The sequence below is a fragment of the Pelobates fuscus genome, chromosome 1 (genome assembly GCF_036172605.1).
Source record: "Pelobates fuscus isolate aPelFus1 chromosome 1, aPelFus1.pri, whole genome shotgun sequence".
In the NCBI taxonomy this organism is placed as follows: Eukaryota; Metazoa; Chordata; class Amphibia; order Anura; family Pelobatidae; genus Pelobates; species Pelobates fuscus.
In genome coordinates, this window is record NC_086317.1 from 12,506,774 (window position 1) to 12,650,952 (window position 144,179).

The following is a 144,179-nucleotide window of genomic DNA, read 5'->3' on the forward strand; positions in this document are numbered from 1 at the left end:
TACTCTCCCTCAATCTCTTTCTGTCACACACTCTCTCTCACTCTCTCTCTCTGTCACACACACTCTCTCTCCTTCACACATTCTCCCTGTCACACACGCATGCTCTTTGTCACACACAGATGCTCTCTCTCTCACTTACACACACACTCTCCCTCTCTGTCACACACTCTCTCTCTCTGTCACACACACTCCCTCTCACTCTCTCTGTCACACACACTCTCTCTCCCTCACACATTCTCCCTGTCACACACGCATGCTCTCTGCCACACATAGATTCTCTCTCTTTCACACACAGTCTCTCATTGTCACACAAACACACACACACACACACACTCTCTGTCACACACACACACTCTCTCTGTCACACACACACTCTCTCTCTGTCACACACACACTCTCTGTCACACACACACTCTCTCTCTTTCACACACAGTATCTCACTGTCACACACACACACACACACTCTGTCACACACACACTCTCTCTCTGTCACACACACACTCTCTCTCTGTCACACACACACTCTCTGTCACACACACACTCTCCCTCTGTCACACACACACTCTCTCTCTGTCACACGCACATTCTCTGTCACACACACACACACACACTCTCTCTCTGTCACGCACACACTCTCTGTCACATACACACCCAGGGCCGTATTAAGAGCCCATTGGGCCTGGTGCTGACAATTATGATTGGCCGAATTACAGAATCTTTTCGACAGAAAACACCAAAACAGTCATACCTCCCAAGCGTCATGTATCTTTAAGGAGGAGGTGGTGCTGGAGGATATAGCTATCAGAAAACACATACCCTATGCTAATCTCTGTCTTTCAAGTACATCTCTACCACCTAACAGCGGTGTCCGGTGAAGCAGGATGTCGGTGGCGGGGTAAAAGGGTGCGCCACTGAAGCGAATCATGTAACTGAACCACCCAAACTAGAGGACACGCCCAGATAAGGGGTGAGTCTGCTCGAAGAATTAAAAGGTCAGCTTGGCATGAATGCACGTCATACAGACCATCAATCCTGCAGGTTGGCCAACTAAGGGCGTACTATACAGACAGCAAATGCGTCTAATGATGGGCTCATTAGAACTTGCGCAAATTTGACTAATGATGGGCTCTAGTGTGTAAAGGACCCAGAGTGTGTATAGGAGATTGTGTGTGTGTAGAGGATTCATAGTGTAGAAAGGGATCTAGTGTGTGTATGTGTGTGTAGAGTAGATGATCCAGAGTTGAGTAAGGGATCTAGCATGTATCTGGAGAGTAATGTGTGTCGTCCAAAAAGCTAAAGGGTATTCAGCGCTAAGCAATAACTGGAACAGTCCAAACGGCAGCTAAATCACCAGAGCCGGGGTCTCTCATCCCGTCCATAAACAGATGAAAGTACAAGGAGTGGTGCAGCACCTAAAGTGTCCTTAAAAATATATATATAAAAGCCTGGAGAAAAAGAAAAAAAAAGGAAAATATATAGTGTAGTATGTCACTGTCCAAATATATAGACTAAAACAAAAGAAACACATTTACAATTTCCTGGAGCTAAAATTGTAGCTCCAACTTGAACGCCTGGGTGGAACAATCCCCGCCTACGGATATAGTGTGGTTCTTGGTGGTTGTGGTCACTCAAATGGTGGATGCATAAGCAGCTCTACGGATATGGGCTTAGGGTATTATAGTGTAGTGCCGACTTGGAAGTATAAATATAGGAGAAAAAGTGTGTACCGTAAAGCACAGAATACAATTAAAGTGGTAAGAAATTTACTCACATTTGATGGAGCAGATGTGCACTGCTCTATCCCTCAGGGTTGGGTGGTACAACCCCCACCACGGATAGTTCAAGCAGAATAGCAGCAAAGGTTGGTCCACTAAAAAAATACTTTTATTTAAAGGTAATTAATATAAAATATAAATCAAGAAAAATACACTCAAAGTGAGGTAGATAATAAATACAATTAAAGGACCACTCTAGGCACCCAGACCACTTCAGCTTAATGAAGTGGTCTGGGTGCCAGGTCTCTCTAGGATTAACCCTTTTTTTTTTATAAACATAGCAGTTTCAGAGAAACTGCTATGTTTATAATAGGGTTAATCCAGCCTCCAAATCCTCTAGTGGCTGTCTCACTGACAGCGGCTAGAGGCGCTTGCGTGATTCTCACTGTGAAAATCACAGTGAGAGCACACAAGCGTCCATTGTAAACGCATTCCTATGAGACCGGCTGAATGCGCGCACAGCTCTTGCCGCGCGTGCGCATTCAGCCGAAAGGGAGGATCGGAGGCGGAGAGGAGGAGGAGAGCTCCCCGCCCGGCGCTGGAATAAAGGTAAGTCTTAACCCTTTACTCTCCCCATAGCCTGGCGGGAGGGGGTCCCTGAGGGTGGGGGCACCCTCAGGGCACTATAGTGCCAGGAAAACGAGTATGTTTTCCTGGCACTATAGTGGTCCTTTAACGCGTTTCACCTGGTAAGAGGCTTTCTCAAAAGTGTTTCCTTTCCTTTCCAAAACACTTTTGCGAAAGTCTGTGAAGAAAATATATATTATTTTTTTATTTTATCGATGGGCCTGGAACTTCAGCTTCATCAGCCCCTGTGTTAATCCAGCCCTGCACACAGACACACACACACAGACAAAGCCTGAATCCCACAATTGCCATTTGTGACGGCTGCTGGAATTGGACAAAAGTTGACAGAGGTGCCTCTTTTTTTGTCAAACTCATGACCGGTGTATAGTCGCCATATGGGCAGTCGGAACCTTGGACAAAAACCCCCACATACCTTCCCCAATAAAACACTGACACTAGGGTATATGGGTCGAATTGTCCACAGCTTTTATTAAATAATTATGAGATATATATATATATATATATATGTAATGATAATAACCATACTACTATAATAATGATAATAATAACTTAACATAGAAAACATGGGTCATTGCCCCATACCCCGCCCTCTCATCCGTATCCTTCAGTTAATATACAAGGCAATGACCCCCATATAAATAACACATAATATATATATATATAACATTCTTCCAACATCATTTCAACCTGAACATAACTTAAAGTGCCAAACATAATTAACCATGGCAGGGGTATACCCGGATACCCCTACCCACACCAAATATAATTTAACCATGGCAGGGGTATACCCGGATACCCCTACCCCACGAGGTTCTGAGCCACCGACAGGACTCGAAACCTACCAAACTTACCAATCACCACAATTTTTCCATTTCCATCAATCTTCCTAATGGGGAGCCTATTCCTCTCCTTCAGCTCCCTATCCCGCCGCTGTGACAAAACGGGATAACCCACGTAACTAACAAAATCCCAAGGAGGGTGGGTGGGACAAACTCAGCCAGGTAGGTAATTAACAGTGCTGATTCCAAAATGGCTGCTTATTTAAATAGCCAAACCCCTTACCCACAACCCACCAGTCCTAGCCGCTTCCTCCTAAGCCCGCCTCCTAACCCCTGTCAAGGCCCTTTTCCGCTTTACCATAAGATAAAATACTCCCTAGTTTCAGTGAAATTTCAATACAGTCTTAACCCATATTTCATAACGATTATATCTTAATGAAATACTGAAAAGTGACATATTTTCTTTAATAAAATGTGTTGAGACAAGCGGTCATTTATCCTGGTGGGAACATTGGAAGTTGCAGACATATTAGATTGTTGAGTTTATCACCAGATACGCAGGTTTCGCCTACATGCAGGGTGTGAATATATTTAGTAATAAAGTAACAGCACAGATCTAACTGGTTACCAGCTTCTACATCACCAATCCATGTAACGAGGTGTGTCCCCCATCACAGAATCTCCACGCTGGGAGAGTCATTGGCCTCGATGTCATATTTCTAGATATACTTTTCAAATGATTTCATTACAAAACTTCCCGTAGACTAAGGCCAGGGACTAATGAAAGTATTTTAGAAAATTGGGCAGACTAGATGGGCTGAATGGTTCTTATCTGCCGTCACATTCCATGTTTCTATGTTTCTTTAACGGTCTACAAAATATAAATCCTTTTGAAAAGGTTTCTAACAGATTGTGATAATTTGAAATGAAGTAAATATAAAAATATAAAATCAAACTATGAAATGACGGCCGCTGTAAGAAATCTTCCAAAGACGGGTGGAGTCTGTGCCAACTGGACACATCGCATGCAATATGTGCCAGTCCATAGCTACCAACCCAGCAATCACACAATAAAGCCACCCAGCACAGTTGGGTCATGGATTAGACAGACCACGAATCCATACTAAGCGCCATTTAATGGCAAAAACTGAAGACACTTTGCTGGCCTCTTAGCTGCCATCTGAGTATACATCACTCTGACGAAGAAGAGGGAAAGGGAGCAATGCTTTCTTAATGAACTATTACAGAGCTAGCTATTTGTTTTGGATCCCAGATTCTCCTCCAAGGAACCTGCAAAGGGTTAATCGCTATTATTAATAATACTCTGTCCAAAGTCATTATTCCCCCACACAGCGAGACACTGTATACATTGTAACTGACTCAGACTCCACAATCCTTCATTTACGGCAGGATTTGTGTTTTTTAATTAAAGAAATTTTTGGTGTACACCAAAGCCATCTAATAAGCTGTAACTATTTATTAAAATATATATACAATAATTGGTACAGAAACAAACAAACAAAAAACATATAAATGGGAAGTAGCACTGGGATCATGCATCACTAAGCTGAGCCACTGGTGAAATGACCGTACATGTATACAAAATCCATAAAATCCAATCAGAGTAAACGCATGTACAGTGTGTATACAGAGCATTCAATACACACGGACCCCATAACAGGGGTTGAGAAAAGAATGTGGGTTGGAGAGGATACACAGTAATAAAGCTACTGCAGGCAGTGTTCCTATAGAACCCTCCGATACTGAACTACACAGTGCAGGGTCACAGGATATGTCTCTGGAAATACGTGATTTATGTTGGCCGTAAAATATTTCAATTTGTATTTAGTGTGTTAATTAGATGACACGGTGGCGGCCCACACTGACACAGCAATTGCTCCACAATCATACACAGGTAATACGTTAAAAACTAGGACACGTTAGTTTCATTAACTATGAACATATGTTTATTATATTTTATTATATATATTATAATAATAAACATATTTATTAGTAGATCATTTATTGAATTCTGTTGAACAGAAAATATTTGAGATTATTTAAATTGATAGAGTTTTGGAGCAGGAAATGGCAACCAACCCTTAGAGTGCAATAATACTGCGCCCACGGCTTTTCGATATACAGTTCCCATGATGCTCAGATGTACTCCTTGCTGAGGATTATGAGATTTGTTGTGATATGGAGGAGGCCTGCAGGCGGCCTGCACTCCAGATGGCGATGCTAAAATCTGCGAGTTTGACCTTGAATCAGTGAGAGTTCACGTCTGGTTATGTACACATTGAATATAAATATATTTAGCTCTGTATTTAATATATGTGATTATGCTGTAAGGAAAACACAATGGTGACCCAGCAGACCTGCGCTGGAGCTCTGCAGTGGGCGGCCACTGGGGAGCGCAGAGAGTAGCGTGTAAATTCATGTAATCTTTTTATAAATAAACATGTTCTTGTGAGTTAGTCTGTAGTGATGACGTTAGACAGACACCAACCCATACTACAGAATGACTCACGCGGGGGTGAAGAAGGTCATTAACCCTTCACAGACTTTGCGCCTTCTCCTGACTCCATTCCTGGTTTATTTACTAAGCTGGCAATTGTAGAGCAGGGACGTGGAATAAAAAAAAAATTAAATCTACTTGCTCAAGGGCCTACAGTGTAGCCCAATCTACTTGTTCGTCATGACAATCTATTATTTATATATCGCCAGCAAAATTTCGTAGCGTTGTACAAAGGGATCTACTTGTCCGTGATGACAATCTACTTTTCCTGACAATTTTTATTGTTAGTTAATCACTCATCTCCCAATCTTCACAAATTAAATCCGAATGGAAAAACTGAGACAAAAAAAGCTGATCTGGGAAAATTCTCCAATTAGGCTATAGTCATAACTTTTTGCCTCAGTTTTTTTATTTGGATTCGATTTGCAAAAATGTGCAATTTAGTGAAAAACTCTGAGTCTCACATTCTGCCCCATAGTCTTTCCCTCTATTCTCCCCCCATAGTGTGGTTGAACGTTGTGTGTATGGATGTGGTGCGTGTTGGCTGTACTCTGTAATGTCTTTGATTGTGGTGTGTGTAGGCTGTACTATGTAATGTGTGTAACTGTGGTGTGTGCAGGCTGTACTCTGTAATGTGTGTGACTGTGGTGTGTGTAGGCTGTACTATGTAATGTGTGTAACTGTGGTGTGTGCAGGCTGTACTCTGTAATGTGTGTGACTGTGGTGTGTGTAGGCTGTACTATGTAATGTGTGTAACTGTGGTGTGTGCAGGCTGTACTCTGTAATGTGTGTGATTGTGGTGTGTGCAGGCTGTACTCTGTAATGTGTGTAACTGTGGTGTGTGCAGGCTATATTCTGTAATGTGTGTGACTGTGGTGTGTGTAGGCTGTACTATGTAATGTGTGTAACTGTGGTGTGTGCAGGCTGTACTCTGTAATGTGTATGACTGTGGTGTGTGTAGGCTGTACTCTGTAATGTGTGTAACTGTGGTGTGTGCAGGCTGTACTCTGTAATGTGTGTGACTGTGGTGTGTGTAGGCTGTACTATGTAATGTGTGTAACTGTGGTGTGTGCAGGCTGTACTTTGTAATGTGTGTGATTGTGGTGTGTGCAGGCTGTACTCTGTAATGTGTGTAACTGTGGTGTGTGCAGGCTGTACTCTGTAATGTGTGTGACTGTGGTGTGTGTAGGCTGTACTATGTAATGTGTGTAACTGTGGTGTGTGCAGGCTGTACTCTGTAATGTGTGTGACTGTGGTGTGTGTAGGCTGTACTATGTAATGTGTGTAACTGTGGTGTGTGTTGGCTGTACTCTGTAATGTGTGTGACTGTGGTGTGTGTAGGCTGTACTATGTAATGTGTGTAACTGTGGTGTGTGTAGGCTGTACTATGTAATGTGTGTGACTGTGGTGTGTGTAGGCTGTACTATGTAATGTGTGTAACTGTGGTGTGTGTTGGCTGTACTCTGTAATGTGTGTGACTGTGGTGTGTGTAGGCTGTACTATGTAATGTGTGTAACTGTGGTGTGTGTAGGCTGTACTATGTAATGTGTGTGACTGTGGTGTGTGTCGGCTGTACTCTGCAATGTGTGTGATTGTGGTGTGCGTAAGCTGTACTATGTAATGTGTGTAACTGTGGTGTGTGTAGGCTGTACTCTGTAATGTGTGTGATTGTGGTGTGTGTTGGCTGTACTCTGTAATGTGTGTGATTGTGGTGTGTGTAGGCTGTACTCTGTAATGTGTGTGACTGTGGTGTGTGTAGGCTGTACTATGTAATGTGTGTAACTGTGGTGTGTGCAGGCTGTACTCTGTAATGTGTGTGATTGTGGTGTGTGCAGGCTGTACTCTGTAATGTGTGTAACTGTGGTGTGTGCAGGCTGTACTCTGTAATGTGTGTGACTGTGGTGTGTGTAGGCTGTACTATGTAATGTGTGTAACTGTGGTGTGTGCAGGCTGTACTCTGTAATGTGTGTGACTGTGGTGTGTGTAGGCTGTACTATGTAATGTGTGTAACTGTGGTGTGTGTTGGCTGTACTCTGTAATGTGTGTGACTGTGGTGTGTGTAGGATGTACTATGTAATGTGTGTGACTGTGGTGTGTGTAGGCTGTACTATGTAATGTGTGTAACTGTGGTGTGTGTTGGCTGTACTCTGTCATGTGTGTGACTGTGGTGTGTGTAGGCTGTACTATGTAATGTGTGTAACTGTGGTGTGTGTAGGCTGTACTATGTAATGTGTGTGACTGTGGTGTGTGTCGGCTGTACTCTGCAATGTGTGTGATTGTGGTGTGCGTAAGCTGTACTATGTAATGTGTGTACCTGTGGTGTGTGTAGGCTGTACTCTGTAATGTGTGTGCTTGTGGTGTGTGTTGGCTGTACTCTGTAATGTGTGTGATTGTGGTGTGTGTAGGCTGTACTCTGTAATGTGTGTGATTGTGGTGTGCGTAAGCTGTACTATGTAATGTGTGTAACTGTGGTGTGTGCAGGCTGTACTCTGTAATGTGTGTGACTGTGGTGTGTGTAAGCTGTACTCTTTAATGTGTGTGACTATGGTGTGTGTAGGCTGTACTCTGTAATGTGTGTAACTGTGGTGTGTGTCGGCTGTACTATGTAATGTGTGTAACTGTGGTGTGTGTAAGCTGTACTCTTTAATGTGTGTGACTGTGGTGTGTGTAGGCTGTACTCTGTAATGTGTGTGAGTGTGGTGTGTGTCGGCTGTACTCTTTAATGTGTGTGACTGTGGTGTGTGTAGGCTGTACTCTGTAATGTGTGTGATTGTGGTGTGCGTAAGCTGTACTCTGCAATGTGTGTGACTGTGGTGTGTGTAGTCTGTACTCTTTAATGTGTGTGATTGTGGTGTGTGTCGGCTGTACTCTGTAATGTGTGTGATTGTGGTGTGTGTAGGCTGTACTCTGCAATGTGTGTGACTGTGGTGTGTGTCGGCTGTACTCTGTAATGTGTGTGATTGTGGTGTGTGTAGGCTGTACTCTGCAATGTGTGTGACTGTGGTGTGTGTCGGCTGTACTCTGTAATGTGTGTGACTGTGGTGTGTGTAGGCTGTACTCTGTAATGTGTGTGATTGTGGTGTGCGTAAGCTGTACTCTGCAATGTGTGTGACTGTGGTGTGTGTAGACTGTACTCTTTAATGTGTGTGATTGTGGTGTGTGTCGGCTGTACTCTGTAATGTGTGTGATTGTGGTGTGTGTAGGCTGTACTCTGTAATGTGTGTGACTGTGGTGTGTGTAGGCTGTACTCTGTAATGTGTGTAACTGTGGTGTGTGTCGGCTGTACTCTGCAATGTGTGTGACTGTGGTGTGTGTCGGCTGTACTATGTAATGTGTGTGACTGTGGTGTGTGTAGGCTGTACTCTGCAATGTGTGTGACTGTGGTGTGTGTCGGCTGTACTCTGTAATGTGTGTGACTGTGGTGTGTGTTGGCTGTACTCTGTAATGTGTGTGACTGTGGTGTGTGTCGGCTGTACTCTGTAATGTGTGTGACTGTGGTGTGTGTCGGCTGTACTCTTTAATGTGTGTGATTGTGGTGTGTGAAGGCTGTACTCTGTAATGTGTGTGATTGTGGTGTGTGTAGGCTGTACTCTGTAATGTGTGTGATTGTGGTGTGCGTAAGCTGTACTCTGCAATGTGTGTGATTGTGGTGTGTGTAGGCTGTACTCTGTAATGTGTGTGATTGTGGTGTGCGTAAGCTGTACTCTGCAATGTGTATGATTGTGGTGTGTGTAGGCTGTACTCTGTAATGTGTGTAACTGTGGTGTGTGCAGGCTGTATTCTGTAATGTGTGTGACTGTGGTGTGTGTAGGCTGTACTATGTAATGTGTGTAACTGTGGTGTGTGCAGGCTGTACTCTGTAATGTGTATGACTGTGGTGTGTGTAGGCTGTACTCTGTAATGTGTGTAACTGTGGTGTGTGCAGGCTGTACTCTGTAATGTGTGTGACTGTGGTGTGTGTAGGCTGTACTATGTAATGTGTGTAACTGTGGTGTGTGCAGGCTGTACTTTGTAATGTGTGTGATTGTGGTGTGTGCAGGCTGTACTCTGTAATGTGTGTAACTGTGGTGTGTGCAGGCTGTACTCTGTAATGTGTGTGACTGTGGTGTGTGTAGGCTGTACTATGTAATGTGTGTAACTGTGGTGTGTGCAGGCTGTACTCTGTAATGTGTGTGACTGTGGTGTGTGTAGGCTGTACTATGTAATGTGTGTAACTGTGGTGTGTGTTGGCTGTACTCTGTAATGTGTGTGACTGTGGTGTGTGTAGGCTGTACTATGTAATGTGTGTAACTGTGGTGTGTGTAGGCTGTACTATGTAATGTGTGTGACTGTGGTGTGTGTAGGCTGTACTATGTAATGTGTGTAACTGTGGTGTGTGTTGGCTGTACTCTGTAATGTGTGTGACTGTGGTGTGTGTAGGCTGTACTATGTAATGTGTGTAACTGTGGTGTGTGTAGGCTGTACTATGTAATGTGTGTGACTGTGGTGTGTGTCGGCTGTACTCTGCAATGTGTGTGATTGTGGTGTGCGTAAGCTGTACTATGTAATGTGTGTAACTGTGGTGTGTGTAGGCTGTACTCTGTAATGTGTGTGATTGTGGTGTGTGTTGGCTGTACTCTGTAATGTGTGTGATTGTGGTGTGTGTAGGCTGTACTCTGTAATGTGTGTGACTGTGGTGTGTGTAGGCTGTACTATGTAATGTGTGTAACTGTGGTGTGTGCAGGCTGTACTCTGTAATGTGTGTGATTGTGGTGTGTGCAGGCTGTACTCTGTAATGTGTGTAACTGTGGTGTGTGCAGGCTGTACTCTGTAATGTGTGTGACTGTGGTGTGTGTAGGCTGTACTATGTAATGTGTGTAACTGTGGTGTGTGCAGGCTGTACTCTGTAATGTGTGTGACTGTGGTGTGTGTAGGCTGTACTATGTAATGTGTGTAACTGTGGTGTGTGTTGGCTGTACTCTGTAATGTGTGTGACTGTGGTGTGTGTAGGCTGTACTATGTAATGTGTGTAACTGTGGTGTGTGTAGGATGTACTATGTAATGTGTGTGACTGTGGTGTGTGTAGGCTGTACTATGTAATGTGTGTAACTGTGGTGTGTGTTGGCTGTACTCTGTCATGTGTGTGACTGTGGTGTGTGTAGGCTGTACTATGTAATGTGTGTAACTGTGGTGTGTGTAGGCTGTACTATGTAATGTGTGTGACTGTGGTGTGTGTCGGCTGTACTCTGCAATGTGTGTGATTGTGGTGTGCGTAAGCTGTACTATGTAATGTGTGTAACTGTGGTGTGTGTAGGCTGTACTCTGTAATGTGTGTGCTTGTGGTGTGTGTTGGCTGTACTCTGTAATGTGTGTGATTGTGGTGTGTGTAGGCTGTACTCTGTAATGTGTGTGATTGTGGTGTGCGTAAGCTGTACTCTGCAATGTGTGTGACTGTGGTGTGTGTAGTCTGTACTCTTTAATGTGTGTGATTGTGGTGTGTGTCGGCTGTACTCTGTAATGTGTGTGATTGTGGTGTGTGTAGGCTGTACTCTGCAATGTGTGTGACTGTGGTGTGTGTCGGCTGTACTCTGTAATGTGTGTGATTGTGGTGTGTGTAGGCTGTACTCTGTAATGTGTGTGACTGTGGTGTGTGTAGGCTGTACTCTGTAATGTGTGTAACTGTGGTGTGTGTCGGCTGTACTCTGCAATGTGTGTGACTGTGGTGTGTGTCGGCTGTACTATGTAATGTGTGTGACTGTGGTGTGTGTAGGCTGTACTCTGCAATGTGTGTGACTGTGGTGTGTGTCGGCTGTACTCTGTAATGTGTGTGACTGTGGTGTGTGTTGGCTGTACTCTGTAATGTGTGTGACTGTGGTGTGTGTCGGCTGTACTCTGTAATGTGTGTGACTGTGGTGTGTGTCGGCTGTACTCTTTAATGTGTGTGATTGTGGTGTGTGTAGGCTGTACTCTGTAATGTGTGTGATTGTGGTGTGTGTAGGCTGTACTCTGTAATGTGTGTGATTGTGGTGTGCGTAAGCTGTACTCTGCAATGTGTGTGATTGTGGTGTGTGTAGGCTGTACTCTGTAATGTGTGTGATTGTGGTGTGCGTAAGCTGTACTCTGCAATGTGTGTGATTGTGGTGTGTGTAGGCTGTACTCTGTAATGTGTGTAACTGTGGTGTGTGCAGGCTGTACTATGTAATGTGTGTAACTGTGGTGTGTGTTGGCTGTACTCTGTAATGTGTGTGACTGTGGTGTGTGTAGGCTGTACTATGTAATGTGTGTAACTGTGGTGTGTGCAGGCTGTACTCTGTAATGTGTATGACTGTGGTGTGTGTAGGCTGTACTCTGTAATGTGTGTAACTGTGGTGTGTGCAGGCTGTACTCTGTAATGTGTGTGACTGTGGTGTGTGTAGGCTGTACTATGTAATGTGTGTAACTGTGGTGTGTGCAGGCTGTACTTTGTAATGTGTGTGATTGTGGTGTGTGCAGGCTGTACTCTGTAATGTGTGTAACTGTGGTGTGTGCAGGCTGTACTCTGTAATGTGTGTGACTGTGGTGTGTGTAGGCTGTACTATGTAATGTGTGTAACTGTGGTGTGTGCAGGCTGTACTTTGTAATGTGTGTGATTGTGGTGTGTGCAGGCTGTACTCTGTAATGTGTGTGACTGTGGTGTGTGTAGGCTGTACTATGTAATGTGTGTAACTGTGGTGTGTGTTGGCTGTACTCTGTAATGTGTGTGACTGTGGTGTGTGTAGGCTGTACTATGTAATGTGTGTAACTGTGGTGTGTGCAGGCTGTACTCTGTAATGTGTATGACTGTGGTGTGTGTAGGCTGTACTCTGTAATGTGTGTAACTGTGGTGTGTGCAGGCTGTACTCTGTAATGTGTGTGACTGTGGTGTGTGTAGGCTGTACTATGTAATGTGTGTAACTGTGGTGTGTGCAGGCTGTACTTTGTAATGTGTGTGATTGTGGTGTGTGCAGGCTGTACTCTGTAATGTGTGTAACTGTGGTGTGTGCAGGCTGTACTCTGTAATGTGTGTGACGGTGGTGTGTGTAGGCTGTACTATGTAATGTGTGTAACTGTGGTGTGTGCAGGCTGTACTCTGTAATGTGTGTGACTGTGGTGTGTGTAGGCTGTACTATGTAATGTGTGTAACTGTGGTGTGTGTTGGCTGTACTCTGTAATGTGTGTGACTGTGGTGTGTGTAGGCTGTACTATGTAATGTGTGTAACTGTGGTGTGTGTAGGCTGTACTATGTAATGTGTGTGACTGTGGTGTGTGTAGGCTGTACTATGTAATGTGTGTAACTGTGGTGTGTGTTGGCTGTACTCTGTAATGTGTGTGACTGTGGTGTGTGTAGGCTGTACTATGTAATGTGTGTAACTGTGGTGTGTGTAGGCTGTACTATGTAATGTGTGTGACTGTGGTGTGTGTCGGCTGTACTCTGCAATGTGTGTGATTGTGGTGTGCGTAAGCTGTACTATGTAATGTGTGTAACTGTGGTGTGTGTAGGCTGTACTCTGTAATGTGTGTGATTGTGGTGTGTGTTGGCTGTACTCTGTAATGTGTGTGATTGTGGTGTGTGTAGGCTGTACTCTGTAATGTGTGTGACTGTGGTGTGTGTAGGCTGTACTATGTAATGTGTGTAACTGTGGTGTGTGCAGGCTGTACTCTGTAATGTGTGTGATTGTGGTGTGTGCAGGCTGTACTCTGTAATGTGTGTAACTGTGGTGTGTGCAGGCTGTACTCTGTAATGTGTGTGACTGTGGTGTGTGTAGGCTGTACTATGTAATGTGTGTAACTGTGGTGTGTGCAGGCTGTACTCTGTAATGTGTGTGACTGTGGTGTGTGTAGGCTGTACTATGTAATGTGTGTAACTGTGGTGTGTGTTGGCTGTACTCTGTAATGTGTGTGATTGTGGTGTGCGTAAGCTGTACTCTGCAATGTGTGTGACTGTGGTGTGTGTAGACTGTACTCTTTAATGTGTGTGATTGTGGTGTGTGTCGGCTGTACTCTGTAATGTGTGTGATTGTGGTGTGTGTAGGCTGTACTCTGTAATGTGTGTGACTGTGGTGTGTGTAGGCTGTACTCTGTAATGTGTGTAACTGTGGTGTGTGTCGGCTGTACTCTGCAATGTGTGTGACTGTGGTGTGTGTCGGCTGTACTATGTAATGTGTGTGACTGTGGTGTGTGTAGGCTGTACTCTGCAATGTGTGTGACTGTGGTGTGTGTCGGCTGTACTCTGTAATGTGTGTGACTGTGGTGTGTGTTGGCTGTACTCTGTAATGTGTGTGACTGTGGTGTGTGTCGGCTGTACTCTGTAATGTGTGTGACTGTGGTGTGTGTCAGCTGTACTCTTTAATGTGTGTGATTGTGGTGTGTGTAGGCTGTACTCTGTAATGTGTGTGATTGTGGTGTGTGTAGGCTGTACTCTGTAATGTGTGTGATTGTGGTGTGCGTAAGCTGTACTCTGCAATGTGTGTGATTGTGGTGTGTGTAGGCTGTACTCTGTAATGTGTGTGATTGTGGTGTGCGTAAGCTGTACTCTGCAATGTGTGTGATTGTGGTGTGTGTAGGCTGTACTCTGTAATGTGTGTGATTGTGGTGTGAAAACGCCATAGAATGTGAATGTGACACTTCTTATTAATCTCTTTCTGTGTTTGTGTTCCAGATTCTGCTGGGAAGCACACTATGGGGGTGTTAAATGATTTCATAAGACTCTCTGTATCTGGGTGTAAAGATTTTCTTGGTGATTGCAAATTAGGAATATTATTTACCGTAGCGGGTTTTCAGGGGGGGGGAGGTTGTTTGCTATTGGTTTAGGCTATCACTAGTTAATATATCTTTCTAATTTTGATTTTGATGTTTTTGTTGGTGAGAAAAAATGAATTTCTACAAATTTCTACATTGCCATTGCTCCTTCACAGACCACGTATTGTGCCACATGTAGAAACACGTACGGTAATTCCCCTTTAAAGTGGTGGTTTTCCTACAGATAAATCCATCCATCTAACATACCCCGCAGGCTTTGACTGGCACTATCACCCCACACAGTGTATTATGAATGCTATGTATTGTGGACCCAGGACATACTTGAAAACAAGAGAAATCTCAATGTATCTTTCCTGGTAAAATATTTTATAAATAAAATAACGATTGCGCCCAGTTAAAAATATGAATAATAATCATTGCACTAAACACTCGCTTATCTCTCAGCCTCACCATTTGAGGTAAATTAAATACAAATCATTTTATGGTTTATTTCAGTAGTGCAGAGCATCATGGGGAATGTAGTTTAAAAACGTCCGCAGTGCAGTGGTAAAGCTATTACTAGTTGATCTGCTGGCGTTTAGAGTTTGAATTGATGGTGGTGGGTCTTACGGCTTCCTGATAGTTTGTATCACTGTACTGTTTAAAGTGGCCACTTTGTCTTGCAGCTGAAGTGGCTATAAATTGTGTGGCAGTGAAAAGCCACTCATTGGAGCTTCCTGTGGGAAACGGTCCCCGGCATCTTCTGCTTTGTGTGGCCACTCTCTCTGTCTGCTCTGGGAATATATAGCCCCCTCTCTATTACTTATTGCACAATACGGGGGAGGTTAGTAGGGTGGTTGGAATCTAGGTGGGATGACGGACAGGGACTTGGAGACCCCACGCCACACAGAGAGGGTGTCTTTTTGTAAAAGCTAGATCCTCTGGCGCTATATATAGTAGAACCATTATTCTTTTATTATTCTTTTATTATTTATATAGCGCCATCATTTTCCGTAGCACTGTACAATGGGACTGGGCATCCTGGGGTCCTTTTATTATCATGTTCCCATAGGTCCTGTTATGATATTACCACTCACTGGGTGGATGGACGGCAGGGCACGGCATTACTGGGTTATCTGACAGCCATATCTGATCTTGCCACATCTATATCTGGTAAATGGATTCCCCACAGCCACCTTTCTGGATTTTGTATATTTCTTTATTTCAACACTGTAAGAGTTTTCGCCAGCAGGTTGGAGACACAAAACCACATCAATGACCCATTGTAGCCCACACAGTATAAAGACATGGGGTATCTTTGTGGATGGATCCTGCGTTACACTGTTAGCAGCCAATCAGATTGCTCATAGTCCCACTATGCGTCATGCGCGCCAGCTGCAACTGTCATTAAAAAGGCTATCGGTATTAGCTGAGCAGTGAGAGAGCTTCACTTTTCAACAAAACTGAGACCATGTGAGCTAGTTTAGGTCCTCCAAAATTATAACTTATAAATAATAAGCACAACGCCAAAGAAATATTTAAATATTAAAATTAAATATAATCGTTTCAGAATTATTTTTACACAACAGCTATAAAACTTTATAAAAACACAGATTGGAAATAAAAATAAATAAATAAAGATAGTTATAGCTTCCCGGAATATGCCGAGCTAAGACAATTAAGCATATTAATTTGTAGAAAGTAATGTTGGACTGTAGTGAATATTCCCAGAAGTCTAAAAACGAACATAATTATCTTTGCTATCACCGTGACAACCGCCAAGCAAAACTCTGGCTAATATGAAGTGCCGTTTTTTTTTGGAATTGTAACGTTCTGTCAGTGACATTGTCCAATACGCGCCTGCACTTTGCGCTGTTTATTAACTCACTTGGACAGAGCCAAAGAAAGCAGGACTGTTCTGTAAGAGGAGAAATGAATAAAACACGAGTTTCCTTTTCTGATTTAATACACTTAGATTAAAGACACGGAGCAGAGAATGGGCTCAGTGTTATGGCAGGAGAGCGAGTGTTTGCCCAGCTGGCGTGATGTCATAATAAAAACAATATTTTCTTTTATTTTGTCATAAGAGTCCCTGGGACCCCCCCCCCCCTCCCATTTACAGAGCTGGATGGGTGCCTGTGTATAATGGGGGGCATGGGAAAACTGTGATCATATTAACAGTTAGGTACACAAACCTGACATAAAGGCGTCCCCAGTGCCATGGATATTCGAGAATATATTTTAATTTGCTATATTTTAGTATAATTGCTTTTATTGAAAATTCCATGGCACTGCTTCCAAGATAAATACGAAAGGCATTTCTGGGCTAACTATTTTAATGAAAAATAAGTGTCATATGAAAGGTAATTGGACACAAAACAGATTTTCAAAAAGGTCCAAAAATACGGTATAAATTAAACACTACGACGCGCATTAGTTTGTGTTAAAGGAGCAGTAACAAGTTAGGCATGAAATAAACATGCCTGCTTCAAGCCTTGGACTGCAAACGATGGTTATGGCAAGAGCAAGCGGGTACTGAACTCAGCTGATGCCAGGAGACCTCCTTGCACCATAACAACCTAATTCCCATGATGTGGCTGTGGTACCCAGAGTGTTTCTTTAGAGGAACCTTGAAGCCCCATAACTAAGGCCGGGCTGGGACCATTATTTGGCCAGGGCTTTAAAAGGCAGAGCAGTCTAATATGAGTGGGCAGGGCCAGAGAGGGGGCTGTTGTGTCATCACCAATAACGCCCATCCTACCAAAGTGGGCATGTCAGTGTAATGCCCTCCACAGCATCCCATGTGCAGAGCCCTGCTGAAGCCCTGTGTTTGTTTAGCGCAGTGCAAGTACATTTAATTACATGCTTGTTCTGCATTTACTGATGACTTGTCTCTGATGTCCCCATATGTGGAATATAGAGGGCAAAAGAGGGACAGAATTGGGAGGAGGTTTTGTGTGTGGTGTATGCTGTTTGTGGTGTTTTGCATGTAGGGTAGGCTGTTTGTGGTGTTGGGTGTGGGGTATGCTGTTTGTGGTGTTGTGTGTGGAGTTGGCTGTTTGTGGTGTTGTGTGGGGGGTATGCTGTTTGTGGTGTTGTGTGTGGAGTTGTGAAGTTGGCTGTTTGTGGTGTTGTGTGTGTGGGATAGAAAGCCTATGGTGTTTTGTGTGTGGGGTAGGCTGTTTGTGGTGTTGTGTGTGGGGTAGGTTGTTTGTGGTGTTGTGTGTGGGGTAGAAAGCCTATGGTGGTTTGCGTGGGGGGTAGGCTGTTTGTGGTGGTGTGTGTGTATGTGTGGAGAATCTGCTTGTATCAGAGGATGCTGCTAGTGAGGTTGCTTGTGTGGGGTAGACAACCTGTTGTGTTGTGTGTGTGTTTGTGTAAGCTGCTTGTGAGGTTGTGTGGACTCTGCTTTTGGAGTTACGTGAGCTTGTCGGTGCGAGGTTGCTTGAGGGGTTGTGTGAGAGTGTAGGCTCCGTCTGGGGTTTTGTGTCTGTGAAAAGGGTTGTTTGTGTAGTGTGTACAGGGATTGTAGTGTGTCTGCGTGTTTCAGTTTAACGGCTTTAGGGTACATGGACAATAGAGGCTGTAAAAGATTGGGGATGGGAACTGTAGTGTGTAAGGCATAGGGCTCGAAGTGTATGTGTGGGTGGTTAGGAGCTGTAGTATATGTGTGGGTAGTTAGGAGCTGTAGTGTATGTGTTGGTGGTTAGGAGCTGTAGTGTATGTGTGAGTGGTTAGGAGCTGTAGTGTATGTGTGAGTGGTTAGGAGTTGTGGTGTATGTGTTTGTAGTTAGGAGCTGTAGTGTATGTGTTGGTGGTTAGGAGCTGTAGTGTATGTGTGGGTGGTTAGGAGCTGCAGTGTATGTGTTAGTGGTTAGGAGCTGTAGTGTACGTGTGGGTGGTTAGGAGCTTTAGTGTATGTGTTGGTGGTTAGGAGCTGTAGTGTATGTGTTGGTGGTTATGAGCTGTAGTGTACGTGTGAGTGGTTAGGAGCTGTAGTGTATTTGTTGGTGGCTAGGAGCTGTAGTTTATGTGTTGGTGGTTAGAAGCTGTAGAGTATGTGTGAGTGGTTAGGAGCTGCAGTGTATGTGTTAGTGGTTAGGAGCTGTAGTGTACGTGTGGGTGGTTAGGAGCTTTAGTGTATGTGTTGGTGGTTATGAGCTGTAGTGTATGTGTTGGTGGTTATGAGCTGTAGTGTACGTGTGAGTGGTTAGGAGCTGTAGTGTATTTGTTGGTGGCTAGGAGCTGTAGTTTATGTGTTGGTGGTTAGAAGCTGTAGAGTATGTGTGAGTGGTTAGGAGCTGTACTGTATGTGTGGGTGGTTAGGAGCTGCAGTGTATGTATGAGTGGTTAGGAGCTGTAGTGTATGTGTGGGTGGTTAGGAGCTGTAGTGTATGTGTTGGTAGTTAGGAGCTGTAGTATATGTGTTGGTGGTTAGGAGCTGTAGTACATGTGTGGGTGGTTAGGAGTTGCAGTGTATGTGTGGGTGGTTAGGAGCCGTAGTGTATGTGTTGGTGGTTAGAAGCTGTAGTGTATGTGTTGGTGGTTAGGAGCTGTAGTGTATGTGTTGGTTAGGAGCTGTAGTGTATGTGTGGGTGGTTAGGAGCCGTAGTGTATGTGTTGGTGGTTAGGAGCTGTAGTGTATGTGTGGGTGGTTAGGAGCTGTAGTGTATGTGTTGGTGGTTAGGAGCTGTAGTGTATGTGTTGGTTAGGAGCTGTAGTGCATGTGTGGGTGGTTAGGAGCCATAGTGTATGTGTGGGTGGTTAGGAGCTGTAGTGTATGTGTGGGGGGATATGAGCTGTAGTCTGTGGAGTGTATGTGTTGTAAGATGTAAAGGCGATAAGGGTTGTAGTGTACGTGGGGATAGAGGGTGTAGTGTTTACTTGTGTTGTGTTGCTTAGTATGTGGGGGGATAGTGGCTGCAGTGGGTGGGGAGATGGGCTGTGGTGTGTGTATGGCATAAGCTCTATCATATATGGAGGATTCGGGCTGAAGTCGGGGGGCAGGGGCTGGGGGCTAATATAACAGTAAAATATATTTTAAATAACATGTTTAAATAACATTTAAATAACATGGTTATCTCCACCACTCTACTAGAGTAAGCAATTTAAAATGGTATGTTCTGGGTAACGTTTCCCCTCCACACGGCATGTTCTGGGTAACGTTCTCCCTCTCTACGGCATGTTCTGGGTAACGTTCTCCCTCTATACGGCGTCTTCTGGGTAACGTTCCACCTCTATACGGCGTGTTCTGGGCAACGTTCCACCTCTATACGGCATGTTCTGGGTAACGTTCTCCCTCTATATGGCATGTTCTGGGTAACGTTCCACCTCTATACGGCATGTTCTGGGTAACGTTTCCCCTCCATACGGCATGTTCTGGGCAACGTTCTCCCTCTATACTGCTTGTTCTGTGTAACGTTCCCCATCTATACTGCATGATATAGGTGACATTCTCCCTCTATACGGCATGTTCTGGGTAACGTTCCACCTCTTTACGGCGTGTTCTGGGTAACGTTTCCCCTCCATACGGCATGTTCTGGGTAACGTTCTCCCTCTATACGGCATGTTCTGGGTAACATTCCCCATCTATACTGCATGATCTAGGTGACATTCTCCCTCTATACGGCATGTTCTGGGTAACGTTCCACCTCTATACGGCGTGTTCTCGGTAACGTTTCCCCTCCATACGGCATGTTCTGGGTAACGTTCCACCTCTATACTGCATGTTCTGGGTAACGTTTTCCCTCTATACTGCTTGTTCTGTGTAACGTCCCCCATCTATACTGCATGATCTAGGTGACATTCTCCCTCTATACGGCATATTCTGGGTAACGTTCCACCTCTATACGGCATGTTCTGGGTAACGTTCCATCTCTATACGGCGTGTTCTGGGTAACGTTTCCCCTCCATACGGCATGTTCTGGGTAACGTTCTCCTTCTATACGGCATGTTCTGGGTAACATTCCACCTCTATACGGCATGTTCTGGTTAACGTTCCACCTCTATACGTCATGTTCTGGGTAACGTTCCATCTCTATACGGCGTGTTCTGGGTAACGTTTCCCCTCCATACGGCATGTTCTGGGTAACGTTCTCCCTTTATACGGCATGTTCTGGGTAACATTCCACCTCTATACGGCATGTTCTGGGTAACGTTCCACCTCTATACGGCATGTTCTGGGTAACGTTCTCCCTCTATACGGCATGTTCTGGGTAACGTTCTGCCTCTATACGGCATGTTCTGGGTAACGTTTCCCCTCCACATGGCATGTTCTGGGTAACGTTCCACCTCTAAACGGCGTGTTCTGGGTAACGTTCTCCCTCTATACGGCATGTTCTGGGTAACGTTCTCCCTCTATACTGCTTGTTCTGTGTAACGTCCCCCATCTATACTGCATGATCTAGGTGACATTCTCCCTCTATACGGCATGTTCTGGGTAACGTTCCACCTCTATACGGCATGTTCTGGGTAACGTTTCCCCTCCATACGTCATGTTCTGGGTAACGTTCCACCTCTATACGGCATGTTCTGGGTAACGTTCCACCTCTATACGGCGTGTTCTGGGTAACGTTTCCCCTCTATACGGCGTGTTCTGGGTATCCAGACTCCAGGCACCATGACCACTTTATATCAGTGAAGTGATCATGGTGCTTCTAATAAAAGCTGGAGTGTCTCAGCTTGCCACAGCTTTAATAATACTTTGTTTATTTACTAAATATTAAGTTGTGCTGAGTTGATAATCATGTTGACAAATTAAGAAAAAATAACAAAGGAAAAAATTATCATTATATGTGCACTATTTACTTTTTATATATTTACAATTTATATTTTTAAAGTCTTTTGGACCAGTTATGAACATCTAAGAGAGAGGAAGTGTCATAATTCCCATAATGCATTCTAAATATAATATTTAGAATATTTATAATATTCTAAATATAATTATTTTTTTAAAATCACATTTTAATTGGTAGTGTTCCTTAAAGGACCACTCTAGTGCCAGGAAAGCATACTCGTTTTCCTGGCACTAGAGTGCCCTGAGGGTGCCCCCACCCTCAGGGACCCCCTCCCGCCCGGCTCTGGAAAGGGGAAAAGGGTTAAAACTTACCTTTTTCCAGCGCTGGGCGGAGAGATCTCCTCCTGCTCTCCTCCTCCGATCCTCCTCTTCTCCTCCCAGTCGGCTGAATGCGCACGCGCGGCAAGAGCTGCGCGCGCATTCAGCCGGTCACATAGGAAAGCATTCTCAATGCTTTCCTATGGACGCTGGCGTGCTCTCACTGTGAAAATCACAGTGAGAAGCACGCAAGCACCTCTAGCGGCTGTCAATGAGACAGCCACTAGAGGACATAGGGGGAAGGCTTAACCCATTCATAAACATAGCAGTTTCTCTGAAACTGCTATGTTTATGAAAAAATGGGTTAACCCTAGAAGGACCTGGCACCCAGACCACCTCATTAAGCTGAAGTGGTCTGGGTGCCTAGAGTGGTCCTTTAAGTTAGATTACGCTCCCCCTATGACACTGACAGGGTTCCGCCTCCGGTGACGTCATCAATACTGTGGACTTGTGTCCAATCAGTGTTTTCTCATAGAGGCGTATTGTGTCACATGGCGCATGATTCGGCAACAAAGGAGGACTGAAAGCAATGCTTGTGTGAGGAAGGGATCCATCTGCTTTCTGCTAAATAGACGGGAAGTGTTACTAATTGCAAAACTAAGATTCAAAAGTGTAAATAAACCCCAAATATTATATATATATATATTTATATCACAGAAATGAGTCACTTACTGATCATTTAAAGGCTCTCCATTCATAAAAATGGCCTGAGATAAATATGGATGTTTCTCAAGTGGTTTTGTGAATGAGGAGCCACTGATTTGCTGAGAGTGTCAGCTGAGCCAATCAGCAGCGGCCCTGCCTGCGGCAGTCCTAGGCTGCCATTTTAAAAAAACTTGTCAGCAAGCGGATGTTGGAGGGGACAGTGCAATCTGGGCTGGAGAGGAGACTTTGGAGTTAAACCTTTCGTGAACGGTTTATTCCTTAAAAATAAGTGACCTCCTGACACCATAAATACCGAATTCCGATGAACTTGCTATGGTTCCCCTAGTGTTCCTTTATTTCATAAACATGGTGCATATTGTGTTTTGTGTATATCATAAATGGAGAGAGATTGTGTTGCACGTAGGGCAAGAAACCACTGGCTTACCCAACTTAGAGCCAAGTCAAACAATATGTTTATACATTTACTCAAAGCTTTCCTAGAGGAATGCACATTTTTAGCTAAACTTGTCTTATTTGTTTATTGTTTATTAGTTCAGTTTAATAGTGTACCAGTTTTCGTTGTGTAAGGGCTGCATTACCACCCTAAAGACAATGTTTTGGTGGTTGGAGGCACGGTAGTACCAGGGCACACTGGCTGAAAACTACTGCTTTAGCTTATTCTTTCTCCTGTCTGTCCCCAGCTCTCTGACATGTTTGTTCTGTCCCTGGAGGCAAAATGCTAATTACTACCATTTGCTGTTAGTTTTTCACAGTCATTATTAGGTAACCAGTCATTAACAGATAAAAGGCTTGGAAAGACAATTGGCCACTAACTGATAACGTTTGGATTGCACCCTTACTTAATCATCAATAATTGCACCCTTACAGGGCAATCAATAATAAACACTTAGAAGGGAATCATTTAAAATGAATATTAACACTTTCGGATGTCGCGTTTGTGCAAATCCGATGCCTCAGAGCGTGAGTTAAATCTTACTGGCTGCGACTGTAATGCAAGCCTCAGAAACAGTATACATAATTTGTCTTTTAATTACATTGTATTTACAGTGTGAAAGTTTAAACACATTAAATGTTAAAATGTTTTTCTTTTGTATAGTTTTTATTTAGAATTCCCTGAGGATTATAAATAATACTATGTAGTTACAGGTTAATATACTTAAAATATGGAAAATCAAAAATTATATCAAGCACCATAGCCACCTAAGCTTAAATATGTAATGGTGTATAAGAACTGCAGATAAAAGGTTATAGTGTAAGGAAGTCCCCTGTCTCCCAGCACACAATGTATTATAACTGCAGCTATAAGGTTATGGTGTAAGGAGGTCCCCTGTCTCCCCGTACACAGTGTATTATAACTGCAGCTATAAGGTTATGGTGTTAGGAGGTCCCCTGTCCCCGCACACAGTGTATTATAACTGCAGCTATAAGGTTATGGTGTAAGGAGGTCCCCTGTCTCCCTGCACACAGTGTATTATAACTGCAGCTATAAGGTTATGGTGTAAGGAAGTCCCCTGTCTCCCAGCACACAGTGTATTATAACTGCAGCTATAAGGTTATGGTGTAAGGAGGTCCCCTGTCCCCGCACACAGTGTATTATAACTGCAGCTATAAGGTTATGGTGTAAGGAGGTCCCCTGTCTCCCTGCATACAGTGTATTATATCTGCAGCTATAAGGTTATGGTGTAAGGAGGTCCCCTGTCTCCCCGCACACAGTGTATTATAACTGCAGCTATAAGGCTATGGTGTAAGGAGGTCCCCTGTCTCCCTGTACACAGTGTATTATAACTGCAGCTATAAGGTTATGGTGTAAGGAGATCCCCTGTCTCCCCGCACACAGTGTATTATAACTGCAGCTATAAGGTTATGGTGTAAGGAGGTCCCCTGTCTCCCTGTACACAGTGTATTATAACTGCAGCTATAAGGTTATGGTGGAAGGAGGTCCCCTGTCTCCCCGCACACAGTGTATTATAACTGCAGCTATAAGGTTATGGTGTAAGGAGGTCCCCTGTACCCACACACAGTGTATTATAACTGCAGCTATAAGGTTATGGTATAAGGAGGTCCACTGTCTCACTAGACACAGTGTATTATAACTCCAACTATAAGGTTATGGTGTAAGGAGGTCCCCTATCTCCCCGCATAAAGTGTATTATAACTGCAGCTATAAGGCTATGGTGTAAGGAGGTCCCCTGTCTCCCCACACACAGTGTATTATAACTGCAGCTATAAGGTTATGGTGTAAGGAGGTCCCCTGTCTCCCAGCACACAGTGTATTATAACTGCGGCTATAAGGCTATGGTGTAAGGAGGTCCCCTGTCTCCCCGCACACAGTGTATTATAATTTCAACTATAAGGTTATGGTATAAGGAGGTCCCCTGTCTCCCCGCACACAGTGTATTATAACTGCAGCTATAAGGTTATGGTGTAAGGAGGTCCCCTGTCTCCCCGTACACGGTGTATTATAACTGCAGCTATAAGGATATGGTGTAAGGAGGTGCCCTGTCTCCCTGCACACAGTGTATTATAACTGCAGCTATGAGGTTATGGTGTAAAGAGGTCCCCTGTCTCCCCGCACACGGTGTATTATAACTGCAGCTATAAGGTTATGGTGTAAGGAGGTCCCCTGTCTCCCCGCACACAGTGTATTATAACTGCAGCTATAAGGTTATGGTATAAGGAGGTTGCCTGTCTCCCCGCAAACAGTGTATTATAACTGCAGCTATAAGGTTATGGTATAAGGAGGTCCCCTGTCTCCCCGTACACGGTGTATTATATAAGGTTATGCAACCATCATAGTATATTAAGTCTCATTAAACAAGTAAAAAGATGTTAAATAATGTTGTTATTCTGAGTATTTCAATGCTCAATGTTAGTAGGATGTAGAAGTACAATCCACGCTATAGAATGTACCAGATGAATGAATACCTCCCAAGTTTCACTATTTAGGAGGAACATTCCCAATTTTGTTATTGGCCTCTGCCCCTCAATTCAATCCTAATGTCCCTCTGTTCTAGGAGCTCCATAATGTTGATCTGGTCTGTCTCAGAGAAGGTTTAATATCCTACAGGGCCCTATGCAGGTACCCTCTTGACTGTTCACATAAAGATATATATATATATAAAGGCCAATAATAATAATAAAATTCTTCTCTGACAGAGCTCTCTGCAGAAATAATACTCCCAGTAATGTGTATTTAAACTACAATGTGTCTAGAAATCAGTCTTTGTAAATTAAATACATTGTTCTTCTTCTAAATTACATTTATTTGCATTCATTATTAGTAAGTCACCAAAACATTTTCAGTACAGCTCCACCACACTTCACTCACACTCAGAACAGCCCCACTCCTGGCCACACGCCCACTGACACTCAGAACAGCCCCGCTCCTGGCCACATGTCCACTGACACTCAGAACAGCCCCGCTCCTGGCCACATGTCCACTGACACTCAGAACAGCCCCGCTCCTGGCCACACGCCCACTGACACTCAGAACAGCCCCGCTCCTGGCCACACGCCCACTGACACTTAGAACAGCCCCGCTCCTGGCCACACGCCCACTGACACTCAGAACAGCCCCGCTCCTGGCCACACGTCCACTAACACTCAGAACAGCCCCGCTCCTGGCCACACGTCCACTGACACTCAGAACAGCCCCGCTCTTGGCCACACGTCCACTGACACTCAGAACAGCCCCGCTCCTAGCCACACGCCCACTGACACTCAGAACAGCCCCGCTCCTGGCCACACGTCCACTGACACTCAGAACAGCCCCGCTCCTGGCCACACGTCCACTGACACTCAGAACAGCCCCGCTCCTGGCCACACGCCCACTGACACTCAGAACAGCCCCGCTCCTGGCCACACGCCCACTGACACTCAGAACAGCCCCGCTGCTGGCCACACGCCCACTGACACTCAGAACAGCCCCGCTCCTGGCCACACGCCCACTGACACTCAGAACAGCCCCGCTCCTGGCCACACGTCCACTGACACTCAGAACAGCCCCGCTCCTGGCCACACGTCCACTGACACTCAGAACAGCCCCGCTCCTGGCCACACGTCCACTGACACTCAGAACAGCCCCGCTCCTGGCCACACGTCCACTGACACTCAGAACAGCCCTGCTCCTGGCCACACGTCCACTGACACTCAGAACAGCCCCGCTCCTGGCCACGTGTCCACTGACACTCAGAACAGCCCTGCTCCTGGCCACACATCCACTGACACTCAGAACAGCTCCGCTCCTGGCCACACGTCCACTGACACTCAGAACAACCCCGCTCCTGGCCACACGTCCACTGACACTCAGAATAGTTCCGCCCCTTTTCACACCATCTCACACTCAGAACAGCAACACCACTGGCCACACACCACAATCGCACTCCAAATATTCATGGCCCTGGTTACACCCACTCAAACCTCTAAAATGAAAGTGTTCCCCTTTGTCCATTTGACATTTTAGATAATATGCAAGCAGTCACTTAAAAAAAAATACCACATTAATTATGGTATAAATCGAGAAAAGTAAAAACAAAATACAGCAAGTGCAGGACTATATTAGATACACAAAGTGTTCCATAAATGTACCGTGCATTATAGATACTCACATTATACGGAGCTTTCCTGACTCTGGCCGTGTTCATGTGGTATAATCCCTATTTGTAATCTTACACGATGAAAATCAACAAAGTATTACTTGGGATTAAACAGAAGAAACAGAGAACACCTGACAGTGCAAGATTATCTGTGATGTACAGTTATATGGTATATAGTGATAGATTACAAAAACTCACATCATCCTGAGTCATCCAGGCTGCAGGAAATAGCCCCAATTGCAAATCACATTACTCAATGTAGTAGATAGTCCATATGTGTGGGAAACATGTAAAACGAGACAAAGACTACTGTACTGATGGTAGAAGATAAAAGATGTATAAAAAGGTACACAAGTTCCTACTCACATGACCATGAGCCTGCAGGGCTCCGGATATTGGGATTATGTGATACACTCCCACAGTGGATCTAACTGCTGCTTGAATGGAGGAACCTCACATACACTTGTGGATATTACATGATACACAAAAAGTATTCGAAAAATAAATACAAGAGTATTAAAAACAAATAATGCAAAATAAATAGAAAAAAATCAATCATTTGCTGTAAGTTCAACAGCAGGAAATTTATACGCAATAATCAAAATAAATATATTTTAGTTTTTGCAGATTTTTAATGCATTATCTATATAATATAAGCAAAGATTATTTGTGAGATCAGGGTCTGCTGTTACAAATCCCCCAATCCATCAGCCTTATCATCAAAGGTTATCTCAGTGTGAGATCAGTCACAGTGTCTGGAGGGCTAGCTCTGCACTGTCAGGGGCTAATGGCAAAAACACTACGGGTGATTTCTTAGAGGTTAGTTCACTAAATACCAAACTGAACTTAGTTGAAACCAAATTGCAAAGTTTGGGTAAAAAGTTCCGATTTGATAAAATTCCGTAATAGGACAATTTAGTGAATAAACCCCTTAGTGACAAAATTTTGCACTAATGAAAAACTTTCTATTGATAAGACCATAAACTCTCTTTATCGATCATATTATGTATGTAGAATTATCTTTTGTATTCTTCACTCTTTATCTAATTTCTCCCATTTAATTTTGAATACAAAGTATGAATCGCACTTTAACATATGCACTATCTATCATATCGCCACCTTAATAACGTACCGCACGTTACTGGCATGATATCACCACCTTAACAATGCACCATGCGTTACTGGCACCATATCACCACCTTAATAACGCACCGTGCGTTACTGGCACCATATCACCACCTTAATAACGCACCGTGCGTTACTGGCATCATATCACCACCTTAATAATGCACCGTGTGTTAGTGACTTCATATTGCCTCCTTAATAACCCACTGTGCGTTACTGGCTTTATATCGCCACCTTAACAATGCACCATGCGTTACTGGCACCATATCACCACCTTAATAATACACTGTGCGTTACTGGCATCTTATCACCACCTTAATAACGCATCGTGCGTTAGTGGCTTCATATTGCCTCCTTAATAACCCACTGTGCGTTACTGGCATAATATCACCACCTTAATAATACACTGTGCGTTACTGGCTTTATATTGCCACCGTAACAATGCACCATGCGTTACTGGCACCATATCACCACCTTAATAACGCACTGTGCGTTACTGGCACCATATCACCACCTTAATAATACACTGTGTGTTAGTGGCTTCATATTGCCATCTTAATAATGCACCGTGCGTTACTGGCACCATATCACCACCTTAATAATACACTGTGTGTTACTGGCACCATATCACCACCTTAATAATGCACCGTGCGTTACTGGCACCATATCACCACCTTAATAATACACTGTGCGTTACTGGCACCATAACACCACCTTAATAACGCACCGTGCGTTACTGGCATCATATCACCACCTTAATAATACACTGTGCGTTACTGGCACCATATCACCACCTTAATAATACACTGTGTGTTACTGGCACCATATCACCACCTTAATAATGCACCGTGCGTTACTGGCACCATATCACCACCTTAATAATACACTGTGCGTTACTGGCACCATATCACCACCTTAATAATACACTGTGCGTTACTGGCACCATATCACCACCTTAATAATACACTGTGTGTTACTGGCACCATATCACCACCTTAATAACGCACCATGCGTTACTGGCACCATATCACCACCTTAATAATACACTGTGTGTTACTGGCACCATATCACCACCTTAATAATACACTGTGCGTTACTGGCACCATATCACCACCTTAATAATACACTGTGCGTTACTGGCACCATATCACCACCTTAATAATACACTGTGTGTTACTGGCACCATATCACCACCTTAATAACGCACCATGCGTTACTGGCACCATATCACCACCTTAATAATACACTGTGCGTTAGTGGCACCATATCACCACCTTAATAATACACTGTGCGTTACTGGCACCATATCACCACCTTAATAATACACTGTGTGTTAGTGGCACCATATCACCACCTTAATAATACACTGTGCGTTACTGGCACCATATCACCACCTTAATAATACACTGTGCGTTACTGGCACCATATCGCCACCTTAATAATACACTGTGTGTTACTGGCACCATATCACCACCTTAATAACGCACCATGCGTTACTGGCACCATATCACCACCTTAATAATACACTGTGTGTTACTGGCACCATATCACCACCTTAATAATACACTGTGTGTTACTGGCACCATATCACCACCTTAATAATACACTGTGCGTTATTGGCACCATATCACCACCTTAATAATACACTGTGTGTTACTGGCACCATATCACCACCTTAATAATACACTGTGCGTTACTGGCACCATATCACCACCTTAATAATACACTGTGTGTTACTGGCACCATATCACCACCTTAATAATACACTGTGCGTTACTGGCACCATATCACCACCTTAATAATGCACCGTGTGTTACTGGCATCATATCACCACCTTAATAACGCACTGTGCGTTACTGGCACCATATCACCACCTTAATAATACACTGTGCGTTACTGGCACCATATCACCACCTTAATAATACACTGTGCGTTACTGGCACCATATCACCACCTTAATAATACACTGTGTGTTACTGGCATCATATCGCCACCTTAATAATACACTGTGCGTTACTGGCTTCATAGCATTATTTATTTGTATTAAAACAACAAACGTAACTTTTATCAAGATTAACATCTTTTATGTCATAAATAAAAATGAACCATTGACTCGAATCATTTTCTTTATTCGACCCTTTTTGAAACACAAGTTTAAACGACACATTGCGCAAGCGCCTCTTACTTTCTTGCTATACTGTCTATGAATCGTTTCCATATTGTACAGCGCGCCAGAATGTGTTGGTGCTATAAATGAATAACACTGTTACAATATATATATATATATATAATTATTATTATTTTATAGTTTATACAGCGCCATCAGATTCCATAGCGCTGTACAATATAGAAACGATTCATAGACAATATAGCAATTAAATGTCTGTTAGTCCACCCTTTGTACAGCGCTACGTAATCTGATGGCGCTATATAAATAATAAAATAATAATAATAATAATCTATATATTTTCACATCTAGTGTTGTAAAAACCTATTAAACATTAAAGTCACTATCCTCATTAACTGTTTAGTGCAGAGCCTTTAAGATGCTTAAATTGTGCTAAAATGTTGCAAGGCAGGGCATGATGTCCCTGTGTTTTGGAATGAAGTTGTGTATTCTTGCTGGGGCCAGTAAGTTACACTGTATCCTCAGTGTGCTGAGCAGCTGCAGTGAGAGCAGGGGGGGGAGAAAGAGAGAGAGAGAGAGAGGGTCTTTCACCTACCCCACAAAACATTGGGGGAGGGGACTCAGCCCTCTATTCTCTTTTCCCAACTTGCACTAAACTCTGCTCTCCAGACCCCAATCCCCTGTGCCACATGTACTCTGTGCTGTGCTGTATGCATGTTATGTTACACAGTGATGCTGGAAGCTCTCCTTCCAGCCTGCATTCTAAGTTGCTGCAGACTTTGCTGGAATACTTTTTGTGTTTTGGTACAAGCCATCCCTGAGCCTCGCAGTCCCTTCCCCCATCTCCTTTCAGAGGGGAGGCTCCAACCCTGGCAAAAGAAGGAATTGTTTTAGAAATCAGTCATCCAAAAAGAAGGAGAGAGGAAGGAGCAGATTCAGGCTTACAGCAAATAGCTCACAACATGCTCTAACCTCTATCTAACTACTTCCAAACACAGCCAGCCTCAGATTAAACACTAATATCAACCACAACAACTCTGCACAATCTGCAAGATTTCTCCTCCCCAGATCCCCATTTCCTGATCTCCTGGTAAGTCACAACTTTAGAACCATGCCAAAGTTTCTTTGTACAAACTGCAGCCTGCAGCTCCCTTCTTGTGTGTTGTGTTTAAAAAGCCCCTGCTAATTTCCCATTTGTTTAGCATTTGGTGGGTTGTGTGTGTTGTTGGCTGCAGGATTGGAGTTGAATGTAGTATTTTCTGTACTTTGTTTTTCTATCTGCTCATATGAACACAGTTTGAATGTCTTAGGCCTCGTCTGGGGCTCCAGATCTCTTAATTTCCTGTGAATTTTAAACATTTTACATTCTTTGCAAAACTGTACGTTGTAACCGAAAAATTGGATAAAAAACCTGTATTTATGTTTTATGAAAAACGACAAAAAAAACTCTGTTGCGTTGAAAAACCATTAAGGTGTAATTATGTTTCAAAATAGACGCGTTTTGGATTTTACAAATTACACGTACTTTACAATAATTAACAGACTGACAGTTTTTACTATTTGTTTTGGTATGGTATGGTATTTATATTTATTGGTTGCCATGACAGACGCAATGAAGGCACGAGCTGTAATACTGTTTTGTTTACATTGTGGTTATTTCATAATTATTCTGAATATTGAGGTAATAAATACGGAATTAGAAATAAAACTCACATACTCACGGTTTGTGTTTTAATTAAGATGTTATAGCCCAATATCTCGTTGTTCGGGGGCGCGGGTTATGGGGTAACTTTAAGGTGTCACATTTAAAGTATTCTGCTTGTTATTTTAGGATTTTTGCAGTGATTGACAAGTAAATGTGTGAGTTTAGTGCTGTCATCAAAAATATCAGAAATCAGAAATGAGATAAGAAAATAATCTCAGTAATTCCATTTAATCACAGCGTAAAATGCCGAACACACTATTTACATATTTAGTTAAGAAGTGATTGAAACTATTAGGTAAATATTTTGTTTATGTTTATTTTTCAGATTTTTTTTATCGTAACCTCGTAGTGAAGTTATAAAGTTGCAGGATGTTCATAAAAGTGTAAATTTTTTATTTGAATATTTTTTTATCAATAATCAGTACTTGGGTACCTTGTTGAAGGTATATTTACAGTAATTTGGATCTATCTATCTATCCCACTGTTACAAAATGCTGCATAGCCAGTGTATGACCCTGTGTTTTTATTACGAAGATATTATTAGCTCTGACTGTGTATGTAAGTAGCCTCTTTGTTTTAACATCTAAAAAGTTTTGAATACTTGAGATATCACAACAAGAGCAAATCTCAGCACCCAGGTCCCAGGCCGAAGTCGTAATTAAACCACAAAATAATGTATTTATCTTGTGTGGTTATTATGATTAGAAATGATGTGTATACGGACGCTATGTAATGTATTGATCTGTCTATCTGTTAGAATTAGCTTTTCACACTCCCAATTAATGACACGATAAGGTATTTTTATTAAAGCCTGTTTTGAATCACATTTCGCGCATTGTGTGATTTGTGAGAGTTAGGTTTGTGCTCATAGTCGATCAATTGGACTTAATATTAAATATTAAGAGTATCAGTAAAATGATCCCATATTCCACTGTGTACCTGTATTTGTTAACTCTTTCTGTGCCTCAGTGACTTGCATTGGTTTTACACATATAGCTGGTAGTGAAAAGATTAAATGCCTTTGGAAGTCACTGATCTTGGTGACCTTTTACTACAATGTTGTGGCCATTTTCGTACTAACACATGTTGGGCCCCATCATATCAGGGACGTATTGTGGGTTAACCTACCTGTGGCTTCTGATTATAAATGGACTGATGGCACGTATAGTTTTTCTAGCCACTGGCCGATCACAGGTGACACGTTGTGTGACAAGTTTAGAAAAAGTAACCGATGTGGGAAATGGCTTGATAAGAAAAGTAGATTTTGCAATGTAGATTTTTTGGGATGTCTCCTTTGTAACTGTTGTAACAAGGTGGTTTGACCCTGATTCTTTACCTTGCCACGTCCACGGATAGCGGAAAACACAGAATGTGGTGGTTTTAATAGTAGCTGTACGCAGGGTGACATCTCATTGACACTATATAAAGATGTCACTTAATGCCATGCCAGACAGATATACATGGCAGGGGATTGGGCTGGACGGGTGACCATACACCTCTGGCTGTTATTCACTGATTGGGGCACAGGAGGTTTTTGTTTCCGACATTTCTTATCTTTCATTCAAATTTACAAAAAGCCATTAAACTTGCTGTTGACTTTGCTATAAGCACCTTATTGTAATACTGCCTGTCTGTCTTCCTTGTGTAAGAGGTTCATGCAATTCACTGCCTACTTTATTTTGATTTATAATCCTCCAAAACTTCTTAGTCATTTGTTGAAATGCACCCGTGTTGCCAGAGGTAATGTAAATGTATAGTAAAGTTTATTCTCGATAATACGTTCTTTATTATATTCACCTGAGTGATAGTTCAGCGTTTGAAAGGTATTGGTTCAGATTGGTCCGACTGGTGCAATAATACTCCTCGTCATTTGCCCCAAAGCTACTGTGGACTTCAGTTCCATAATCCTTGATTTGTTTTTGTTGTTACCAGCAAGAGTTCCCTCATAACCGTGATTGGAGTTCTAGTCTGCAGCAGGTGTCATATCAAGCAAGACCTATCTCTGCCCCAGCAGCGACATTTCCCACCGAGTTTAAAACTGACCCTATAGTGTACTTACTATTTACAGTTATGTATTATATTGTTATTTAAATAAAAAAAAACATAGTGTCTGCTGTCCGCGAGAATTGGATTGAAACAATGTTAGTGTTATAAGCAAGGAATGATGTGTGAAATTTATTGTCACTACAAACTGATTTTCATTATTTCAATTTTCTCTGGAGTATTTAATCCCTTAGCAGTGGGCTGGATCAAGTTGTTGCTGTCTTCATGCGTTCGCAGCTATGAATGCGCGTAGTAGACTTTGTGTGTGTGCGCGTGTTTGCGTAGTACAATTTGCTCAGCTCTCACTGAAGCATCAAGTGACGCGATAGTGGGAGTTTACATCTGAGCGCTGCCGAAATTTTGATGAAAACGGCAAACTAGAAATTTGAAAATCCCGCCGTCAATATATTCGCCAGCAATTTAGTTACCACAACGTGTAGATTAAAAAATAAATTATGATCACAACAGAATGTAACTGCAGTAACATTAGAATTACAATACCTTCCTATAAGTAGTAGTGGAGAAAAAATGTGATGTGGCCAGTATTATGGTGCCAGTAAAAAGACTGAGTTGCATTCCAAGTGGTACCCAACCACGCTTCTCCCACCATTACTGGATCTGAGTTCACTACTATAAAGGCTGTCTAGGATGACGCTATTTAACTGTTTCTGTTGAATGTCATTACAACTTCGCGTTATGCTTTGCAAGCAGACTTGCTGAAGTCCAGCATGACAGCTGGGGCCTAGTTGCCAAAGGGCAAGTTACGCCATCTTTGAAACAAAGTTGTACACTACTGGTCGGACTAGCCATTTGGGGGATAAGCAAGAGTCTCTGCCTGGGATTTTACACTCAACAACAGCTTGAGAATTCATTCATCATTATAAGTGTACTGATGTAGTTTGTAAGTTGGATACTTAGCTTAAATTCCCTGCACTGTAGTGGGGAGGGAAGGAAAAATGCGTCAGGGTCATTTGAAACGTTTAATAACCAGAGATAGCTGATAAATGATATAAAAAAGGCCTCCTTTTTCACCCCCAACATTATATCCTTTTCTAATACCTTGCTCTATATCTAACCTCTCAGGTGGCACGTGCCTCCCTTTTCTAAAAACGAGTGGACATGTCTCGGGGCACTGTAGTGCCCACACAGACTGTGATTTACTTACACAGTAATAGGACTAGACATTTGAGTTATGTTTTTTTTTTGTTTAGTTTTATACGCTGTTTCTTATGGAAAAAGTGAATGTTTGATATGCCAACTGCATTATCACCATTGTTATTATAATTGTCTCGTTTTCTATGATTGATGCTTCCATGTATGCCATATATTTTGCTGCTAATGGTTTAAAAAGCTGGTTTTGAGTTGATTTATCTTTTCCGAAAGGCGTATATAACGCAGCTCGTCTCCAATAAATGGTTTGAAATGCGTTGGAATTTTAACATTTTCTTTTTATGATAAACTGACAGGTACATGACATTTTTATTTTAAAAGCCAGCATTTGGAGTGTTGGCCACTCTAATCAGGCTTTTAAATGTCTAATTTGAAATATAATTTATTTTTGATTATGCTATTGCACCATAAATATATATTTTTGTTCTAAGATGTTCATGTTGGTTATAAATAACGAAAAATAGAAATTTTAACTCAAAGTAGCTCAGTGGGAGAATTATCCAGATTTGGATAAAACTTTGCAATTCCTTTGTGAATTCGTCACATTTCCCAGTTTAGTAAATAACTCCACTGGTGTCTGGGAAATAAAAGCTGACGTATCCCCGAGTGCAGTCCAATAAAGGATGGGTGTCTGCGCGCAGCGTGGGCTCAGGTTTATGAGGTTTTTTTTAATTAATCCTGCGCTTGACTCTGGCAGTTAATTGGTTAAATGTACAGTATGTGACTTATTAAACTGTTAGGCCCAATTCCTTAATGTGACATGGCAGTGCTGAGCAGCCAGCAGTAATATGGAGATCTGCTTTGTGTTCACTGCACCTCGGCCATTTTATTGGGGGAGAGAGAGGTGTGAGGCGCGCACTACAAAGCCGCTGAGGTGTATTGGTGTAATAGCAGGACATCAGTAGGGAATTTATATGGTGGAAGCCATAATGAGCTGCAAGACATTGTAAAACACAGACTATTTGCTGCTTATTTTCAACGTGCTTTCTAAGACCACAAGGCCGACAGAGTCAAGGCAGCCATCTTGGTACCCTCCTCTGAAGCAGAAAATCGCCGATGTCTTATTGCGACAATTTTAATTGGGGACAAACGGCAGCGAAGACGCCGTCTTAATTGTACACCACCACAAATTTACCCAGAATCGAATCAGGATTACCCTGAACCATTTGCCAGCCCGGATGGAAGGCTACAGTATTCTAGTAAAATAGATGGTTCGTAACGCACTTGACATGTTTTTATGAATTATGACGTCAGTTTAGTGACATTGTGATTGAAGTTTAAAATGTTAGGAAGAAGGTGTATTAATACACGTTATTAACAGCAACAGTATTTATTTAGTAATATGTCAAGTAAGGATCTTTTATTTTAACTAACAGATAAGGACAGAATTTAAATTATGGTTTCATGGTGAACAGCGTATACCTATACATGCCCTTGTCATTTGAAGGGTTAATGTATATTTTTGCAGTAAGCTTTGGTATGTGGCAGATTTACATTAAGGCAATTTTTTTTAACCCTTAAAGGAACACTATATTCACCTAAACAACTTTAGCTTAATGAAGCAGTTTTAGTGTATAGATCATGCCTCTCAGGTTTTACTGCTCAATTCACTGTCATTTAGGAGTTAAATCACTTTGTTTCTGTTTATGCAGCCCTAGCCACACCTCCCCTGACTCTGATTGACACAGCCTGCAGGAAAACAAAACGGGTCTCACTTTCAATCACATGTAATTTACCTTAAACAATTTTATCTCTTGCTCTGTAAATTTAACTTTAATCACATACAGGAGGCTCTTGCAGGGTCTAGCAAGCTATTAACATAGCAGGGGATAGGAAAATCTAAATTAAACAGAACTTGCAATAAAGAAAGGATAAACTTTAGATGACTCTTTACAGGAAGTTTTTAGGAAGGCTGTGCAAGTCACATGCAAGGGGGTGTGGCTAGGGCTGTATAAGCAAAGTGATTTAACTCCTAAATGGCTGAGAATTGAGCAGTGAGAATTCAGGGGCATGACCTATACACCAAAACTGCCTCATTAAGCTAAAGTTGTTTTTGTGACTATTGTGTCCTTTTAAAAAAAAAAAAAATTATCCTCTGGAAAGTCACTTATCAGTCAGTTACATGTTTATCGCACATGTCTCTGTCTGCCTTTTAATCTTTGCAATGCTTGAAGGGCGAATGTATGTAGGTACTGAAAGTGTCAAAATATTAAGTAAAAGGTTTTCCTAGGAAATCTGTCAAAGTACAGCAGCAGCACCTTAGTATAAAAATGTCCAGAAAAGCAATTGTTTTAATGCATATAATTAATTACTGCAAATAAAATGAATGGATATAATAAAATATGCACAATATTTACTAAGCTCTGAGAGCTTGCCTTTTATTAGCTACAAGACCAGGTTTCTGTAGTTGATAAAGATCCACCCCCTTTTTCCCCCAGCTTCAGCGGATCAATGTCCAATCACACACTTTTAACCAAAAAATTCTGAAGAAAAAAACTCTGGTCCGAAATGACATATAGAAATGGGAGGTTTCTTTGAGATTTAGGGATTTATAAGTACGGTATGTATATACATAGGGCTGCATTAGTTCAAATTGCCATCAACTTGCTATATAAAGCTATTGTGGGATAAAATGCTCATCAGGCTCAGCCAACAACTAGATGAGTTTGTTTGGAGTTCTAACATAAGCTGCTTAGTAGGTGGTTACGTCACTATGACATTATATCAGACTCCCAGTAGCCTCCTGAATCTTACTGAGCATGTGAGGAGTTGTAGTCCAGCAGGGATAAGCAACATCTAATGCATTGAAATGAAAAAACAACAGATATTGAGAAGTTTTGAGATTCTTTCGAGCGCACAGACTATTTCATATCTGTCCCTTCATTTTTGTAAACCCGAGATAGTCCTAGAACACGCTTTATTTTTGTTATTCTGGTACAATTCCAAGGTTTACTTTCATTGATGTAGATAACTTGTATACCTCCCAAGTGTCCCTATTTAGGAGGGACAGTCCCGATTTTGGGCACGAATCTCTTTGTCCCTCTTTTCTATCCTAATGTCCTTCTTTACAATGTTCTTATTCTAAATTTCAGTTGTATAAAGTGTTATTAGGAAGTCACCTCAAAATTATTATTAATATTGATATAGCGCCAACATATTCCACAGCGCTTTACAATATTATGAAAGGGGGAAATTTAACCAAAAGTTTGACAATTACACAGTGATACAGGAACAAGAGGTAAATGAGGACCTTGCTCAGACGAGCTCACAGTCTAGATTATTAACAATTCATCACACACTTTGTAATTAATACTGAGCTGATTAATAACTGTTAACCCACGGCTGGGTTTATGATGAGTCCCCATGTAACTCGCCAGCGGTGCCTGAGGATGGTGTGACGGGTCGGGCAGATTGGTGGTGTCTCTAACGAGACAAACATAGCAGGAAGCATTCCGCTCTACTCTAGCCAATCAAGTTATTGAATGAGTGACGTGTAAATCAAGGGGTTAAAAGGTAGATTGTGATTTGCACCGCTTGCTATTCTATCCGTGATGGCTTCCTTTAGCATTGCAGGTGCTGCGAGCTGTGGTTCCAGTCCAAGGCCTGCTAATACCGTTGGTTTCTATTTAGGGCATTGCCCTATCAATGCCGGAGGGGTGTACAATGCTTTGATTTAACCTGTAGCCAGATGGCGGTGGCACTGCAGTGGTTAATAAAGTACAGGATGGGCTAAAGATAGGGCATCTCGAGTGGTTAGCGTGTAGAGGTCTGGCATGTAATGGGCAGACGGACGCCTTGACGGCAATGGCTCAGCGTTCTAAGTAGAGGACTTGCTGTAGGTGGAAGGGGCAAACACGGTTATGGGATCAGTGGGACACGCAGAAACAGTGGCAGAGTCATAGGAGTTGTATTTTACCAACTTGTGAGGGGCTGTTTATTGGGGACCCCGGTGCTCCCTATCCTAACAAGTCTGTCGCAGGTATAGCACGCAGTGAGGGTATGTATCAATAGGTCATTTTCAAAGCTTGATAAGTGGGGCAATCAGCAGTGACAGCTGCACTGTGTGTACCACAACCCAGAATTGCCTTTTATACAGAGGTCCAAATGAACGTTATTTAAAAACTATACCAGATATAGCTAATGGCAGACATAGCATGTTTTAGGCCTCCCCCTCCCCCCCCATCAGCACGGTGGCTACACTGAGAGCTTTGGGGTTTTCCAGGATAATTTGCCTCAAGGGTTGAAATGCCACAAACCTTAAAAAAACAAAACCAAGGTCATTAAAGCACACCCTGGTCACCTTAAACCTCAAACCCCAGTAAATATCTGCAAAACCACTCAGGAGAGAACTGCTTCCCACAGGCCCCTGTGTGGGGGGACTACCGGCCCTGTAACCCCTTCTATACCCAGAGAGAGAGCTGCTACCACAGGCCCCTGTGTGGGGGGACTACCGGCCCCGTAACCCCTTCTATACCCAGAGAGAGAGCTGCTACCACAGGCCCCTGTGTGGGGGGACTACCGGCCCCGTAACCCCTTCTATACCCAGAGAGAGAGCTGCTACCACAGGCCCCTGTGTGGGGGGACTACCGGCCCCGTAACCCCTTCTATACCCAGAGAGAGAGCTGCTACCACAGGCCCCTGTGTGGGGGGACTACCGGCCCCGTAACCCCTTCTATACCCAGAGAGAGAGCTGCTACCACAGGCCCCTGTGTGGGGGGACTACCAGCCCCGTAACCCCTTCTATACCCAGAGAGAGAGCTGCTACCACAGGCCCCTGTGTGGGGGGACTACCGGCCCCGTAACCCCTTCTATACCCAGAGAGAGAGCTGCTACCACAGGCCCCTGTGTGTGGGGACTACCGGCCCCGTAACCCCTTCTATACCCAAGGAGAGAGCTGTGTCCTACTGACCCCTCTGTGGGGTAACTACGGGCCCCGCAACCTCTTCTACCCTGAGAGAGAGCTGCTTCCTACTGACCCCTGTGTGGAGTAACTACAGGCCCTGTAACCCCTTCTACCCTGAGTGAGAGAGAGAGATGCTTCCACTGGATCCTGGGTGGGGTAACTACTGGCCCCGCAACCCCATGTACACCAAGAGACAGAACTGCTTCATACTGACCCCTGTGTGGGGTAACTACCGGCCCCGCAACCCCATGTACACCAAGAGACAGAACTGCTTCCTACTGACCCCTGTGTGGGGTAACTACAGGTCCTCCAACCTCTTCTACCCCGAGAGAGAGTGCAGCTACCACAGGACCCTGTGTGGGGTAACTACGGGATGTATAACCCCTTTTACACCCAGAGAGAGAGAGAGCTGCTAGAACAGGCATATCTGTGGGGTAACTACAGGCCCTATAACCCCTTCTACATGCAGCGAGAGAGCTGCTTCCTACTGCACCTGTGTGGGGTAACTACAGGCCCCACAACCCCTTCTACACAGAGAGAGAGCTGCTTCCACAGGACCCTGTGTGGGGTAACTACAGGCCCCACAATCCCTTTTACACACAGTGAGTGCTGCTTCCTACTGCCCCTTTATGGGGTAACTACAGGCCCCGTAACCCCTTCTACATGCAGAGTGAGAGCTGCTTCCTACTGCCCCTTTGTGGGGTAACTACAGGCCCCACAACCTCTTCTACACCCAGGGAGAGAGCTGTGTCCTACTGACCCCAGTTAACGTTACTTGTTCCTTTCACAGTTTTTGTAAAATGTATACTATCCCAGTTTGCGCTTCTTTTTACAAACAATTATCTCACAGCCTCCGAGGAGCATGGCATAGAAAACAAGATGGCCGCCTCCTATTGCTATATTATAAAATCATTAACCGTGATGAGGCTGGCACAGCTGTGCATCTTTTAGGTACTTTTACACCCCACTTCTGGTTTCTGTATCTGTCTACCATTAAAGAGTAGATTATTTAAATATACAAACGTCAGAATGTAGGTTTGTGTAAGCTGGCATAGACTTCAAGTAATTTAAGGTTTGCTGAGGAGTGTTCTCTCTGTATAAAGATTATATCAGCGAGATGAACCTAGTTCTCTGTATAAAGATACCAGTCCGAGGAACTGCGTTCTCTCTGGATAAAGATTATATCAGCGAAAGGAATCGCATTCTCTCTGTATAAAGATATCAGTGAGAGGAACCGTGTTCTCTCTGTATAAAGATTATATCAGCGAGAGGAACCGCATTCTCTCTGTATAAAGATTATATCAGCGAGAGGAACCGCATTCTCTCTGTATAAAGATTATATCGGCGAGAGGAACCGTGTTCTCTCTGTATAAAGATTATATCAGCGAAAGGAACAGCATTCTCTCTGTATACAGATTATATCAGCGAGAGGAACCGCGTTCTCTCTGTATAAAGATTATATCAGCGAGAGGAACCGCATTCTCTCTGTATAAAAATTATATCAGCGAGAGGAATCGCGTTCTCTCTGTATAAAGATTATATCAGCGAGAGGAATCGCGTTCTCTCTGTATAAAGATTATATCAGCGAGAGGAATCGCGTTCTCTCTGGATAAAGATTATATCAGCGAGAGGAATTGCGTTCTCTCTGTCTAAAGATTATATCAGCGAGAGGAACCGCGTTCTCTCTGTATAAAGATTATATCAGCGAGAGGAACCGCATTCTCTCTGTATAAAGATTATATCAGCGAGAGGAACCGCGTTCTCTCTGTATAAAGATTATATCAGCGAGAGGAACCGCGTTCTCTCTGTATAAAAATATCAGTGAGAGGAACCGCGTTCTCTCTGTATAAAGATTATATCGGCGAGAGGAACCGCGTTTTCTCTGTATAAAGATTATATCAGCGAGAGGAACCGCGTTCTCTCTGTATAAAGATTATATCAGCGAAAGGAACCGCATTCTCTCTGTATAAAGATTATATCAGCGAGAGGAACCGCGTTCTCTCTGTATAAAAATATCAGTGAGAGGAACCGCGTTCTCTCTGTATAAAGATTATATCGGCGAGAGGAACCGCGTTTTCTCTGTATAAAGATTATATCAGCGAGAGGAACCGCGTTCTCTCTGTATAAAGATTATATCAGCGAAAGGAACCGCATTCTCTCTGTATAAAGATTATATCAGTGAGAGGAACCGCATTCTCTCTGTATAAAGATTATATCAGCGAGATGAACCGCATTCTCTCTGTATAAAGATTATATCAGTGAGAGGAACCGCATTCTCTCTGTATAAAGATTATATCAGTGAAAGGAACCGCGTTCTCTATGTATAAAGATTATATCAGCGAGAGGAACCGCATTCTCTCTGTATAAAAATTATATCAGCGAGAGGAATCGCGTTCTCTCTGTATAAAGATTATATCAGCGAGAGGAATCGCGTTCTCTCTGTATAAAGATTATATCAGCGAGAGGAATCGGGTTCTCTCTGGATAAAGATTATATCAGCGAGAGGAATTGCGTTCTCTCTGTCTAAAGATTATATCAGCGAGAGGAACCGCGTTCTCTCTGTGTAAAGATTATATCAGTGAGAGGAACCGCATTCTCTCTGTATAAAGATTATATCAGTGAAAGGAACCGCGTTCTCTATGTATAAAGATTATATCAGCGAGAGAAACCACATTCTCTCTGTATAAAGATTTAAAGATTATATCAGCGAGAAAACCGCATTCTCTCTGTATAAAGATTATATCAGCGAGATGAACCTAGTTCTCTGTATAAAGATATCAGTGAGAGGAACTGCGTTCTCTCTGTATAAAGATTATATCGGCAAGAGGAACCGCGTTCTCTCTGTATAAAGATTATATCAGCGAGAGGAACCGCATTCTCTCTGTATAAAGATTATATCAGCGAGAGGAACCGCATTCTCTCTGTATAAAGATTATATCAGCGAGTAGAACCGCATTCTCTCTGTATAAAGATTATATCAGTGAGAGGAACCGCATTCTCTCTGTATAAAGATTATATCAGCGAGAGGAACCGCATTCTCTCTGTATAAAGATTATATCAGCGAGAGGAACCGCATTCTCTCTGTATAAAGATTATATCAGCGAGTAGAACCGCATTCTCTCTGTATAAAGATTATATCAGCGAGAGGAACCGCATTCTCTCTGTATAAAGATTATATCAGCGAGTAGAACCGCATTCTCTCTGTATAAAGATTATATCAGTGAGAGGAACCGCATTCTCTCTGTATAAAGATTATATCAGCGAGAGGAACCGCATTCTCTCTGTATAAAGATTATATCAGCGAGAGGAACCACGTTCTCTCTGTATAAAGATTATATCAGCGAGAGGAACCGCATTCTCTCTGTATAAAGATTATATCAGCGAGAGGAACCGCATTCTCTCTGTATAAAGATTATATCAGCGAGAGGAACCGCGTTCTCTCTGTATAAAGATTATATCAGCGAGAGGAACCGCGTTCTCTCTGTATAAAGATTATATCAGCGAGAGGAACCGCATTCTCTCTGTATAAAGATTATATCAGCGAGAGGAACCACGTTCTCTCTGTATAAAGATTATATCAGCGAGAGGAACCGCATTCTCTCTGTATAAAGATTATATCAGCGAGAGGAACTGCGTTCTCTCTGTATAAAGATTATATCTGCGAGAGGAACCGCGTTCTCTCTGTATAAAGATTATATCAGCGAGAGGAACCGCGTTCTCTCTGTATAAAGATTATATCAGCGAGAGGAACCGCGTTCTCTCTGTATAAAGATTATATCAGCGAGAGGAACCGCGTTCTCTCTGTATAAAGATTATATCAGCGAGAGGAACCACGTTCTCTCTGTATAAAGATTATATCAGCGAGAGGAACCGCATTCTCTCTGTATAAAGATTATATCAGCGAGAGGAACTGCGTTCTCTCTGTATAAAGATTATATCAGCGAGAGGAACCGCGTTCTCTCTGTATAAAGATTATATCAGCGAGAGGAACCGCGTTCTCTCTGTATAAAGATTATATCAGCGAGAGGAACCGCGTTCTCTCTGTATAAAGATTATATCAGCGAGAGGAACCGCGTTCTCTCTGTATAAAGATTATATCAGCGAGAGGAACCGCGTTCTCTCTGTATAAAGATTATATCAGCGAGAGGAACCGCGTTCTCTCTGTATAAAGATTATATCAGCGAAAGGAACCGCATTCTCTCTGTATAAAGATTATATCAGCGAGAGGAACCGCGTTCTCTCTGTATAAAGATTATATCAGCGAGAGGAACCGCGTTCTCTCTGTATAAAGATTATATCAGCGAGAGGAACCGCGTTCTCTCTGTATAAAGATTATATCAGCGAGAGGAACCGCGTTCTCTCTGTATAAAGATTATATCAGCGAGAGGAACCGCGTTCTCTCTGTATAAAGATTATATCAGCGAGAGGAACCGCATTCTCTCTGTATAAAGATTATATCAGCGAGAGGAACCGCATTCTCTCTGTATAAAGATTATATCAGCGAGAGGAACCACATTCTCTCTGTATAAAGATTTATCATCTAGTTTTTCCTTATTGCAAATAACCAAAGGCTCCGTGGCAGTGAAAGGGTGCGGCACGGCCTTCTACGAGTAATTTAAGACTCTCCGAGAGGTCTTGCTAATTTTCCATTCTTAAGGAGTTTAATTCCTCTTGCGTCCTTCTCGAATTCCACAAACTTGGCTGTCGGCGAACGTAAGTCAGAAAGTTTAATGTTTCAAGTCCTCCTATAATTGTCGGGGTTCATTGGCACTTCTCAATATAACTCTACTTGGCACCGGGCAGTGCCAAAACCTGCATTATGATTTTACTGGGAAATACCAGTAAAATACTCAGTATTATTTGTTCATTGCGTATAATCATCAGGCGGATCACAAGCATGATTACCGCAAACTGGTCCGGACATTCAAATCAATACAGTATGGCTCCCTCGACACAATAGTCGCTAGTAGCTCTTAGTACCTTTTCGCGTTTTAGTGCATACATACTTTCCCCCAACTTAGGAAGCCATTTTATTGACACCAGAATGAATTGTGAAGTTTGTGAAGTTTACCCTCCCGTCTTTAGAAACTGCATACATGAGGTTTGAATAAATATGAAAGTTAGTTAGTACTTGTAAACGATTCTAAATATTGGTTAGACGAGCTGGTAGTGCGCAGGTCGATCCATGCCAGCGTAGTAATTCATATTAGCATGGATTGTCATCATCTATCATTATTAGGAGCTATAAAGTGCGTAAGGGTCGTGCCGGTGAGATTTCGATTTGCGCTAGGATCTGCCGTGGGAATGGTGTTGGTGTAGTGGAATGGAGGAGTATCAAGGAGCTGGGTATGAGAAGTCAGCTTTTTACTGTTTCACGATTAGTGCAAATCTCGATGGCTTATAATAAATGGTGCTGCACTAGAATATCTAACACTCACACGTGGTGCTGAGCTGTCTACGTTTATGTTAAACCCTCAGTAGGAAACAGTCTAACAACAATGCAAATGACTTCCTTAAATAAATCTATCCATAGCAAGAGCACACTATTTGTTTTTGGGGGATTGGTGAATAGTCACATCCAGGAAGTGTTTTCTTAGTCTCTATAAATCTTCTCCTCAACAGTAAAGACAACAACAAACATTGAATAATCCACTTATTGCAGCGTGGGAGCTGCTTTAAGCCTATTACTTGCTCATGCAGTTATCTGTGTGGCCACCAGGGGTGCCCTGAGCAATTTCTAATCCGATATGGAATCTCTGCATCGTCTCCACTCTCTTTATGGGCATCATGGGTTTAACTCTGAGTATCCGATGAGTGCTATGCGATATATTGTACACAGCACCGGCACTAAAAGGGTTATTGGAGCGTGGTATTTGTGGTTTTCTCGACCTGCTCTGTGGTCTCAATATGTACCACGTTCACAGCAGTGTGACCTAAACATTCCCTCTCTCTGATTTTATAGAATAGAACTGTGCTTTAACCCTTTAAATGATATATATATATATATATATAAATATATCATGAATCCAAATATTCTGCCATTGCAGGGCCGCAGTATTGGTAACTGACTGTCACCCATCTGCCCAGGTTTGGTTTTTCTCCTTATTTTTAATGATATTTCTGATCATTTCCCATCTCCCACATGCGATCACGTCAAATAACATACAGTTTCTACGGTTTGGTCCTGACCCAAACAGAGTGGGCAGATGATATTTGCGGGAAGGAAAAAAAAGGCGATTAAGGGCTGGGGAAATGAGAATATTTCTCGATTTCCTGAGTGTGAGTGGGAGATTACTACGTACCCCTTGGGGGTCTCTATTTATTTGTGATTTTCTAGGAAAGTGATTTGTTGTACCGACATTATTCCACTTTGGCTCCTATGTTACAGAATCCGGTGAGATTTAGTTTCCATTTGGTTTATATTTACAATAAAAATGAGGCCCCGTGCAATCATGATAAAAGCATCTCCGATTCACATGAAGCCGCTCCTTGCTGGCTCTGTGTCTTATTCGTTGGTTAAAATATTTAATATGCTTAGTTTCAGTAAGCGTTTCCAGAACAGCCAGTTTTTGTTAATACATTTGGGAACATTTTAAAAAAAAACATTTTTACAATAGCCTAAAATTTTTACTTTTTGTATATATTTACCAGGAAATACAATTTAAAGTCAAGTCCTACCAGCCAGGCCTTAAACGCTACGAGCCACTCCAAGCCATAGCATACCCAGAAGGGGTGAATTTCTACTTGCCAGGGGTAAATATTCACTAGCCAATAGCTAATGGCGAGTGAAAAATGTAAGCACTGTATCTACCCTTTCTTTTCAGGTATGCTGGGAGAACAGATAGGGGGGACAGAATCAATGTCTTTATCTCTCCATGGGCAGATCATATTTTGAATCGTGCCGTGTGCAATGGGTGACATACCCGTTCTTTACTCTGTAATACATTTGTAGCTTCTACCAATAGTTTAATCGCTGAGACAGGAGCTGTGGAGAATCAATATCTTCTCCCACCATGTCAGTAAAATCTCTACTTATGTATTTCAAAGATTTCTGTGTGTTCTTTACTGTAATATAAACCCATCCACACATAAGATATCAAATCATTCTATATATCACTTACCTGACTAACTGTCCCAGGAATCATTCTATATATCATCTACCTGACTAACTGCCCCAGGGATCATTCTATATATCACTTACCTGACTAACTGCCCCAGGAATCATTATATATACCATTTACCTGACTAACTGCCCCAGGAACCATTCTATATATCACTTACCTGACTAACTGCCCCAGGGATCATTCTATATATCACTTACCTGACTAACTGCCCCAGGAATCATTCTATATATCACTTACCTGACTAACTGCCCCAGAATCATTCTATATATCACTTACCTGACTAACTGCCCCAGAATCATTCTATATATCACTTACCTGACTAACTGCCCCAGAATCATTCTATATATCACTTACCTGACTAACTGTCCCAGAATCATTCTATATATCACTTACCTGACTAACTGTCCCAGAATCATTCTATATATCACTTACCTGACTAACTGTCCCAGAATCATTCTATTTACCACTTACCTGACTAACTGTCCCAGAATCATTCTATATATTACTTACCTGACTAACTGTCCCAGAATCATTCTATATATCACTTACCTGACTAACTGCCCCAGGAATCATTCTATATATCACTTACCTGACTGTGACAGAATCATTCTATATATCACTTACCTGACTAACTGCCCCAGGAATCATTCTATATACCATTTACCTGACTAACTGCCCCAGGAACCATTCTATATATCACTTACCTGACTAACTGCCCCAGGGATCATTCTATATATCACTTACCTGACTAACTGCCCCAGGAATCATTCTATATATCACTTACCTGACTAACTGCCCCAGGGATCATTCTATATATCACTTACCTGACTAACTGCCACAGGAATCATTCTATATACCATTTACCTGACTAACTGCCCCAGGAACCATTCTATATATCACTTACCTGACTAACTGCCCCAGGAATCATTCTATATATCACTTACCTGACTAACTGCCCCAGAATCATTCTATATATCACTTACCTGACTAACTGCCCCAGAATCATTCTATATATCACTTACCTGACTAACTGTCCCAGAATCATTCTATATATCACTTACCTGACTAACTGTCCCAGAATCATTCTATATATCACTTACCTGACTAACTGTCCCAGAATCATTCTATATACCACTTACCTGACTAACTGTCCCAGAATCATTCTATATATTACTTACCTGACTAACTGTCCCAGAATCATTCTATATATCACTTACCTGACTAACTGCCCCAGGAATCATTCTATATATCACTTACCTGACTGTGACAGAATCATTCTATATATCACTTACCTGACTAACTGTCCCAGGAATCATTCTATATATCACTTACCTGACTGCCCCAGGAATCATTCTATATATCACTTACCTGACTAACTGCCCCAGGGATCATTCTATATATCACTTACCTGACTAACTGCCCCAGGAATCATTCTATATATCACTTACCTGACTAACTGCCCCAGGGATCATTCTATATATCACTTACCTGACTAACTGCCCCGGAATCATTCTATATATCACTTACCTGACTAACTGCCCCAGGAATCATTCTATATATCACTTACCTGACTAACTATCCCAGAATCATTCTATATACCACTTACCTGACTAACTGTCCCAGAATCATTCTATATACCACTTACCTGACTAACTGTCCCAGAATCATTCTATATACCACTTACCTGACTAACTGTCCCAGGAATCATTCTATATATCACTTACCTGACTAACTGCCCCAGGAATCATTCTATATACCACTTACCTGACTAACTGTCCCAGGAATCATTCTATATATCACTTACCTGACTAACTATCCCAGAATCATTCTATATATCACTTACCTGACTAACTGTCCCAGAATCATTCTGTTTATCACTTACCTGACTAACTGTCCCAGAATCATTCTATATATTACTTACCTGACTAACTGTCCCAGAATCATTCTATATATCACTTACCTGACTAACTGCCCCAGGAATCATTCTATATATCACTTACCTGACTGTGACAGAATCATTCTATATATCACTTACCTGACTAACTGCCCCAGGAATCATTCTATATACCATTTACCTGACTAACTGCCCCAGGAACCATTCTATATATCACTTACCTGACTAACTGCCCCAGGGATCATTCTATATATCACTTACCTGACTAACTGCCCCAGGAATCATTCTATATATCACTTACCTGACTAACTGCCCCAGGGATCATTCTATATATCACTTACCTGACTAACTGCCCCAGGAATCATTCTATATACCATTTACCTGACTAACTGCCCCAGGAACCATTCTATATATCACTTACCTGACTAACTGCCCCAGGAATCATTCTATATATCACTTACCTGACTAACTGCCCCAGAATCATTCTATATATCACTTACCTGACTAACTGCCCCAGAATCATTCTATATATCACTTACCTGACTAACTGTCCCAGAATCATTCTATATATCACTTACCTGACTAACTGTCCCAGAATCATTCTATATATCACTTACCTGACTAACTGTCCCAGAATCATTCTATATACCACTTACCTGACTAACTGTCCCAGAATCATTCTATATATTACTTACCTGACTAACTGTCCCAGAATCATTCTATATATCACTTACCTGACTAACTGCCCCAGGAATCATTCTATATATCACTTACCTGACTGTGACAGAATCATTCTATATATCACTTACCTGACTAACTGTCCCAGGAATCATTCTATATATCACTTACCTGACTGCCCCAGGAATCATTCTATATATCACTTACCTGACTAACTGCCCCAGGGATCATTCTATATATCACTTACCTGACTAACTGCCCCAGGAATCATTCTATATATCACTTACCTGACTAACTGCCCCAGGGATCATTCTATATATCACTTACCTGACTAACTGCCCCGGAATCATTCTATATATCACTTACCTGACTAACTGCCCCAGGAATCATTCTATATATCACTTACCTGACTAACTATCCCAGAATCATTCTATATACCACTTACCTGACTAACTGTCCCAGAATCATTCTATATACCACTTACCTGACTAACTGTCCCAGAATCATTCTATATACCACTTACCTGACTAACTGTCCCAGGAATCATTCTATATATCACTTACCTGACTAACTGCCCCAGGAATCATTCTATATACCACTTACCTGACTAACTGTCCCAGGAATCATTCTATATATCACTTACCTGACTAACTATCCCAGAATCATTCTATATATCACTTACCTGACTAACTGTCCCAGAATCATTCTGTTTATCACTTACCTGACTAACTGCCCCAGGAATAATTATATATATCACTTACCTGACTAAGTGCCCCAGGAATCATTCTATATAATATTTTTCCCTGCTAACTGTTATTTATTCATTCTTTATTCGTTACTTATCCTATCTTGAAACATCCAATGCAATTTGCTGCGTAACCGAATGTGTGTGATATTTATTTTTCTTTTCTCAACACTCTCATTAAAGCCAGGCCTTCACAATATCAACATATTCTATTTACAGATTATTTGCGTGTCATTTGTTAATGCTACTGTAAGATGTAAGGATGTAAAATCTTTCTAAATAAATGTTAAACAGTGTATATATTTATTGTGTCAGTCAGATCCTGCTGGCGAGCCGAGAGTGGAATTTGCATGAGGGGGCTGAGCCCATCTAAACATCTATTTGTTTAAAGGTTAACATTGTTTGAGTGATCCTCAAGGGGGCGAGGGGAGTGCAATAAGTAAACTGTTGCCTAATGCAAACTTCCATGCTGTTCGGTTCTGGGATGTTTTTATGAGGGATTTAAGGGGCTTATTTGAAGAGAGCTCAGGGAACATATATTTAAGACCAGAGAGCTTACAGCGGCTCTGTCTGGGAACCCCAACTTGTACATACTACCGTCTTTTACACCCTAAGGTGGGGCCACATACAGGAAATCAAATCTTTTTTAAATACTACCACATCCTGCTTAGTTTAAAAACCATTCAGATTTCATGAAATTAACATAAAATAAATATCACCCCCAGTACCACGCAGCTATTACAGCGTGAGCATTTTACTTTAATTTAAAAAAAAAAAATGTTTATCACTTGTAAACCTTTCCTTTACAGGTCGATAGCAGAGATTACCATACAGTGTAATTACTAAAAACTATTTTTATACTTTTGATTTTTTTGTACATCATTATTTTATTGGAATTTACTGTCTTCATTTTAGGAGAAAAGTGTTTTTATGTGATGAAACAGGAGGAGTTCATGCCTGGCTAGGAGTACTGGGATTGAATCATTCAGATCTCTGGAGCCCTGTTTTGTGACATTTCACAGGAACAACGAGAAAATTATCAACTGACTTGTAAAATTAAAACTTAGAAAACAAAGTTCACACATTGGAACTCTTCCCCTTCACACATTGGTATCTGTTCGAAATCGTCATTCTAAAAACCCTTGATATCAGCTGTTTCAAACAACAGACTTATTGTCTGCTCTACAATCAGGGAGCTCCCGGTTTACTAGTCTGGAATACTAGTCTGGAATTTTGAGTCAACATCCCATAAAAATCCACTAAGATTATGTCAGCAGAGCTGTGAGTGGCTCAGTTAAATGTGAGTGTCGAGAGTTCGAAGCCAGGCTAATTTGGTAAAACTGACTTAGGTTTAGATCCTTATATCATTGTTCAGACTTTCTATTTAGCAGTTAGGTCAGCAGACTGGCAGAACGGTGTGAATTCTGTGGGCAGCTGACTTGTTGGCTTGGTTCTAATGTAGAACACATCTTTTTAGAGATATCTGGATTTTGAAAAGGATATGATTTTTTTTTAATTTTGGAATGTAAAAGATGTGCTTATGAACAGCTTGGAATAAGATATCCTTTAGACATTAGATAATGTGCCAGATAAACTGGGTTAACACATTTAGACGAACACCATGCACATTTTTGGGAAATGTATGTGTGCAATTCAGGAGAGCACGTTCTTGACCATTTCTGACTTCAAGAAAACCTTATATAGCTAAAAGTCGGAGGATTGTCTTTTTCTTGGCAAATTGCACCAAAAGACTTAACAGTTTCCTGTTTTTTTTTTTCTCTTTATCTCTTACTTGGCTTGGAAAAAGTTCAATTCAATAATATTTCTAGAAGATGTTGCATTGCTGTGGAGAGTAAACTGTATGCTCACTGCTCATTTGTTTTATGGGCGTCTTATTGGATTGAATGCCTGTGTTCTGGAGTGATGTCCGAGGTGGAATCCGGCTCCTTACTAAACTCCCTCGAGCTTCCAAATGGCTTCTAGTACCACACTCATTGTGTTAATTATTGGTTTTGCAACTGGCTTTCTATTCTATTACTCAGTTAGTTTACACTTCGCGACAAGTGGGGGAAAAGTCAACAACATAATGTGTCAACTAGATCTTCAAGTAGTCTTATCACTAAGGAGATTAAGTATAGCCATTAAATCCACGATTATTTGGGCAGTCGTTTGGTTCTCCCACTTCCACTTCTCTAACTATAAAGTCCACGAATGTTACATTCCTAACAAACTTTTCAAATAATTTTTATTAATGTTTTAAAATTTTGTATAACAAGTAATAATAATACAAACATTGTATTAGGGGTAGGAAAGGAAGGGGAACTTTGAAATGGGAAGGGGTATCCATCCATCATTGAAATAGGCGTAACAGTGTATATGGCAAAAATGTTGTACATCAATCCACTTTAACAATAAATATATCACAGACCATAACCTGTTTAGATTTTTTCTTCCCATTTATCCCAATATTTTTTTTAATATTGGGAAACCATGCATATTAGCTCTATGCGATAATTCGTGTGCCTTGTTTTCTAGAATCAAATTGAAAACTTCTCTGAGAGATGGCACATTTTGGGACTTCCATTGTCTAGGTAAACAGGATGTAGCAGCGATCAGAATGTGGCCTATGATTATTTTATCTGGTCCATTAACGGAGTTTTTAAATAAGGCTAGTTCCAAAGTTAAAATGCTAATGGTTCTGTCCACTTTAATAATTAGATCATGAATCATTTTCCAATATTTAGTTAATTTAGGGCAGAACCACCAGATATGGGCCATATTGCCCACACCCCCACAGTCTCTCCAACACCGGTCAGAATACATATTGTTCATGTTGTGCAATCTAGACGGAGCCAGGTACCAGCGATATAAAATTTTATAATGATTTTCAAAATGGTCGGTGCAATACGAAAAGCTTTAAAAAAAACGAACCATTCTTCTAGGTTGTACTGGGCACCCAACTCCGTCTCCCATGACAACATATGTTTTAATTTAACTAAGGGCTTGGCATTATAAAACTAATAACATAAGGATATCATACGTTTACTAGCGGGGCTGTATAAAAAAACTTTCATTCCTAACAAACTTGTGTGGAATCACGTTGTAGATCTGGGTTGTAGATCGCCTGTAATTGGAGGTTTATGACGAGAACATTTTGAATCAGAATGAACGTTGAAATCCTGTGATCCATGCAATGATCTTTAATTCAAAGATACTTACTTCAACCTTCTCCCAAAATTCAAAAAGCAACAATAGGCGCCGTGTAACTAAAATTATAATTGAAAGTATTTTGTTTAGTAAAAGCAGAAGTAAATACCATATATATGTGTGTGTATTTTACTATAGTTATCAGTTAACTTGTGAAATAGACTTTATATATTTATTTGCTTGATTTAATATAACTGGCGCAATAGACAAATTACACAATTCTCTTCAAATAATCTAATCAAATAATGCAATAGCCCTGGGAGCCTGCTTAATGTCTGCGTAAACTGCAAATGTGTTCCAACAGTTCACACCTGTCACAGGTGTGATTTATATATTGCTGGAACTGTCTCCTGTGAATTGGCACACGGCCCCTCTGTTTGTGTGGTATTGTCGGTATGTGTGTTTGTCTGTGTGTGTTTATATGGGGAGATGTATGCATTTCGGATGTTTTTGTGTTAGGTGGAATTATAACGTGTATTATAAATTATTCATTATTCTGTAAATTATCAGACATATGGTTATTGCTAGATATATGTCATATTTATGTTTATTACTTATTTCCATGGCAACGGACTGTTCCGGAGATAGCTCTCTAATCTCTTGTTTAAACTCCTTGTATGAACACGCCGCCTGTCTGTCATTTGTCAGTTCCTCACTCCATACGCTTTGTTTTTCTTAGTGATTGTGATACCATTTTTAACCAGAGTATTAGTTAGAATGATACCGTTTGATCAGGACTAATTAAACTATAAAGGGTCAGGAACGCAGTGTGCATGCAGTAGACAGTATTGGTTCTGCCCACTTACTGTCTCACTAGGTAAGGCTTTAATTCAGGGTCTCCTCTATCTTTTAGCAAATTTCTATCTGTTGCTGAAAAATAGCTATTTTACACAATTCTTCTGATTGATGAATAGTATCGAGATGAGTACTCTAACCCATGGTATTACAGTAGGAGTACTCTAACTGGTGGCATTGCAGTGGGAGTACTCTAATCAGTGCTATTACAGTAGGAGTATTCTACCAAGTGACATTATATTGGGAGTACTCTAACTGATGGCATTGTAGTTAGAGTACTCTAACTGGTGGCATTGTAGTGGGGGTACTCTAACTGGTGGCATTGTAGTGGGAGTACTCTAACTGGTGGCATTGTAGTTAGAGTACTCTAACTGGTGGCATTGTAGTTAGAGTACTCTAACTGGTGGCATTGTAGTGGGAGTACTCTAACTGGTGGCATTGTAGTGGGATTACTCTAACTAGTGGCAATATAGTGGGAGTATTCTTAATGGTGGCATTGTAGAGGGAGTACTCTTCCTAGTGGCATTGTAGTGGGAGTACTCTAACTGGTGGCATTGTAGTTAGAGTACTCTAACTGGTGGCATTGTAGTTAGAGTACTCTAACTGGTGGCATTGTAGTGGGAGTACTCTAACTGGTGGCATTGTAGATGGAGTAAGCTAACTGGTGGCATTGTAGTTAGAGTACTCTAACTGGTGGCATTGTAGTGGGAGTACTCTAACTGGTGGCATTGTAGATGGAGTAAGCTAACTGGTGGCATTGTAGTTGGAGTACTCTAACTAGTGGCATTGTAGTGGGAATACTCTAACTGGTGGCATTGTAGTGGAAGCACTCTAATTGGTGGCGTTGTAGAGGGAGTATTCTACCAAGTGACATTGTAGTGGGAGTACTCTAACTGGTGGCATTGTAGATTGAGTATTCTACCTGGTGGCATTGTGGTGGGAGTACTCTAACTTGTGGCATTGTGGTGGGAGTACTCTAACTGGTGGCATTGTAGTGGGATTACTCTAACTAGTGGCAATATAGTGGGAGTATTCTTAATGGTGGCATTGTAGAGGGAGTACTCTTCCTAGTGGCATTGTAGTGGGAGTACTCTAACTGGTGGCATTGTAGTTAGAGTACTCTAACTGGTGGCATTGTAGTGGGAGTACTCTAACTGGTGGCATTGTAGATGGAGTACGCTAAAATGAATAGTTATATGAACACATACAGGAATGCCATTATATAGCCAAAGATAAACAGTTCCACACTGTACATACCACTCACTAACACACGTGGACACAGTGGCCTTGTACTATAAAGCTAGATACGCATTAGTCTGGCTTCTAAAATAGTGTGCCGGGACCTATCATTACCTGTTCCCTGTCACCGAGGAAAATGACACTGTCACAGATATTTCTGTTTGCCATCTAACATCTACAAATATATGTCAATAACTGTACATTGTATGTGGTTCTTCTACAACTGACACCATATGGGTATGAAATCACGTTTATCAACATTCTGTAGTCTTTATTGCTCTGTCAAAATCCAGGATGGCAGAACATCATACGAGATCCAGAATGTTAGTGAGCATGCTGCACTATAGTTCCCATAAACTGTAGTCTGATAAGCTGTAATCTGACTTTCTATCGAAGTAGTACATTAATCCCATACCATCACGTTTTAAGGAACGTTGTGACACGTTGGGGTTGTTTACTGCAATGTATATTTTAGCAGTATTCCTGGTGTCTGAATTCTAATCTTATGATTTACGGTAGCTTTGTAGAAGGAAATCTGGTCAACATGTCAAGGCATTTCCCACAACTGTGGTTGCACACCAAGAAATGACCTTTGTATACATAATTGTGTTCCATACCATCTATTGTCTATTCTTTATGCCCCCTAAATTCAAAGAGATGGTCAACAATCCCATTTTACATTTAGACCTACAGATCCTTGATGCTGTTCGGCATGGCCATTTCTTGGTGGAGCTGAAATGCCCCATGTGACGAGGACCAGGTGAGAGGGTTCATTTTCTCTGTCTTTCGAAATGTGAGAGCTTTGCAATTTGCCGGGGCAGATGAGGGCAGAGAGGAAGGAGGGGGTCATGCTGGTTTCATGACATTCATAATAAATGAAGTCCAATGGACACTCTATTAAACCTTTCCAGAGTCTGTGCTCCAGGGAGGGGCTGTGCTGCTATTGCATGGCTGACGAGCTCCTTTCTGGCTCATCTTTTGCTGTAACTCAACGTAGGGATTCGTGGAGGGTGGCCAAGCATCCTTCTCCTCTTCAGCAGCTGTTTTTTCTATTCCTGGTTGCCCTTATTCCTTGGCGGTCCTTTGTATCTTAAAAAGCTTGCTTCCTTTTAGCTATTTAGGTAGTCTTTGCTGCTTTCTTCACACAGCCCACACCTCTACATGCTTTTTAACTTTCTATTTATTTTTTTAAATTTAATACCATTTCTACTTTTCCAAACCTTCCCCTCCTTGCGTCTTCAAAATCCCCCGTTCTTCCCCCCCTTCCCAAACCCAAGCAATATCTTTTCTTTTAGGCCCCGATCCTCTCCAGATTGGGACCCTTAAGCAACCTCCACCTTTTGTCTCTTTTGAATGAAAAGAAAAAAAAATAGAGAAGGGGGGCAGAGGACATGTATAAAGAAAAACGACCTGAGGGGCAATAGTCTCTTGAGCCAGCTCGCTGCATTACAATGAATACGGACTCTATTAAGCCTCGTTCTGCCTGTTTAGTGTTTCCAGGGGCAACACAGCCCCCATATGGAAAGCATGCAGTGTATTATTGCAGGCATCTAGGCCTCATTGTAGGCCGAATCCATGACTGGCAGTTGAGCCCCCTCCTCACACTTGACACTGCTTGTGTTTATCTAATGCATAGAGGGGGGGCTGTTAGCTGGTGTATTGTCCCATGTTATGAGAGGGACGAAGGGAGGGATGCAGAAAAAAAAAAAAAGGTGGTGTTGGTTGTGGGGGTGAGGAAGAGAGGAGACCTCATGAATATTCAAGAATCATCTTGAATAGACCCCAGAAAAAAAAGCAGATGGAATTCATGTTGAGGAACATACCCGCACCTTACTATTAAATCAGTGAGCCCCCCTTGCAGTCTTTTAGTTTCATAGCGTCCCTGGAGTGTGGGAGTCCTAGTTATCCAATTAGCAAGGTTGTCAAGTTGAGTTGATACTGAGCGAGAGAACATAAATTAAATGGAGTTAGCAGAAAAAAAAATAAAAGAAGAGGGGAAAAAAATCTAAACAAAACTTCTTTCTTTTCTTTATCTTTCTTTTTTTTTTTAATTGTATTGTAGACTTGGTCTTTATACTGTTATGGGAAAAGGTTTAACTAAAATAAATGTTGGGATTAAAGATAGAAGGTATGTGAAATGCAAGCTCTTGTTACCATCAAAGGTAACGTTCCTGTGAAAAGCTGGGCCATGGTCGATGCGTTGTGGGAGTTCGCTGGACTGACTCTTAAGGCCTGAGAGGTTTTATTAAGTTCCTGATTTTTAATCCAGTGCTATCTAATAGAACTATCTTGCAACCTGGTCTCATAAAAGTGCTTACCACATTTATTGTTTTTAGCTACTTGGTTAAAAAAGATCATTGCCCCTGGGAGCTGAACACTGAAACTTGTTTTAAACTTTTCGTAGCAGACTTCAAATGAAAATGATATTAATACAGACACAGAATAATGAGCTGTTCTACTAGGTGGTCTGAATGTTTTTATGCATTTGACTTTTGTGGTATGGGCTGGCGTGCCTTCCTTTTAACAGCCAGCGTTAGGCGTAAGCAATGTCAAGACATAGCTAGCGGTATGGCAATGGTGCACAGTCTGTGCCCTATCGGCTGCTTTTATCTCAACACATCAGAACATTCTACCAGATCTTTTTGCAGGTTTTCTTTTCTTTTTCTGCGCTTTGTTTTTTCCCCGTCATGAGTGAACTGTGCTAAACCCATTATTTCCTCCCCATTATAGTGACATACCAAAAGCATACCTTCTTATTATAGTGCCATACCAATATCACACTTTACCATTATCATGCTATACCATACAAGTATCATACCATGTCAATATCATAGAATATCAATATAATGCCTTATTATTACCATACCATACCATACCATTATCATACCATACCATACAATTATCATACCATATCAATATCATACTATACCATACAATTATCATACCAAATCAATATCATATAATACCATTATAATGCCTTACCATTATCATACCATATCAATATCATAATTTACTAATATCATACCATATAAATATCATACCTTACCAATATCGTATCATACAAGTATCATACCATATCAATATCGTACCTTACCAATATCATACCACACCATTATCATACCATATCAATATCGTACCTTACCAATATCATACCACACCATTAGTATACCATACAAGTATCATACCATATCAATATTACACTTTACCATCATCAGACCATGCAAAGGCATTGGAGTGGTCTCTGAGTTCCCAGGATGAAGATTGTCCCTCTGGAAACATATACGGTTTCACTACTTCTTAGAGACTTGTGAAGTAGCATTCCTATTGAAGCCTATCCTAGTGTAGAGATCCTGTAGTTTAGGAGTCTCAGAGTCAACCCACTGACCAATTCATCATCTTCCGTGGAGGCCACATATCCATACTTGCAGATTTGCACACACAACTACATACTCCTATTCACACACATAGATACACATTCCTGTACACACAGTTGCATACACCTGTACACACAGATAAACACTCCCATACACGCACACAGCTACACACTCCTATTCATACACATATATACACATTACCATAAACACAGCTGCATACACCTGTACATACAGATAAACACTCCCATACACGCACACAGCTACACATTCCTATTCATACACATATATACACATTACCATAAACACAGCTGCATACACCTATACACACAGATAAACACTCCCATACACGCACACAGCTACACATTCCTATTCATACACATATATACACATTACCATAAACACAGCTGCATACACCTATACACACAGATAAACACTCCCATACACGCACACAGCTACACACTCCTATTCATACACATATATACACATTACCATAAACACAGCTGCATACACCTGTACATACAGATAAACACTCCCATACACGCACACAGCTACACATTCCTATTCATACACATATACACATTACCATAAACACAGCTGTCTACACCTATACACACAGATAAACACTCCCATACACACACACAGCTACACACTCCTATTCACACATGTAGATTAACACTCCCATACACACACACAGATATTTACAAAGGTAGGTATACACTCCAATACACACATACAAGTACATACTCCTATTCACAGATGTAGATGTACACACACACACAAACACACACACAGCTATACACTCCAATACTCACAGATACACATTCCCATACACACAGATACACATTCCCACACACACAGATGCATTCCAGCACTTATACCATAGCTAAGCTGCTTCCTTGCATGTTCCATAATGTTGTGGTACGTGGTTGCAGTGTGATGCTAATTCAATAATAAGGCTCCCTCCAACACACAGAACAGGCTAGCACTGATCTCCAGCCGGCCTGCCTTGCCAGCCAGCCATTCACTGACAACACCACCAGCAATCCGGGACATTTAGGGAGATGCGTCCTTCGGGGATACGTCACTATTCCAGGACTCACAGCCAAACCAGGACAAGTGGCTGGTGGATATAAAAGTATTTAGGGGAGGCGGTATTAACCTGCTGGCCGGTACTTGGAGGACTTTGTTGTAGGCTCCGTAAATCCAACATTGGTGTTCAATAATGGACTTACTATTGGTGTTGCTTTTTATTCTGCCCCTATTCTTTGTCACTCCTAGCCAGAATCCATCCACTCAAGCAACAATCCATGCCACGGAATGAGCTAAATCCACAGCAGGTGCTAGGACTGCAGTCCTAGCCATGGGCCAGTACAGGCCCCTACTGAAAATAGCAGCTACACCTATTGAAATCTTTCCCAATACATCATTCGATTTAGAATATTCATCTTTCTGATGAGGCTACTGTAACACTAATTAAAACTAATGAAATGGAAGTTTATTGTAACTTATACTCTTCATTAATTGTAATACATATTAAAACACATGCTGCCTGAGTGACAGGTAACACATTTTATATAGACTCAGTGTTTATGGACAGCTAATCAGACTAGGAAATACCTGGCCAGTGACGATCAAAAGGGGCCGGCCAGGGCTTGCAGCTCTGAGTCCGTCATAGCCACCACAGCAAGAGACCCTCATTACATCCTCTTATATGTTTGTAGGGCCAACACAGGTTAAACAAAAGCCACATGGTAATATACATTGTATACTTAATGCTGCCTTCTCTCAGACAGCCATCTTGTATTGCTGTGTTTTAGTTTTAGGCACATTGGCAGCCATTTTGCATCACTGTGAATGGCTCTATTTTACCACACTGGCAGGTTTTCAGCCATACTATCCTAGAAGAGAAACTCTGTGGTTCTCTGCCAGAGTATACGCACAGTATAAAACGCGTCCAATACCTTTCTAAGGAGGGAACAGTATTTTTTCTGTCAAGAAGTCTAAAAAGTTGTTTGTGTTGCAGACACCTTAGCAGCAAATGGGTTACTGCAATCCGGGATGGCGTAGAACCCATAACAATATTTCAGTATCCACTTGTTTAGGCTGCACTGCCAAGCATAAGAGGGAAAATTAAGAAAAATGGAATAAAATAAAAATCTCACAAGACGCTGGGTAGTGAAGCCAAGTTTCCACACACAGCATAAGTCATACGTCTCCTACCTCCCACCGGCAAAGCCCCATAGCCTTCATCTGCCATGAATAGCCGGGCTGAGATAAAACAGAGTCCAAAAAGAGGTGGGATTGGGCCCGTTCTAGGGGAAGCTCTGCCAGAAGGATCGGGTGTTGGCACAGACTGAGCAGAGTTAATATCCTCGTCTTGACCGGTTAAAATCCTACAGTGACCCCATTTTGCAGTAATAACGAATTCTAAACTATTTATTTATATTTAACGGGTTAATGTGGCCCTAATATATATCAGAATCCGTTCTGCGTGCGTTACAGGCAGAGGTACCCAGGCACATGCACATTGGCATTCTATAGCCACCCTTGCCTAAATGTGGCTCTCATAAATAAACCCTATTAGGACACACTCTTTACGTGTAAGCTAGCCATCACTCTCTTAGGGACTCAATTACATTATTTGCATAGCACCAACACATTCTACGGCCTTGTACAACAGGTAAAGTGGACAAACATTTCATTTGTAACAAAAAAAATGTTTGACAGGCGGAACAGTAGGCAAATAGGGGCCTGCTCAAAAGAGCTTACAATCTAAAGGTATATTAGTAGGTAAATAGGGGCCTGCTCAAAAGAGCTTACAATCTAAAGGTATATTAGTACTGCACTTGTATGTTAGAGTGGTCTTATCATAGACCACCTGCACGTTAGTGTGGCACTTTTAATGTCTGGGCATCACTGGTTTGTGGATACCCACAAAGTAGGCTGCCCTCTGTTAGGGACAACGTAGAGTTAGGGGAACCTATTTAGTGAATACAGGCCTTCCATCACGTTCTTTTGCCTAACGTAAGTTTATTGTCATTTTCCCATAAGTCAGTGTATAGTGAATAAACCTGTCAGTGTTTTAGTATTGTATTTGGAGATTAGCTGATGCTGGTCTGGTTTCATTTGTTGGTTATATCACAGTTTTTTTTTCTTCTTCCAAACAGTATTAACCCTGAGAGTACCAGGGAGGTGAGCAAAATGTCTGCTGTGATGCCCAGTCACTGTTAGGGGAATCATGGGAAATGGAGTTCGCAAACATCTGCATGCGCGGTTAGCCCTCAGGGTGTATAATCCGTCCGGAGGTTAATGGCATGGCTTTGAGTCATATAGCATATTGTCTGCAGCTGATGTTGTCAGCGTTGAATAAACTTTTCCTGATATCCCCCTTTTGTCCCCCATATAAGCGGCTGATTGGGCTAAGGCCACTCCTGCTCTTTATGCCCCATTCCAGGCCTTGTTAATTTCACTCTGCTAATGACTCCCTCCTGGGGCCTTGATTTACAGCCCTGTCTGAAGCCAAGCAAGGGGGAGGACTATTGAGGAGGGGTGTAAGGAGGAGAGGGCTAGGGGTCAGGGGGGCCAGTCTCAGGAAATTGTTATTTTAACCTGGTGCTAAGGGTATTAAGATCTTGAAGCAGCTGGGATTGCCTTCATTATATAAAAGACAGAGGGAACTTTTATCCCTGTCAGAATTTAAGCATTGGTGTGTTTAACGTGCTACGGAGACGAGTTTAACCCACTGTAGCAAGGACTGGATGCGGTTTGGCATTTTGTTAGGCCTCACGTGTTATCTCTCACCAAGTTACTAAGTAAGACTGTATCTAATTGGAAGGGGCAGCGTGTCTGCCATAAGTTTTAGTGAAAAATACTTGTTTTTGGATATATGTATTTTTTTATGTTTTAACCCCTTAAGGACCAAACTTCTGGAATAAAAGGGAATCATGACGTGTCAGACATGCCATGTGTCCTTAAGGGGTTAAATAACATTCCTAGAATCCAACCTGTTGCAGAGACACATAGTTCTAAAGTGCGTGTGCGCAGCTATATCACATAAAATTAAAAACTGATAAAAATAAATACAATAAGCACAGAAACTCAAGTGAGATGAAGCCCTCGTGTTACGTCATTTTTTACGGTAATTCTCAGATTTTTATGGCTCGGTTAGCAATGACGTTCTGTAAGATACGCAGCTGTTTGGACATAGCATGGGTTGGACCTATAGTGATTCTCTGACAGCTGTTTGAGCCCTTTGGATCCCATCAGCCTGGCACTGACTCGTGTTTCATGTATAATGTGTGTATAGTATATCATGTAGCAATGTAATACTCTATACTGTATCGTAATCCGTACCTAATCTCTTTCAGATTACATTGTGTGTAGGTATAGTAATAATAAGTGATTGTGGGATATTTTTCAACTCGTCCCTCTGGTAAATAGCTGCTGAATTTTGAAAATAATTATGTTATGGTTTTTACCCCCACAGGTGGCCGTTTACCGGACGAGGTGCCCCAGGGGGCAGTGTATGAGTCTAGAATAACTGGCTCCTATCCCGGCGACCGGTGCATGGGAGGAAAATGGCAGCCAGAAGTGATGTCATCGCTGCGGTCTTTTATGGCATACTATCCACTGTCTGCTGCCTGGCGCAATCCAGTGAGTGTACATGCATTTTATTGGCATTATTTTATAGACACGGAGAGGGTTAATATATTGGTGATCTAGCAGCCTAGACAAGGAGAGGGTAATATATTGGTGATCTTGCAGGCTAGACAAGGAGAGGGTTAATATTTTGGTAAACTAGCAGCTTAGACACGGAGAGGGTTAATATATTGGTGATCTAGCAGGTTAGGCATGGAGAGGGTTAATATTTTGGGGATCTAGCAGGTTAGACACGGAGAGAGTTAATATATTGGTGATCTAGCAGGTTAGACACGGAGAGGGTTAATATATTGGTGATCTAGCAGGTTAGTCACGGAGAGGGTTAGTATATTGGTGATCTAGCAGGTTAGTCACGGAGAGGGTTAGTATATTGGTGATCTAGCAGGTTAGACACGGAGAGGGTTAATATATTGGTGATCTAGCAGGCTAGACATGGAAAGGGTTAATATATTGGTGATCTAGCAGGCTAGACATGGAAAGGGTTAATATATTGGTGATCTAGCAGGCTAGACATGGAAAGGGTTAATATATTGGTGATCTAGCAGGTTAGGCACGGAGAGGGTTTATATATTGGTGATTTAGCAGGTTAGACATGGAGAGGGTTAATATATTGGTGATCTAGCAGCTTAGACACGGAGAGGGTTAATATATTGGTGATCTAGCAGCTTAGACACGGAGAGGGTTAATATATTGGTGATCTAGCAGGTTAGACATGGAGAGGGTTAATATATTGGTGATCTAGCAGGTTAGGCACGGATATAGTTAATATATTGGTGATCTAGCAGCTTACACACGGCGAGGGTTAATATATTGGTGATCTAGCAGGTTAGGCCCGGAGAGGGTTAATATATTGGGGATCTAGCAGGTTAGACACGGAGAGATTTAATATATTGGTGATCTAGCAGGTTAGACACGGAAAGGGTTAATATATTGGTGATCTAGCAGGTTAGGCACGGAGAGGGTTAATATTTTGGGGATCTAGCAGGTTAGACACGGAGAGAGTTAATATATTGGTGATCTAGCAGGTTAGACACAGAGAGGGTTAATATATTGGTGATCTAGCAGGTTAGACACGGAGAGGGTTAATATATTGGGGATCTAGCAGGTTAGACACGGAGAGGGTTAATATATTGGGGATCTAGCAGCTTAGACACGGAGATGGTTAATATATTGGTGATCTAGCAGGTTAGACACGGAGAGGGTTAATATATTGGGGATCTAGCAGGTTAGACACGGAGAGGGTTAATATATTGGGGGTCTAGCAGGTTAGACACGGAGAGGGTTAATATATTGGTGATCTAGCAGCTTAGACACGGAGAGGGTTAATATATTGGTGATCTAGCATTTTAGACACGGAGAGGGTTAATATATTGGTGATCTAGCAGGCTAGACATGGAAAGGGTTAATATATTGGGGATCTAGCCGCTTAGACACGGAGAGGGTTAATATATTGGGGATCTAGCCACTTAGACACGGAGAGGGTTAATATATTGGTGATCTAGCAGGCTAGACATGGAAAGGGTTAATATATTGGGATCTAGCCGCTTAGACACGGAGAGGGTTAATATATTGGTGATCTAGCAGCTTAGACACGGAGAGGGTTAATATATTGGTGATCTAGCAGCTTAGACACGGAGAGGGTTAATATATTGGTGATCTTGCATGTTAGACACGGAGAGGGTTAATATATTGGGATCTAGCAGCTTAGACACGGAGAGGGTTAATATATTGGTGATCTAGCCGCTTAGACACGGAGAGGGTTAATATATTGGTGATCTAGCAGCTTAGACACGGAGAGGGTTAATATATTGGTGATCTAGCCGCTTAGACACGGAGAGGGTTAATATATTGGTGATCTAGCATGTTAGACACAGAGAGGGTTAATATATTGGCGATCTAGCAGCTTAGACACGGAGAGGGTTAATATATTGGTGATCTAGCAGGTTAGACACGGAGAGGGTTAATATATTGGGGATCTTGCATGTTAGGGAGGAGTAATACAGTACTGGCACCCTAGACAAAGTAATACATTGGTAACTCCTTGGGCAGAAAGGGTTAATCCATGGGTGGCCTGCTGCCAGGTTATACCGGAGAAGTTTTGCCCGTGTTATTGTTGGAGGTTTCGCATGCATATATTGCTTGCCATTGATGCATTACCTGTCACGTAGTTTGCTTTATGATTGAGAGTTTGTATGGGAGCCACGGATCCTGAGTGCTTCCAGCAGACAGATTAGATCTTTCATTAATCCTGTAGAGTGCAGAGAGTTAAACAAAGTACATGACGCTGTATGCCGCACTCCCCTTCCGGTACTCAAAGGGTTAAATTAGACTTGTGTCTGCAAAGCAATGTCCCATGTATGAAAATAGTTTTTACAAATAATGTGCAGTGTTAACTTTTTTTGGGTAATGTTTTGTTTTATGACGCGTTTAGGAATAGTAAAATATTAATTCTCTGCTGAAGTCGCTAGTTAGTGAAGCACACATTACACCATCATTTCCCAGCATGCACTAGGGTCTTGCTTCCAAATTGCATGCTCCTTTAACAACCGGTTTTATGTATGGTTAAAAAATTCGGAGAAATGGTTTATGTTATGCAAAATCTCTTAAAACCTTATATAGGCAGTTGTGTTATATTTAATTGGCTTAAAGCAAGGTCTGAGTATAAACTATAACAAACAAAAGTGAATAGGCCCTCAGAAAGTGTATATACAATAAAAAATCAGTGAAAGTCCCTCAACACCGTGAATTCTCTACACAGTAACAATACAAATACTCAACATACTATAGGGGTTCGTAATCTTGAGTATACCTACCCCCTGTATGTGCCTTCTATCTAAAAATATCCTGTTTGCTCTTAAAAATGTCTGTGTGTCTCTCTCGATGTATAACTATTTGTCACCTCATCGTTCGTGATTGGCTATTGCGTTAAAAGATAACCGACACTGCTTAATGAAAGTTGTCACTTCACTGGATTTTTGATATTCTCATAATTTATCCTCCATATTTAACAAATATGTTTTTTGAAGTGTAGAATGAGCTCCTCCTTATACCGCAACCTCGTGTCTCCGTCTTAGCTCCCTGTCTATTTTTGTTGTGAATGTTGGCCCTTTTCTGCCAGTGTGAAAGACAAGTAACGTTCACCTCCTTATTTGCATCGTGTGCCTTGGCTGTGCCTGTACTGAATTGGATTGTGATGTCACTTAAACGTTAATATGCATTTTAAAAGAAAATGTAGCATCGCACGAAGAAAAACTTCTAAAAAGAGGTGTATGCTCCTGTGTAAAACTTTCCACTGTTTGTCTGTAGAGAATCAGAGGCACATATTCTTGTCCTGATCTTATTGGAAACATTTGACACCTACTCATCACTGACATTAAGCTATTCTATTATTATCATAATTTGGAAGTGAGATGTAAAAAAAACAAACTGAAATTAAATTTCGCAGCATACAGATACATATCTCGTCAGGTTTAGTTTTCGCATGTTCTCATTCTTCTTGCAAGTTCAGTCTGGTGTTAAAGAAGGACGTTGATGTACACTGAAGGCGTTCGTTGTTGCAATTCACTTATCTCATGTCAATGTCTCCAGATCAGGCATATTCATCACTAAGAAATGTGCGTTGAAGCCTGTTTGAGACTGACTGAACAACTTGTCAATTCTACAAAAATTAAGATTTTACACCGTTTCTTGTTTTCTCCCCCGTTGAACGTATATATTATGAAAGGTCAGACATAAAATCTTTCTCTATATTTTAACATTTCCATTTTCATATTCTTACAATAGAGAACTGATTGCAAACACACAAACCATTCTGTTTGTTTTATCATTTTGTTCTTCCAAGAGATGACAATTTTTTTAAGGTAAACCAGTGATAACAAGTAATTCAATCCAACGTTAATCCAACAAGTAATTCAATCCAACGTTCAATCCAACGTTAATTGGCAAATATGCGACTTATCCTTCTACAACATGCTACACGTAAAAAGCAAATGGAAACATCTGGCCAGTGAATGTGTAATAGTTCACCACTCTACAATCCAGAATTGGCTAAACGAGCCATGAATCAGGGAACCAGTATGCTCAATCAGAGAATTTATAGACTAGTTCTTATGGAACTGGAAAAATGGTTAGGTTTTGGTCGGAAGCCTGATCTTTCCAAATCCCTTTTTGAAGCCATGTTTCAAAGTTTAATATAATAGAAGTACATTATATGTCGGCAAGTTCGACTTTCCTATACACACTATTCTTCAAGAACCCTCATCTAGATAGAAACATAGAATGTGACGGCAGATAAGAACCATTCGGCCCATCTAGTCTGCTCAATTTTCTAAATACTTTCATTAGTCCCTGGCCTTATCTTATAGTTAGGATAGCCTTATGCCTATCCCACGCATGCTTAACCCCTCCAAACTTCTGCAATAAAAGGGAATCATGACATGTCACACGTGTCATGTGTCCTTAAGGGGTTAAACTCCTTTACTGTGTTAACCTCTACCACTTCAGCTGGAAGTCTATTCCATGCATCCACTACCCTCTCAGTAAAGTAATACTTCCTGATATTATTTTTAAACCTTTGCCCCTCTAATTTAAGACTGCGTCCTCTTGTTGTGAAAGAGAAGGTGTGTGTTTGGAGAATACTGTTTTCCTGCAACACAAAATGCACTGTTTCTAAACTTATATTTCCATAAATAAATCTATAGAATACTTCCTATATGGGTGGGTAGTCCCAGAAAAGGAGCGTGCCCGCCCACTGAAGGTGTCAGTCAGCCTGACATCAAGCATGCCCTCCAGGGGCCAGCCTCCAGCATACAGGACTGCATAGAGAGTGCTGTCTGCATGGTCCAAGTGCCTGTTCACACGTCTAACAATGCACACGGGCTTCCCTGATGTCCTCCTGAACATAATCGGGAATGAGCCAGGCCCCGAAATCATGACTGTTTTAGGGCCTACTATAGTAAGTTTTGCTTTAATTGTTACTTAAAGAAACACTCTAAGCACCGAAACCACTGCGACACATTAATATCGTGCTTTGGGTGCATAAATGCTGCATGTTTTCTTGGTCAATATAAAACTTGATGTTTTTCTTTTACGTTTGTCCTCAAGCCATCAGTGAACTTTAATAAAGTCTGTCGAGATCATGTGATGAGAGCAGCCAATCGAAGACTGTGATTTGCTCAGTAGGTCCCTGCTGAGTTTTCTGATGCTCAAAATGCCCAAAGAAAAGCAAAGTAAAAAAAAAACGCACTCATAGAGTAGTCCAGAAATGATAAGTTGAAAATGGTTCGTTCCTGATGATTGCTGTGTTTTTTTTCTCTGTCTTTGTCTGAAACTGTGATGTCATTGAAAAGAAACAGACATGATGTCATGGTGTTAAGCACGAGAGGTAGGTTCAAGGAACCAGCGATGGATCAAGAGGATCAATTCTCTAATTATAGCAGTAATGCCGAGGGAGTCTTCAAAACATATGGAACACATTGTGGTTTCAAGCTGATGGGAAATTGGGTCCATTTGTGAGCAATCCGCGGAACAAAGCGCGCTCAGTGTCTTTGTGTGAATTTCTCTTGTGTCGTAAAGGTTACATTTAATGACATCTCAAGGTCGTAAGACACATATTGAAATAACTGCTGATTGCTGCCTTACATTTACTGCCAACATGCAATTCATTGCTATTAAAGCGTTTGACCTCAAGCAATATAATAATACATGTATTTCATAGCAACATTTTTAACTTTCCATGTGCCGGAGAGATAAAGTGTTCATCGCCTTGTATAATACGTTAAAATGTTTAATATTTACACGCTATTCTTCATATGACTGTCACTCGCTCCAGAATGGACCCATCTGTAGTAAATAAATCCTCTCCTTTTATTATCGGATTGTGTTCTAAACCAACAATTTATTCTGAATGCTAAAGTTTTTTAGGGAATGAGTAGTTTGCCTGTGTAACGAGGGGCCTGTGTTCTAAGTTTTAAATGAAGAAAGTGTGAGGACATGTATTGGGTTCTTGCACTTTGCTTGATGGTTCCATTGAATTGACGCTCTGTATCTGCCTCAATCATCATTCTAATTACAGAATATCTGTTTCTCCACAGTCCGAGCCCCACAATTCCTGGTTCAGCCGTTGTCTACCTTCCAGAAGTATGGAGGCTCCGTCACCCTGAGTTGTGCGGTGGAGTCAGCTGGTGCGGTTATCTCCTGGAGACTAAATGGAGTGGAGTTGGGAGCCGATGGAGTGGCCCCCGGGGTTCTGATATCTGGTGGTACCTTGGTCATTCCTAGTCTGAACAATGAGACGGTGGGGCGGTATCAGTGCATTGCTCGAACCTCAGCTGGGGCAATGGCCAGTGTCCCAGCCATAGTGACCCTGGCCAGTAAGTATTCCAAAATTTATAGCAATATATGTTCTCCCACTTTTTGTGATTATTATCATGGCAGTTTCTGAAATACAGGGTTTCAAATATGTTTTATTACATAATTTATATATTGTGTTATTATATAATAATGACATTCCAGCAGTCTCCTAAATGATGGTAAATTCACAAAGGATACACGTTGGTGTTTCTTCTGTTGGTCATTGGCATTGTCCGGTGGGTTTACTGGCTTAGACTTTTTATTCAGCTCTTTTCAGAATGTTACACTCTATCAAGCTTTTTCTGAATTTATGATCTCCATTCTCACTTGTACTACACAGTGCACCTACCATGTGTGAGTCTGGAGTGTCCCTTTAATAATATAAGCCCACTCAGTATAACTAACTGTAACCTAACCTACACAGTGCACCTAACGTGTGTGGGAGCCTGGAGTGTCCCTTTAATAATATAAACCTACCCAGTATAACTAAATGTAAGCTAACCTACACAGTGCATCTAACATGTGTGGGAGCCTGGAGTGTCCCTTTAATAATATTAACCCACCCAGTATTACTAACTGTAACCTAACCTACACAGTGCATCTAACGTGTGTGGGAGCCTGGAGTATCCCTTTAATAATATAAACCCACCCAGTATTACTAACTGTAACCTAACCTACACAGTGCATCTAACGTGTGTGGGAGCCTGGAGTATCCCTTTAATAATATAAACCCACCTGTTATAACTAACTGTAACCTAACCTTCACAGTGCATCTAACGTGGGTGGGAGCCTGGAGTGTCCCTTTAATAATATAAACCCACCCAGTATAGCTAACTGTAACCTAACCTACACAGTGCACAGAACATGTGCTGGGAGCCTGGAGTGTCCCTTTAATAATTTAAACCCACCCAGTATAACTAACTGTAACCTAACCTACACAGTGCACCTAACGTGTGTGGGAGCCTGGAGTGTCCCTTTAATAATATAAACCCACTCAGTATAACTAACTATAACCTAACCTACACAGTGCATCTAACGTGTGTGGGAGCCTGGAGTGTCCCTTTAATAATATAAACCCACTCATTATAACTAACTGTAACCTAACCTACACAGTGCACCTAACGTGTGTGGGAGCCTGGAGTGTCCCTTTAATAATATAAACCCACCCAGTATAACTAACTGTAACCTAACCTACACAGTGCATCTAACATGTGTGGGAGCCTGGAGTATCCCTTTAATAATATAAACCCACTCATTATAACTAACTGTAACCTAACCTACACAGTGCACCTAACGTGTGTGGGAGCCTGGAGTGTCCCTTTAATAATATAAACCCACTCATTATAACTAACTGTAACCTAACCTACACAGTGCATCTAACGTGTGTGGGAGCCTGGAGTATCCCTTTAATAATATAAACCCACCTGTTATAACTAACTGTAACCTAACCTTCACAGTGCATCTAACGTGGGTGGGAGCCTGGAGTGTCCCTTTAATAATATAAACCTACCCAGTATAGCTAACTGTAACCTAACGTACACAGTGCACAGAACATGTGCTGGGAGCCTGGAGTGTCCCTTTAATAATTTAAACCCACCCAGTATAACTAACTGTAACCTAACCTACACAGTGCACCTAACGTGTGTGAGCATGGAGTGTCCCTTTAATAATATAAACCCACCCAGTATAACTAACTGTAACCTAACCTTCACAGTGCATCTAACGTGGGTGGGAGCCTGGAGTGTCCCTTTAATAATATAAACCCACCCAGTATAACTAACTGTAACCTAACCTTCACAGTGCATCTAACGTGGGTGGGAGCCTGGAGTGTCCCTTTAATAATATAAACCTACCCAGTATAGCTAACTGTAACCTAACGTACACAGTGCACAGAACATGTGCTGGGAGCCTGGAGTGTCCCTTTAATAATTTAAACCCACCCAGTATAACTAACTGTAACCTAACCTACACAGTGCACCTAACGTGTGTGGGAGCATGGAGTGTCCCTTTAATAATATAAACCCACTCAGGATAACTAACTGTAACCTAACCTACACAGTGCAGCTAACGTGTGTGAGCCTGGAGTGTCCCTTTAATAATATAAACCCACCCAGTATAACTAACTGTAACCTAACCTACACAGTGCATCTAACGTGTGTGGGAGCCTGGAGTGTCCCTTTAATAATTTAAACCCACCCAGTATAACTAACTATAATCTAACCTACACAGTGCAGCTAACGTGTGTGAGCCTGGAGTGTCCTCTTAATTATATAATTCCACTCAGTATAACAAACTGTAATACAATTGACGAAATACTTTTAATCTATTCAGAAAAACAAAATGCGCAAATTTATTGTTAGATGGCTGATACTTATTAAAAATGTTTACTGGTACGGAAATCACTCCCTTTGCTGAGCTCCAACAGAAGTACAGCCTAGCTCCTAGATATGTGTTCCCTTACCTCCAAATTAAAAGCGCACTATTGGAGCATGTAGATAGGACCACAGAGGGCAAGGCTGGGGAATCTACTCAGCAATGCGATCTCCTTATGACATGTTGGAAATACCCCCTTAGGCCTAAATTGCTCTCCAGGTGCTACAAAGCAATATCGAACTTCCCACTGTCCCCAAACCTATCATTTATGTCCCAATGGGAAAAAGAAAGTGGGACAACTCTTCTTCCCCACAAATGGCTAGCACTAGTCAATGCACTGACTGGGTATACCGCGTGCTACTCACATATTGAAGCTCACAGAAAGCTAATGTACCGATGGTATCTGACGCCGGATAAACTTAGCAAAATATACCCAAACACTTCTGACCGATGTTGGAGATGCCGAGCACAAAAAGGCACGACGCTCCACATATGGTGGGGATGCGACCTTATTCGGCCATTGTGGTTGGAGGTTTCTAGGTTGCTTAGCAAAGTAGATATTATTCTCCCGCTGGAGTTTGGGGCCTGCCTATGGTTGGACCTTCCCGCCAGCTGGACGAAGCAGGAGAAAGCATTGGCCGCACAGGTGATACTAGCAGCTAGAGCTCTTATAGCGCTCAATTGGAAATCAACCAATTGCCCCTCTGAAAAGAACCTCATGGACAAAATCCGACTAAATTATGTATATGACATCTCATCGGCGATAACTGCCGACCAAAAACATAAAATATCTCAAAACTGGGAACCTTGGTGTAGCCGCTTTCAGTTCCAGCCTCCATAAAACCTTCAATAGGCCTCAGAGCCAGATCATGCACACACCTGTTACTAACTATAAAAAAAAAAACACACAAAAAAAAAAATAAGAGAACTTTAGGGCAGGGAGCTTCTTATTCCTCACCCCCCCCCCCATCCTGGTCGATGCCATCGCCTAAGACGACAGCCATAGGAATCCGAATAGCTGCTGGATAGCAAGCAGTTATGGTTCTCCCTCATGTTAGATTTATGTTAGATTGTTTTTTAAATGTATTCTATTTGTTTTTTTCGTTATTATGCTTTAATTTGGGAGGTTCAGGCGGAGCAATGCCTTGACACTTACGTAATACATCACAGAGTGCCACACTTAGGGGGATATATAGGAGGCATTAATCGTGTAGGTGGAGAGCCTCGTCGAGTAGACAGCCGACACTTGAGACTTCTTGACCCCCCTGAATGCCCAACAAGGTTAAGGTATATAGCAGGTACACGTATCACATGACGAACAGACACAAGATAGCCAGAGCATCGCCCCTGCATGCCTATAAAAGGCTGATAGCTACACTGTCTCAATGACGAGTTACACTTGAAGGTGGAAAAGAGGGGTATGGGTAACGCCCGTTCTAAATTGGGACGAGCAGAGACTACACTACGCCCAAACCACTGCGTACATAGATAGGCGGTGATTAATATGAAATATGAATGTCACTGTGTTGTATCTGATCCTTTGTACTGTAACCCTGAATCCCCCACCCTACCCCTTTTTTTTCTGTACCCCCACCCTTTCTATTTTATGATCGAAAACAATAAACTCAATTAATAAAAAAAAAAAAATCATATTTTAAGGGCTGGATTCAACCGTTTTGTTTTCAAGACACCAGAATTGATTGTGTCCACTATGAAGTTGCTTGATGCATAACCAATGTACCCTGGCAAAGTGTGACCTGACCCACATATGTCGGAACCTACACCCTTAGACCCTGAGAAAGTGCACATTCCCCCCCCCATGGGAGTTCGAGAATAATTTGTATCCTGTATTTTGGGGAAATTGGGAAAGCAAAGAAATGTTTTTAAATGTGCTTGCAACAAACATTTTATCTGATAATCATCTTGTTGCTAAAATTAATTGTAAAACACTACGGAATATGTTTGCGCTACATAAACACATCTTTAGTGTGCGAATCCATGCCATACCATTAGCGCTTTGTAGGATTATTTCGCGATGTTTAAATCTACTTAACTCCACTATTAAGATGTCCGGAGCTGGGGAGTTACATGGAGCCAGCTAAAGAATTGTTTTGACTCGTATTTTCGTGGAATGCATAACACCCTGGGGTTGTTCCAGCAGAGAAAGGGTTACAGCGAATCTGTCAGCTCCCGAAACTCTAGAGATGCCCTCAATCTGCAATAATACTCCTTGCAGGTGAACATACCAGGGGGGGGGGGGGGGGAGAGTAAGAGGAGCTCCCCCCAAGAGATGGAGGGGAGGGGGCATGGGGTGGTAAACGGAGCCCCTGTCATTAATCCCTGAGAGTTTTGGGACTTGGCCCAGGTTAGGGGAGTGAGATTGAGTTTCTGAAAACACATTCCTGAGCAGAATAAGGGTAGTGTTTTGCGTGTGACTTGATAAATGAGCGTGTACTAGCAATAGTGGGGGAGGCAGAATGAGATGAGTGCTCTGATTACTGTGGCATGGTTCTCATTTCTATTAACCCATTTATTGCTGGACGCCAGGGGATCAAGATACCATAATTACCGCCTTCCTGTAATTACCAGAATCTGGACTGACAAAGAGCTGATTAGATGGCTTTTATTGTAATTCCCCCCTTCCCCCCTCAAAATCTCACTGGCAGATGTACCACGGTAGAAGCGGGGTTAATGTATTCTAAAAGTTGAAGAAGGGCAACTTGGAAAAATAATAGGAAAATAGTAAAAAAAAAAACACATTTCAATATTATCGTTCCAGCTATTTTTTTGTAATTTATTTATGTTTCAAAAACATGACCAAGTGTAATTACACATTGTGCTACTGTGTAAATAATGAACACAAATGTGCGCACATTATATTGTGTTAACGGGTGGCATTACTGTGTGTTTTAATGTGATTTCCCATGTGCTGCAATTTACTACATTTACCTACAATTCGACATTTCAGTCCTCGAGGCCACAAACAGGGCCGGTTTGTCAGCCTTCCCATAGGAATTGAATTTAAAAATGCCAAAATCGGGGACTGTTCTGAGTGGTGAAAGTGCTAGAGGCGAGAAAGTAGCAATGTTTCTGAATGTATGGGATATTTTTTACACTTTTTTCTTCTTTCTCTGATCTTTTTGTGAGTTGATTAAAGTCACGAATACTACAACTTAACCACAATCCCTTAATAAGGTTCTGTCAGTCATATTTTCCAAAGAATATTTGCCAAAGCCAAAACATGGCCTCTAGATGTGGGGAAGGGGCGAAGCAGTGTATAGGGATTTATTTACATTAAGCCGTCTGTCGTGGGCACCACCATCGTTCCATTTGGCCATGGCTTCAGCTCCCTCCCCTTCTTCCACGAAGCATGGCAACAGATCATCACAGAGATCTTCAAAGATCGGACCCTCCTTTCAGCTATAGCTGCTGGGATTTTCTAAACCTTGGTTACCTATAAGACATAAACTCCTATGTTGGTCTCTTATTTACTCTGACTGATTTCTAAACACATTTATTGTAGTTGAAAGACACATTACTGGGAGTGTTATTGCTGTGGAGCTCTGTTATACACTCAGACACATTACTGGGAGTATTATTGCTGTGGAGCTCTGTTATACACTCAGACACATTACTGGGAGTATTATTGCTGTGGAGCTCTGTTATATACTCAGACACATTACTGGGAGTATTATTGCTGTGGAGCTCTGTTATACACTCAGACACATTACTGGGAGTATTATTGCCGTGGAGCTCTGTTATACACTCAGACACATTACTGGGAGTATTATTGCCGTGGAGCTCTGTTATACACTCAGACACATTACTGGGAGTATTATTGCTGTGGAGCTCTGTTATACACTCAGACACATTACTGGGAGTATTATTGCTGTGGAGCTCTGTTATACACTCAGACACATTACTGGGAGTATTATTGCCGTGGAGCTCTGTTATACACTCAGACACATTACTGGGAGTATTATTGCTGTGGAGCTCTGTTATACACTCAGACACATTACTGGGAGTATTATTGCTGTGGAGCTCTGTTATACACTCAGACACATTACTGGTAGTATTATTGCTGTGGAGCTCTGTTATACACTCAGACACATTACTGGGAGTATTATTGCTGTGGAGCTCTGTTATACACTGACACATTACTGGGCTTATCATTGCTGTGGAGCTCTGTTATACACTCAGACACATTACTGGGAGTATTATTGCTGTGGAGCTCTGTTATACCCTCAGACACATTACTGGGAGTGTAATTGCTGTGGAGCTCTGTTATACACTCAGACACATTACTGGGAGTATCATTGCTGTGGAGCTCTGTTATACACTCAGACACATTACTGGGAGTATTATTGCTGTGGAGCTCTGTTATACCCTCAGACACATTACTGGGAGTATTATTGCTGTGGAGCTCTGTTATACACTCAGGCACATTACTGGGAGTATTATTGCTGTGGAGCTCTGTTATACACTCAGACACATTACTGGGAGTATTATTGCGGTGGAGCTCTGTTATACACTCAGACACATTACTGGGAGTATTATTGCTGTGGAGCTCTGTTATACACTCAGACACATTACTGGGAGTATTATTGCTGTGGAGCTCTGTTATACACTCAGGCACATTACTGGGAGTATTATTGCTGTGGAGCTCTGTTATACGCTCAGACACATTACTGGGAGTATTATTGCGGTGGAGCTCTGTTATACACTCAGACACATTACTGGGAGTATTATTGCTGTGGAGCTCTGTTATGCTCAGACACATCACTGGGAGTATTATTGCTGTGGAGCTCTGTTATACACTGACACATTACTGGGAGTATTATTGCTGTGGAGCTCTGTTATACACTCAGACACATTACTGGGAGTATTATTGCTGTGGAGCTCTGTTATGCTCAGACACATCACTGGGAGTATTATTGCTGTGGAGCTCTGTTATACACTGACACATTACTGGGAGTATTATTGCTGTGGGGCTCTGTTATACACTCAGACACATTACTGGGAGTATTATTGCTGTGGAGCTCTGTTATGCTCAGACACATCACTGGGAGTATTATTGCTGTGGAGCTCTGTTATACACTGACACATTGCTGGGAGTAGTATTACTGTGGAGCTCTGTGATACACTCAGACATATTACTGGGAGTATTATTGATGTGGAGCTCCGTTATACACTCAGACACATTACTGGGAGTATTATTGCTGTGGAGCTCTGTTATACACTCAGACACATTACTGGGAGTATTATTGCTGTGGAGCTCTGTTATGCTCAGACACATCACTGGGAGTATTATTGCTGTGGAGCTCTGTTATACACTGACACATTGCTGGGAGTAGTATTACTGTGGAGCTCTGTGATACACTCAGACATATTACTGGGAGTATTATTGATGTGGAGCTCCGTTATACACTCAGACACATTACTGGGAGTATTATTACTGTGGAGCTCTGTTATACACTCAGACACATTACTGGGAGTATTATTGCTGTGGAGCTCTGTTATACACTCAGACACATTACTGGGAGTATTATTGCTGTGGGGCTCTGTTATACACTCAGACACATTACTGGGAGTATTATTGCTGTGGAGCTCTGTTATACACTCAGACACATTACTGGGAGTATTATTGCTGTGGAGCTCTGTTATACAAAGAGGGAGATTAGGATAGAAAAGAGGGACAGAGGGTTTTAGGCCTTAAATAGAGACTGTCCCTTATACATAGGGACAGTTGGGAGGTATGTTTGAGTGCCACAGCAGTGGTCAATGAATTGGCCAGATGTGCTCCATAGATTACAGGCCATGTTAATATAATGTATCTCTGGTATATTGATAGTGTAGTGTACTAGTGTACTGCTTTATGTCAATAATGTTTTGCTTTTTGATGGTTTGTCTTTTCACAAAAATAGTTTTTGTATTGTATTCTTAGAATTTTAGCTTTGATGTGGCTCTGTATGCAGTTTTGTTTTTCACATCCCACTACAAACCTCTGTCTTTCCTTCCGTGCTCAACAGACATGCTAGAAAAAGCTTATTAAACACATGTAAGCCAGCAGTCCGTTAGTACGTGATTTAGGGGCCCTAAGTAAATACATTGAGGGGGCCCAACTACAGCACAATCTAGTTAGACAGAGAAAAAATATCTCTCCATGGTGTAACACAGCCATTCATAGAGTTTCTCGGTCCTCAATGTGGAAAACATACATTGATTTATTATGTAAGTTACAAGATTTGAGTGTTATGTATTTAGCTGCTGCAAGGAACTCCGGCAAAGTGAGGCTACCAAGAGAAAGACAGGAATAATATTAAACATATTGGGCTTCTTGCGACCATGACTGATTGGCATGTTGGTGGACTTAGTGAGAATGTAGCTAGAAGTGAAACTAGATTTGCTCTGTCTGTTTTTTTAAGTGTGTCAAAGCCAGAGTATTTTGTTGAAGATCCTGCCATTTGTTCTGAGCCATGTGAGTTAGGTAGGTATTTCAGGGAATTAGACTTCCGAGTGTCTGCAACACTATTCATCCAATATTCATCCAATCAGAAGCCAAAACAGGTTCTGAGTATTATTTATACATTTCTCGCAAGATATTTTTTTATACAATTCAGAATAGAAGTGTTTGACATAGCACACAAGGATCCCCTTACAGTACCAGAGACGCTCGGCATCGCACAGTCCCATTGTTCCCCATCCATAGCATTTTGGAATTACAACAAAACACATCATTAATGGGAACTCAAAGACATTGCACAGTGAAGTGGCCATGAAACTGTGTTTGTTTAGACTTCTTTAATTGTCTTCTGAGCTGATGTGTGACCTTGTGTAGGTGATCAAAGGGTTTATTTATTAATTGGAGATTGTGGAGCATCAACCCCCATTTTAGTAAAAATAAACAATTTTTTTTAATATTTTTTTTTCTACATTTGTGGCCCAAAATTTTTAATTCATTAGTCAATATGTCACAATTTCTAGTCTAGTAAATTAATCCAGAGGAACTAATTGGACGCCGTCCCTACATCAGCATGACATTGTCCTCTGTTGGCATTTTTACTGAAATGGTCCAGCTAGCTTGACCAAAACCAAATGAAAAACACCCAAAGACTCCTTGCACTATCATCACTGCAATGAGCTGCTGTGGTTTATGGTGCTTAGAGTGTCCCTTTAAGATACAATGTTGAAATGGCCAGCTGGATAATGGAGCAAGAAGTGATAATGTATGTGCTTGTTAGAAAATGCACATTGGATAAATATATTGAAAGAAGTTACAGGCAGTTTTATAGAAATAAAATGGCTGGTGTCTTTGCTAAAGCCATACAATTCAATAAAAAGAGTGCTTCCTGGGAAGAAAATACCCTATTACAGATTTTTAAATACCGGTAATTACTATTAAGTGAGAAAGTTATGAAGTTACTCTACAGCTGGTTATTGGAAAAAGCCAACTCTAGGACTGTGTTTGGAACTGCGGGGCTGTTGGAATGTATCGTTACATTTTATTTAGTATATGTGGACAGTAAATCAAGCTCTGCAGCTTGTCGCAGATCGCTCGGTAGCCCTGACTGGTGGAATCATGGCTTGTGCCACATGTATGGGTAACCACAGTTTGCTGATCGGTAAATTAGTCGGTCACATGCGGCAGAGGTAATTTCCTAAATCACAAGCTCTGTCGGCAGTTTGTGGGCTTGTAAGTCTGAATTAACTCATTCAAGTATTTCTTACGACTTGCGGTTGTACACATGAGTAAGACGTGCGCTATGGCTACACCACTGCTTCAATCCCACCTGGGAATACATTGGTTTAAGAAAATCAAGGTTCCGCAGCAAAGGATACTTTTCCCCCTACTTTACAGCAGAAACAAGACTCTCTTGTAACCGAGAGCTGTCACACGTTGCTCTTAGCCCCTACTTGGTATTGTTGGCCTCTCCTGTAAAAATTCACTTTTCCTCTTTTTAATGATTCCACTGATATGATCCTCTTTATACTGAGCGTGGCATGGACCTGACCCTGGGGAACGTCAGTCTGAACAAAAACACAAAGAGCTTTTCTAAGTTGCAGGAGGGACCCGTCATCTAGCACAGCTATCGGATTTTTAGGAGCTTGTCCCAGAGGCCCTGAGATTGAGATGAATTTGCTTAAGGAAAAGTCCAATGTAAATAGGAATATTTAGCAGTTGGATTGGCTCTCGGTTTGCTGGGCTGGCCTCTGAAAGCAGGAATGCAGAAAACTGTTTTTTAAGCAGTTTTGGACTGGAAAGTGGGTCGAGTCTCAAAGGACTTCTTTAATGTTAATTTCATTTTTGCTCAACTTTTTAAAAACTTTTTTTCAGGGGAGGTATATGTACTAAATTGTGCGTTTTTTTTTTTCTCAAATGACAAAGTGTCCTGTGCAGAATCTTTTTTACTGGATAGATTTGCTTGTGAGTTAACCCTTCAAGTGCTGGTGTCCTGACTTGTGCTTTCCTTTTAGATTAAAGGATTGCACATGGCTGACCGCATACAACCAGCAAAAGGAAGAAGTTTTGTAGGTCACTTCGATCCGTCTCATTTTGCTTTTTCATTTATAAAGGAAAGAGTTTGTTTTTGCACGATGACAAATTTTATCGCCATTCCATTTCGATTGTATGCTCGATTGGACAGGACCCCCATCACCCACTCTTCCAATATGTCCGTCATGTTTTGTTTGAATTGTTTGCCTTGCGTACCTGTTGTACAGCACTGCAGAATATGTTGGCGCTATATAAATAATTGTAATCGTAATTCTTTACACTTTATTGATCTCTCGATTTTCCTGCATTTTATAGGTGGGTACCGACACAAATATAGTTCATCTTGGGCAACCTTTATTCCAATGACACTTCTATATCTCCCCAGTCTGTGACATTCAGTTTATTTTGTTTCGACCTGTAGAAGTTAATCTTGTAAATATAGAACAGCTGCACCATTGGGGATGTAGCTCACGTGTTCTGCCCGAGGTCCTATTAACCTCTGCTAGAGCTTCAAACTAGAGCAACTATTCATTGTACCTGCAGTTCTCAATTCGACTACACTAAGTCTTCCCCCTACGGCGGAGTTAATGGTGACTGTACTGCTGCTCACTAATAAAAAAAAATCTAGAAATGTGCTATTGTTTAATGCATATTAACTTAATTGAATTTCACTGTCGGGATAACATTTGCATATAGATACTCAGATCGTTCTTATTAAACAATAGAGCTATGACAGGAAGGCGAGTGGGTTACCATCTAAATATAAGATACCGCCTTGGTTGTGGCCATTATCCTGATAAGCTAACTTCATTTAATATTATTTATTATCACCGACTTGGCAGTTCTGATATCGGGGAGGGGGTACGTGTTCATGACACTGTTAGCATCATAGAAGGGATTGTGTCATATTGAAGGACACGCATGTCAGCAACATGGCAGCCAATCACAGTGCCTGGAGCATTTGCGTATGGGCTTGAACACCTCTGAAAAGATAAGATAGTGTGTCACATAGCAGGGGTTTGGGAGGTCATCATTTTCACATATTTGAACATGGGATTAGACTAATTGCCGATGTATTAGACAGATAATATTTTCTTTTTCACAGTGGAACTTGACATACTTCATAAGTAAATGTACACATTTTAAGTAGTTTGATAAAAATGATAACTGTATCAAAAAGAGGATGACAGTCTTAAAAACTTTTTTTTTTTTTTATATTTGGGGACAGCTTCCCATCCGGAATGTTAAAGCAGTTCTGTCCTCTCCTGGGGTATACATTGCAAAGACCCCTGACGGTGACGTTCTCTCATGCTGACCGTGGAGGGCCAGGTTCCCACCTCAGTGCTGTACGTTTGTGCATGCGCAAAAGCATTGCGATGAGGTCTATGGAGGATTTTTTCGAGACTGCGGAGGCCTCCGTACGTATTGTTTCATGGTGATCGAGACCAAGCCATATTCCTCCAGCCGTCACATAGTCCTGTCCCTGCCTTATGGAAGCAAGGTCGGTATAGGGTGACAGAACTGCTTTAAGATCCGTCAAGGGCAGCAAAAGATATGATTAATATAGAGAGCATCATGTGAACATGTAACGATTGACCTTGGCGTAATCTCGTATTGTGAATCAAATGGAGGTTTATAGAGTGAGTATACACCCGATAACACAGGGAAAAGAATTGTGGAATTGTGTGAGAGATTCCCACTGAGGCTGTGGACACACTCATATATATAGTAGTGTATATTTATATATGCAGTCCATTTAAAGATCAGATTTGTGTGTCTGTTCAGATATCATCAGGGAGTTAAAAGATTCTGCCTGTTCGACAGATGACGCCAAGGCAGGAGATTAAATGTAAAATTCCTTCTAGAGACCTGAATCTCTTTCATTTCCTGCTGGCTGGAGCCATTAAAATGGAATGTCGGCCCCATCAGGCCTCATATTTTTTTTATTTATTTTTTTAAAAGGGAAAAATACATATATCAGAACAATCACACACAAAAAAAAGTTCTCTTTTGCAAATATCTTCCCTTAACAGTGAGTGAGTTGACTACGCACGCACGTGTGAAATTTATAGAGTTGGAGAAGAACGAATATTTCCAGTTTTTGACCAGTTTCTGAAAGATGGGCAAATCAACTTACTGTTTAGTGAATAGGCCCCTACTAGTCACCGCTACTAATGACTGGATACCTTAAACTCTCTTAGGAAATGTAAACTAAATTCAAATAAGTACACATTTGTTTTTTGTTTATGTGTATGTAATGAAGCTATTGTCTTTAGCAAGAAACGTATCGTAAAACTCGTCGCCTATCGACATTGACAGCAAGGTTTACTTTCTGTCTTTTTTTTCACACTCCTCAGTTCTTTATTATTTTTTTTTTACTGGCTCGATCCTATTCCTTGAGGATTGAAATGAGCAGTGGGTGTTCTTTGGGCTGGAATAGGTGTAAAGGGTCCGTACTGTCAGCAGGAGTTGTTTTTGTTTGGGCAGAAGACAGAAGGGGGCTGGTTGCTTTAATCAGGAGGTATGTGAGAGATGGATTGCCATTAGTGTGGGTGTGTGGCCTCCGAAAACACTGAGCTTCTATTACAGCCAAAAAACAAACATTTTCTCTAGTGTTAAAGGGGCAGTCTCCTATTTTTCTCCCCATTAACATCCTATTTGTGTCTCTCTTTTTTGAAACTCCTTTGTCCTTTTTGGGAATCTTGTTGAATATAACAAAATATCCTGATAGCCCACAGAGACCGCAGGTTTTTCTGCTCCCCAGAATTCAGCCCAAATAAGGATATTTCTGACTGTCCTCCCCAAATTTCCAATCCATAAATTTTAAATCTAGGACTCAGTGAGAGGATTAAGGGTCAGTGGTCTCTATTTCACTCTTTAATGCTGTGTGCGGTTTTGGTTTTACATCGAGCACAGGGCAAATGCCAGGCGTACCCAACACGCTGAAGGCTGGCAGAGTATGAGCCCAGAATGGGGATCAACATGTTGGGAATCTCTGGCATAAATAAATGAGCAGGAAGGGGTAGCTGTGACCCTTCTATTGTGACATATACCCAGCGATGTGAACCACAAAGATGTAAAATTAATGTATAGTAGCTCTACCAAAAAAAGCCTGTTATGCCACAAAACAAGACATTTAAATAGGAAATACTCTCATTTTCAAAGGATTTTTTTTTGTCTTTCCTTTGTAAACCAAGAGTATTTTTGGTCCAAGTGTTAGTGGTTTTCACACTGTATGTGTTGCATTGTCCATGTTTGTTGCGTTGACATGGTTTTATCATTATTTTTCTTTTTGTAGACTTGTGGCGTGTTTTCTTTTGTTGCGCTCTTTGTGTATTTTATACAGTGTAGCTATGGAACATGTTCAGAATTATGGCGTTACCAGGCTCTGCCTTACTGGCTGTTAGCCATATCGGCCAGTTGGCCAGTATTAACTTGGATTCGGGTTAGGCAACTCTCAACGGAGGATCTTAAAGACTGCAATCACTTTTAATAGAATAATTTTTCAAGATAAGCTCCAAAAAACCGCTAGCCCCGATTTCAAAGCAAAGGAAAAGAAGAAAAAGTCTCTCTTTATGGAAACGTAAGGAAATAATTATTACATTAATATTGTTTTTTTTCGTCTTTGGTACATTGAAGTTTCCCAGGCTCCGCTGTCTCCAATTCGGCCTGTTCCTCAAAATCATCTTGGAGCCGTAGTACCAGACATCGCTCCTCTGGAGAGACACCAGTAGGAGCCAGAGATCCTGAAATAAACCTTATTCTTCCAATATTTTGTAAAATTCCTTTTCATCTGCTAAACATATCATCTGGGATTGTTTTTCTTCATCAGAAGAGCTGAGCAAAAAAATAAAAAATAAAAGTCTTGGATAGAAAAGTGAGAGCTTGGAACAATTCTGTGCATTTTTTTTTTTTTTTTTTTATAAATGCTTGATTGAAATGGCAGGAAAATAAATCCATTAAATTCCAGGGTGATGAAGATTAAAGGTGGAATTTTACTGCAGTGAAGAAAAAAAAAAACCTGGCTTTCACTTTTACAGCAAAAACCTGGTTATATGCATCACTTTAAAATCCTCCTTTAATGTTGGAACGCAGAGAACTTAAACGGCTTTTTAAAAGACGCGATTTTAACGGATCACATTGTGTTCCCTTTGAGGTGTTTTTTGTTTTATAACTTACACCTGGTTGTAGTTTTCTTCAGTTCGGTAATAATTATGTGTATATTGAATTTACTCTTTTATATCGTTCTGACGTTATTTCCCAGCCGGGACATCTTGTACAGGCCGCGTGCTGCCAGGTGTTGTATAAAAAGAGATGTATTAAGAATTCACAGAGTGATTTGAATGGTTCTGATGCCGGTTAACAATGAGAGTCTATCAGGTAGCACCATTAGAGGACAGATCAGTCTCTTATTTTCCATTCTTCGATGTGAAGTTCCAGGCGTCGGTGTTACTGTATCAATCGTTTATTAATGACTTGTGATCAGAAAACGTTTTGTCTCTAATCATCCCCCCTCTACTTCGATGGTTTGCTTGAGAGTCTATAGATCGTTTGGATCCCCCTGCTAATATTGTTCATCTTCACTTCCCTTTGAGGTCTTTTGTTTTCCTTAAAGCAATGCATTTTGGATAAATGGTTGGGTGCTTGCGATCCAGTAATAACACCACATCACAGCCGATGAATTAGGAGGACCACAGCTCAACTTTGTTTAATGACCACAAAAGTCAATATTGTAGGCAGTGTAGGCACTTTTTTCCTGTTTAAACAGCCCCCCCCACACCCCTTGTAATCCCTGAAGATATTTGAAAGCGTTAACAAGAACCGGACTGGTGCCACAATTACGTGGCCGGAGGTGTAGTTACGCCCCTGGCAGCAGTGGAGTTAAACTCTGTATGTGCGGCTTTTTCTAGCGAAACACCGCACATACACACACCAGGCACCATGATTACTGCAAATCACTGACGTGGTCATGATGTTTGGAGTACCCATTAACAATTTATTTCTCTCTGTATCTGTAACGTGCACTTATTTGTAATGTAGATGTTTTTAACATTAAACTGTTTGGCATTGTTTGTGGTTCCCAGGGCAACGTTTAAAATATTGGAATAATATATACGGTCATCTTTGCCTCTCTATTAGACAAAGGAGAGTTTTCGATTCCTTTCTTTTTTTTTTGGCGTTATAAGTGTATTTTCTAATAAGAAGCAGAAGCCAGTTCCCCCTGTCTCAGGTCACGCTGCAGTATGCAGTTTAAAAGTGAGATTTCGCTGGGGACCTGAGATCCGAGGCCTGCCAGGAATTATTTATGGGCTGAACGTTCATGAAAATTTTGGCCTTGACTCTCTTGCCTGCTTTCTATCCCAGGCCAAGAAGAAAAATATCCATTGCCAATTGAGAGGAGGGTTATGGCTGCAACAGGAGACGATGAAATCAGGTCGGCAGCCAGTAATGACAAAAAGAATGACTGTCTGAGATGTCAGGAGACTGGGCCTCTATAGGCAAGGGTGAAGGGCTTTACCGGATTTTGAACACAAGCCTATGATTGATGTGAGCTGGCGGATAGGTAGGGGAGCTGGAGGAATGTGTGCTAGGAAGTTGCTGTAAAAACAGCTCCTAATGGATTTCTCAAATGTACCAGCATGCAGGCCGGGCTGGGTGTCAAGTCAAGAAACCAGATATATCTCAGCCTGCTTTTTCCATTCTGCTCACAGCCCCTCCCTACGGAGGATTCTGCGTTAACCCTTTTATAGGCCGGTAGTACTGACAATGAATTTCCAGTAATGTATTAAAACAATTTGGTCTTTCAGTGGTTCGAAGTCTGCACTCATTCATTATTCTGTTTCTTTGTTTTCTTTGCAGACCTGCAGGACTTTAAGTTGGACACACAGCACGTGATTGAAGTGGATGAAGGGAACACGGCCGTGATTGCTTGTAACCTACCTGAGAGCCACCCCAAGGCCCAGGTGCGGTACAGCGTGAAACAGGAATGGCTGGAGACATCAAGGGGTAAGAACCTCATTCTCGTGTCAAAGGTTGATGAGGTGGCGTTGGTCCATTTGACTTCAAAAGCTTAGCTTAAGGGGAGAGTAAAGTCAAAACCATAAAAATAATTATACAGAAAGGGGTGCCGGAGACTGGGACGTGCATACCAGGGGCCAATTTGGCACACCAAATGTTTGTGGACTTAAAGTTCAGTGATTTGAACAACAAATGGTTACTTATCCAAAGTAACTCTTCCTTATTGGACCAGGATTAAATCCCTAGATAAACATTAACCAAAAAAGACAAAATACCCTTAAAACATCTTATCTATTCCTAGCTTGTTTATCGAAAGATATGCCTCCATCCCATAATGGTCAGATATCTTTCTAATTTCTTCCCTGTGATTCTTAGGCAGACTAAAGTGAAATCAATCTAAAACACGTGGGTAAACCATCAAGCCATCACTGGACATGGCATATTATTATTATTATATTATTTATATAGCGCCATCACATTCCGCAGCGCTTTACAATGGGTGGACAAACAGACATGTACATGGGACCGTTTATTCTGCTCTGTATACGTGTAGAATTGACCATCTTTTTTTTTTCTTTAATTACCCAGAACCTCTAATCACTCTTATATTGACCCCCCATCCGCACTTTAAAAGTAAATCTTGCATTGAGAGATGTATTGGCTAAACTGGTAATTGTAGAGAATGGTCAAGGGAACAGCAAATTTTGCCTAAAATAAAATAAAATAAAATATTAGAATGAGAACGATGGCTGAGAATTTGTCCAGTTCTGCTGTTTCAGTCTGAAATTTGCAGTTGCTGTCACAATTCTCTAGAATTCGCAGCTTAGTAAATACCCCCGTAGAGCAGTCTTTTTGCTGCCTCGGTAAATACGCACTGCATAGGAGCCCTGGCTTGCTGCCCTGCTGACAGCTCATATATCTTGCCATCCCGGCTCGGAGCCCAAACACACCTCGTTCACGGGACATGCCTGGAACTGTACACACTCCAGCTTCACAATCCTCCTTGATATGCAAAGTCAAAATAAGGGGATAATAGAGAGTAACTTGTCTCCTGTGTGAGTGAGTGAGAGGCAATGCCCGAGGGTTAAATCAGCACTCCGTTAACCTTGTATCTCCTGAAATCATCTTTAAATCCCCACTCTTCCTGTCCTTTAATTCCTTCTCTGTTTCAGAGAGCTTAAATTAACTATTCGTATGTAGCAGTAAATATATCAGTATACGGCGACTTGCACGGTCGCTTTAATTTAAAGATATTTAATTTTTTTATTCTCCCACTGGCCTCTCTATAGTCCGGTACTCCTCTAAACAGTGCATATGAGAATGCCACTGATCCAATATGTTTCACAGTACAGGGATACGGGCATTACAATATTACATTCGTTGTTTTTTATGATAGTTCCCCTTTAAGGTGCAGTGTGTCTTATTTCACGTTGTAGCCCAGAGGTAGCAGATAAAAGAACATCTGCTTCTTCAAATCGTGTTAAGGAACACACGGTTATTAATGCTTTGGGTTGGTGCCATTCTTAGGTCTTGGCAAATCCAGAATTTGCCAAGAGGCAATATAGAAACGTTTTATTTTTTTGGATCTGAGATTTCAGGTTTGGATTTATCTCTTTATTGCAGATAGAACTGTTTGTCCTGTAAATAATAGGAGGGTTCATGTTTCGTCCTTTCTTACCCCTGGGTGTGAAACACTATTTAACTTTTATTTTTGACGTCTTGTAGGTGACCATGCAAACTGTCTTGCCCTTGGCTATCCCGCCGGCTGTGAGAGCAGTCAGTTTTCATGGACTGAGAGATTCCGATTTATCAGTATAGTCTGTCTTGCTTGTACTTTACAGGGGAACACCTGGAGTTTTTAAGAATTGGAGCTCTGTGCCATCACATGTCAGTCTGGGCCAGAGATGATTTACATTTTTAATTTCAAACAGCTATTGGCAAAAGTTACATAGATTGATGTTCTTATTACTTTGAATTTACTGTTTTCAATCTTTGAATGTTCACAGATAACTATTTGATCATGCCCTCTGGTAACCTGCAAATAGTGAATGCCACTCAGGAAGACGAAGGAACCTACCAGTGTGCCGCGTATAACCCTGTGACCCAGGAAGTGAAAACCTCAGCGTCCAGTGACCGACTTCGTGTGCGCCGTAAGTCAATGGGGCCCTTAAAAAAGGACAAACGAAATTGGTGTAAGAAAGTTAAATTATGACATGGAGACTTCAGATGTATCCACACCTGGTCCCATCTCATTCTTTGACTTTCTATTCTACATAAATATGTATAAAGAGATGTGTGGTAATCACCACGGAAACCAAAGGAATGTCCCTGTTGATTTCTCCACTTTTAGAACTTTTGCTCTTTATAAATAGCCTCACATCTATTTTATGGCTTATTTTACATTATTTACGTACGTATGTTGTTTAAATTGTGCATTATGGTGATACTCTGTGTTCAATCATCTAGGTTCTACAGCAGAGGCAGCACGTATCATTTACCCCCCAGTTGCTCAGACTATCATTGTCACCAAAGGCCAAAGCCTCATCCTGGAGTGTGTGGCCAGTGGGATGCCACCCCCAAAAATCACATGGACCAAGAACGGAACAGGAATAGTAGGACTCAACAAAACCCGCTTCTTGCTGAGCAATCTCTTGATTGATAGCACGAATGAGGAGGATTCTGGGACATACACATGCACAGCTAGCAACGGGATAGGGGACGGGGGTCCTGCCTTCATCTTCTATAAAGTCCAGGTGTTTGGTGAGTATTTCTGACCTTGTCCTTCAGCGTGATCGGTAGTATAGAAGTTGCACATGGCAGAATTCGTCGAAATCTAGGCGAGGATAAATGTGATTGCAAGGTCAGAGTAAATTTTGTTTCCTCCTTTTAACATAAAATTGCTAACACCTTCAATAAAGATTCCTTTGACTTGATGGACATACATTTCAAAATAAATTACATAATAGAAAGCATATTATGTAACAGTTTTATAAAGTAGTACATCTAAAATATCTCCCATGATCCTGAACTGTTTTGGACCAAATACGAAATATGTAAAATAAAAGTGCAGAATAAAAGGTTTGGTAAAGTTGAGTTTATAAAATGATGGGTATGCAAAAAGTCGTAGTAGTTTGTGTTAAATCTCTGAAAGTTAAGTAACCAAATGACTAGAAGGAACCGCTAACAGAGTGTAGTAACTGTACAAAATCACAGAATAAATGTTAATCATATCAGGAAAGTCCAGGAGATTCAGCCAGGAGCAGCTTTTGTTATCACACATTTTGCATTCATTTTAAGGACTTTTCTTTCTTCTTCAGAACCACCAGAGGTCAGTATGGAGCTGACCCAGCCGATGGTAACATGGGGTCAGAATGCAAAGTTTGTTTGCGAAGTCAGAGGTAATCCCCAGCCTTCGGTGGTGTGGTTAAAGAACGCTGAACCAGTACTCCTCAGTATAAGGCACAAGATCTCAAGGAAGGTGCTGAGGGTGAATAATGTGGGGCCAGAGGATAATGGGATTTATCAGTGCATGGCTGAGAATGAAGTGGGCAGTTCACAGGCATTGGTTCTTCTCATGACCAAGAGAGCAGGTGAGGAGCATTGCTGAATATGTACAAAATCACTAAATAAAAACAAAATGGATTGAAATCTAATGTTCTTCTTTCTCCGGCCTTCTCCAGGAACCTTCCAACTCTTTGGGTCCGAAACACTCACCCAGCTGCCTACACTTGCTCCACCAGTAAATGATCGTCAGTTACTCCTGAAGGCCCAGTTAAAGCCAAGGTCTCCAACTCCCGGGCTCCCTGTTTTATGTCCGTCTGAAAAAGGCAGCATCCTTCAGCCTGAAGCCCCCATCATCCTTAGCTCACCTCAGACACCCAAGACAGACTACTATGAACTGGTGTGGAAGCCAAGACATGGTGGCGGAGCTTCCCTTTTATATTACACCGTCAAATATCGTAAGGTATGTGCCAAGCTTATAACCTTCTCTAAAATATCACTGATAAAATAATTGAACATTGTTTCTCTCCTTTTTTTTCCCCTCAATTGTATCAATTTTATAACATTCTTAAAAATTGGGAATGAGTATCAAAAAACTATAATGAAATTTTTCCTACCATCTTATTGCCCTCTCCTTGTACAGCAAGTGGTCAATGCTACCGATGAGTGGACAGTGTCACGTGTCCCTGGCTCTCAGCACCGACTAATACTGACTAAGCTCGATCCTATGAGCTTGTACGAGGTGGAGATGGCAGCTTATAACTGTGCCGGGGAAGGGCAGACTGCGATGGTGACCTTCAGGACAGGTGACTACATTTATTTTGTATCGAAGGACACTGAGGACAGTAATTAAAGACCAGTGCCTCTACTAATGTCTCAGATATATTTGATGCCCTTCACTGGACGAGTTTCAGAGACACCTAGCAGACAGTTTAGTAACTGCAGTGTGGTGATCCCTGACTCTGAGATGGCTGTAGACTGATCTTACGCAGAGCTGGATTACAAATTAGGTCCTGTCTAGGTTTGGAGCTCTGGCTCTAGCTTACACATGTTGGGTGCAGACTACTTGAAGAGCTCCCTCACAGTCACCCGGCACCATGAAGGAGATTGTAAAGTGGTCTGCACATGATATTGGTGCAGGCCACAAAGCTCCCTCATGGGACCACATGGGATGATACCTGGGTGCCCTCCAATGGGCTTTACAAATAACACTCCCTCATGCTAAAAGGTAAGCAGAACGGGGATAAATGAAAAATCTTCCACACACTCAGACACTACTCCACACACAATATTCAGACACCACACACACAACACTCACCAGCACAGACACAGAATCAGCCTTTTCCACACACAGCACTCACAGAACACTCAAATAAACAGAGCTCAGGGCTCAAGGAGGGGCCCCCAATCTGGCACTCTTAATCCAGCTCTGATTTTACCATTAAGAGGGAGGTGAATTTAGGGCCTAGGATGGGTAAATATGAAATTCCTGTTATAATATTTACTATATTAGCATACAATGTGCAAATATATATATATAGATAGATACTATAATATATCATTTACTGTACTGTATGAGGAAGAATATCTGGAAGGAATTTTCGGTTACAATGTGGATACTTTCATATTATATAAAAAAAAATTAAATATGATAATTTGAAAAGATTGGGAACAGCTAAGTCCTTCAGATCACAGAAAATCACTCTGTTAAAACGGAAGAAGTCCAGCATTAAATTATTAAATAACTTGATGGTCAGCATTTGTGATAGCTGCCAAGCCATGTGACGGTCCAAGTGTCGCAGAACTGCCTGGTAATTTTCCTGTTTATTACACCATGTAGGGCGCCGACCCAAACCTGATATCATCCCCAGCAAAGAACTTCAGATCCAAAAGGATGATCCTGGAACCAGCACCCAGAGCAGCAACCAATCCGATAACAATCGTCTCTCCCGTAAGTCTCAAAGTCGCAAATTCTTTAACATCATTACAGAGAGATATTTCACATAGCGGGTTAGGTTGAAAAACAAAACTCTAATACAGCGCTGTGTAATTTGTTGGCGCAATAATAATAATAATCTGTATAACCTGTTTCAAGCTCTCATCAAAAGATCCAAAAACAATTAAATAACATACCCGTTATGCTTTATATTTTGATCAGAAAAGCAGTCTATGGTGATGACCTTTTTCCTGGTTTGGTTTTACCTCTTTTCCATAATTATTTGTTTCAGGATTTCCTCCTCCTACTGAGTGGCATGTTTCCCATAGGTATTAGTTAGGGATTTTCTATTCAGTTAGCAGCGTTTACCATTACCCTAACTCCTGCTCATTGACTGAACCAGGACTCTGCAGTAATTTCCACATCTTAAATTCCTACTCTGTAAAATATTTATAAAATATATTACCGTGAAGGATGCATTGAGATCTCTGTTGGATGTTCTAGATCAGGGATAGGCAACCTTTGGCTCTCCAGATGTTGTGGACTACATCCCCCATAATGCTCTTACACACATAATGCTGGCAAAGCATCATGGGAGGTGTAGTCCACAACTTCTGGAGAGCCGAAGGTTGCCTATCCCTGTTCTAGATTAATGAATAAATCCTGGTCTTACAAAACCTTATCTTGCCATCAAGGCCACCATTAAACCCTTGTCTGCCAGGTGATGTCCAGTGCAGTTAAGAGACTGTCTAAACTCCTGCCTGATCACTGGTGTATATAACAAAACCAGATTAAATTAGGGAATTGAGACATAATAAAATAATTTAAATGAAATCCTTGTCATAACATCTTGTCCGCAGCTCCTGAAGCACCAGATCGACCCACTATCTCAACAGCGTCTGAAACCTCTGTATACGTTACATGGATTCCAAGGGGAAACGGTGGCTTCCCCATCCAGTTCTTCTGTGTTGAGTATAAGAAGCTGAAGCAGCCAGGCGATTGGGTTGTAGCCACCAGGGACATCCCCCCTTCTCGCCTGTCGGTGGAAATTACAAATCTTGAAAAAGGTAAAGTCGTAGGGAGGGGTTCGCACAGTTTATTAATTCATTAAAGTAGATTGGCTTCTGCAGCATGATGGGAAGTGTAAGCTCTCACTGATGCAGCGCCACGAGTAACCATCACGACTTCAGATAATAGAAATGATACATAAGGTTCCGTGTTTGTACATCAAGATTCCACAATGCTGTTAAACATGAACATTGCTCTGGATGTACTCGGGACAACCTCTCCCTTTGCATCTTGTCATTTCATAATCATTTTTTTGTTGATGTCTGAACGGTAAAAAAAATGTAGACACAGGAATTCATTTCCTGTGGCTTCTGCCGCAGAAATATGTCTTATGTAAGAGATGTTAGAAGTGTAAGTGCATCGTACAGTCACAGAGCCCCCTCCAAGTGTCACACAGATGTGCGAGTGCTGGGGATCTATCTGCCACAGATGCACGAAGGATGAACAGAACTTACAGGCCAGATATGTCTGCTTCCTGTACTCCCAAATACAGCACAGAATATTTTATTTCTGTCTGCATGAGAATTTTAATTGCATCCTGTCTTCTGCTAAATGTATTTGTCCCAATGGCAACCAGTGAATTCCTGAATTTGTCATTTTATATACTTACATTTATTAATATGAATCTTATTAAAGGCAGGGATTATCGTTAACGTTGACTTGGTATGAACAAAATGCCCAGCGACCAAATGTAATTTATAAAGAAAGAATTCTACGAAGACGTACTCACAACAAACCAGTTTAGGAAGAATAATCAAATAAAAGTATGATCTGAGTTGTGTTTTATTTATTTGTTTTTAAATATTTTATATCACTTTGTATAAATTTAGATGTAGTAAAATTTCACTTGCACAGCTAACTTTTGAGAGGGCTGTACCAGAGGATTTAATGCAAATCAATGACATTACCCATAGTTCCCCTCTCATCTTAAAGGGACACTGTAGACACTGTTATGCTTCATCTCATTAAACTGTGGTGCTTTGGCTAAACAGGAAGTGATTGGCTGAGTGTCAGCTGACTGCTTTTAGCCTATTAGCCAACTGAAGGTATGAATGGGTATGACAACAAGGAAGTGTGAATTCTCTACCTTAGCCACACCTCCAGAAGGGGCCGGACTGTGGGTGGCTAGGGACCCTTATATAGTGTTAAACTGCTCTAAAACGATTTAATGCGGAATGAAGGAACAGCACCAGGGAACTCCAGGCACTATATGTGGACTAAAGAAAAACAAGTTACCTGCGCTCTCTCCTTAATCCCTATGTATTTTTAAACAAATAGAGGTTTTTTAGTTACCTCCAATGGCCATGAGAGGATGAGCCCACCTGCCAACGTCAAGGCAGACCCCCCTAGGTGGGTCCTAACTCTAACCATTCACCTTGCTTCCTTGAGCCTCTGGCAAAAATCTCTACTGAGACAGAAAGGGGTATTTTTTATATACACCCCTATACATTATTAACCTTTAATAGGGAACACATGGGATGGGCGGCTGCATTGTAACAATGCTCAGTGTTACAAAAAAATGGATACAAATGCAGAAAGATAAGTCCTGCGCTCACTCCCATCACTGGGCGGCTGCAAATGACTACAGTACACATCAGCCCAAATATATAGTAAAAAACAAAGAAAAACAAGTTACCTGCGCTCTCTCCTTAATCCCTATGTATTTTTAAACAAATGGAGGTCTTTTAGTTACCTCCAATGGCCATGAGAGGATGAGCCCACCTGCTAACGTCAAGGCAGACCCCCCTAGGTGGGACTATATGTGGACTAATTTGGGGAAAACCTCAAACTCAAACAAACGTCTTGAGTTTGTACTGGATTCAGTATGAACTAATCTCAGGTAAACTCCTATAATGAACCTCTATTTAAGTTAATGTGGATGCTTCCCTCTCTGGTGACCCACCTTTCAGAACGAGGGATCATGGGAAATGTGATGATTTTCAAAATAGTTATTCAAAATGGCAGAGCACATAACCGTTCCCGTCAGCAGATGGAAGATGATTTTGCAAATTCTGCTATGTAACAAAACGTTATGGATCGGCAGTGTTTCCTGGGAGGAATACAATGTAAAACATTGAAAATAAAGATGTGACAATTCTCTGTAAACACTGAAAGTGGGCCACAGAGAGTTCATTCTGGATCCAGCTAAATCTCAATCTCTGTGTGGATTCTGTTGAAATAACACAAATTCTCTGTCTAGCATATGAAAATATCAACAATTCCCACAGATCACCATTTCCTGTAGAAAAGCTGCCAATATAAGCAGACCTTCGCACTATTTAAAAATAAAAAATGTATCTAGAAAAGTAGATTTGTGCATACCAAGCCGTGGCATTCTATTCTTTTCTCTGAAAAGTCTTGGCCAAGCACAACACAGAGCAGTTATAGCTTGCAATGGCACTCTACGTGTCACCATGGTACTCTCTCAGTATAAAAGTTTACGACGGACTGAGCATCAAGGAAAATTCTTTCACGAACACCGTGGCTTCTCCGTGTAGCCGCCGGCAATGTATCACAAGGCACAGGTTCTTACTACAGATTTGCTAACGGGGATATTTTGTTTTTTAGGGACCTCATACAGGTTTCGGGTGAGGGCTCTGAACATTCTGGGAGAGAGTCAGCCCAGTGCAGCCTCCAGGCCGTACGTGGTGTCTGGATACAGTAATCGCGTGTACGAGCGTCCCGTCACTGGGCCCTACATTACGTACACCGAGGCCTTGAATGAGACCACCATCATGCTGAAGTGGATGGTAAGTGGATCCAGTTTAATATAACGCTTATATTGTGATGGCAGACTGTGACTTATAACCATGTCACTCTGGATATTTCTCAACTACATTCCCCATGATGCTCTGGTTGCGTATCACAGGAAATGTATTTCAGAAATCTCTAAAATACAGAGATTAGATAACACTGCTCTAGTGAATGTTGGGTGTGTGGGAATAACATGGAATGGTAGTCTAACGGAGAATCCTGTCCAAGTGGCAATTAGGATATCTCTGACCCGAGGAGCTTGCAGTCTTTTAAACACGTCTAGAACTGTCTGAATTAAAAGATGTATTTCTTTCCCAGTATTTCCCAGCCAGCAACAATAACACACCCATTCACGGGTTCTACATCTATTATCGACCCACGGACAGCGACAACGACAGCGACTACAAGAAAGATGTTGTGGAAGGTAAGAAAGAAACAGTCACATTGGAGGTCAGACTAACAGAATGTAATTTTATTATGTATTCTAATGCCTGATGGAACTAGCTGAGATTAAAAAAAAGATTTGCCACAAAAAGTTGTATTTTGTTATATTAATACAGAGGGGTCCAAAATGCTATATTTTTCACTGAGGCAGATTTACGAGAGGAGGTAGATGTTTACCCGTTCTGTGCAAGATGACTTTACAGTGCCATGCTAACGAGCTTTAAGTACACTTTTTTTTTTCTTTAATAAGTGAGAACCATGGATTAGATCTGCTTATTCCATATGTATACGTCCCGTTTCATTTAAAAAGAATCAACAACAATACTTTAAATAGATCTGCGTTAATGTTATTAAGTAAAGTTTTAACGGAGAGCCGAAGGAAAGAGCAAAGTTTATTTTTCAAAGTGTAAATAAACAAAGTAGTATAGAGCACAGATGATAGACATTATTCTGCTTTCTTTAAGAGAGCGCTTTTTATTGGGGTTATTACAGGACAGAGGAAAATGCTGGAGCAAAGGAGCCAAAAACAGAAACAAACAAACAAAGGGATATTATCAGAAATATTTGGGGTCATGGGGCCAGATTCTGATCTATCTAGATAACCACTTGCTGATCGGACCCCAGCCTTCTTTAATCAGTGCGTCTGTAACAGGCTGGGAATAAGGGATGCTAATGCTTTAAAATGACAAATCTGTTTGGCCAATGAGAGAAGCATTTTATGTCCTGCTTTTCTCTGATTGGCTGCACAGAGCTCTAATTTAGAAACAAAATGATTATAATATAGATCAGTAAAATGGGTAATTGTATCAAGGAATATGTATAAGACCAGCAACCCACAGTGCTTTGCCATGCAAGGCTTAGCTTTCATACCTAAAATAATTCTGAGAAAATGTACTCAAGATGTCAATCCTGTGTGTTTTTTTCCTCCAGGTGATCGTTATTGGCATTCAATCAGCCACCTACAGCCAGAGACCTCGTATGATATTAAAATGCAGTGTTATAACGAGGGTGGTGAAAGCGAGTTTAGCAACGTGATGATGTGTGAAACTAAAGGTCAGTAGAGATTGTACAGAGCACTACTTTCCTGTATGTGTGTGTGTTGAGTGTGAAGCTTCTTTAAGTGATGCGAATTCTGCATATAATCCTGTTGGACTAGTTTTTATCCTCACAATTCTTTCTTAATCTTTGAATAACAAGTGTGTAAGTTCCACAGTCCTTCAGATTTTGTGTGTGAAGGACACGTTGATAATTATATCCTCAGTGGACATACTTATTTTAGTACCATCAGCGTTTTTTGTGAGTGATCTTTCTTTACGTCTCTGTGTTTCCCTCCAATCTCGGGTTGTGGTTAAATCAGATATGATTGTTGTTTAGTTGGAGACAATCTTGCTGTAATATTCCATGTTACTGGACAGTCACTACAGACAATATACTGCAGATTCTGACTCTTGCCCTCTCTCCCCAGCTCGAAAAGCTTCTCAACAGCCCGGTTCCCCGTCTCATGCTGTGATTCCTTCACCACAACTCCCCCACGGAAGCGGTGTACCTGGGCCAGCGACCGTGGCTCGGTCAAGTGACTTGCCATACCTGATAGTTGGCGTAGTCCTGGGATCCATTGTGCTTATAATCGTGGCTTTCATCCCTGTATGCCTATGGCGGGCGTGGTCTAAGCAAAGTAAGTATATGGGGGGGAAAACCGTTTCCTTAAAACGTAGCTTTTTATTCTAATTATACCTTACGGGTTATTCACTAAAGGGAATGTTAAGTGACTTTCACATTTAAGTCAAAAGTAGTTAAACTGGGAGCTTAGCTGACTTTGGGCATTTTTCCAGTTCGGCTATTTTGGGCTGAAATGTGAAATTCACTTTGAAAACACTTTAAAGGACATACCATTCTTGCTGTAGTGACTACCCCTCTTACGTTGAGGTGAGTGATGTGATTTGGACAGAACTTTTTTTTTTAGTTTTTGAGATCTTATTAACAGACCTGGTTAGCTCACCTCTCCTCTGTTCACAGGTACCTAACTTGTACCAAGGCATGACATTAGATGACCACTCTTTGTCTCAGTGCTGACATAATTTTTTCCTTTACAGAACAAACTACGGACGTGGCGTTCCCCAATACAAGTCTGCTCACGTCCTCCTGTCAGTACACTATGGTTCCTCTGCGAGGTGTCTCTTCTATTAGCACCATTCCTTATGCTAATCCTGCCATTATGAATGGATCCTGTCTAAAGCCGGGCTATATGGAAGCAAAGCAGCGAGACTATACCTCAGAGACAACAAATCAGGTACAAACCCGTCTCCGTTCCTTGTTTTGGGGTGAACGGTGTCCTATTTTGGACTATTAGCTTGAAGATCACTAACCTAAACCTTATCCCAGTCTGAAGCAATGCTGCATCAAACCTTATATGAAATTACAGCAACAGATAAAGTCAAGGGCATGCTTGCATTAATTAGCTAAATAAGTAAATGATACGTTCTGGTTAAATCCCAAGCCTTTCATAGATCCAAAGGACAATGACAAACCAAACTTGGCTAAAGACAGGTTCCTTGGAGACTTCAATGCCCAGCTGGTGTGTCTTATTTTATCATCATTTTTATAAACACCACTAGAAAGCCCTTAAAATCTAGAAACAAAATCTGAAGTGCAAGATGACCTTCTCGTGCTACTACCTGCATAGACTTCCCTGAATTACCATTTACATGTGTAGCGGCTTATTGAACGAGGCTCAGACTAACAGACTAAGAAGATAGACCACTATAATAAAGTGACAGTGGTTTGGAATACAGTATCTCACAAAAGTCAGTACACCCCTCACATTTTTGTAAATATTTTATTATATCTTTTCCTGTGACAACACTGAAGAAATGACACTCTGCTACAATGTAAAGTAGTAAGTGCACAGCCTGTATAACAGGGTAAATATGCTGTCCCCTCAAAATAACAACACACAGCCATTAATGTCTAAACCATTGGCAACAAAAGTGAGTACACCCTAAGTGTATACTGTATCTATATATATATAATTAATAAGATTCATTCTCAGCAGCCTCTTGGGGGGCCTGGTTTCATGGATATAAAAAGGTCCATCAGACGGTTATTTTGGGCCAAAATATAAAAAATATTGTGTGCATGTGATTCCTCTCACTTTACATGTAAAGTTTGACATGCAAATTAAATATATAAATATATTATGTTGACAGTTTGGAATTAAGAATGATATTTTGCCATTGTGCCTCAGTTTGGATCGATGTTAGATGCAGAGTTTTGCGTACGGTGGGATTTGTTTGGCTTATTCAGCCGATGTTATTGTTTTTTGTCTGGTGACTGTATATGCATTTGTTGGTTGCTGTGTTGGGAGATTTTTGTTTTTTCTATATTAAAGTGACAGTGGTTTGGAATTGGATCGTTTAATTTCTATGTTGCCATTGCTTCCTTAGGAGGAAGCGAACACGTTACTGGAAGGATGCGATTTGGGACCCAAGGAGCTCACGGAAAGCTGCACGCCTATCGGGTGAGTATTTCATTATTTTGGGACCCTGGTTCAGGCGCAGGGGACTAACCCTGCAAATCCTTCGAAGATTACACACACTGGTTCTTGAGTACACCTAATTATAGAAAATTGCAGTAATTAGATGGAGTAATGCTTGGAATAGTCCCGGGATTGTCCTTAAATACGTATATATATATATATATGTGTGTAGGCTCGAGGATGAAGGGCTGATCTCTGCAATCATTGTTGGTTTTATGTCAGGGTAATTTAAATGGAGCCCAGACTCTCATTAGTTCCTGGTGCCAGTAATAGCGGATGCTGATGGTATTTGTTCTGATTAATGGTGATGTTTATGCAGTATAACATAAAGCCTTTTATAAAATCATGGTCTTCATTGCAGGTTGTGTCCTATTCAGAAGCAAGAGATCCCTGCAGTGTGCCAGCTTTGTGAAGATGGCACTGCTCAGACCTTGCGTGATACCTGCCTAGTCCAGGAAGGGGTCTCTGGCCTCTATTGCATGACAGAAGGGACCCAGAGTTGTCCAGTCCTTGCTGTGCCCCCAGAGCAAGGTCCATGCCAAGGTAATGATCTCATATAGCATCCAGCATGTTTGTCTCTTCTCAGACATTGTTTTTTTCTTTTAGAAAGTGAAATTTGATTGTGCGTTTCTTGTTACAGGCTCTGTGTGTTCCCTTCCAGTGGTGGACAGTACAGATATTCCAGTCTCTCTGCAAACTCTGGGGGACGTTCTCCCTCACCACTGCACAATACAGATCAGGGACACAGAACAGAACTCCAACACCTGGCACTCCAGTACACATTGCCTGCACACATTCGAGAGACCTGCTACTTAACAGACTGGACTCAATTTAACAGATTCTACAGGGAGTGAACTTGTTGCACTATCTAGTAATCCTAAGTATTTCATGTAAGAGATACCTTCATATTTCACAGTGTTACGCATTGGAGGATGGAGATTACTTGGAGTTTGCTCAGAATATTATCTCACCAACGGCCCATCACTTTCTCTTTGTTGGAGAATTGGAGCATGGATTGAGGGTTGAGAAAATGGTGAAAAGTGAGGACAGATTTGGTGGATAGATAGATGCTGACCCTCATCTTGGCCCCCAACGGCTAAGATTGAGGCACTTTTAGAGAGACACGGCAAAGACCTATCCAACATGGAGGCCAGAGAAACATTATGAGTTCCAAGATTTCTTTCAACAAGTTTTGTGACAAAAAAAACCCCAACAACTATTTCTCAATAAATGTTTTTCATGATGGTCGTCAACCAGGAGGGGACGAATGCACTTAAGAATTAGATGACCCTCATGTTACATTTTATTTTTTATTTATCGAGAAATATGTTGAGCAACAAAGCTTTTTAGAAATACTTAGTCATATGGTATCGTGCAGCAAGTTCACCTCCCTTTAAAAGAGAAACAAAGGTTTATTTTTATATGACAGCTATATTTATATATTTATGCACTTGTATATAGAAATTATTTTCTTTATCATGAGATATTACGAATATCCAAATAGTCTTTAAATTAAAGGGACCAAATTATTTTGCACCAGATATGGAGCTACAGTAGACAAAAAAAAGACTTGACTCTGCCAAAGAGAGTATTATTAAGGAAGACTGCCTCTTACGGGACTGATGGACATGCACTACAGAAACGGGACCCTTGAACTGCAACCCACCCTGATCAGCAATAGGAAAATACAGTAACCTGCAAAAGAAATCCTCCACCCAAGCAAGGAGTTCAGGCTGGAGTAACATGGGACAATTCTCCCTGACTGTCAATCAGGACAGTTAGTGACATGAGTGACTGTCTACTTATTCATTTATTGCCATACTTCTTATCCGATGTGTACATGCGCGATATGTATATGTCTTAACACAATATGACATTTGGCTACATTTCATATATATGTATAAAAAAAGAAAATGATTGGAAGAAACTATAATAAATGCTTAGTGGTTTATTTTATTTCAGAGCCTGTGACATTGGATTTATTAAAAAAAAAAAATCACATTAATATAGATATATTGCAAACAATAAACAATACATTAAATACACCTGAGCTTGGAATTGCCATTAACAATTCAGCTTTTCATCTTACTGAGGTCAATTAAATAAGCATCATTGAGTTGGGTAATCGGAAAAAAACAGTTACATCTGTCTTACCTGGCAAAATGCTTTATTGTTATTTAATCATTGCAACTAATCAGATACAGTAAAACACAGCCAGCGAGTATTGCACAATGTGGCCTTTAAATAAACCTGTATGAACTGACTGCTAAGCTAAAGGGAACACAGGGCTATTTACTAAAGTCAAAATTCAAAGTACATTGGACACTACAGTCACCAAAACAACTTTAGCTTAATGAAGCAGTTTTGGTGTATAGATCATGTCCCTGCAGTCTCACTGCTCCATTCATGGCCATTTATCAGTGACTTACACAGTCTCCCTACACACATCCCTTTAAATAAAGATCTAATGTTCAAACTTTCTTTATTGCACAGTGTGTTCAATTTAGAATATATTTCCTCCCGCTGTTAATAATTGTTAATAGCCTGCAGGAGTCTACCGTGTGATTAAACTTCAATTTACTGAGCAGGAGATGAAAATGTCTAAAGTAAACACTGTGCTGTCAGATCTGATTGAAAATTAGACCATTTTTTTTTTATGCAGGCTGTGTGAGTTACAGCCAGGAGAGGTGTGGCTACGGCTGCTTAAAGAGAAACAGAAAGGGATTTAGGGGTGATTATTTCTGATGACTTAAAGGTAGGCAGACAATGTAATCGAGCAGTAGGAAATGCTAGCAGAATGCTTGGTTGTATTGGGAGAGGTATTAGCAGTAGAAAGAGGGAAGTGCTCATGCCATTGTACATGACCGGTGTATAGTCGCCATATGGGCAGTCGGACTCCAGGACAACCCTCCCACATACCTAACCCAATAACGCACTGACACTCTAGTATATGGGAAAATTTGTCCACAGCTTTATTAAACAATCTTGAATAATAATAACAATATATTAATTATAAATTAATAATAATAATCACAATGATAACTTAACAAATAAACATGGGTCATTGCCCCCCATACTCCGCCCTTGCATCCGAATCCTTCTGTTAATATAAAAGGCAATGACCCCCATATAAATAACATATATATATATATATATATATATAACATATACCAACATTATTCCAACATGCCAACTTAAAGTGCCAAACATAAATTAACCATGGCAGGGGTATACCCGGATACCCCTACCCCACCAGGTTCTGAGCCACCGAGAGGACTCGAAACCTACCAACCACCAATGACCACAGTTTTCCGTTTCTGTCACGTTCATCCTAGGGAGCCTATTCCTTCTCCTTCAGCTCCCTATCCTGCCACAAGCTCAGACCTTGACCCCTTAAGCTGTCTGAGCTCCGCCACCCCGAAGAAATAGTGCCTTGAGCATTCCGTCCTGCCAACCTAGATTCAGCAGGTCCCATCCTACTGCTGATAGATGAACGCCGTCCGAGCGATAGTACCCCGGCAGCGCGCCCTCCAACTCGCTGTGCCGCACTTCCACTCCCCCCAATTTCCTCACGAAGCTTGCCATCAAGCTATTCACTTTCTTCCTGCACTTATCGATGGCCACCGGGTCCCTAGCATGCCGCCACCGCCTCCTCGGGATAATCTCAGACCACACTGACATCACCCCCGGAAGCAGGTCCCTCAATTTGTTGAGGTCCTGCTTCATCCACTTCACCAGCCGCCGCTGCGGCGTTAGGCCCAAATCATTGCCTCCCGCATGGAGTACCAGCAGGTCCGGCCTCTGCCCGCCTGCCACCATCCGGAACAGTTTCCCGCAGACTTCCCCCCAACGAAAACCTCTGTACCCAAACCATCGCACCGCCAACCGGTCCCTTGGAAAGCCCAGCTGCTGGCCCTGAGCTCGAGCTGCGGCCCTCCTCTCGGCGCAGAAGACAAAGGAATGGCCCACGATCCACGCAACATGGCCTGGGGAAGAAAGAAAGCACAGATTGTGAAACACCCCCCTTTTGCCCCTCGGGATCCCCCGAAAAGGCCCGCCTTATCAATCTAACAATCCCAGCCGCACATATGACCGGAACCGTACGGACTCCCATCTCCCAATCCGTTTAACTAGGTCGTCCCCCAAACCCAACCGCGTGGCCTCTGTGGCCGCCCCAATGCGAAAGGAATGTGTACCAAATCTATCCGCCCGTAGCCCCAATTTTCCCAGGCCCAACTGAAAAACCTTAGTGAATTGGAAACGGGAAAGGGAAGACCCGTCTGCGTGCACCAGCAGGGATCCCCCAACCACCGGTCTCCGGGCCAAATACTCCGCCACCGAGGTCACCGGGCACAGGGGGGAGCCGCTAATTCCCCCTCCCGAACCCGATCTCCCAAGACCTGTAGGCCCCCGGCCGCCACCCGATTGGCACTCACCAACTCGCCAATCCTGAAAGCCCCGAAGAAAGCCAACAGAAACGCCGCCCGGAACAGGGACACCTCAAACTCGTCTAAGCAAATTTCGGGCAGACCCCCTACCAGGTCACCCAACACCCGCACCGACACCGGGCGCCTAGTGTCCGGAAGCCTGCGCCCCTTCCGATACCCCTTAAGTGCCTGCCTAACGACGAAGGTTTTAGTAAGGTCCTCCCTCCTATGCAGCTTAAACCAGAAAGCCAACGCCGCCATGGACCTGTCAACCATCGCGGGGGGGGGGGGCCTTTAGCCAGCAATTGACAGGTATACCACAGAAACGCGTCCAGGAGCGATTCCCCGTCAAGCACGCAGCCCAGCCCAGGACCGTTCCCACGAACCCCAGACCTTACTGTAAGCGGCCCATGTGGCTGGTGCCAGGGAAGCCTTCACAAGTCCCCCAAGCAGGATGCTCCCAGCCGCCAAATCTCGTCCGGCATGCCTGACCCGCCTCCTGTGCCTCCGGTGCCACCATCCAGAATCGGGACCACTGCAAACGAGAGAGAGCATCAGCCACTTCGTTCAGGTACCCGGGCACATGGCGCACGCGAAAGACTACATTTAGGGACATGCACATTAGGACAAAGCGCCACAGCAGTCTGACCACCGGTTTTGACGCCACCGACTGATTATTCACCGCGTGCACCACAGTCATGTTGTCCGAGAAAAAGACCACCTTCCGGTTCCGCAGCCCGTCACCCCACAGAGACATCGCGACCACCAGCGGGAACAGTTCCAGGAAAGCCAGGTTTCGCATGAGTGTGCTCGACCCCCACGCCTCCGGCCACCTCTCCGCACACCATCTCCCACTGAAGTAGACCCCGAAGCCCACACTACCCGACGCGTCAGTGAACAGCTCCAGCTCTGCCGCCGACACTTCCTCGTGCCGAAAGAACACCGTCCCATTGAAATCCCGCAAGAAGGTATCCCACACGGCCAGGTCGGCCCTCATGGAGGACGACACCCGGATGAAATGGCGTGGGGATCGCACCCCCGCCGTAGCCGCCGACAAACTGCGGCTAAAGACCCTCCCCATTGGGATCACCCGGCACGCAAAGTTGAGCATCCCGATTAATGACTGCAGTTGCCGCAGGGTGACTTTGTGCGCCTGCGCTACTGCTGCCACCGCCCCCTTCAGACCCTGCAGCTTTGTCAGCGGCAGTCGACACTCACCCCGCACCGAGCCCCAGGAAACTAAGGCACACTGCCGGACCCTCCGTTTTATCTGCCGCCAGCGGGACCCCGAAGTGGCCCGCAACCCACTTGATAGTTCTAAGCAAGTGCAGGCAAGCAGGGGAGCCTGCCGGCCCCACACAGAAGAAATCGTCCAAATAGTGCACCACCGCTCCATTCCCCGCCTCAGCCCGCACCACCCATTCGAGAAAAGTACACAATTTCTTAAAGTAAGAGCATGAGATAGAACAGCCCATCGGGAGGCACAAATCCACGAAGTACGCCCCCTCGAAGAAACACCCCAGCAGGTGATGACATGTTGGGTGGACCGGAAGCAGCCTAAATGCTGCCTCAATATCCACCTTCACCATCAACGCCCCACGCCCGGCCCTTTTTACCAGCTCGACCGCCCGGGCGAATGATGCGTACGAGACCGAGCACAACTCCTTGTCAATGCCATCATTCACCGACGCCCCCTTCGGGTAGGAGAGGTGGTGAATGAGCCTGAACTTCTCGGTTCCTTCTTGGGGACAACCCCGAGAGGGGATATCCTGAGGCCTTGCAACGGCGGTGCCGGGAACGGGCCCGCCATCCTTCCCAACAAGACTTCCTTCCCTAACTTTTCTCGCACCACCCCTGGGAACTCCGCCACCGACTTAAGGTTGCGTAGCACCTCCATCCCCCCCTCGTCCCGGAATGGGATAAAGAACCCTTGCCCAAAACCCGCCTGGAGCACCTCGGCGTCCGCCCTGTTACCGTAGCGGCTTAGCCATGGCTCCATCGCGTCTAGCCTCACCGGGGTTAAGCCCCAGGGCAGGGGAAGCCCCTCCACCCCCCCACCCGTAGCAGCGACTCCAGCCGTCCCCGACCTTCCTTTCTTGAAACATCGGTTAAGCACTCGTGCTTAAAGCGACAGGTGGTCCCCCATTTGCACTGGCCCTCGTTAAAGAGCCAGCATAAGCCCTTTCGTGAGGCGGCCGACGAGGCGGACTGCCCTTTTGCGCCGGCCGTGTGCTGAAAGGGCTGCGCCTTCTACACCATCATCAATTTCATCCAGAGAGGTAGGTCCATTTGGTCCCAACTCATACCCGGATTGGCTGCCAAACGTTGCCGGAATTGCTCATCATACCGCCACCATGCCAGCCCGCCATAGGTGTGGGACGCCTCCCATATTCCGTCCAAATAGCAGAACAGGGAGGAGCATAAGCCAGGCGATTTTTCGCCTAGGACGCTGGCCAGCACGCAGAACGCCCTCAGCCAGTTGCCAAAAGACTTTGGTATCTTACGATACCGCTTCTTTTTCTCCTCCTCCTCCTTTTTCTCGTCCTCCTTATCCTTCTCCCTGAGGTCGATAAAATCCTCCAAAGGGAGGAGGAAAAAGATTTCACAGAATTCGCCTTTCCATATCTTTTCCTTCACCTCCTGCTTGAGGTGTACCCCCAGCGGACCCGCAAACGACACATATGCGTTTTGCCTGGCTGAATCGGGGACCCCCCCAGCCAACTCCGCCCGCTCACTCGTCGCGTCCACCATACTGCCCGCCACTCCATGATCCCCGCTCGAGCCCGGTTCCGTGGAGACCGCACCTGTGACCCCTGTCCAGCCGCTCGAGCCCGGTTCCGCTGAGACAGCACCCGTGACCCCTGTCCCCTGTGCCCATACCTGACCTACACCACCCCCAGTGTCACCCCCCACTCCCAGAGAGTGGAGAAGTGCTTGTAGTGTGTGAACCAGCGTACTGGATTGCAATGATGCACAGGACTCACCGGCCAAGCCCCCCGTCCTACGAGCGCTGGGGGCTGCATCGTCAACTGCCATCCGCCTGGGATGAGCGACATCCGTGAACGTCTCGCCAACCGGGGAGCCAACCCGGTGCCCAGCCAGTACAGAGGAAGAACGGCACCGAGACCTGTAACGAGGAGAAGATGTCCTGGGTAGGGTGCACCGACCACCCGCTACCCTCCCTTCCCGTCCCAGGGAGTGCCTGCTAGTCTTCAAAGCCTCCCGCGGTGTGGCCCCTGCACTCTGTGCTCCCGAGGCCTGGACGGCCCCGCCCCGAGGACTATGGCTCCTCCCGTCCCAGCGTGAGGTCCGCCCCCGCCGACCATGCCTGGGGGCCCTGACCCCGTCCCCTTCTGATCCCCCCGAGGTGGACCTGTCCCGCCTAGACCCCCCTGCGCCCGAACTGGGGAATTGGACCCCGAACTGGACCCCCCCTGCCTACCACTGTGCCCCAGCAACTGCCCGCCTGTGCGAACAGACCTCCCTCCGACACCAGGGCGGGCCCCCTGGCTCCCAGAACCCCCACCTGCCCGCCCCCCGCCTAGCCACCGCCTGAGTATCCTCCCCACCCATCCCCAGGAGCCCTGACTGCCCTACGGGTCCAGGCCTACCCCTAATCCCAGAGGAGGACCCCCCTCCCCTCCCGCCGAGCCCAGAGTCCCCTCAGGCGACCCCAACCCCTTCTTCCTCGCTGCCCGCCCCCCACTCAACGTCCCTGAGCTACTTAGAGCCCCCCCAGGAATCCCCTTCCCCACCCCCTGTAACTCTAGAGGGCCCGGCCTGTTCCCCCCCGCCCCACCGTTCCCACTACCCCCAGGCAACTCGCTCCCCTTGCACGCCAAGAGGGCCCCTTGCGGGGACCCCTGCACTTGCCTGTCCGTCCAGAGGCCTCCCAGTTGGCCTCACGGCTCCGGCCCCGCCAGCTGCGTCTGCAGATCGAGTGGGCGCCCTCCTGTGCCGTGACCCCACGCCGTCCATCACTCCAGGGGGCCCGACCGATGCCGCAACCCCCGCTCCTGGTGCGGCCCCCTCCGACCTGGGAGCCGGACCGCCGCCGTCCCGGGCAGCCGCCCGCCGCTCAGCACGTCCCCGAGGCCCCAGTAGCGCGATGGGAGGCGATATAGAACACAATATAACACACAATATATGTAATATACTGTATATAGAACACAATATAACACACAGTATATGTAATATACTGTATATAGAACACAATATAACACACAGTATATGTAATATACTGTATATAGAACACAATATAACACACAGTATATGTAATATACTGTAAATAGAACACAATATACCACACATTATATGCAATATACTGTATATAGAACACAATATAACACACAGTATATGTAAAATACTGTATAGAGAACACAATATAACACACAGTATATGTAAAATACTGTATAGAGAACACAATATAACACACAGTATATGTAATATAAGGTATATAGAACACAATATAACACACAATATATGTAATATACTGTATATAGAACACAATATAACACACAGTATATGTAATATACTGTATATAGAACACAATATAACACACAGTATATGTAAAATACTGTATATAGAACACAATATAACACACAGTATATGTAATATAAGGTATATAGAACACAATATAACACACAGTATATGTAATATAAGGTATATAGAACACAATATAACACACAATATATGTAATATACTGTATATAGAACACAATATAACACACAGTATATGTAATATACTGTATATAGAACACAATATAACACACAGTATATGTAAAATACTGTATATAGAACACAATATAACACACAGTATATGTAATATACTGTATATAGAACACAATATAACGCACAATATATGTAATATAAGGTATATAGAACACAATATAACATACAATATATGTAATATACTGTATATAGAACACAATATAACACACAGTATATGTAATATACTGTATATAGAACACAATATAACACACAGTATATGTAATATAAGGTATATAGAACACAATATAACACACAATATATGTAATATACTGTATATAGAACACAATATAACACACAGTATATGTAATATACTGTATATAGAACACAATATAACACACAGTATATGTAATATACTGTATATAGAACACAATATAACGCACAATATATGTAATATAAGGTATATAGAACACAATATAACACACAATATATGTAATATACTGTATATAGAACACAATATAACACACAGTATATGTAATATACTGTATATAGAACACAATATAACGCACAATATATGTAATATAAGGTATATAGAACACAATATAACACACAATATATGTAATATACTGTATATAGAACACAATATAACACACAGTATATGTAATATACTGTATATAGAACACAATATAACACACAGTATATGTAATATACTGTATATAGAACACAATATAACACACAGTAAATGTAATATACTGTAAATAGAACACAATATAACACACATTATATGCAATCTACTGTATATAGAACACAATATAACACACAGTATATGTAATATACTGTATATAGAACACAATATGTAATATACTGTATATAGAACACAATATAACACACAGTATATGTAAAATACTGTATATAGAACACAATATAACACACAGTATATGTAATATAAGGTATATAGAACACAATATAACACACAATATATGTAATATACTGTATATAGAACACAATATAACACACAGTATATGTAAAATACTGTATATAGAACACAATATAACACACATTATATGTAATATAATGTATATAGAACACAATATAACACACAGTATATGTAATATAAGGTATATAGAACACAATATAACACACAATATATGTAATATACTGTATATAGAACACAATATAACACACAGTATATGTAATATACTGTATATAGAACACAATATAACACACAGTATATGTAAAATGCTGTATATAGAACACAATATAACACACAGTATATGTAATATACTGTATATAGAACACAATATAACACACAATATATGTAATATAAGGTATATAGAACACAATATAACACACAATATATGTAATATACTGTATATAGAACACAATATAACACACAGTATATGTAATATACGTACATATAGAACACAATATAACACACAGTATATGTAATATAAGGTATATAGAACACAATATAACACACAATATATGTAATATAAGGTATATAGAACACAATATAACACACAGTATATTTAATATACTGTATATAGAACACAATATAACACACAGTATATGTAATATACTGTATATAGAACACAATATAACACAGTATATGTAATATACTGTATATAGAACACAATATAACACACAATATATGTAATATAAGGTATATAGAACACAATATAACACACAGTATATGTAATATACTGTATATAGAACACAATATAACACACAATATATGTAATATACTGTATATAGAACACAATATAACACACAATATATGTAATATACTGTATATAGAACACAATATAACGCACAATATATGTAATATAAGGTATATAGAACACAATATAACACACAGTATATGTAATATACTGTATATAGAACACAATATAACACACAATATATGTAATTACTGTATATAGAACACAATATAACACACAATATATGTAATATACTGTATATAGAACACAATATAACACACAGTATATGTAATATAAGGTATATAGAACACAATATAACACACAATATATGTAATATACTGTATATAGAACACAATATAACACACAGTATATGTAATATACTGTATATAGAACACAATATAACACACATTATATGTAAAATACTGTATATAGAACACAATATAACACACAATATATGTAATATAAGGTATATAGAACACAATATAACACACAATATATGTAATATACTGTATATAGAACACAATATAACACACAGTATATGTAATATACTGTATATAGAATACAATATAACACACAGTATATGTAATATAAGGTATATAGAACACAATATAACACACAGTATATGTAATATAAGGTATATAGAACACAATATAACACCCAATATATGTAATATACTGTATATAGAACACAATATAAAACACAGTATATGTAATATACTGTATATAGAACACAATATAACACACAGTATATGTAATATACTGTATATAGAACACAATATAACACACAGTATATGTAATATACTGTAAATAGAACACAATATAACACACATTATATGCAATATACTGTATATAGAACACAATATAACACACAGTATATGTAAAATACTGTATATAGAACACAATATAACACACAGTATATGTAATATACTGTATATAGAACACAATATAACACACAGTATATGTAATATACTGTATATAGAACACAATATAACACACAGTATATGTAATATACTGTATATAGAACACAATATAACACACAGTATATGTAATATACTGTAAATAGAACACAATATAACACACATTATATGCAATATACTGTATATAGAACACAATATAACACACAGTATATGTAAAATACTGTATATAGAACACAATATAACACACAGTATATGTAAAATACTGTATATAGAACACAATATAACACACAGTATATGTAATATACTGTAAATAGAACACAATATAACACACATTATATGCAATCTACTGTATATAGAACACAATATAACACACAGTATATGTAATATACTGTATATAGAACACAATATGTAATATACTGTATATAGAACACAATATAACACACAGTATATGTAAAATACTGTATATAGAACACAATATAACACACAGTATATGTAATATAAGGTATATAGAACACAATATAACACACAATATATGTAATATACTGTATATAGAACACAATATAACACACAGTATATGTAAAATACTGTATATAGAACACAATATAACACACATTATATGTAATATAAGGTATATAGAACACAATATAACACACAGTATATGTAATATAAGGTATATAGAACACAATATAACACACAATATATGTAATATACTGTATATAGAACACAATATAACACACAGTATATGTAATATACTGTATATAGAACACAATATAACACACAGTATATGTAAAATGCTGTATATAGAACACAATATAACACACAGTATATGTAATATACTGTATATAGAACACAATATAACACACAATATATGTAATATAAGGTATATAGAACACAATATAACACACAATATATGTAATATACTGTATATAGAACACAATATAACACACAGTATATGTAATATACGTACATATAGAACACAATATAACACACAGTATATGTAATATAAGGTATATAGAACACAATATAACACACAATATATGTAATATAAGGTATATAGAACACAATATAACACACAGTATATTTAATATACTGTATATAGAACACAATATAACACACAGTATATGTAATATACTGTATATAGAACACAATATAACACAGTATATGTAATATAAGGTATATAGAACACAATATAACACACAATATATGTAATATACTGTATATAGAACACAATATAACACACAATATATGTAATATAAGGTATATAGAACACAATATAACACACAGTATATGTAATATACTGTATATAGAACACAATATAACACACAATATATGTAATATACTGTATATAGAACACAATATAACACACACTATATGTAATATACTGTATATAGAACACAATATAACGCACAATATATGTAATATAAGGTATATAGAACACAATATAACACACAGTATATGTAATATACTGTATATAGAACACAATATAACACACAATATATGTAATTACTGTATATAGAACACAATATAACACACAATATATGTAATATACTGTATATAGAACACAATATAACACACAGTATATGTAATATAAGGTATATAGAACACAATATAACACACAATATATGTAATATACTGTATATAGAACACAATATAACACACAGTATATGTAATATACTGTATATAGAACACAATATAACACACATTATATGTAAAATACTGTATATAGAACACAATATAACACACAATATATGTAATATAAGGTATATAGAACACAATATAACACACAATATATGTAATATACTGTATATAGAACACAATATAACACACAGTATATGTAATATACTGTATATAGAATACAATATAACACACAGTATATGTAATATAAGGTATATAGAACACAATATAACACACAGTATATGTAATATAAGGTATATAGAACACAATATAACACCCAATATATGTAATATACTGTATATAGAACACAATATAACACACAGTATATGTAATATACTGTATATAGAACACAATATAACACACAGTATATGTAATATACTGTATATAGAACACAATATAACACACAGTATATGTAATATACTGTAAATAGAACACAATATAACACACATTATATGCAATATACTGTATATAGAACACAATATAACACACAGTATATGTAAAATACTGTATATAGAACACAATATAACACACAGTATATGTAATATACTGTATATAGAACACAATATAACACACAGTATATGTAATATACTGTATATAGAACACAATATAACACACAGTATATGTAATATACTGTATATAGAACACAATATAACACACAGTATATGTAATATACTGTAAATAGAACACAATATAACACACAGTATATGCAATATACTGTATATAGAACACAATATAACACACAGTATATGTAAAATACTGTATATAGAACACAATATAACACACAGTATATGTAAAATACTGTATATAGAACACAATATAACACACAGTATATGTAATATAAGGTATATAGAACACAATATAACACACAATATATGTAATATACTGTATACAGAACACAATATAACACACAGTATATGTAATATACTGTATATAGAACACAATATAACACACAGTATATGTAAAATACTGTATATAGAACACAATATAACACACATTATATGTAATATAAGGTATATAGAACACAATATAACACACAGTATATGTAATATAAGGTATATAGAACACAATATAACACACAATATATGTAATATACTGTATATAGAACACAATATAACACACAGTATATGTAATATACTGTATATAGAACACAATATAACACACAATATATGTAATATACTGTATATAGAACACAATATAACACACAGTATATGTAATATACTGTATGTAGAATACAATATAACACACAGTATATGTAATATAAGGTATATAGAACACAATATAACACACAGTATATGTAATATAAGGTATATAGAACACAATATAACACACAATATATGTAATATACTGTATATAGAACACAATATAACACACAGTATATGTAATATACTGTATATAGAACACAATATAACACACAGTATATGTAATATACTGTATATAGAACACAATATAACACACAGTATATGTAATATACTGTAAATAGAACACAATATAACACACATTATATGCAATATACTGTATATAGAACACAATATAACACACAGTATATGTAATATACTGTATATAGAACACAATATGTAATATACTGTGTGGCGAAACCAGCTTCGCCACTGTGAACTGGAGAGGCCTGGCTGCTAGCCTCCTGCCCTGCGACTACGGCCCATGGACATATTGCTCTATAAACACTATATTTGGGCATGTAATAATTTATATTGCTGCTACTGGCCCTTTAAAATCAGCGATGGACATATTGGGACTTTTGGGACTAATGTCCCTTTAAGACTTTGTAACATATCACAGTATTACTGTCTTAAATATTATGTAGGTATTTATGTGTTCAGTTAAACTGGGGATATGTAGAAATGTGTGTTTTATGTGTTAAATGTATCAGTATGTAATTTTATGTCTTTTACTGTCTTTTTGCAACCATGTGGTTAATGGAGTCTGACTCTAGTCCTAGATAATTGGATTACTTCTCCAATTATCTCCAGGGCAGAAGGGAGGAAGCCGGGATGCATTGTGGGGGATGTTTTACTTCTGTTTGGGCCAGATTGTGCCATGCTGCAAGCTAGGGCCCAAAAGATACTTTTAGTAACTTTTAAACCCCTGGTCGGATTCATGCCATTTTTTAATATGTTGTTCCCCTGAATGGATTGATTGTGGATATGTATTTTTATGTGAATGTGATGTATGGTTTTAAAGTTATGAAAGTTGTGTAAAAGTATATTTTACTCTGTATGCATAATGGGATTATGTGTCACACTAAGGGGAGGGGATGTGTGGGAGGTAACATCTATGTCATTGGTTCTTTTATGCCTCCCCCTGGGTGTGGCCTGTATGTGTGAGTTGGAAATAAAAGCCAGACTGGGTGTCCCAGTCTAGAGTCTTGCTTAACCCTCAAAGCGATGTGTCGTCTCGTTCTTTGGGGGAATGGGATTGTTTGCTGACTGCCAGGAGTGTAAGCCGATGTCTGCTTTTCTTGTTCAGCTGTCCCAGTGTTCGTGTGGTTCCAGTCGGGAGAATGGTGTTTGCAGTAGCTGCCTGTGCATCTGGAAAGGGGATTATCGCCTAAACGGATTTTATTCCCTTTTATGCTGAAACGGTCCGTTACAATTGGTGGCAGCGGTGGGATCATTCCTACAACCAGAGGGACAGCTACAGACAACACCATTTCTGGATTACAAATTGAGGGCAACGCTAGTATCCGTACAGCGACCCTATCTACAAAGGAAATCAGGAAAATGGAAGGAGACAGAGTCGCAGCTGCTGCAGCACCTCCGAGGGAGGAGGAGGAATCCGAGTTTGCCAGGGAATATAGGAGCAGGATGGCTCTATTCTCACCAGCCCGAGCGGAGCAGATGGCAGACCGGGTCTACAACGATGTACAGGCGTACCTCATGCTGCGAACGACGCAGAGGAACCAACAAGCTGCGGGATTGTTCCCACAGCCAGAAGGACAGCTACAGAACAGCAATTCCTTGGAGTTACAAATTGAGGGCAACGTTAGCACTCGTGCAGCGCCCCTGGCAGCAGAGGTATCCAGCGACTTGGAGCAGACAAGTATGGAAGGCTCTGACGCTGAAGATGATTTTATGGCCAAGGTGAGGCAGCAAGTGGCCCAGTATGGGGGTTATATATCCATGGACATATTCCAGGGGATCTGGAACCAGGTCATGGCTGAGCAAAACTCAAAGATGGACGGAGAGTATGATGAGCAGGAAGAGTGGTACAGCAGCAGAGTAGAGGCTGCATCCGAGGAGGTTAGCCGCCCCCCCCCGAGGCGGCAGGAAGAACCCGAAGTAGGGGTCCTCATAGATTGGTCCTGTGAGGAACCACAACAGGCAGGTGGAGATGGGACCGAGGTCTCTCTACCGGCCCTACAGGGATGCTGGGCAGTCGGCCCAGATCCCCAGCGGCAGTGTGTAACCCAGGGAGCTGATGGTGTCGTCCATCCTCCCCAGCGGCAGAGTAAGTCCCAGGGAGCTAAAGGTGTCGTCCTTCCTCCCCAGCGGCAGATTGTATCTCAGGGAGCTGAAGGTGCCGTCCTTCCTCCCCAGCGGCAGTGTGTGTCCCAGGGAGATGAAGGTGTCGTCCTTCCTCCCCAGCGGCAGGCTGAGTTACAGGGGGCAGAGGTTGTTGTTCCTGCCCCCCAGCAGAAAAGTGATATGCCAGGAAGGCAGTGTGAAGTAAAGGGAGAGGAGAGCAGCGTCCTCCCTCCCCAGCGGCAGTGTGTGTCTCCGGGAGCTGATGGTGTCGTCCATCCTCCCCAGCGACAGGCTGAGTTACAGGGGGCAGAGGTTGTTGTTCCTGCCCCCCAGCAGCAAAGTGATATGCCAAGAAGGCAGTGTGAAGGGAAGGGAGAGGAGAGCAGCGTCCTCCCTCCCCAGCGGCAGTGTGTGCCCCAGGGAGCAGAAGGTGCAGTCCTTCCTCCCCAGCGGCAGTGTGTGTCTCCGGGAGCTGATGGTGTCGTCCATCCTCCCCAGCGGCAGGCTGAGTTACAGGGGGCAGAGGTTGTTGTTCCTGCCCCCCAGCAACAAAGTGATGTGCCAGGAAGGCAGTGTGAGGTGAAGGGAGAGGAGAGCAGCGTCCTCCCTCCCCAGCGGCAGTGTGTACCTCAGGGAGCAGAAGGTGCAATCCTTCCTCCCCAGCGGCAGTGTGTACCCCAGGGAGCAGAAGGTGCCATCCTTTCTCCCCAGCGGCAGTTTGCCATCCAGAGAGAGGAACTTGTTACACCCTCTCTCCCACGGCAACCTAACCCACCAAGGGGAGATGTTAAGCCCCACAACTGTGCAGATGGGACCGTAGTCTCTGCACTTACAGCACAAGGGATAGGGACGGTCGGTCCTGTTCCCCAGCCTCAGTGTGATGGATCCAAAGGGGAAACAGTCGGTCTCCCCCTCCGGCAGTCGAGCGGTGCACCTAAAGGGGAGACAGCCAGTCTCCAGCAACCAGGCGCCCACCAGACTACTCCCGTGGTAGTGCTGGCAACAGGACAGAGTACCGCTGGTCTCTGCCCCCTCAGCAACCCACCAAGGCAGCCTACCCGTCTCCCACCCAGCAGTGGTGAAACACCAGAACTTGGACAAAATCCTTCCTCACCCAGATGTAGTAACCGGTTAGTGTGGGTGGGCTGCTCTGTTATTTCTGTTTCGTGGGTGGGTTGCTGGACTAACCAGGGCACTGACCGGCAGAAAGTCAGGTACCCTGTTAGTCTAATTGGCAAAGGGGAGAAATGTAGCGAAACCAGCTTCGCCACTGTGAACTGGAGAGGCCTGGCTGCTAGCCTCCTGCCCTGCGACTACGGCCCATGGACATATTGCTCTATAAACACTATATTTGGGCATGTAATAATTTATATTGCTGCTACTGGCCCTTTAAAATCAGCGATGGACATATTGGGACTTTTGGGACTAATGTCCCTTTAAGACTTTGTAACATATCACAGTAATACTGTCTTAAATATTATGTAGGTATTTATGTGTTCAGTTAAACTGGGGATATGTAGAAATGTGTGTTTTATGTGTTAAATGTATCAGTATGTAATTTTATGTCTTTTACTGTCTTTTTGCAACCATGTGGTTAATGGAGTCTGACTCTAGTCCTAGATAATTGGATTACTTCTCCAATTATCTCCAGGGCAGAAGGGAGGAAGCCGGGATGCATTGTGGGGGATGTTTTACTTCTGTTTGGGCCAGATTGTGCCATGCTGCAAGCCAGGGCCCAAAAGATACTTTTAGTAACTTTTAAACCCCTGGTCGGATTCATGCCATTTTTTAATATGTTGTTCCCCCGAATGGATTGATTGTGGATATGTATTTTTATGTGAATGTGATGTATGGTTTTAAAGTTATGAAAGTTGTGTAAAAGTATATTTTACTCTGTATGCATAATGGGATTATGTGTCACACTAAGGGGAGGGGATGTGTGGGAGGTAACATCTATGTCATTGGTTCTTTTATGCCTCCCCCTGGGTGTGGCCTGTATGTGTGAGTTGGAAATAAAAGCCAGACTGGGTGTCCCAGTCTAGAGTCTTGCTTAACCCTCAAAGCGATGTGTCGTCTCGTTCTTTGGGGGAATGGGATTGTTTGCTGACTGCCAGGAGTGTAAGCCGATGTCTGCTTTTCTTGTTCAGCTGTCCCAGTGTTCGTGTGGTTCCAGTCGGGAGAATGGTGTTTGCAGTAGCTGCCTGTGCATCTGGAAAGGGGATTATCGCCTAAACGGATTTTATTCCCTTTTATGCTGAAACGGTCCGTTACAATTGGTGGCAGCGGTGGGATCATTCCTACAACCAGAGGGACAGCTACAGACAACACCATTTCTGGATTACAAATTGAGGGCAACGCTAGTATCCGTACAGCGACCCTATCTACAAAGGAAATCAGGAAAATGGAAGGAGACAGAGTCGCAGCTGCTGCAGCACCTCCGAGGGAGGAGGAGGAATCCGAGTTTGCCAGGGAATATAGGAGCAGGATGGCTCTATTCTCACCAGCCCGAGCGGAGCAGATGGCAGACCGGGTCTACAACGATGTACAGGCGTACCTCATGCTGCGAACGACGCAGAGGAACCAACAAGCTGCGGGATTGTTCCCACAGCCAGAAGGACAGCTACAGAACAGCAATTCCTTGGAGTTACAAATTGAGGGCAACGTTAGCACTCGTGCAGCGCCCCTGGCAGCAGAGGTATCCAGCGACTTGGAGCAGACAAGTATGGAAGGCTCTGACGCTGAAGATGATTTTATGGCCAAGGTGAGGCAGCAAGTGGCCCAGTATGGGGGTTATATATCCATGGACATATTCCAGGGGATCTGGAACCAGGTCATGGCTGAGCAAAACTCAAAGATGGACGGAGAGTATGATGAGCAGGAAGAGTGGTACAGCAGCAGAGTAGAGGCTGCATCCGAGGAGGTTAGCCGCCCCCCCCCGAGGCGGCAGGAAGAACCCGAAGTAGGGGTCCTCATAGATTGGTCCTGTGAGGAACCACAACAGGCAGGTGGAGATGGGACCGAGGTCTCTCTACCGGCCCTACAGGGATGCTGGGCAGTCGGCCCAGATCCCCAGCGGCAGTGTGTAACCCAGGGAGCTGATGGTGTCGTCCATCCTCCCCAGCGGCAGAGTAAGTCCCAGGGAGCTAAAGGTGTCGTCCTTCCTCCCCAGCGGCAGATTGTATCTCAGGGAGCTGAAGGTGCCGTCCTTCCTCCCCAGCGGCAGTGTGTGTCCCAGGGAGATGAAGGTGTCGTCCTTCCTCCCCAGCGGCAGGCTGAGTTACAGGGGGCAGAGGTTGTTGTTCCTGCCCCCCAGCAGAAAAGTGATATGCCAGGAAGGCAGTGTGAAGTAAAGGGAGAGGAGAGCAGCGTCCTCCCTCCCCAGCGGCAGTGTGTGTCTCCGGGAGCTGATGGTGTCGTCCATCCTCCCCAGCGACAGGCTGAGTTACAGGGGGCAGAGGTTGTTGTTCCTGCCCCCCAGCAGCAAAGTGATATGCCAAGAAGGCAGTGTGAAGGGAAGGGAGAGGAGAGCAGCGTCCTCCCTCCCCAGCGGCAGTGTGTGCCCCAGGGAGCAGAAGGTGCAGTCCTTCCTCCCCAGCGGCAGTGTGTGTCTCCGGGAGCTGATGGTGTCGTCCATCCTCCCCAGCGGCAGGCTGAGTTACAGGGGGCAGAGGTTGTTGTTCCTGCCCCCCAGCAACAAAGTGATGTGCCAGGAAGGCAGTGTGAGGTGAAGGGAGAGGAGAGCAGCGTCCTCCCTCCCCAGCGGCAGTGTGTACCTCAGGGAGCAGAAGGTGCAATCCTTCCTCCCCAGCGGCAGTGTGTACCCCAGGGAGCAGAAGGTGCCATCCTTTCTCCCCAGCGGCAGTTTGCCATCCAGAGAGAGGAACTTGTTACACCCTCTCTCCCACGGCAACCTAACCCACCAAGGGGAGATGTTAAGCCCCACAACTGTGCAGATGGGACCGTAGTCTCTGCACTTACAGCACAAGGGATAGGGACGGTCGGTCCTGTTCCCCAGCCTCAGTGTGATGGATCCAAAGGGGAAACAGTCGGTCTCCCCCTCCGGCAGTCGAGCGGTGCACCTAAAGGGGAGACAGCCAGTCTCCAGCAACCAGGCGCCCACCAGACTACTCCCGTGGTAGTGCTGGCAACAGGACAGAGTACCGCTGGTCTCTGCCCCCTCAGCAACCCACCAAGGCAGCCTACCCGTCTCCCACCCAGCAGTGGTGAAACACCAGAACTTGGACAAAATCCTTCCTCACCCAGATGTAGTAACCGGTTAGTGTGGGTGGGCTGCTCTGTTATTTCTGTTTCGTGGGTGGGTTGCTGGACTAACCAGGGCACTGACCGGCAGAAAGTCAGGTACCCTGTTAGTCTAATTGGCAAAGGGGAGAAATGTAGCGAAACCAGCTTCGCCACTGTGAACTGGAGAGGCCTGGCTGCTAGCCTCCTGCCCTGCGACTACGGCCCATGGACATATTGCTCTATAAACACTATATTTGGGCATGTAATAATTTATATTGCTGCTACTGGCCCTTTAAAATCAGCGATGGACATATTGGGACTTTTGGGACTAATGTCCCTTTAAGACTTTGTAACATATCACAGTAATACTGTCTTAAATATTATGTAGGTATTTATGTGTTCAGTTAAACTGGGGATATGTAGAAATGTGTGTTTTATGTGTTAAATGTATCAGTATGTAATTTTATGTCTTTTACTGTCTTTTTGCAACCATGTGGTTAATGGAGTCTGACTCTAGTCCTAGATAATTGGATTACTTCTCCAATTATCTCCAGGGCAGAAGGGAGGAAGCCGGGATGCATTGTGGGGGATGTTTTACTTCTGTTTGGGCCAGATTGTGCCATGCTGCAAGCCAGGGCCCAAAAGATACTTTTAGTAACTTTTAAACCCCTGGTCGGATTCATGCCATTTTTTAATATGTTGTTCCCCCGAATGGATTGATTGTGGATATGTATTTTTATGTGAATGTGATGTATGGTTTTAAAGTTATGAAAGTTGTGTAAAAGTATATTTTACTCTGTATGCATAATGGGATTATGTGTCACACTAAGGGGAGGGGATGTGTGGGAGGTAACATCTATGTCATTGGTTCTTTTATGCCTCCCCCTGGGTGTGGCCTGTATGTGTGAGTTGGAAATAAAAGCCAGACTGGGTGTCCCAGTCTAGAGTCTTGCTTAACCCTCAAAGCGATGTGTCGTCTCGTTCTTTGGGGGAATGGGATTGTTTGCTGACTGCCAGGAGTGTAAGCCGATGTCTGCTTTTCTTGTTCAGCTGTCCCAGTGTTCGTGTGGTTCCAGTCGGGAGAATGGTGTTTGCAGTAGCTGCCTGTGCATCTGGAAAGGGGATTATCGCCTAAACGGATTTTATTCCCTTTTATGCTGAAACGGTCCGTTACATACTGTATATAGAACACAATATAACACACAGTATATGTAAAATACTGTATATAGAACACAATATAACACACAGTATATGTAATATAAGGTATATAGAACACAATATAACACACAATATATGTAATATACTGTATATAGAACACAATATAACACACAGTATATGTAATATACTGTATATAGAACACAATATAACACACAGTATATGTAAAATACTGTATATAGAACACAATATAACACACAGTATATGTAATATAAGGTATATAGAACACAATATAACCCACAATATATGTAATATAAGGTATATAGAACACAATATAACACACAGTATATGTAATATAAGGTATATAGAACACAATATAACACGCAGTATATGTAATATAAGGTATATAGAACACAATATAACACCCAATATATGTAATATACTGTATATAGAACACAATATAACACACAGTATATGTAATATACTGTATATAGAACACAATATAACACACAGTATATGTAATATACTGTAAATAGAACACAATATAACACACATTATATGCAATATACTGTATATAGAACACAATATAACACACAGTATATGTAAAATACTGTATATAGAACACAATATAACACACAATATATGTAATATACTGTATATAGAACACAATATAACACACAGTATATGTAATATACTGTATATAGAACACAATATAACACACAGTATATGTAATATACTGTATATAGAACACAATATAACACACAGTATATGTAATATACTGTATATAGAACACAATATAACACACAGTATATGTAATATACTGTAAATAGAACACAATATAACACACATTATATGCAATATACTGTATATAGAACACAATATAACACACAGTATATGTAAAATACTGTATATAGAACACAATATAACACACAATATATGTAATATACTGTATATAGAACACAATATAACACACAGTATATGTAATATACTGTATATAGAACACAATATAACACACAGTATATGTAATATACTGTATATAGAACACAATATAACACACAGTATATGTAATATACTGTAAATAGAACACAATATAACACACATTATATGCAATATACTGTATATAGAACACAATATAACACACAGTATATGTAAAATACTGTATATAGAACACAATATAACACACAGTATATGTAAAATACTGTATATAGAACACAATATAACACACAGTATATGTAATATAAGGTATATAGAACACAATATAACACACAATATATGTAATATACTGTATATAGAACACAATATAACACACAGTATATGTAATATACTGTATATAGAACACAATATAACACACAGTATATGTAAAATACTGTATATAGAACACAATATAACACACAGTATATGTAATATAAGGTATATAGAACACAATATAACACACAGTATATGTAATATAAGGTATATAGAACACAATATAACACACAATATATGTAATATACTGTATATAGAACACAATATAACACACAGTATATGTAATATACTGTATATAGAACACAATATAACACACAGTATATGTAATATACTGTATATAGAACACAATATAACACACAGTATATGTAAAATACTGTATATAGAACACAATATAACACACAGTATATGTAATATAAGGTATATAGAACACAATATAACACACAGTATATGTAATATAAGGTATATAGAACACAATATAACACACAATATATGTAATATACTGTATATAGAACACAATATAACACACAGTATATGTAATATACTGTATATAGAACACAATATAACACACAGTATATGTAATATACTGTATATAGAACACAATATAACACACAGTATATGTAATATACTGTATATAGAATACAATATAACACACAGTATATGTAATATAAGGTATATAGAACACAATATAACACACAGTATATGTAATATAAGGTATATAGAACACAATATAACACACAATATATGTAATATACTGTATATAGAACACAATATAAGACACAGTATATGTAATATACTGTATATAGAACACAATATAACACACAGTATATGTAATATACTGTATATAGAACACAATATAAGACACAGTATATGTAATATACTGTAAATAGAACACAATATAACACACATTATATGCAATATACTGTATATAGAACACAATATAACACACAGTATATGTAATATACTGTATATAGAACACAATATGTAATATACTGTATATAGAACACAATATAACACACAGTATATGTAAAATACTGTATATAGAACACAATATAACACACAGTATATGTAATATAAGGTATATAGAACACAATATAACACACAATATATGTAATATACTGTATATAGAACACAATATAACACACAGTATATGTAATATACTGTATATAGAACACAATATAACACACAGTATATGTAATATACTGTATATAGAACACAATATAACACACAGTATATGTAATATACTGTAAATAGAACACAATATAACACACATTATATGCAATATACTGTATATAGAACACAATATAACACACAGTATATGTAAAATACTGTATATAGAACACAATATAACACACAGTATATGTAAAATACTGTATATAGAACACAATATAACACACAGTATATGTAATATAAGGTATATAGAACACAATATAACACACAATATATGTAATATACTGTATATAGAACACAATATAACACACAGTATATGTAATATACTGTATATAGAACACAATATAACACACAGTATATGTAAAATACTGTATATAGAACACAATATAACACACAGTATATGTAATATAAGGTATATAGAACACAATATAACACACAGTATATGTAATATAAGGTATATAGAACACAATATAACACACAATATATGTAATATACTGTATATAGAACACAATATAACACACAGTATATGTAATATACTGTATATAGAACACATTATAACACACAGTATATGTAATATACTGTATATAGAACACAATATAACACACAGTATATGTAATATACTGTATATAGAACACAATATAACACACAATATATGTAATATAAGGTATATAGAACACAATATAACACACAATATATGTAATATACTGTATATAGAACACAATATAACACACAGTATATGTAATATACTGTATATAGAATACAATATAACACACAGTATATGTAATATAAGGTATATAGAACACAATATAACACACAGTATATGTAATATAAGGTATATAGAACACAATATAACACACAATATATGTAATATACTGTATATAGAACACAATATAACACACATTATATGTAATATACTGTATATAGAACACAATATAACACACAGTATATGTCATATACTGTATATAGAACACAATATAAGACACAGTATATGTAATATACTGTAAATAGAACACAATATAACACACATTATATGCAATATACTGTATATAGAACACAATATAACACACAGTATATGTAATATACTGTATATAGAACACAATATGTAATATACTGTATATAGAACACAATATAACACACAGTATATGTAAAATACTGTATATAGAACACAATATAACACACAGTATATGTAATATAAGGTATATAGAACACAATATAACACACAATATATGTAATATACTGTATATAGAACACAATATAACACACAGTATATGTAATATACTGTATATAGAACACAATATAACACACAGTATATGTAAAATACTGTATATAGAACACAATATAACACACAGTATATGTAATATAAGGTATATAGAACACAATATAACACACAGTATATGTAATATAAGGTATATAGAACACAATATAACACACAATATATGTAATATACTGTATATAGAACACAATGTAACACACAGTATATGTAATATACTGTATATAGAACACAATATAACACACAGTATATGTAATATACGTACATATAGAACACAATATAACACACAGTATATGTAATATAAGGTATATAGAACACAATATAACCCACAATATATGTAATATAAGGTATATAGAACACAATATAACACACAGTATATGTAATATACTGTATATAGAACACAATATAACACACAGTATATGTAATATACGTACATATAGAACACAATATAACACACAGTATATGTAATATACTGTATATAGAACACAATATAACACAGTATATGTAATATAAGGTATATAGAACACAATATAACACACAATATATGTAATATACTGTATATAGAACACAATATAACACACAATATATGTAATATACTGTATATAGAACACAATATAACACACAATATATGTAATATACTGTATATAGAACACAATATAACACACAGTATATGTAATATAAGGTATATAGAACACAATATAACACACAGTATATGTAATATACTGTATATAGAACACAATATAACACACAATATATGTAATATACTGTATATAGAACACAATATAACACACAATATATGTAATATACTGTATATAGAACACAATATAACACACAGTATATGTAATATAAGGTATATAGAACACAATATAACACACAATATATGTAATATACTGTAGATAGAACACAATATAACACACAGTATATGTAATATACTGTATATATAACACAATATAACACACAGTATATGTAAAATACTGTATATAGAACACAATATAACACACAGTATATGTAATATACTGTATATAGAACACAATATAACACACAATATATGTAATATAAGGTATATAGAACACAATATAACACACAATATATGTAATATACTGTATATAGAACACAATATAACACACAGTATATGTAATATACTGTATATAGAACACAATATAACACACAGTATATGTAATATAAGGTATATAGAACACAATATAACACACAGTATATGTAATATAAGGTATATAGAACACAATATAACACACAATATATGTAATATAAGGTATATAGAACACAATATAACACACAATATATGTAATATACTGTATATAGAACACAATATAACACACAGTATATGTAATATACTGTATATAGAACACAATATAACACACAGTATATGTAATATACTGTATATAGAACACAATATAACACACAGTATATGTAATATACTGTAAATAGAACACAATATAACACACATTATATACAATATACTGTATATAGAACACAATATAACACACAGTATATGTAAAATACTGTATATAGAACACAATATAACACACAGTATATGTAATATAAGGTATATAGAACACAATATAACACACAGTATATGTAAAATACTGTATATAGAACACAATATAACACACAGTATATGTAATATACTGTATATAGAACACAATATAACACACAATATATGTAATATAAGGTATATAGAACACAATATAACACACAATATATGTAATATACTGTATATAGAACACAATATAACACACAGTATATGTAATATACTGTATATAGAACACAATATAACACACAGTATATGTAATATACTGTATATAGAACACAATATAACACACAGTATATGTAATATACTGTATATAGAACACAATATAACACACAATATATGTAATATACTGTATATAGAACACAATATAACACACAGTATATGTAATATAAGGTATATAGAACACAATATAACACACAATATATGTAATATAAGGTATATAGAACACAATATAACACACAGTATATGTAATATACTGTATATAGAACACAATATAACACACAGTATATGTAATATACTGTATATAGAACACAATATAACACACAATATATGTAATATAAGGTATATAGAACACAATATAACACACAATATATGTAATATACTGTATATAGAACACAATATAACACACAGTATATGTAATATACTGTATATAGAATACAATATAACACACAGTATATGTAATATAAGGTATATAGAACACAATATAACACACAGTATATGTAATATAAGGTATATAGAACACAATATAACACACAATATATGTAATATACTGTATATAGAACACAATATAACACACATTATATGTAATATACTGTATATAGAACACAATATAACACACAGTATATGTCATATACTGTATATAGAACACAATATAAGACACAGTATATGTAATATACTGTAAATAGAACACAATATAACACACATTATATGCAATATACTGTATATAGAACACAATATAACACACAGTATATGTAATATACTGTATATAGAACACAATATGTAATATACTGTATATAGAACACAATATAACACACAGTATATGTAAAATACTGTATATAGAACACAATATAACACACAGTATATGTAATATAAGGTATATAGAACACAATATAACACACAATATATGTAATATACTGTATATAGAACACAATATAACACACAGTATATGTAATATACTGTATATAGAACACAATATAACACACAGTATATGTAAAATACTGTATATAGAACACAATATAACACACAGTATATGTAATATAAGGTATATAGAACACAATATAACACACAGTATATGTAATATAAGGTATATAGAACACAATATAACACACAATATATGTAATATACTGTATATAGAACACAATGTAACACACAGTATATGTAATATACTGTATATAGAACACAATATAACACACAGTATATGTAATATACGTACATATAGAACACAATATAACACACAGTATATGTAATATAAGGTATATAGAACACAATATAACCCACAATATATGTAATATAAGGTATATAGAACACAATATAACACACAGTATATGTAATATACTGTATATAGAACACAATATAACACACAGTATATGTAATATACGTACATATAGAACACAATATAACACACAGTATATGTAATATACTGTATATAGAACACAATATAACACAGTATATGTAATATAAGGTATATAGAACACAATATAACACACAATATATGTAATATACTGTATATAGAACACAATATAACACACAATATATGTAATATACTGTATATAGAACACAATATAACACACAATATATGTAATATACTGTATATAGAACACAATATAACACACAGTATATGTAATATAAGGTATATAGAACACAATATAACACACAGTATATGTAATATACTGTATATAGAACACAATATAACACACAATATATGTAATATACTGTATATAGAACACAATATAACACACAATATATGTAATATACTGTATATAGAACACAATATAACACACAGTATATGTAATATAAGGTATATAGAACACAATATAACACACAATATATGTAATATACTGTAGATAGAACACAATATAACACACAGTATATGTAATATACTGTATATATAACACAATATAACACACAGTATATGTAAAATACTGTATATAGAACACAATATAACACACAGTATATGTAATATACTGTATATAGAACACAATATAACACACAATATATGTAATATAAGGTATATAGAACACAATATAACACACAATATATGTAATATACTGTATATAGAACACAATATAACACACAGTATATGTAATATACTGTATATAGAACACAATATAACACACAGTATATGTAATATAAGGTATATAGAACACAATATAACACACAGTATATGTAATATAAGGTATATAGAACACAATATAACACACAATATATGTAATATAAGGTATATAGAACACAATATAACACACAATATATGTAATATACTGTAGATAGAACACAATATAACACACAGTATATGTAATATACTGTATATAGAACACAATATAACACACAGTATATGTAATATACTGTATATAGAACACAATATAACACACAGTATATGTAATATACTGTAAATAGAACACAATATAACACACATTATATACAATATACTGTATATAGAACACAATATAACACACAGTATATGTAAAATACTGTATATAGAACACAATATAACACACAGTATATGTAATATAAGGTATATAGAACACAATATAACACACAGTATATGTAAAATACTGTATATAGAACACAATATAACACACAGTATATGTAATATACTGTATATAGAACACAATATAACACACAATATATGTAATATAAGGTATATAGAACACAATATAACACACAATATATGTAATATACTGTATATAGAACACAATATAACACACAGTATATGTAATATACTGTATATAGAACACAATATAACACACAGTATATGTAATATACTGTATATAGAACACAATATAACACACAGTATATGTAATATACTGTATATAGAACACAATATAACACACAATATATGTAATATACTGTATATAGAACACAATATAACACACAGTATATGTAATATAAGGTATATAGAACACAATATAACACACAATATATGTAATATAAGGTATATAGAACACAATATAACACACAGTATATGTAATATACTGTATATAGAACACAATATAACACACAGTATATGTAATATACGTACATATAGAACACAATATAACACACAGTATATGTAATATAAGGTATATAGAACACAATATAACACACACTATATGTAATATACTGTATATAGAACACAATATAACACACAGTATATGTAATATACTGTATATAGAACACAATATAACACACAGTATATGTAAAATACTGTATATAGAACACAATATAACACACAGTATATGTAATATACTGTATATAGAACACAATATAACACACAGTATATGTAATATACTGTATATAGAACACAATATAACACACAGTATATGTAATATACTGTATATAGAACACAATATAACACACAGTATATGTAATATATTGTATATAGAACACAATATAACACACAGTATATGTAATATACTGTATATAGAACACAATATAACACACAGTATATGTAATATAAGGTATATAGAACACAATATAACACACAGTATATGTAATATAAGGTATATAGAACACAATATAACACACAGTATATGTAATATACTGTATATAGAACACAATATAACACACAATATATGTAATATACTGTATATAGAACACAATATAACACACAGTATATGTAATATAAGGTATATAGAACACAATATAACACACAGTATCTGTAATATACTGTATATAGAACACAATATAACACACAATATATGTAATATACTGTATATAGAACACAATATAACACACAGTATATGTAATATAAGGTATATAGAACACAATATAACACACAGTATATGTAATATAAGGTATATAGAACACAATATAACACACAATATATGTAATATAAGGTATATAGAACACAATATAACACACAGTATATGTAATATAACGTATATAGAACACAATATAACACACAGTATATGTAATATAAGGTATATAGAACACAATATAACACACAGTATATGTAATATACTGTATATAGAACACAATATAACACACAGTATATGTAATATACTGTATATAGAACACAATATAACACACAATATATGTAATATACTGTATATAGAACACAATATAACACACAATATATGTAATATACTGTATATAGAACACAATATAACACACAGTATATGTAATATAAGGTATATAGAACACAATATAACACACAATATATGTAATATACTGTATATAGAACACAATATAACACACAGTATATGTAATATAAGGTATATAGAACACAATATAACACACAGTATATGTAAAATACTGTATATAGAACACAATATAACACACAATATATGTAATATAAGGTATATAGAACACAATATAACACACAGTATATGTAATATAAGGTATATAGAACACAATATAACACACAGTATATGTAATATACTGTATATAGAACACAATATAACACACAGTATATGTAATATACTGTATATAGAACACAATATAACACACAATATATGTAATATACTGTATATAGAACACAATATAACACACATTATATGTAATATAAGGTATATAGAACACAATATAACACACAATATATGTAATATACTGTATATAGAACACAATATAACACACAGTATATGCAATATAAGGTATATAGATCACAATATAACACACAGTATCTGTAATATACTGTATATAGAACACAATATAACACACAATATATGTAATATACTGTATATAGAACACAATATAACACACAGTATATGTAATATAAGGTATATAGAACACAATATAACACACAGTATATGTAATATACTGTATATAGAACACAATATAACACACAATATATGTAATATAAGGTATATAGAACACAATATAACACACAGTATATGTAATATAAGGTATATAGAACACAATATAACACACAGTATATGTAATATACTGTATATAGAACACAATATAACACACAGTATATGTAATATACTGTATATAGAACACAATATAACACACAATATATGTAATATACTGTATATAGAACACAATATAACACACAGTATATGTAATATAAGGTATATAGAACACAATATAACACACAATATATGTAATATACTGTATATAGAACACAACATAACACACAGTATATGTAATATAAGGTATATAGAACACAATATAACACACAGTATCTGTAATATACTGTATATAGAACACAATATAACACACAATATATGTAATATACTGTATATAGAACACAATATAACACACAGTATATGTAATATAAGGTATATAGAACACAATATAACACACAGTATATGTAATATACTGTATATAGAACACAATATAACACACAATATATGTAATATAAGGTATATAGAACACAATATAACACACAGTATATGTAATATAAGGTATATAGAACACAATATAACACACAGTATATGTAATATAAGGTATATAGAACACAATATAACACACAGTATATGTAATATACTGTATATAGAACACAATATAACACACAATATATGTAATATACTGTATATAGAACACAATATAACACACAGTATATGCAATATACTGTATATAGAACACAATATAACACACAATATATGTAATATACTGAATATAGAACACAATATAACACACAGTATATGTAATATAAGGTATATAGAACACAATATAACACACAGTATATGTAATATACTGTATATAGAACACAATATAACACACAATATATGTAATATAAGGTATATAGAACACAATATAACACACAGTATATGTAATATAAGGTATATAGAACACAATATAACACACAGTATATGTAATATAAGGTATATAGAACACAATATAACACACAGTATATGTAATATACTGTATATAGAACACAATATAACACACAATATATGTAATATACTGTATATAGAACACAATATAACACACAGTATATGTAATATAAGGTATATAGAACACAATATAACACACAATATATGTAATATACTGTATATAGAACACAATATAACACACAATATATGTAATATAAGGTATATAGAACACAATATAACACACAATATATGTAATATAAGGTATATAGAACACAATATAACACACAGTATATGTAATATAAGGTATATAGAACACAATATAACACACAATATATGTAATATAAGGTATATAGAACACAATATAACACACAGTATATGTAATATAAGGTATATAGAACACAATATAACACACAATATGTGTAATATACTGTATATAGAACACAATATATATCGAACAAAAGGTGAACTTGCCAAAAGTGTTTATTTTATTAAAATTACAAAAGTACAGTATAAGAGAAGATGTATATTTCTAAAATAAGACGCATTTGTAACAGAATAGAAATATAAAAGCATACAGTCATACAGTAAGCCAACTTACCTTCTATCACTGGTAATAATTTAATTTAACTGTGTACTGGCTGAACAGCCTTCATCATTAACCTGAGCACCGCCATCCTTCGTTAAAGTCTGTGAGTCATCACGTAATCTATCTTGGTCTTCAGAGCAAAGCATCCTGGGACCGGTGCCAAGCTGAGCCTATATCAGCAGTCTTGGCCTATATTTCGTGTTTAGTGAACAGGCCCCAATGGTTAGGGACAAAGTGGCAAGGGATCTCCTCACACTATAACCACTACAAGGCGTCTAGGTCATTATGGCGCTCACAGTGTCCCATAACATTAAATAAAACTCTAGGAGATATAACAGAACTTGTTAATATACATCTGGTGGTTAATTTGACTAAAATTAAACATTTACTTCCAAATGACATTTCTGATTTTACATCAGTAATGAAGCCCATGGAACAACGCAGTGGGAGGAGTGGGCCTTGACAGAGCCAGGGAGCTAGTGTTTGGGGGTTGGGTTAGGGTAATGGTGCTTGGGGGTGGAGACAGGGAATATAAAGAGCAGCCATTTTAGAATAGGGGCCATTTTAACCAGAGCCTCTCTTACCTGTAAATTGTGTCAGGTCGGCGAGGTTCTTTTCTTTCTCGTTTCTGCAGGATTATGGCGTCGTTAGAAGAGATCCTGGATGGTGTTCGGGCAGCTGTGAAGGACCGAGGGCTGGATTGGCTTCATCAGCAGTTGGGGGCTTCCGGGCCTGCTCCCGCGGTACCGGCCCGTCGACCGACGAGGAGGACAAGACCACCCCAGCGTTTGAGCCCGTGTGCCGGGCCCGCAGCACGGCGGAGGAGGAGCCCTTCAGCGGGACGTGAAATGACCGACGGTCCGGGTGAAGCCCGGTCAGCAGAGCCAGGCAGGCGCACGGCTCGCTCCGGCGGGCGCGGCGGCGGCCTGGCAAGGACGGCCATGCAGCGCACTGTGGCGGAGGGATACAAGCCACGCGGTTCCGCGGCTGGCAGGAGGAACGGTCCGGGTGGATTTCGGAAGACGGCCGGGACGGAGGCCGGGCCAGCTGGAGGTCATGTGAGCGGCGGCTCGAAGCAGACACGTCCCGGTGAGTCAGCCACTAGTGACAGTGCTGGAGGGCGGGGGAGTAATGATGTTGGAGGGTATGTAACGGCCCCTCAGGCGTTAGGGGGAGGCTGGGACAGCGGAGTCATGGCAGGAACGTCTCAGACAGAGGCAGGACAGGGAGACAGCTGCAGGGGGGAATTCGCAGGAAGCAAGTGGGTCCGGGCACACGGCAATCTGCCAGGATAGTGATGCTGAATCTGGAATAGGGCGGACGGCCGAAGAGAGGCCAGGCTCAGCACTGACAGATGGGAGGCAGAGTGCTCCTCCATTCAAGTCAGTTAAGGATGGCAGCGGTAGGCGAGAGGGCCCATCTGGCCGCTCTCAGGGGCAGCGTCATGACATGGAGGCCGCAGAGAGCGGGTGGGGAGAAGAACGGCGCTTCTCTAGCATCAGGCGCAGCGGCACAAGGAGCAGAACAGGGAGTTCAGGAAGCAGGGAAAGTTCCCCAGCGCGGAGCGGGTGCAGCGTAGCAGGCTCCTGTTGCAGGAGGCGCAATTCCAGGGATGGCGAAAGGAGGAGTCAGCGTAGAAGATCAGGTTCACCAGAAGGGAGGTTCAGTGATCGGAGGAGGGGACCACCTCGCGAGGGCAGTCCCCCTGCGAGACGAAGCGTTGCTACGGATGACTGGGAGGAACGTAGGGAGGAAAGGCGGGTAAGGACGGCTAAGGACAGACTACCCAGGCTTCCTTCTCCCTACAGGTCCCGGAGCAATACACCTACGGTCTCGAGGCGAGTCCAGGCGGATGGGAGTCGGCGTCAACGGGATTCTCCGGTGCCTGGAAAGGTGGACGGAAGGACGGCGCCTCTGCAGCCAGCTGCGGCCAGAGGTTCGAGCGGTGAGTTCCCACACACACGACACCCTGATCAGTTGTTAAGTGATTTAAGAACATTTTTAGAGTCTTGGTCTGGGACAGAGGGGTCGCCTGCGCAATTCGGGAAGGTGTGGGCACAAGAGAGTAGTCGGGATCCGGCGGCTGGGCTCGGGGGGACGCGATTGTCCGCGCCCGGCGGAGGTGAGTCAAGCGCCGCGGCTGAGTCGTCGGGGTTAGAAGGAGGGGGCGAGGAACGTGAAGTAGGTGATGTCCCGGATGCGGCGCGGCAAAACGTGCACGTGTCCTTCGCGGGCCCCCTCGGATGTCATTTAAAAGCGGAGGTGAAGGATAAGATATGGAAAGGTGAGTTTGTGGAGATATTTTCCCTCCTTCCCCTAGAGGAGTTCTTGGACTTGAAGGAAGAGGATAAGAAGGATGCCAAAAAAGAGGAGGAGGAAAAAAGGCGGAGGTATCGCAAGATACCGAAGACTTTCGGGAATTGGTTGAGGGCCTTCTGCATTTTGGCTAGTGTCATCGGGGAGAAGGCTCCGGGGCGTTGCTCAGAACTCTTTTGTTATTTAGATGGGATAGGAGACGCGTACCGAACCTACGGAGGCTTGGCTTGGTGGAGGTACGACGAACAGTTTCGTCAGCGGCTAGCGGCGAATGCAAGCATGCGGTGGGACCAAATGGACCTGCCGTTATGGATGCGCCTTATGATGGCCCAGAAGTCGGCGCCCTTTCCCGGGGCAGCCGGCGCGGCCACAGGGGCCGGGTCGGCTGGGCAAAAGAAGGGTTTCTGCTGGATGTACAACGAGGGACATTGCAAATGGGGAAATACTTGCAGGTTCCGGCACGAATGTTCCGGCTGCGGGGGGACTCACGGTGTCAACCGTTGTTTCAAAAAGGGCAAGACTGGTGGGGGAGGAGGGTCCGCGGGGGCGGCAGCTCCCGCAACTGCAGTTGGGAGTGTCTCCGGTGAGAATAGACGTGATGTTGCCTTGGCTAAGGCGATACGTTAATAGGGAGGATGCAATTTTCTTGTGGCGGGGTTTTCGGGAGGGGTTCTTTATTCCCTATGTAGTTAGGGGACCAGGTACGTTATGTGGGAATCTCAAGTCCGTTCGGGAGCACCCGGAGGTAGTGCGGGAAAAACTGGGTAAGGAAGTGCAACTGGGGAGGATGGCGGGACCGTTCTTGTCGCCGCCATTGCCCGATTTGCAAATATCCCCGCTGGGCGTGGTCCCCAAGAAAGAAGTAGGCAAGTTCAGGTTGATTCATCCTTAATCTTACCCGAAAGGGGCTTCGGTGAATGATGACATCGACACGGCCCTCAGCTCCGTCTCTTATACGTCATTTGACAAGGCAGTCGAGTTGGTCAGGAGGCTGGGGCGTGGGGCGCTGATGGCGAAGGTAGATGTGGAAGCAGCGTTTCGACTGCTCCCGATACACCCGGATTGCCATCATCTGCTCGGATGCTGTTTCGAAGGGGAAATTTTTGTTGACCTGTGCCTACCAATGGGGTGTTCGATCTCGTGCGCCTATTTCGAGAAGTTTAGTACCTTCTTGGAGTGGGTTGTGCGGACGGAATCGGCAGGGGGCGCTGTGGTGCACTACCTTGACGATTTTCTCTGCGTGGGCCCGCGAGACTCGGACCGTTGTAAGCAGGTATTGGACGTGTTTCAATGGGTGGCATACAAATTCGGGGTTCCCCTGGCAGAGGACAAGACGGTTGGGCCCACGACGTGCCTTAGTTTTTTGGGTTTAGAAGTTGATTCCGAAAAATGGGAATGCCGGCTGCCGGGGGACAAATTGTCACGGCTACGGGAGTTGGTTGCCACGGTGGGAAGGGCCAAGAAGGTGACACTGCGGGGGCTCCAATCGCTGGTAGGGAGCCTTAATTTCGCGTGCCGGGTCATACCCATGGGGAGGGTTTTTTGTAGGCGCCTTGCACAAGCAACGTCCAAAGTGCGGCTGCCGTCACATTACATCAGGGTTTCGGTGGATATGAAGGCGGACTTAATGGTGTGGGACCGGTTCTTACAGGATTTTAATGGGACGGTGATTTTTAGAGAACCTGTGGCGACAGGGGAGGTTGTGGGACTGTATACCGACGCTTCTGGTAGCATAGGCTTCGGGGCTTACTTGGGGGGTCACTGGTGCGCCGAGCCATGGCCTGAGGCTTGGAAGCAGAGCTCGCTGATTAAAAACCTAGCGTTTTTGGAGCTGTTCCCAGTGGTGGTGGCGGTAAGTTTGTGGGGGCCGGTGTTAGCAAACAAGCACATTGTATTTCACTCGGATAACATGGCGGTGGTACAGGCGGTCAATAGTTTGTCGGCGTCATCCCCCCCTGTTTTATGTTTGCTGCGGCGTTTTGTCCTTCTCTGCATGTCTTTCAACTTGGTGTTTAGGGCTAGACACATCCCTGGTATGTTGAACGTGGTGGCTGATGCGCTTTCTCGTTTTCAGTGGCAACGATTTCGGGAAGCGGCGCCGGACGCTATGGAACAGGGGCAGGCCTGCCCGGGCGAGATGTGGCAGCTCGGGACCGCATGCTTGGGGAGTGTATAAAGAATTCTCTGGCGCCGAGCACTTGGTCGGGTTACGTCAAGGTTTGGAAGGAATGGGAAGAGGCGGTACATCAGGTAGGGGGCGACAGTTCGCAGGGGCAGAGGGTGGACGTGCTGTTGTGGGTGCTGTGTCGCTTGTTCGCTAAACAGGCGTCACCGGCCGTGGTAGATAGGTGCATGTCTGCCCTGGCGTTTTTGTTCAAATTCAACGGGTGGGAGGACATTACGAAGAATTTCGTAATACGCCAGGCGTTGAAGGGTTTTAAGAGGGGTAAGAAGCTCGCGGACCCGAGGCGGCCAGTGTCGTTCTCGGTTTTACTGAAACTGTTAGGGGTGTTGATAGAGCTGTGTAATTCCCCTTTCGAAGTAACACTATTTTCTGGGGCATTTGTCTGGGCGTTCTTTGGTGCTTTTCGCATTAGCGAGTTGGTGAGTGCCAACAGGTTAGGGAACGGCGGATTAATGCTTGAGGACGTGGTCATAGGTAGTGACAGGGTGCAGATATGGCTGCGCCGGTCTAAAACGGATGTTTGCGGCAAAGGATGTGCGGTGGTGTTGTATGAGTTACCAGGCTTGCCCGGTGGCTTGCGGCGCGAGGTACAGTGAGGTTCGACCAGAAGGGAAGGGTTGTTTCTTTTTGCACGCCGATGGTTCGGCGTTGTCACGATTTCAGTTTCTGCGGGTCTTTCGGATGGGATTGCAGAAGCTGGGCCTGGAACCAAGCCAATTTGGGACGCATTCTTTTCGCATTGGGGCAGCGACGGAGGCTGCGCGTTTAGGCTTGGGGGACGAGAGGATCAAACGGGTAGGGAGGTGGGAATCCATGCGATTCCGCTCGTACGTAAGGCCAGATAAGTTGGTGTAAATGACTGGGTCCAGGAATTTGGGATGGGGACGTTGCCTTTTTTCTGCCACTAATTTTGTCTCTTTTCAGGTTTGGAAGTTTGGTTGCTGGGCCACTCGTATTTGTACTGGGCGGAGAAGAGAGCCGCAGTTCGCAGAAGCGGATCACAGCTGGGCTTTCCATTGGAACGAGTGACTCTATATTGGTTTGGTTTTAAGGGCGCTAGTTGGCAGAGTTTATGCAGTTTCTTGTTTCAAAAAGTGGTTGGTGGGTCGGTCCCGGATGTGGTGTTGGTCCACGGAGGGGGGAACGACTTAGGCGGGATTCCCCAAAGGGAGTTGGTGAGGAGGATGAAAAGGGATGTGGATCGGCTGAGGGAGCTGGTTCCTGGCGTGGTGGTGGTGTGGTCCGAGATGGTTCCGCGCTTTGCGTGGCGGCACGCCAGGGATCCGGCTGCAATAGCTCGATCAAGGGGTAAGGTTAATAAGATTATGGCAGTTTTTATTAGACGTTCTGGGGGCGTAGTGGTGCGTCACAGAGAGGGCATGTTATCTGGGTATTTTAGGAGGGACGGTGTACACCTGTCAGACGTGGGGAATGATCTGTTGAATCTAGGCTTTCACGAAGGTATAGAACAGGCCCTGTTTAGGTGTGGTGGGGGTCGCACATGCGCTTAAGGAGGTCAAGCTATGTGCTGTGGCGGAACAGGGCGTAGTGAAAATTGGAATTTGGCGTGGAGTTTGAACTGGACAGGCCGAGGTGTAGGCCTGATGGAATTAAGGACTGGTTGGTTCTAGCTCTTCGGTGGCGACGAACCTGGGGGTGTAGGGGTGTCTGAGGTACACCCCTACAGTTAACAGTATGATGTGGGGCCTCTTTGGTAGGCCGTGTTTCAAGTGAATTGTTTCAAGTGAATTGTTTGGTTATTTATTGTTCAATTGGTAGGGTCATTGTCAGGGGGACTGTGTGGGGTGTATAGTAACTTAATGTATAGTTGGACAATGACCCTAATTTATGTTAATTATGTTAATTTATGATAATTTAAGGAATCATTTAATTAATAATTTAATTAATAAAGGCTGTGGACTTTATACTCCAACAGAATTAACTGTGTCCGTGTCTTATTTAGTATAAGGTTATAGTACTTGACGAATAACGTCTGTGCAAAGGTTTATATAAGTTTTTAGCACATGCCGAATAACGTCTGTGCAAATGTCATGAAGCCCATGGAACAACGCAGTGGGAGGAGTGGGCCTTGACAGAGCCAGGGAGTGGGCAGGTGCTAGTGTTTGGGGGTTGGGTTAGGGTAATGGTGCTTGGGGGTGGAGACAGGGAATATAAAGAGCAGCCATTTTAGAATAGGGGCCATTTTAACCAGAGCCTCTCTTACCTGTAAATTGTCCCACCCACCCTCCCTAATTTTAGCAGTTCCGTTTAGTCACAGCGGCGGAACAGGGCGTAGTGAAAATTGGAATTTGGCGTGGAGTTTGAACTGGACAGGCCGAGGTGTAGGCCTGATGGAATTAAGGACTGGTTGGTTCTAGCTCTTCGGTGGCGACGAACCTGGGGGTGTAGGGGTGTCTGAGGTACACCCCTACAGTTAACAATATGATGTGGGGCCTCTTTGGTAGGCCGTGTTTCAAGTGAATTGTTATTTGGTTATTTATTGTTCAATTGGTAGGGTCATTGTCAGGGGCACTGTGTGGGGGGTATAGTAACTTAATGTATAGTAGGACAATGACCCTAAATTATGTTAATTATGTTAATTTATGATAATTTAAGGAATAATTTAATTAATAATTTAATTAATAAAAGCTGTGGACTTTATACTCCAACAGAATTAACTGTGTCCGTGTCTTATTTAGTATAAGGTTATAGTACTTGACGAATAACGTCTGTGCAAAGGTTTATATAAGTTTTTAGCACATGCCGAATAACGTCTGTGCAAATGTCATGCTAAGAGCTCCGAAACAGGGTAAGTGTTTATTTCTAAATATTTATTCGCTGCTTGCAAACAGCCCTCTGGTTTCTAATAAAAATAATCATTACTGCCACATTAAATGTCAAAATGTTCTCTGTGATCGCTCCTGATAGCGGAGATGAAGGATTGCGATACGCATTAAACAGAAGGAATATAAATAAACAGGCTCTGTCCCAGGGCAATGGATGCAAAGGTAATAATCCTGAATGGGTGATAGGTGACAGGAGGCCGTATAGTCACAATAAATACAAACACACTGAACGCCAAGTCCCACTTTCATTCACTCAAAGAAATGTTACCGAAGGCTTCACTGGGGTGAGGGGTGCAGTGGAGAGCACATGTCTGGGAGCAGGCTCCATCATCCGGCTTGATGCTCTGAGCACATTTTGGCATTTGCTTCCAAAGTGTAATAAGAATGATATAGGATGGGCTCAGGCATTCCGTACATTGGTTGTGGAGCTCTGTGACACACTCATACACACTGCACATTACTGTGAGTTTTATTGCTGTGGAGCTCTGTGACACACTCATACACTCTGCATATTACTGGGAGTTGTATTGCTGTGGAGCTCTGTGACACACTCATACACACTGCACATTACTGTGAGTTTTATTGCTGTGGAGCTCTGTGACACACTCATACAATCTGCATATTACTGGGAGTTGTATTGCTGTGGAGCTCTGTGACACACTCATACACACTGCACATTACTGGGAGTTTTATTGCTGTGGAGCTCTGTGACACACTCATACACACTGCACATTACTGGGAGTTTTATTGCTGTGGAGCTCTGTGACACACTCATACACTCTGCATATTACTGTGAGTTGTATTGCTGTGGAGCTCTGTGACACACTAATACACACTGCACATTACTGGGAGTTTTATTGCTGTGGAGCTCTGTGACACACTCATACACTCTGCATATTACTGTGAGTTTTATTGCTGTGGAGCTCTGTGACACACTCATACACTCTGCATATTACTGTGAGTTGTATTGCTGTGGAGCTCTGTGACACACTCATACACACTGCACATTACTGGGAGTTTTATTGCTGTGGAGCTCTGTGACACACTCATACACTCTGCATATTACTGTGAGTTGTATTGCTGTGGAGCTCTGTGACACACTAATACACACTGCACATTACTGGGAGTTTTATTGCGGTGGAGCTCTGTGATACACTCATACACACTGCACATTATTGTGAGTTTTAGTGCTGTGGAGCTCTGTGATACACTCATACACACTGAACATTACTGGGAGTTTGATTGCTGTGGAGCTCTGTGACACACTCATACACTCTGCATATTACTGTGAGTTGTATTGCTGTGGAGCTCTGTGACACACTCATACACACTGCACATTACTGGGAGTTTTATTGCTGTGGAGCTCTGTGACACACTCATACACACTGCACATTATTGTGAGTTTTATTGCGGTGGAGCTCTGTGACACACTCATACACACTGCACATTACTGGGATTTTTATTGCTGTGGAGCTCTGTGATACACACACACTGCACATTACTGTGTGTTTTTTTGCTGTGGATCTCTGTGACACACTCATACACTCTGCATATTACTGTGAATTTTATTGCTGTGGAGCTCTGTACCACACACTCATACACACCAGCATATTGTGAGTTTTATTGCTGTGGAGCTCTGTGATACACACACAGTGCACATTACTGGGAGTTTTATTACTGTGGAGCTCTGTGATACACACACACTGCAGATTACTGTGAGTTTTATTGCTGTGGAGCTCTGTGACACACTCATACACTCTGCATATTACTGTGAGTTTTATTGCTGTGGAGCTCTGTGATACACACACAGTGCACATTACTGGGAGTTTTATTGCTGTGGAGCTCTGTGATACACTCATACACACTGCACATTACTGTGAGTTTTATTGTTGTGGAGCTCTGTGATACACTCATACACACTGCACATTACTATGAGTTTTTTGCTGTCGAGCTCTGTGATACACACACTGCACATTACTTGGAGTATTATTGCTGTGGAGCTCTGGGATACACTCATATACTGCGCATTAATGTGAGTTTTATTGCTGTGGAGCTCTGTGATACACTCATACACACTGCACATTACTGTGAGTTTTATTGCTGTGGAGCTCTGTGATAGACACACACTGCACATTACTGGGAGTATTATTGCTGTGAAGCTCTGTTATACACTCAGACACATTACTGGGAGTATTATTGCTGTGGAGCTCTGTGATACACACACACTGCACATTACTGTGCGTTTTATTGCTGTGGAGCTCTGGGATACACTAATATACTGCACATTACTGTGAGTTTTATTGCTGTGGAGCTCTGTGATACACTCACACACAACAGAAAATCTGAGTGGCTATGTAAATAGTGGTGCCGGGGTAAGCAGTACGGACACTTAGCAGGTAGGTGTAGGTAGGTAGACTACGACTCTGTTATGGTAAAGGCGGTAACCTCCAGCAGGACAATACGGATAATTGACCCAGTGTGAGCTGTCAGAGTCTAACTATCACTTTAGCTCAAATAGTAATAACGCCTAGAGAGCAAACATGACTGACGGTGGGAATTACTGCTGGACGTGATAGAGTTAACCCCCTTTCCTGCCCTATTTAAAGTAAGAGCAGAGCTATTTCAGTCGTATTAGGGGCAGTTACACATCTGCTCCCTGTGTTGTGCTAGAGCCCAGCGCCAGCAGTATATCTGCGTGTGTCATATTTTCCGCTTTCACATT

General features: G+C 41.1%; 1 protein-coding gene across 2 annotated transcripts; it reads left to right on the top strand.

The window, feature by feature from the left end:
* Positions 1 to 30,805: 30,805 nt before the first annotated feature.
* On the top strand, positions 30,806 to 101,990 carry BOC (BOC cell adhesion associated, oncogene regulated). Of its 2 annotated transcripts, none has more exons than XM_063446306.1 (19): positions 30,806 to 31,114; positions 63,388 to 63,554; positions 69,653 to 69,931; positions 86,638 to 86,784; positions 88,803 to 88,946; positions 89,263 to 89,556; positions 90,114 to 90,386; positions 90,477 to 90,760; positions 90,941 to 91,103; positions 92,138 to 92,248; positions 93,094 to 93,300; positions 95,870 to 96,051; positions 96,374 to 96,479; positions 97,430 to 97,552; positions 97,965 to 98,174; positions 98,593 to 98,789; positions 99,943 to 100,016; positions 100,396 to 100,577; positions 100,675 to 101,990. In XM_063446306.1, exons 2-19 carry the CDS (start codon positions 63,479 to 63,481, stop codon positions 100,848 to 100,850), a joined length of 3,228 nt encoding a protein of 1,075 aa, XP_063302376.1. In that variant the 5' UTR covers positions 30,806 to 31,114; positions 63,388 to 63,478; the 3' UTR covers positions 100,851 to 101,990. The 2 variants fall into 2 exon arrangements, with proteins under 2 accessions (XP_063302376.1, XP_063302381.1); XM_063446311.1 differs by having other exon boundaries at positions 30,807 to 31,114; positions 100,396 to 100,565.
* Positions 101,991 to 144,179: the final 42,189 nt, after the last annotated feature.

Bases quoted from the DNA above. Each gene is read 5' to 3' on its own strand.
- BOC (XM_063446306.1), top strand. From the start codon at position 63,479: ATGGCAGCCAGAAGTGATGTCATCGCTGCGGTCTTTTATGGCATACTA. The intron at 90,761-90,940 runs GTATGTGCCAAG...CTCCTTGTACAG, and splicing joins ACACCGTCAAATATCGTAAG to CAAGTGGTCAATGCTACCGA. The intron at 93,301-95,869 runs GTAAAGTCGTAG...TTTGTTTTTTAG, and splicing joins AATTACAAATCTTGAAAAAG to GGACCTCATACAGGTTTCGG.